Below are 135544 nucleotides of genomic sequence, written 5' to 3'. Positions count from 1 at the left end.
GCCTGGCTTGGTCCCAGCAGCACAAAGATGAATCTGACAGGAATCGGGACCTCCAAGACAGATTCCAGGAAGACGGCCTCATTTAGTCGGACAAAAGCCATAGTTGGCTGCTCCAGGAACTGGACACAACCTACAAGGAGGTAATGTTTGCAGAAGAGTTAATAATTGGGGTGAGCTGTTCTGGGCTGCCTTTAACAGTGAAAGTAGGGATGTTCCCATGAGCCCTGCAGTCCCATACTTGTCTCCAGACCACTGACACAGCACTGAGCTTCATACTGAGGACTCCTACCCTGATCACTGATCATTCCCAAGCAGTGCTACTTTCCTTAGCTCTCCCGGTTAGTCCATTCTTAATCTCTTATGCATGGGTTCTACTTACACTATAAGAAGCTAATTTTTTCATCAGAAGGTTGTTTTCCTCTAAGGCACTGCTATATGGAAGGAAGTGTCTTACATGTTACTTTTATCAAACAAACTTCTAATCTCATCAAAGAATGAAATCAGGTTTGCTTGACATGACCTATTTCCCATAAACCTCACTGCTTGGCAATAATTGCATTCTTATCCTTTAGCACTTTATTAATTGAATCTCATATTAGCTCTACCATTATTTTGTCTGGGAAGGATGTCAGGTTAAACAACATACAGGTACTAGATGACTGTCCTTTCATTCTTGAGCACTGATGCTACAAGTTTTCTTCTGTTTTTCTCAAATGTTCCCTGTATTCCTAGGGTTTTTTTCAGATAAAAATAAGCCAGTTCTTTAAAGATCCCTAGGTGTAAACTGCACAGTTTGTTTTACAATGTCTGTATCTCATCAATGCTTGCCAGTGTCCTCAGTTCCCAACAGATTGGAAAGTACTCCCGCATCCTCCGGCACACCAGCCACTTCCTTCCCATACCGAACACAAATGTTTATTGAATAGATGTACTTCTCTGTCATTGTTACTGACCTTTCTGCCATCTGTGTCCAGCAAGGAGCTGTGTTCTGTGCTAGACTGGCAAATCTGGGCCATTTGAGTGGCCAAGTGAACCCCAAGACATGGCCTAAGAAATGGCCAGTGTTTAGTTATCTGATTATTCAATGTGTGTTTATGAAGCTGATTTGGCCTCATCTTGCTTAAGCATCAGCTTGGTTGAGCTGCCAAGCCTCTTTGCCTGAGCTTTGAATCTACTGGATAGGCAGCGACATTTATTCTGCTTCTAGTGTAGCTATGTTTGCTGAGATGTTACTGCCAGCAAAGTGAGAAGGATTACTTTTGTGGTCAGAAGGCATCAAGCCCACTGATGCTCCAGCCCACCTGCCCACAGCCCTGGCAGCACTATGGCTGATACCCAAGGCCTTGCCACCAGCCAGGCCCTGCTTCCATAAACTCAAAGCTCCTAAGCCCACACAGCCAGCAACCAACACTAGCCAGGGCAGGGCACAGCTGCTGGCAAGGTGTAATGGAGGGCAGAGATGGTCAGAGTCCAGCTCCCAGCAGCAGTGTCTACCTACCTCTTAATTTAGGAAAGGAACTGCCAGGCATCCCTTACACTTACCACAGACAAAAAAACATGTGCTGTAACCAAAGAACAGAGCATACAAGGCTCCCTTGCCCTGTCGAACTTTGGAAATATTTACAAGATGACCAAATACGTCTCAGGTGGGAGGGCACCAACAGCTGGAGCCAGACCAGGATATGAACTGGTGTCTTTTGGTGTCAGGGAACTCCACATGCTGCCTCTTACCCACGAGGACCACAGTGGCCTCCGCATCTTCAGGGATCTTCTCCATCAGCTTCAGGTATTTACGGTGGCCCTCAGAGTTATGGAGATGCGGGTTTTTCTGCTGGGGAAGAATACAAATAAGTAAGGATGGAGTTTCTGTGCTGTGATCTACACAGCCTTGCACCCCACTGGTGTATCTGCAGCTAGGCTTACCTTGCCTGCATGCCCAACACCCTGCTTCAGAGGCAAGGCACCCTCCCAGCCACTGGCCACTTGTAAGTGCCAGGGCTGTTGCTGCCATCACATGCTCAAGCAGACATTTGCATACAGCATGAAGCTAAAATTAGGTCCCAAAATCATAATGCAATGACCCGATTTCCAGCGCTCCAGGTCATCCAGGGGAACTCAGCCCCTGCAAGTACAAGCACCCCCATGGAGGAGCCCAGAGGTGGGCACCAAGAGCTGCTGTTGGCCAACAGTTGTCCCCAGGGTATGGAAAAAAAAGCAGTAACTCCTCGTGTCACCCTCACCTCCTTGCACTCTGTCTCGTGGGCCTTGGGGTCAGCCATCTCAATCCGCTCTTCCCCCATGAGGGGCACACAGGTGTCGGTGGTGTGGTTGTGGTGGTGGTTCCCCACAATAGAGTTCATGCTGGAGCTGGAGTGGTTCCTTGGGAAGAAGCCTTCCTTCTCATCATTGGGGTGGCTGAAGGGGAGAGCAGTGGCCATGAGGGATGAGGGAACCTGCCTCCTGTGCCACCTGGGGCTCACAGACAACCCCTGAGCCCCAGCAGCTCCCAGCCATTTACCACCCACCTGTGCTTCAGCAGCAGAGCACGCAGTACGTTGGCTCGGTCCTCTGCTCTGATTTGGTCAGAGATGATCATGGTCTCCACCATAAGGTGAGCAATGCCAGGCAGTGTGGTCTGCTCCAGATCAAGGAGGACAGCACCTGCCAGAAGGGGAAGAGCCCTACTCCTAGCATGCAGTGCTCCCCACTGCATGCATACTCTGGGGACACAGCCATCCAACCAGAAGACAGGCTTTTGTTGGTGTACAGATGCACTCAGTTGTGAAATGCCCCAAGTCCAGGTGTCCCTTGTCCTCTGTCTAAACCCTTTGCCAGAGAACCCAAAAGCTCCAAGACACACTAGTAGCTCTGGTACCTCCCTCTCATTTTTGTCTCCCACCCTGACCGAACTTGCCCTTTAACACCAAAGATGGGTCAAAGACCTGCAGGCACAGTTGCACCTCATTGTCACAGCTGCCACATGCCTGAGAGTGGCAAAGCAAAGCAAGGAACCAACACAGGCACCCTTGGGTGACTGCAAACTGTGGCAAACGTGCTGGAGGATGGTCTGTCTCTGCAGACCCTACATGGAGCCTGGACATGGACACTGCTGGAGTGTCTCCAGCGAAGGGTCAAACAGGGACAGAAGCTGTCCAGCAAAACCTATCCCAGAGCAAGACAAAAACCCTGGCCACAATTCCTGACTCACCATGGGCAATTGTCTTTCTGAGCTCCAACAGGCTGCGGAAGGACAGTGAAGCCACATGGGGTTTCCCCCACCTTGCTGTGTCCTCCTCCACATCTTCCTCAAACTTGATCCAACGGGCTGTCTCCCTCCAGTGCATCTCCTGGTTCTTATCCACCACCAGCTCATTCAGCTCCACAAATACCTAGTGCAAATTACAGTGAGGACATGAGACTTGCCCTGATGTATACAGCTCCACCAACAGTACATGGGAAGCCTCAGGTTTGTTCTCAAGGTACCACTTGGTCTAAAGCACTGTCTGAGCAAACCTGCCTTAGTTAACCATAGCTTTGGTGAAGTAGCCAGGACAGGTATAACTGGCAGCATGGCAGGAGCTTCCATCAGCACATGGAACACCAGAAAGCTCCAAGTCAGATAGCGTGGGCAGAGGAGAGAGAATGATGCAGTGCTGCATCTCCCTAACAAACAGTGACATTTTTGTCCTCTGCCTGCTTCTAGGTTTCCCCCAAAAATTCCCACACTTACCAGAGATGGTGACATTATTGTGTTGTCAACTTCCAGAAGAGCACTACCATTTCTGTGACTTATTAAGGTCTTTCCTAAGGTCAAAGCTTCGTGATTTTAGGGAAATATCTGCTTTTATTGAAAAAAAGTGTATTTTCAGCCCTCCTGATAATGGATAAGAGCTTGAAATGTCACCTTCAAGGTCATGTAATTAATTCTAATGCAACTACATATCACTTTGTAAAGTGCCTGCTTCTAGTCCTGATTTATCACTTCTGAACAAGTGTGGGAGGACAGCACATGGATACCTCATGGGGCTTTCTATCCAACTTCTTCTTCTTCTTCTTTTTCTTGACAGATGGAGTTGATGCTAATTTTTTGCTTGTCCTGGTGATCTGACTCCGAGACGGTTTTTTCATCAGATGCCTTCTCACACCGGGGTTATCTTCAAAACGGTGGCCTGAAGACATGGGAAAAGAAAAAAACAAACACCAGTGTGTCTAGTGGAAACACACTGTCTGGCAGGGAAACACATTCAAGACCTCCCTTCTCTCACTAGGTTCTGCTAGCAAAGCCCTGGCAACTGGAGCACTCACCATCATTCTCCAGACCTTTGAACATCCTTCCTGCCTCATCTGCCTACTTTCAGCTCTTCCAGACATCTGACAGCTAATTCCTTCAAAAAAAAGGCTTCCCTTTAGGCTATGCATATACTGGAGCATCATTGCAAAAGCTTTTATTCATGATAGCTGTATAAGTGGGCCATGAACCCTTCCCACACTCCTTCAACAAAAAGTGACTTGAAGCCTTGTCTGTGCAGCTTTGTATGCAGAGAGCACAGGCAGGGGCACCTGGCTGGGGCTCATTTCTCCCACTGGAGGAAGGCCTGGTGCTCAGCAAGCATAAAGGGCAGTGAAGGGGAATGATATTTAACTGCTGGTCTGGAGACACATGGAGATATCAATGACTGTTTTATTTAATTGTGCAAGGAGACTGTAGGATGACTGCACAGACTGGGACTGGCATGAAGGCTGGGCAGTTAACTCCAGCTATCACTGTTACTAGATGGTCCACAGTGCTGCTGCAATGCTCTCTGAAAGGCTGGTGTTACTGAGTTCAGCTGGCTGAATCAAAGCTTCCTGAAGCCTCCAGAGAGGCTGCTGAGGCTGCATTACAAACCCACCACTAAGCTATCAGTGCTGTTGGTTAGCTAGAGCCCACCGAAACCTGGCCACGACTGTGCCAGCCTCTTTTGTAATGCCAGAGAAACAGCACCTGAGTAATAACTTGCCATGGAGAGTCATTTTCCTGGGCACTTCCCAGAGACAGCAATGCATCTTCCTCTGCACAGGCAGCCCATAGGAATGGGAGAGCCTCAGAGCCCAGCTCCAGTATGGGCAGGCTCTCCCCAGTAGATCACTGAGTCAGGGGCTTCGGTCCATTGAGGCTGCTGGCCCTGCTCATAAGGCAAAGCCAAGGTCTTCTCCCTGAGGGGCCTAGGGCAGCTCTCTGTTGGCTGGGATGAATGCTGAGCCTCCACATATCTTTCTGCATTTGGCTGCAAGACCTGCAGCTCTCAGGCCCTAAGAGGCAGCAAAAAGCACTGGGCTTGAAGACCAAGCAGTCTCTTTGATGTTGGAGAAAAATATCCATGCATCTCTGGCATGTAAAGACACAGCTCAGCATCCAGCCAGGCATACCATGGCCTTGCTCCTTGGAAATCTGGGTCACTAAATTAAATATAAAATGAATCAATACTGAGCCTCAAGGTATTTTCCCCCACTGGCTGCCCTGCTGATGGCTGGACTCCTCCCTGCTCCACTTACTGCACTGCAACATCGATAGGAGCCAACAGCTGTCCACTGCTACAAACATGGAGCTTCCTCTTACTTTTGCATGGATCTTTCAATTCCGGCATGCACAGCAGCCACTTCATTGCACTTGGTGTGCATTCATGCCTAAACAAACAGGTCACCAGGCAGATGATCTTAGTATATGGCACCTTGGTTCCAATCCCTGCAGCTTCTGATTTTCCCATGCACCCTGGGACTCATTCTCACCGTGTGCCCAGAAGAACAGGGTGAGAGGATGCTCTGCCCAGCAAGACAGAGAGCTCATCCAGAGCACAGCAAGCCTCCCTGCGTGGTGGTGCCCATCTGCCATCCTGTGCTCTGCAGCAACAGCCCTAGAAACTGCACACAGGCATTCAGCCTCAGCCACCAAATGGCTGGAGGAGAGATTAAACAACAGGAGCCAAGTTTCCTGCCAGCATCTTCAGTGACTCCCACACTTGCTGACAAGGACAGGAGCTGGAGTGCTGCAGGCTCAGAGCAAGCTTCTGAAGGCATACCTCCAGAGCCCTACAGAAGAAAGGAGTGATTCCCTTTGCTGCTTTCCCTTGGCAGTGCTCATGGCCACCAAGATGCCAGCTGGGGGAGATAACTCATAGAAGCAGGGTGGACACATGAGCTTATGGAAGATGCCACTGGCTTTGGGAGTCCCATGCAGAGCCCAGTTGATGTGCTCCAGACTGCTCTACAAAGAGCCTTTCTGTGTCCTGCAGATTGGTGCTTCCCCCAAATCAAAGTCAAACTCAAGGGACAACTTAAGTCTGGGGTCCTTACTAAGGACAGGATCTTTGACTGAGACCAAAGCGTAATGTGCCCAGGGCATAGCTCTCTTCTTGCTTAAAGCCAAACCACCCAAGATGAGATGAAGTAGCAGAGCACAGCTCTTCCTGTACCTCCTCTCCTGTGCTCCCTAAAAACAGAGCATGAGACAGTAACAATGTCTGAGGAGACAATGTGCTTCCTATGGTGGTTCCACTACATGTCACCCTCCCACACAGTATCTCCTACAGTTTCCTCCAGATCTTCTTGCCACGTTGGCTTCCATCCATCAGATTTCTTGGGATGACCAAGTTCCTCTTCTGCCAGCTTAAATCTGAATATTACAAATATGACTTTGCACTGGTTAAAGTCTTCCCTCAGAGTGCTTATGCTAGTCAGACCAACTAGCAGGTGATTGACTTCGATTCATATGTTAGCTCCTGCTTCTCTCCTTTCATTGCCCTCTGTCCACAAGCAGGAAGCCCAGAAAGAGGTATTGGAGTAGTTGTATCAATAGTAGAAAGCAACTTGCTAGCCTGGCATCACAGGGATGGTGCACACTTCCCACATATCCCAGTGGATAAGTTACAGCAAGAAAAAAAGAGACTGAAACCCTATCACTTGGAATATCTAAAATTAAGACTAAACAAATATAAATAAAATTGGCAAGTGGCTGAATATGAGTCAGCAGTGTGCCCAGGTGGCCAAGAAGGCCAATGGCATCCTGGCTTCTATTAGAAATAGTGTTGCAAGCAGGTCTAGGGAAGTGATTGTCCCCCTGTACTCTGCATTTGCGAGGCCCCACCTCGAGTACTGTGTGCAGTTTTGGGCACCTTAATACAAGAAAGACATTGAGGTGCAGGAATGGGTGCAGAGAACAGCAACTGGGCTGGTGAAAGGCCTAGAGAACAAGTCACATGAAGACAGGCTGAGGGAACTGGGGATGTTTAGTCTAAAGGAAAGGAGGCTGAGATGAGACCTTATCACTCTCTACAACTACTTGAAAGGACATTGTAGGGATGTAGGTGCTGGTCTCTTCTCATAAGTAAATAGTGACAGGACAAGAGGGAATGGCCTAAAGCTACACCAGGTTTATGCTGGACATTAGGAAAAAAAAATTCACTGAAGGGGTTGTTAGGCATTGGAACAGGCTGCCCAGAGAGGTGGTTGAGTCACCATTCCTAGATGTGTTTAAAAGTCATACAGATGTGGTGCTTGAGGATATAGTTTAGGGCTGACCATGGTAGAGTACAGTTAAGGGTTGGACTTGATGATCTGAAAGATCTCTTTCAACCTAAGTGATTCTATGATTCTATGAAAACTACACAATAAGTCACAGCCCTGTGCTGGCTTCTGGAAAAATCTACTGCCCTGCCCAGAACCCATTTCTCCTGGTTCATGCTGAAGTCATTGTGATAGGGACAGCTGGACCCCAGTTCATCCCTGCTGTCATCCAGGTGTCCCTGCACAGCACTCTCCATGCTCTCAACACTAAACAGAGAGCAAGGAAACCAGCTTGGGTCCAACAGGGACTCTACTCTCCTCAAAAGCTATTGATTTCCTCTGGATCTGAATTGGTCCTGAAAGAGGTATTGCCATGGAGTAAATAGCTGAGCAAGTGGCACAGGCTGGATGTGAGCTGGCTCTGCACAGAACTGACTCTGGTGTCCCTGCCATCTCTGTCTCCACCATCTTCCTGTAGGGACAATCCACAGTATAGATTCATTGTAGTTAAGAGTTGACTGTACCACACTGCCTATTTCAAGCACCTGCACTATTAGCTGTAGCAATGAATTAACATGTTAACTGCTAGCAAGTCAAATTTCCTTGCTTTACAAGTGGTGCATGTCACACCCTGCAGAAGTGACCTGTCCCTTCTACCTTCCAAATAGCCGTCTTTTCCTGGGTGAATCTGGGGCAATTTCTGACACTTTTAATGTACAGTTTGCTCAGCTTGGGACAGCTGATGGAGCCAATTTGTTCCAGGTTTCTATTTTGAACTTTGCTGCAATTAGACCGTCCATCAATTCACAGTAAAAAGTAGCAGATCCAGCCAGAAGCAAATCCCCACTTGCTGGTCCCTGCAGAAGCACACAGACAGACATTTCTTCCCTGAAGGCTTGTAAAGATGGGCCAGCTGAGAAAGCGAATGTGATGCTGAGACCAGGAGGCAGGGGATGTTAAGTGTTTTGCCTGAGATCACACAGAGAGGCTGTAGTAGAGCCAGAAACTGAACAAAGGCACCCTGAGTCCCTGCTGCAAACACTCTGCTCCACCACTCCTGCATGCAAAGCCAGTAAGTGGGCCATACCACACTCTCATGTGCACTCCTAAAATCCCTTGAAAAATTAGACCATGATGTGGATGAGCACATTTAGACAGCTATCACAGAGCTATGGGTATGAGAATGTCATTCCCAAAGTGACAAGCAAAACCATCCTTTGCCCATGGGTTACCCCCACCTGCCAAGGAAGGACCCTTCATGTGAGGCAGGAGGGAGGCTCCAGTTTCCGTGCAGTCCCCAGGATGGCCCAGAGACCCAGCTCAGGAGATGCATGGGTATAGAAACAGATGGCAAGAACAGAAAGATGATCTTTGCTCTTGGGATCCCTGTTCCCTCCTTCCCTGCTTTACCCACTCTTGATTCCTCCCTCTTCTTTTTCTCTTTCCAAGAACCCCAGCCAGCCTGCCATTAGCTAGTTTCACAGCCGTGCTCCAGCCTACAGACACAGGGACTAGGTTATTTTTTCCTCCAGGCATTAGGCTACAGTGCAGAGCCCAGAACCTGATACCCACTGCTGCCGTCGGGCCCACAGCTCAGCTCAAATTCCAGCCAACAGACCAGCAGCACGCTGTCACCTTGTGACACAGATGGAAGAGGAAACGTCTCTGTCCTTATACACACCTCGGAGCAGCTGCTTTTTCTCTGCCCATGGCATGAGCCACATCCTAATAAGCACAAACAGCAAGATGCAGCTGCCTCCAGAACTGCTCAAGTGAGACACATAAAGGGAAGCACCTCAACACTACAACAAAGATCTGTACAAAGACCTTGGACAGATGGACAGACACCAGACAGCTCCTCTGGTGTCCCCAGGCACACAGTGGGGCAGACAGTACCGCCACTAAAGCAGGAGAGCAACCTGACACAGAGAGAGTGCAGACAGCAAACACAGCATGAGGGATACGCACTTTAGCTGGGGTTCTGCTCTATGAAACCGTGGGGGTCACTACTCGGGTACTTACAGGTGGGCTCCCCATCTGGGTAGCCCAGATGGCTTCTGATGGCCTCCCATAAATCATAGTCTTCAAAATTGAAGGCAAATTCAAAGTCTTCATAGCTGAGTGAGTTGTGAATGCAGGTGTTTATCGCTACCTCCGGGCTGCCGCCCCCTTCTGATTCCTTCGCTGCCTCCTCTCTCTCCCGAAGGGCTGTCACACTGTCCTTGCGAAGGTCAGGGGTCAGGCGCCACGAGCCACTCATCTTCAGAGGAGGGGCCGGGGTAACCAGGCTGATGTGTGGAAAGCAAGCTGCCCCTTGCGGGGCTTCACCGCAGCCCTGGGGCCAGCCCCAGTGCCCTGCTCCCCTCCTCACGGGGCATGAAGCTGCCGGCTGCAGCAGCCCCTGGGGACTGAAGAGGTCCTGGAAAAGCTGGCTCCACCCGGGGATGCTTCCGTGGGGGGCTGCCCCACCGGCTGGCGGGAGCAGGATCCTCGCTCTGCCGCGGGGTCTTGTGCCAGCTGCCCAGGGACACGGCGCCCGTGGCCTGGGGACAGCCAGGCTGTGTGTGCAGCACTGCTTCTCTCCCTCACTCCCCTCTGGTCTCTCCCTCCCTCTCCAGCCTGCAGAGCGACCTATTGAATTCTCCATGTCCTCAGGCCCGGAGCGTGCATTTCCATGACGTCTCTGCCCTTGCGCCACGCACACGGGCAGTCCCCCTCCGAGGCGCTCCGGAGGGGAGAGCTGCCTCTCCACCAGTGGAGCAGAGGAGAGGGGAGGCTCCTCACCTCAGCTTTTCTGCAATGCCAGAGCTGGCATGTCACACCGAGGGCTAATTGCTGGGAAAGTGTGTCAGGAGAGGAGAGAGCTGGGTCTCAGAGAATGCAGGGAGCCCTGAACTGGAGACAGCAGTGCGGCAGGTGGAGGAGCAAGCATTCATGGGGCAGGTGTGAGTAAAGGTGCTGGAAACATGAGGACCAGCCCCATGGACACTGCAAAGCTCACAGAGAGGAGCCAAGGCTGGAAAAGTAGAGACTGGGGAACAGGGAGCTGAGGATCATGTCCTGCGGCAGGCTGAAGACCATGCCTGGAGCTGCTAGGGAAGAGAGCAAAGCAGGGTGAAGCAAGGGACATGCACACTAGTAATGCAGATAATGTCACAAAGCCTCACTTTTCATGCCATCCAAGTCAGCAGATGCCAGCATCTGGGCCTCGGCCTCGTCCGTGGGGACGCGCTGGTACGCCGCGCTTTCCAGCGTGGTCATGCTGCCAATGCACATCCTCTCCTTCAAGTCATAGGTAACCCGTTGTCCACTTGTCACCTGGCCCCAGGGCTTGCGCTTCTCCCACCCACGAGACAGACGTTCCCGAGGCCCAGGGGGGCTGTAGGAACCAAACAGATGGATGGTAGCAAATGATGTGAATGAGGATGGGCACTGGCCCGTCAGGAGCTGAGGTCTCTCAACCCAGCCCTGACCAACAAGTCCCTGAGAAGGAGCAGAGCCAGGAGTCACCTATCCCAAAACCTAAAGGTTGCCCCTTCTGCTCCTCCCATTCCGCACCATGGAGTGGGATTAGTTTGCAGCCAGTGTTGGGGACCCACCTCTGAGTCAATAACCTCATGGTCCCCTGACTCAGCTGAGCCTCCTGGGGCTTCCCAGCCTGCAGGTCAGCATGACAACACAAGTTAGCTGAGAGAAAGGGAATTCCAGCTGTGCAGCCCAGTGCCGCAAACCTGCACCCTAGGGATCCCACAGACCCAAGGGAGGTCACAGGAGTCCCAGGGAGTGACTATACCACCAGAGAGCAGCGTGTTGCTCTCAGCTGCTCTCCCTCCAGGCCCCATGTCCCTTCTGCCTTAGCACAAGCTCAGGCTGGGCACAGCCATTACCCCTGGGGACAAGGTCTATGCGGCCACCCCAAGCCCAGGAGAGCAGCAGGCAGCTCAGCACCACTTGCCTACCTGCGGAGGGAGGCAAGGCCCTTGTCCTGCAGCTGGTCGGTGAAGTGTGGCACGGGGGACAGGATGCCACTCTCCTCCTCCACGTGGAACTGCGCAGGGGCCAGAGTGCTGCCGGACTCCTCCTCATCGCTGCCGATGGTGAACTGAAGAGAAGACAGTCCTGACAGCGAGAGCCAGGACAGGCAGCCTTGGCCCCAGTCCCTGGCATGCAGATTCTCCCCGTGTCCCCACCTCCTAGAATGGGTCACACCAACTTCTCCCACATGCCTTGTACCCTGGGACGAGCCATATTAGTGCCCCATACACACTATGCACCCTAACAGCCACATTGATCTTCTCCCACGGGTCTTACACCTCCAAAATGGTCATGCACACTCCCCAGCATCTACTCCAAGCAATGGCTTATCTGTCGCTGTTCTCCAGTGCCCATCTCTGCCAGGCAGGGACAAAACCACTCTTCCCACAATATTTCACAACTACAACCTCTTCCCACTGAGCAGCACACTCTCTTGACCATGCACCCTGGCACCCTCCCAGCATCAACACTCCCTCCACTTCCCCCCAGTCTCTGAGCCCCATCCGGGTAGGGATGCCCCAGTCTTGCCTTTGGTTTGCTTGTGGGCTCCAGCTTAGGGGACGTGTCCTTCCCACGAGCTTCACTCTCAGACTCTGCAGAGATCTCTTTCACCTGGGCCTCCTCTGCTTCAGATTCTCCTTCTTCCTCTTCTTCTTCCTCTTCTTCCTCCTCTTCTTCCCCCTCCTCGTCCTCTTCCTGGATGGTGGGGGTGACCTCTGAAGGAGGTACCGAGGTTTTCTTCTTTTTCCTCCTCCTTTTTTTCCTCCTGCTGGTGCGGGGGGGCTTCTTTTGGAACTTGAGGGCAGAAGGGAGGTGAGTGGAAAGGAGATGATGGATGTGGTGCGAGGTTTGGCGGTGGACTGAGAGAGAAAAAGACAGTCAGGGGCAGGAAGAGGCTGGGAGGAACCTGCCAGGCGCCCCTCCAGGAAACAGCATGGTCTGAAGATCAAGGGCCAGGAAGGGCATGGAGAGCCACCAGCCCGCAGGGACATAGCAAAGCTCTGTCAGTGATGTGGCAGGCTACGTCCAGCCTGGGGTGGCTGGGGAGGCAGCCCCCATGCAGTGCCAAATCACCCCAATGTAGCTTCACTGCCCTGGGGAAGGCAGATCTGCTTCCTCAGTGCTGCCAAAGCCATTCGCAAGGCTACACAGAGCTGTGATGGCCTGCCAGAGGCACTACCCCTTCCTAAACATGAGAAACATTTCACACATTCTCAAACAAGCATGATTTGGGTCCTCTACAAACATTTATTTCCTGCATAGTACTCTTCAAATTAAATAGATGTGCCTTCTTTATCCCTCAGGCTTTGACAGAAAGTCCCTCCTGCGTACCCGCAGGAACCACAGACCAAGCTTTTTAGTGCAGATGCCACCTAAGTTAGCATCCCAGGTACTGTGAGGGCTTGTTTCTACCAGGCTCTGAAATGCAGGTTCAATTAGAAGGTTGTCTTTTAAAAACCAGGGTAAAAATCAGGGCAGAAGGACTTTTCTTTAAACTAATCTACAATGAGAAATTCATACAGGCTTGACCTGGGTGTTGTGGGAATTACAGAGTGGAAATAAATTAATGACATTTCTGAGACTTCACTGAAAAACAACGATAATGCACCAGGCAGGGAATAGGGTAAGCTCAGCATCTCCCCACAAGAGAGAGGAAAGCCATTTCTGCCAGAGCTATCTGCAGGCACAAAGCCTCCCATAGAACAGTCTGCAGGATGCACAGATCCTGGGGCTGCACCCGGAGCAGCTGAAACCACAGGGGCACCAGGCACTTTGCAAGGGGGCTTTGCTCAGCAGCTCTTCCTGAGGAATTGTTTCCAGCCTGTTTTGACTTGGCTCCTTCCCAGCTTTCCTGTGACATGGCATCAAAATCTGTTTATAGTGAAAACTACCTTCAAAGGACATTTTCAATGGAAGCTGTAGCCATCTCCCTGGGAGAGCCAGGCAGGTTAATTGTTCTGCTGTCATGTTTCCTTTCCTTTGGTTTCTCAAGTCTTTTCTCCCTTGTTTCCCCCCTTGGGAACAGCAGAGATATTTCACACACCCCTCTGGTTCAGTAGGAGAGGCTTGTGGCAAGATTAGAGGAGATTTGGAATGGTCAGACATCTACAAATTGGAAAGAGTTTGGGCTTTTTACAAACACTTTTTCCCTCAAAGTGTTATTTTCTTTGACTTAACTAGATGTACCCTTTTTCACTCACAGGTTTGGGCAGAAAGACCCTCCTGTCCTGCTGCTGCACTTCCGTAGCACTGCTCTGCATGCCACAGTTAGCCCAGGCATGAGTTTTTAATGTAAGAAGAAAGGAAGGTCCCAACTGTACACACATTGCTCCTTCTACAGCACAAAGCTTCTGGTAAGGACACAGCCCATCTTTCCCTTTCACCTTGTCCACACAGCCCAAGACAGAAACATTTGCATTTTGGATCAGCAGAAAATCAAAGCCTTGGGCTGCAAGGAAGGGCAGTGATGGTAAGTGGCTGCTCTGGCACAGAAGAGGAGAGCATTGCTCTTCACCCCTGCACTCAGCCCTCCTGCCAACTAAACATGTCTCCACAGAAGTGGTCTGGACGTGGGAAAAACATACTTGTCCCAAACACAACAGGCTTCATGCTTCCCTCTTTTTATTCCCTGTCCTCCTGCAACTCCTGTGTGACCAGCCTCTGCCCTCCTTCCCTGCTCCCTTCTTTGTTGTGCCTGTCTGTATGGAAAGTTTTTGCCAAACCAGTGTCCTAGACATTTGATTAAACTTCTGAGTGAACTTAATAAAAGAGATACAAAAAAAAGTAGTTTGGATAGGGAGCCCAGAAGGAAGAGCCTACATATTAGGAATTCCTGTCTTTGAATGGGGCAGAAGCCTTTCTAAACCCAGAGAGCATTCACTTCTACAAGCTCATGTTATCTTTCAAAGTCCAATGACCTAACCAGATATTTCAGCTTTATGAATGCAAACTGCATAAAACTTCTGATAACCAGGGCTGACATAGTCCTGGGTAACAGGAATATATCAGGTGCTCAGAGGGAAACAAGCTTGATTCTGACAAATAAAAAAGGACTCTCCTATTAATAAGACAAAAAAACCCCAAACAGTACAAATCTCTAGTCAGTTTTTCAAAGAAGCTTCTGCCATGCATGCTCAAGCAGATTGTCCAAATCCTCCAAGCCAACCCCCACACCTGTGCACACAGGCAGAGCTTCTGAGCAGGTAAGTCCTACTAGTGCAGGACAGGTATTCAACCCACAGCAAAGCTATTAGCACCTTGCAGCCATGTGCGTGAGTGACTGTGTGCCAAGGTGGAAAGTGCTATTTGAATGGAGCCTCTGTAGAGAAATGACACGAGCCGAACGTAGCAGCTGGGGTGCACTACAGCAATAAACTTTTACCAGCAAACTTTTACAACAGTCATTGGAAATGAGTGGCCAAGCAGAAAACAGCCTGGTGACGTACTTGGAACAAAATGTTCCCAAGGTTTTATCCCATCAAAGCTAAGCTGGAAAATAAGCAGTATCAGACTGTGGAGAGCCAGACGGTGGGAAACTCTCCCAACCATTGCTACTCGTCCACCACACAAGCAGGCTGCTGGCCAGGCACATCTTCTTCCTGTGTTTCACTGCTGTTTCTACAAGCTAATGCAACCCACTGACACCAGGCAATAGCTATGGCCACTCTTGTGGGTGCACTCTTATTTTACAACCAAAGTGAGTTTGGACTGGTTGCCTTTGTCAAGGGCGGGCAGTTAAAAGAATAAATATACTGATTAGAGGAGTACAGGTGAGACAGCTGCAACATTTTAAATTCACACACCATTTCTATTTTTGCTCTCCTTTCTTTGAGCAGATAAACGGTTCTGATGGTTTCATGGTTGCTATTTAGAAATATACAGGCATGTCTGACTGGAGCCATCTGCTTTCAGACTGGGGAGGACAGCCTGGCTTCTGGCCATATTTGGATGTTTCTTTGCAGCCATATGGAATAAAACCAGTTTTGAACTGGAAATTTCAATGTGGGGGAGTGGCTACAGAGGCCCTGCATGCTGGGTGAGGAGGTGAGCAAATGCCCCAGGCTGAGCTGGGCTGCCACATGGGCTGGGCAGTAGCTATGCCTGCAGGGATGGAGAAAACAAGGAACAGACTGGGAAGAGACTGTGGGCACTGGTGCTAAAATGGGTGCATGTAGCACTTTGGGAACACTCTGAAGGGGGAAAGTGAATAGCAGGCTAACACGATCTGCAGGGTTCCAGCACAAGGCTGCAGAGTATGTGGGCCTGACTGAGGGTTGGTGGTGAGGGTAGAAGTAGGTAGATGGTTCAAACCTACATACATTCAAAATCTCTCTCACTGTAGCTGCGTCTTTGCTTCTCCAGATTGCTTGATGCTGACTTGCTTATCAGGTCCCCAAATCTCTCGATTGACAAAGTCTTATCCAAGTCCTCATCGTCCTCGGCACCAGGAGAGGCTTTCTCTGCATGATCTCTGTCCTGCACAGAAATCGCCAGACAAGAATCAAACACTGCAAACCCCTACAGCCCTCTGGATCCTCCCGCCCTGCAGATGGTGTTGGTCTTTCTGAGGAGCAACAGGCTCCACACAACGGGGCTGAGGCAGAGATTACTCACTTAGAGGCACAGCCCTGCTCAAAATCAAGAGCCAACAGCCTCCAAGTCACAATCTGCAGAGATACCTTACCTGTCCTGCACACCTCCCTTGAGTGGCAGGTATCAAGGGACTATGTCAGTGCCTGCCTTTCCTACCAGCACAGACATGTAGCTTTTATTTATCTGGAATTCCTCTCTCCTCACATCTAACTGCTGCCCTCTGGTCTTTCCTTTACCCTGTCTGCCATCCTTCTCTCTCTTAGACCTTCTCTGTGCTTTCCTCTGGGAAACAGCATCCCTACTCTGATGAGCTGCCCTTGAGTTAGTGACCACCCCGTGCCTTCCCACCTCTCCTTTGCACTCCTAGGGGCTCCCCATTCCTCTTTGGTATGCCTTCTTCAGGCTTTTTCTGCCCATTTTCCTCCCATTTCAGGCTATGGGTGCTTCCTTGCCTTTTGCTGCTGAAGATGCTCCAAGAAGAGCATCATCAGGTGATTCCAGTCCTTTCTGCCTTCTGAGCAGCTGCAGCTGGTAAAATTTCCTGTCAATATAGCTGAAATGCCAGCATGGAGCTGTTGTGGACTCCCATGTTTCCATGGAAACAGGCGGAGGCCCAACTGTGACAAATCTGCCTGTGCTGGGTGGAAAGAGAGAGCAAGGCAGCTTTAGCAGACTTGTGCCTCTCCCTGCACCCCCCAGCTGCACCCCAGCAAAGCTGCTGGAGCTCCCACCCTGCTACGACCAGGCTAGGTGATGGAAGAGCAGCTTTGTATCTGTAGGGGAGACTGGTTCTCCTCTCACCTTAGTGTCCCAAGCCCATCCTAAAAGGGCAGAGTCTAATTGCAAGCTGCCCAGCTCCCCCTTGCCTACCCCACCCAACAGCGTAGGTACAGAGGTCCCACAGAGCAACCTCTGGCCTATTCAGGACCACAGTTTGCTGTCTGCTGGAGGGTGGATATGGGCTGGTGGGCAGCCTTTGCACAGTCCTGTCCCATGTGTCCTACTGCAGCAGGCTGTCAGGACACAGATCCTGTACTCAGCCTGGAAGGAGCACGGTGCCTCTGGAAGAGACGGCCCCGCTCCTCCTGGATTCCCTCCTCACCTGCTGCAGGTCGATGAAGACATCTCCTACGGGAGGGGACTCTCCAGCTGCCATTTTGGTTCAGGACCTAGGGGCCTGGGCAAAATATCAACCCTTCTCTTTCACCGGCAGGCACCCAGCAAACCTGGAGAGTGGCATAACCTGTGGAGAGAGGGCAGGACAAGGGAATGTCGTGGGAGACTGCTGGTCACTGCTCTCAACCCCCCTGGCTCCTTACCCAGAGGTCACCTCACCAGCCCTCAGGAAACCTCCCCAGCATCTCTAGGGACAGGCTTGTCCCCTGGCACAGCACAGCGAGGGGGCAAGAATGGTCCAGCCCACCCTGCTTTGTGCACTAGCTCCAACAGGGCAGGTGGGACTCTGTCCTCCTCCAAATGACCTGCTGTGTGGAGGCTGCAGGGGCTGACCAAGGCAGCAGCTACACAAAGCTCCTGCACAGGCTGTGCAAGAGATGGAAAAGGTTCCTGCTCAGCCACCTCTCCACCAGCACATCTGTGCAAAGCCAGGGCACGACTGACAGACAGGGAAAGGTAAAGTTGGAAAGGTCAGGTGCTGGGAGAGCATGCCAGGAGCAGGCAGCAGAGTGGTTCTGTGCCACCCAGCTTTAAATGGACTGACTGATCCCAAAACCTCCAGAAGGAACCTCAGAGAGATCTGTGCAGGCCAGAGAGGTGGCACGACAACAAACAGTTCAGCATTCAAACAGCACACACAAAACAATACATGTCATGGGAAAAGAGGCCAACCTTCAAACTGCAGATCTGTGGCCTGTCTGCACTGGTGTGGCTGAGGGAGACAGAAGACCCTCGGGACAGCCCAAGGGAGCACTCTGCTCAATATGCACCTGCAAGTGAAGAATGCAATGAGGTGCCATGGTTGACAAGAAGTGGGATGGAGACTAACATAGAAACAGCTGCAGGCTGGGCTCAGCATGGACTGAACCTTGGGAAGAGTTGGAGATGGCACATAGACTGGCACTGGGAAGGTACCGACCTCTAAAAACTCTTGTGAGCTCATATAGAGAAGGAGAGAAGATGTAAGCACAGGCACAGTGCTTTGGACAAAGGGATAAGCAGTGTTCTCATCTCATAGCACAAAAAAGGGACATTTGTTAAAACTACGAGGGTAGAATACAAATTAATTAAATGGCAAAAGAAAACACTTTTCAGTGATGTCATCAAACAGGAACAAAACTGCAAAGTCAGAGGATAGCCTGGCCATCTCTCTAGGTAACAAGTTGTCATATTTATGACAAAGACAATTAAAAGAAGTTAAACCCATCTTTCAGAACAAGCTATTCTCCAGCTATGAAAGCTTTGGAAGAAGTATTATAGGTTATATTCTGGTGATCTTCTCACTGTCTCATTTGAAGTACCCTAGTATGGGCCACTGATCAAGACAGGCCACTAAAACACTAAAACAGGTGGTGTAAAGGTGACACCAGTAAGGCCACTTCATCATCCTTCCTCCTACCTTTGAAGATCTCCAGAAGATGCTACTACAGTTTCTGCCTACTCTACCTACCTGAAGAACTTATTAAAATAAAATAATTAGCCTATTCCAAACAAAAATTCTAGGGCCATCTGTAAGGGAAGTTCTAGAGGAGCTACTCTGACCACTGATGAAGGATGCTACCTTGGTCCACATTCCTAATTACCAGGAACAAGACAAAACTTAGTGGAATAAACTCCTCAGATGCATAATTGGACCCTTCAGTGACTGCCAAAAGAGATGCCTAAAAAACAAATGCAGAGTCCAGGCCACAAGGAGCAGGACAGAAAAAAAGGAATGAAAATACCCAATCCACTCAGTAGATCTTAAGCTGTAAGCTTTGACTTCACACTCTGTTTTCCAAGAAAGATAGCCCAAAAGTGTTCCAAGAGAGCATGCAGAAAAAAGCAGAAAGGTCTGGAAATCATCTGTAAGCAGAGACTGAGCTGCTTTTTAGTTGGACACATGATAGAGAAAAGAATAATACATGTATTTTATTTCCTCTCAGGTTTAACTCAAGAAAAGGGTATGATTCCATGAAAGCAAATGGTAGCACATTTGAAACTGAAGGCAGGGAATGCTTTATTCCAGTGGGAAGAGCTGGAGGAGGAACCAGACTCTGCAGTCCTGCAGGGCCACAGCATCATGACTGTTGGAAAAAGGATTGGGTATTTATAAGGAACATCAGCAGCTACAGACTGCCTGCAAAGATGTGTTGCAAGCACTACTACTTCAGGGAATAAAATTATGACAGAACTTTGGACAGCAGCTCCTTTAGTGACAGAATCCCTAAAAACTAGCAGAACAGTAAAGGTAATTTGACAAAAACAATACTAATGCTCAGCTTCATCTCTGTGCCACTAATGTGGGGCCTCCAAAGGAAACTGCAAACTATGAGCAATGTTGTGAAACAATGTGCTTTGTTTCAGGTCAAGCTCAGGTTTGTCTGGAGCTAGGCAGGGGCTCACAGGGGCACTCGTGCTCCAGGCAGGAAGAAACCCACAGCTGGGAGAACTGCTGGATGCAACAAGCTCTGCTGGCTCCAGCTTTGCAAGATGTTACACTGAGTTTAAAACTGCAGCCTGACTGCCTAATGAAGTTAAAAGGCAGGGAAGATCCAGCACTTAAGTCTTTCTTTATCCACCAAAGCAGCGTATTCTGAAACAGGCTGAAAATGTGTCACTCTACTGACACGACTGAACTGCTGAAAGCAAGATGGTTGCACGAGCAGTAGAGAGTCCTTGCTTTGAAATTTCAGAGGGACTGTGAGGTACCCATGAGGTTTCCAATGATCCCTCACTCAACACCCTGTGAAAGCAGGATGCCACACGTGGGCACCCTGAGCTGGCAGGGCAGGGGGAGTCTGCTGCATCGGGGCCGAGAGAGGGGCAAGAATGGAAGGCACATTCTCCGATCCTAGCACATTTTGAGAAGGGACTGCCCAAGGCCTGGAAGCACTGGTGCTCCCTTTCAGAGCATTAATTGACGGCTGGCCACTAGAGGCCACTTGCCCCTTACTCTGTGCAACCTATGGGAGAAAGGCTGGATGGACACTTACTCGGATCTCGCCTGTTACCCACAACAAATGGTGTTCAGAGAAAAACAACAAAAAACTGCCAGAAGGCCAGAGGGATTAATTTGTAAGGAAAGGTTAGGAGCTAAATTTGTTTAGTGCAATATGGGATGACTAAGATGGGGAGGGGACAAGTCAGCAGTCTGGAAAGATCTCAAGGGTGTAAAACACGACTAAAGATAATTTTTATCCAGGCAGCACTGAACAAAGAGACTAAGAAATGTGTTAAAATTTAAAAGAGAAACTTAAAGTGAATATCAGGGAGAATTCTGCTACTGAGCATCATGCTGAAGTGCCCAGCATGCTGGCATCACTGCCTGGGCTGCCATAAGAACGTAACACTAAAGAAGAAAAGAAGAAAAAAAAACAAACCAGTAAATAAATCTGCATGAATGATACCTTCATCCTACTGTATCTCCTGGTTATCGGCAGGACGTGATTCAGCATTCCCGCTAGAAGTAATTTTCAGTAATAGAAGAGTCATGCCAGCAGGCCAGATTCGAAGGGAGGCCAGAAATTTTCCACAGCCTGCCGACCTGTGCACACTCACACCACCCTGCTCTCCCCACAAGCACATCAGAAAACAGAACTGGCTCACCTACATCACTGTGCCCTGTGCTGACCATCTAGGCTGAACAAACCCGGAAGGAAAGCAAGCAGGGATGCCTCTGTGCTGCTGGCAGCTACAGCATCTCCCACATGTTGCTACCAGGGCTTCCTCTGACCCCCAAAGGCTGCTTCCCAGGGCCAGTGCAGGAGCTTTCCTGTTATGCTGAGAAAAACACATCAGGCACATCTTCGAGGTGCAGAGGCAAGCAGTCAGGCTGTCCCTTTGCAATACAGATGAGACATGAGGGCTACAGGAGGCTGTTCCAGCCCCATGGGCAAGGGGCTGCGTGGAGACAGCCATCAGGCCCTGCACTCATCTCCTCAGCTCTTGCCTAATAAATAAATAAGCCTTGGAGTGTCTAGACAAGGAGTGGATGTTAAGATAGGGATAAAGCCACAGGGGCAAAGCTGGTTTGGGGATAGAGGAGGAGAAGAGACTCTGGCTGACAGACACAGACAGGAAGAGCTTAAAAACGAGAGGGATTAGAGGCCTGGGAAGATTTTCCTGGGAAGACATACTGATGAGTCTATCCATGGAGGAGAGGAGCAGGAGGGGTGCTGCTGCCTACACCAAAGCATTTGGATGCTGCTGTGACAGTCACAGCCTCAAACGGGAACGGGAGTGGGCTGCACAGCCCCTACCTCTCCCCTGCCAGGGCAGAGGAACAGGGACACACACACCAGAATCAAAAGGCAACACATATGACAGTAAACACAAAGTTTTCAAGCATGATGTTTAACGTGTGAATCCCTGCCATATGGCTACGCTGAAAGAAAGAATACAGATGTCTTTTATAAAGCTTAAATTTCCATGACTCCTACGGCCTGCTGAACTAGCCTGGATAAACCATCACAGCCACTCACTTCTGAAGCACCTTCACAGAGGCACCAGACGGGACGGAGCCAACAGACACAGACACAGACATACAGGAACAAAACCCACTCCAGGATGAAGTACCAGGACCGGACAGCGACAAGGAGACACAGCTCCACAGGCAGCTCTGACAGACACACGTACAGCCGGAGGAGGGAAGGGATAAAGGCCGGCTCGGGGAATGCGCTGCACCACGTTCCGTGCCGTGCAGCCGTGCGGAGCGGTGCGTGGGACCCCATGCCCCGTGCCGTGCCGTGCTATGCCATGACGTGCCGTGCCATGCCGTGCCATGCCCCACGCTGTGCCCCACGCTGTGCCCGGCTCGTACCGCCCCGCACCGCGCCACGCCACGCACCGTGCCGTGACCCGCACCGGGCAGCGCCGGAGCGCCCAGGGCCCGCCGCGCCCCGCACACGGGGCCGGGGCGGGCGGCCAGGTTGGCTGCCCGGGCTCTGCGGGCGGCGGCGCCCGCCACGCGTGTCCACGGGGCCCGTGGGCTGCTGCAGCCCGGGGGCAGCGGAGCGCCGAGCGCCACGGCCCGCCCGCCCTCCCTCCACGCCCGCCTGCCCGTACCTCGCACCGCCGGAGCAGCAGAGCCCGCCGCCGCCGCCGCCCCGCAGAGCCCCGGCCCCGCCACAGCGCTCCGCCCGACACGTGCCGCGGCGGCGGCGGGCGGCGCTGCCCCCCCGGCCCTGCGCAGGGCCCGCCGCGGGCCGGCCGCTCCGCGTGGTGCCGCCGCTCCCGGGCCGGCTCGGCTCGCCGGTGGGGCTGCGGCGGGTCCCCGGGCCGGGGCGGGGGGCGCGGGCCCCGCCGGCGGGAGGGGGACGCTGGGGAGGGCGCCATGGCAACCGGATGTAAGAGGCGGCGCTCTAGCCGCGGCGGCCGCTTCGCTGGGGCGGCGGAAGGGCCCGTCTCTGTGGTAACGCGGAAGTGCGAGGGGCCGGCGGCGGCGCGGGACGGGCTCGGGTCGGGCCGGGCTGAGCCGAACCGGGCCGGGCCGGGCCGCCGTCACCCCGGCTGCCGCCGCCTCGGCCTCCCCTACCTGCAGATGGCGGCGGCGGAGTCGCTGGTGCGCGGCCTGGCGCGGCTGCTGCAGGACGCGGGTGAGCGGCGGGCCCGGCCGGGCTGGAGTGAAGGCTCCGGCGTGGGAGCGGCAGCGCTCACAGCCCGGCTTGGCCTTCCACTTCCCCGCAGGGGACCTCGTCTTGGACGGCTCCAGCACGCTGACGCTGCTCACCCCCACCCTGCAGCACCTGACGGAGGTCTTCGAGCAGCACCTGGGCTCCCGCAACCAGAACCGGGGCTTCGTGGCTCTGCCCTCGCACCCTGCCGAGACCGCCGCCATCCTGCAGGCGCAGTTCCTCTTCGACGTCCTGCAGAAGACACTCTCCTTGAAGGTCCGTGCCTGCCGGGGGTGCTGCAGGCCCGGCAGTGCCAGGCACAGCTCTGCCTGCTGCAGAGTCACCTCCTTGGGTGCCCACTGGCCCCGTCCGACGTGCTCGCTGCTTTGATCCGGCCGGTCTTCACGGGGCTGTTGCACGGAGTCATAGTTCAGCGTGATACTGTGTAGCTGCTTCATCCAGGATCAGCCATGCAACTCAGCAGAAAGTTTTTCCAGAGTTAAAAACAGGGGCAGCAGGGGTTAATTATGTTCTGACCTTCGTAAGCTGTTGACATTGTTGGGAAAAGTATTATTTCCTGAAATGCTTGAGCAATTCAGGTGGTATCTGGCAGCTGAGCACAGCTGAGTGCTCCCTGAGTGATGGCTGATCTACACGAGGCAGCAGAGCCCAGGGTATTTCAGCAGAACAGTCAGACGTTGTAGGCACCCACTGCTCTGAGTTTTACTTGGCTCCTCTCTGGGCAGTGGTTCTGGTTGATATGTTTCAAAGCATGGGTGGTTGGTAGAAACATGTCCTTGTTAATTTCAAGAAGGCTATAGTAAAGATAATAGTATGGAGTTAGGAATTCTTCTGAGGGACTTTTGGAAGGTGGAACATTTTACAAGGCTACACATGATTATACTTTGTGGCAGTGTTGGGTGGTAGCAGTGCTGAAATGGTTCTGAAATGGGTCTGAAAAGGAAAGGGGGATTAGTGGCTGTTCTCAGGTTCCACAGTGGTGCTCAGGAGGTGGTGTGGACAAGCACTATGGCCTGTAATGTTTTCCATATGAGACAGGTTGGAGAGATTACCTGAGTGTTGCTGGGAGGGTTTCATAGCAGTGTGCTGAGGATGGGGATTGGAGTGGGGCCCAGAGCCTGTGGAGAAACACGGATCCCCTGGCAGGAGGTGGTGGGGAGGGAGGCTGCAGTCCAGAGGGTGTTGTGGTGGGTGCTTGTGTTAACCAAAAAATGGGCTCTTTCTGTTACAAGCCTGTGAAGAAGGGAAAGCTGCCCATTGTGGTGCAGTAGCTGATTTGCTTGGAGGGATTAACAATTTATATCGGCCTGATCAGATTCTTAAGACAGTGGAGGAGGAGGACATGGTCAGGACACAAAGCAAGGGTGGCATCTAAAATAGACTTTGCTAAATAATAGAATCATCAAGGTTGGAAAAGACCTTCGAGATCATCAAGTCCAACCATGTGCCCTACAACCCCTAACTACTAAAACTGATCATCAGAGCTTCCCAGTGCCAGCTTCCCCTACAAATGGTCCTGCTCAACATCCTGCATTAGTGCTGGCAAGCAGTGGGCAGTGATTCATCTCTGCCAGGGCTCTAACTGTGGAAGGGGTTGTGCTGACGAGGCCTTGGGATGTCAGCTCTGCACCTGATGAGTCACTTCTGTGTGAAGGTGGATGTAGCTGGCAGAGATGGTCTCTACAGTTGTACTCTGGTGTCTGCAGTGGAAGCGTTAACTATTTCATTACTCACTTTGTCTGAAATATGGTTTATGCACTGTCCATATAAAGCACAAGAAGCTGGATTTAAGAAGCTGCTGGAACACAGCCTAACTACCCTTGTGGTGAAAGAGCCTGTAGCTGCACTGTAGAATCCAAAGGTACCTCAGTCTCATGCTTGAAGCATCTTGGATACCAACTCTGTGTTTCATTGCAACTGCTTGTGATTTGCCTTATTTGGCATGTTCTAGTGAAATGCACACCCACGCCTCCCTCTGGAGTGCTAGTTCAGCTTCAGCTGCTCCATAAACACAGCTCCAGCAGTTAAATTTGTCTTTATTTAGTAAATTTGTTAGCAGTGGCTGATGAATCCAGCTGTCAGGCCTCCCTGTGGTTCTAAAAGTGGTGAAGCCACATAGGCAGGGGAGCAGAAAAGGGGCTGTATGGTCTGTGCTATCTGACATGATTTTCTCTTTGGCCTCTGTTGAACTATGGAACCAGGAGACTGTGCCAATACCCCAAGCACTGGGGGAGAGCTTGTTAGCAAACACCTGAACTGGATGAGGGGGGCTGTTCAAGGTGCTGAAGACAGTGTGTTTGGAGAATAGTAGTTGTTCAGCACAAATCGAGCTTGACATGAGACTTCTTTTCTGATTTCTCCAGCTCCTTCATGTTCCAAACTCTGCTTTGCAATCTGCTGTGAAGATCTTCCCTTTCAAGTCCCTCCGGCATCTGGAAGTAAGTACAGGAGGCAGAATTGGCTTTGAGTCTTGCTGTTTGACTTTTTCTTTGTGGTTGCAGAATGCCTCCACTAAAAACTGGGTAGGCTTTTGTGGCTTCCCTAGAAGGCTATGTCTAAACTCCTGCAGCACTTGCTTATGTGAATCTTGGATATGAGTAAAGGCTGGGATGTTAGGGAGGGAGGCTCCAGCAGGGGAATGGGAGATCCCTTGCACAGATGGGCCTGGGATGGCAGCTGCTCTTACACTGTAATATTTTGATGTATGTTGTTTTTACTTTCTCATCACTGCTACAGCTGAGGTCTGTCCCTCCACACTGCCTCCGAGGACTGCGATTTGTCTATTCTCAACTGGAATCTCTTACCTGTTGCAAATGTATCAGCACACTGGAGGTGAGTGCCTCTCCACAGCTAGTGGGGAAAATTGCAGGGGAAAAGCTGTCTTGATCCTACAGCCCTTCATACAGGGAAGATGCAGGAGACAGTGCTAACCATCTTATCAATCCATGTTGTATGTGGCTTTTTCTCCCTTCCGTGTCCTGGGGTCATACTTTTGACTCAAACAGTGTTGAAGTATTCTCTGGTTGGTTACACGTATGCTCTGTAGTCTCCTTTTTAGCTGCTTGAGAATTTCTGGCTCTGCCCAGTAAGTTATCAGCTAGGTTTGACCATTCTGTGTGTCTGGCTGTTTCCATGATCGAGCCTGCAGCTGGCAGAGGTTTCTTTCATTGCACTTCATCAGCCTTAAATTGGAACTGATTGTCAGGGGGAATGCTGTGCCCCTGGGTCTCACCCTCACTGATGCCCAGCAGGTTTCTCAGACATGAAGGGAAGTTCCAACTGCAGAGAACTGAGTAGCATGGGCTGTGCTTGCTGTGGGGCTGCAGGATTCTATCTGTGGCACAGAAGCAGCTGCCTGCTGGGAACAGGAGCTGCTGGTAGGAAGTGCTTTCAGTAGTTCTTTTGTCTACTAGAGTATAAGCTGTTTGGCCAGGATGTGTGTATCTTCTGTTTTGATGAAGGTCTGAAAAAGGTTTTGTTAGCATGAATCTTGGTGCTTAGTGTTCAGAGCCTACCAACTGAAATGTTAGTTTAAGTATTGCCATTTGAGTGTGGGAAGCAAAAGTATTTCCCCTTCTTTCTAAATATCAAGCTGTGGAATTCTCACCACCTCCAAATACTTCAATTAGTGACATAAAAGTCATTGCCACTCTAGGCAAGGCAGGGTCTGTAAAGCACAATATGCCAGCCTAGTTCTAGACTAGCTGTTCTCCTGTGTTCATCTGCAGTTACTGTAGCAACTAGCACTCACCAAAGAATGGCTCCTCACTTCCTCCTAGGAAATCATTTCAGCATGTGGTGGAGACCTGAGCTGTGCTCTCCCGTGGCTGGAGTTGCAGACTATGAACTTCAGCTATAACTCGATCAGTGCCTTGGATGATTCACTGGTGAGTGGGGCATCCTTCCTGCGTGACTGAGGGGAAGAGAGGAGATGATCACAGCCAGAGGCACTCCTCTACTGATACTACTAGGTCTGGGTGGGAGGGAGTGGGCCGTGTTAATTTTGCTGGCCTCTCCCGGCAGGACAGGGTTTCTGTGCTGCAGTCCAGACATTTGGAGGGTCTGATCTTGTTTCTTTTTGTCCTTCAGCAATTACTGAATGCTCTGAGAGTCTTAGATCTGAGTCACAACAAGATCCAGGATTGTGAGCACTATTTAACGGTGAGTATCCTGGGCTGAGCACCAGAGTTTCCTTGCGTGAAGAGGACACTGCTACAGTGCTGTAATCATTGGCCATGTGCCTGCTAGGTGAAGTATAACAAAAGACACTGAGATGTGGCCCAGCAGGCGTGTGATTTAGAGCCTAGTGCTTGCTGCCCTGAAACTGTTGTCCTGTGTGTGCAGCCCCTGTGCCACTGGGGCAGAGAAGACAGTGTTGCTCATCTGTGCTAAGACAGGAAAGTTAGCTGTATGTATCCCCTGGCACCCCTGTGTGGCCGAGTGACATATACCACTGCACGTACAGTCACACATGCAGTGTGCACTCCATTGTGGTGAAGACTTTGCTGTCATCTGTGCAGCAGGTGGGAATTACGTAGCCAGGCATGAGGCTGCAGAGACTTGCTTGGTTGGTTTGTTCAGACTGCCAGTAGCGTTGCTTTCTTGCTCTCAGAAATCTCCCATCAGTTACTTTAGAAAGGTGGTGCTGCATCACAGTGGCATGTGCATCTCTGGGGGATGGCAATTAAATCCATACTTTGCTGAGCTAGATCTGCTTCTTTGAAGAGAAGATTTTCATGGAGTTGGTGGTGCTCACAGTATATCATTCACCATCATCCTTGCAAAAGTAAGAAAGGGCTTCTTTTGGTCGTTCAGTCCTTTTGCTGAGGCAGGGGGTCCAGGCCCTTCCTGTGCTCCACTGGAGATGATGAGGAAGGAGAAAGCTGCTCCTAGCAAATGTTGTAAACCAGTTAGATCATGCTGAGCAACCCTAGACAAACCACTCCAAATGTGAACATCCAAGTCTTGCTACAGAAATAGTTTAAAGAAACTTAATTGCTGGTTGACCTTGGTGAGATCGAAAAAAATGGTAGGGGCTAGTGCCCTGTCTTGAGTTCAGGCTCAGGTTGCAATTGATCCACTGCTGCTCTTCTCTCTGAACAGACCCTTACAGAACTAGAATACCTCAATCTGGCTTATAACTTCCTGTCCAAGGTGCCTAACCTGGGCATCTTCAGCCGTTCCAAGCTGGTGACTCTGATCCTGCGCAACAATGAGCTTGACAGCATTAATGGTGAGCCCACAAGGGAGGAGCTTTTCTGAATTTTCTCTCTCCCTCGAAGAGGAACAGAACTTGAGATCTAGGGCACATCTGTTTTTACTAGGGCTCAGTTTGGGGGGAGAGGGATGGGTGGGATGTTCTTAAGTTAAATCTTCTAGTGTGCTGATGGCGTCTTTCTTTGTTTGCAGGGGTTGAACAGCTAGTGAATCTGCAGCACCTGGATGTGGCCTATAACCTGCTGCTAGAACATGCCCAGTTGGCACCATTGTCTGCTCTTCACTGTGTAAAAAAAGTAAGCACAAAGCCTGATGTGTTGGTAAATCATTGATGTCATGGTCAGGAGATGCAAGGTGGAGAACACTTTGTAAGAAGAGAGTTTTCAAAGAACAATTCAACTCCTGAGCATTTCAAATATAATGTGGGAAGCTGATGGAGGAGCCTTGGAGAGACACCTGTATTGGACCCTTCATTTTTGGTGACCCCTGCTCAAGCTAACCTTTTTCCAGAATTCATCCCCTTGCTTCCCTCCCAATTCCTTGCTTTCCCTTTCTGATTTTAAAGCTGTCAGGGTCAGTAAATATCCTCCTCTAATCCTGTTGTGGATTTGTGTCTTCAGAAAAGTCTGAAGGAGGCTAACTGCCGTCACTATAGTGCTTGTGAAGGAAGGAAGCCTGCAAAGGACTGTTCTCTCAACATTTCTCAGAGTTAGTACTGGAAAAGTTTCTAATGAATTAGGGGCCAGATTAGGAAGTATTTGAATTTCCTTCTCTATTTGCTGAACAAATTTCAGGAAGCATTGTCAAAGCTTAGTCCTCTCCTGGCTTGATTGCCGTTCTACGGCAAGGACATTTCCTGAGGCAGCGAGAGAGAGCCTGCAGACAGATTCATTTAGAGTATAGAATATTACTTCTAATAACAATTTCTGTATTTCCCCCACTCAGCTGCATTTAGAGGGAAACCCATTATGGTTCCATCAGAACCACCGATCAGCCACCCTTGCTCATCTGTCTCCCAGGGCAGCCTCCTCCAATGTGAGTATCAGCCACGTGTTTTCTGCCCCGTCATTGAAGGCTTAGGGTGTTTGGACACTAAGGGCCAAATGAGGGGAAAGAATTTCATAAACCTGAAAATTTATTCATGAGGTGTAACAATAATGATTGTTTTGTAGTTTGTTTCTTTTTTTTTGCTTGTTTGTTTTTTCAGGTAGAGTAGTTTAGCCTTAAATTTTTATGTGGTATACTCACCAGAGCAGACAGAGTTCAATACTGATCTCAGGTTTGCAAGACCTCAGGTCTTAATACGTATTCACTGTCTCCTTCATCAGTTTTTCTCACTGATGTTCCCAAAACTTTACTCTTTTCCTGCTGGATAGTGACTATCTAGCTGGACTTTGCAAAGAAGGAACTCATGGTTGTGGACCGCCTTGCCTACATATTCCTTTGGCAGCTGTGGCCACCTCTTTCTTTCTCCCTATCAACCTGCTCTCAGCTAGGTATAATTGTTTCCCTTGCACTCTGGTGCTTAGGTCTCTCCTTGGTAATCTGATTTTAAATAAAGAAGCCAGCAAAAACAGTGTTCTGGCAATTTAGCAAAGTAAACATGTTTGCTAGGGTCAGAGGTGTTCCAGAACTGATCTGCCCTTCGTATTAGTGGCAAGTGTCTGGATTCATTGGCTTCAAACTGCATCTTGGAACAAGCTTTCACTGACCTTAAGTTACTGGAAGCTGCGTAGGTGCAGGCTAGAAGTAGGGTACAGGCTTTGAGGTGAAAGTGAGTACCTCCCAAAGCAATGTGTGAGTTGTTGCAGAATATTCTATTGTATCTCTTCCGTGAACTGTCTTGGATAAGTTTCTGGAAGTTGTGAAGTCCATAAACAGGAAGCCACAACAGTCCCTTCTGGCCTTACAGGTCAGGTAGCTACAACTGAAGGAGTGATGGATAGGCAGGAACAGGGTTGTTTGCAGTTTTGTGGCAGGGAACCAAACCCTAGGGTGGCCTGAAGGGGAGGGATTAGGAATCAGCAGATGTTGTCCTGAGTATGTGCCAGCCAAATGGAATCTGACTGCAAATGGTTCTCTAATTACAGTTCTTCTTAGATGGGGAGCCACTCTCTTCCTCAGACCTAATGGTAAGTACAGTTGCTGTAAACTGATCTTACTGGCTTTGGGAGTGGGAACTCTGACAGGTTTTTGCATTGTTAGATGTCCGATTAAATCTCTACGGGCTACCTTGACTCTTTGACACAGTTCCTTTTGGCTCAGTCCACGCTGATTCCTAGTAATTGTTGGTACTGGCCCATGTAACTTATTCTGTCCTAAGTACCCCTGCAGAACTTGGAGCCTTGCCTGTTTCCTTCTCAGGTACTGTCTGGTACTTGACACTTAAATTACATGTCAGCAAAACAGTTTCCAGTTTCCCATCTGCTGTTTTTAACAAAGGCAGAGATTGAGTTAAATCAGAGTGGTTGTGATTAACAATCCGGTCAACCAGGCTGGATCTGTTGTCACCTCCTCAACTGAGATGGTGAAAGTTTGGGGTGAGGGACAGGGAAGTTGTCAGGCTGAGTTGTGGCTTGGTTACCTTGTCTTCCCTTTGTGCTCAGCGGGGGGTTTTCTCTTCTTTTGGTTTTAGCACCTGCCAAGACTTGTGCAAAGTGTGTCACAGTCCATCCACACTTCTACCTCAGAGAAAACTGCACTGGACCGCAGTGCTCTGGAGAGCTCCTGTGCTGCAGACTTCAGCGACAGTCCGTCCCCAGCAGAGAAAGTGGCTGTCAGGCTCCCTCGGAAGAAAAGCAAGGTCTGGGACTGAAATAGCTTTTTAACCATGTAGCTGGCATGTTGAGTGAAGGGGCTGCCTCGACGTGAAAGCCTCGTGTGGTGGGTTGTGGTCTTGGACTGACTGTGGTAGGTGAGGCTTTACGCTGCTGTGTATTCAGAAGGAGCTGGGCTTATCATCACTCTTGATATACCATGACAAATGTTTCATGGTGTGCTACTGCATTGTAGCAGCTATGAACCCTTCAGCTTAGCAGAGCCCCATATCAGATGTGGTTTTGGTGTTTTTGGTGCCTCCCAACTATTCTTATCCCGCTTGTTCCAGGGAAAAGTCAAAGTGCGCAGAGCGAGCATTTCAGAGCCCAGTGACACTGAACATGAGACCCCAGCTTTACCTCTCTCTGCTGGTAAGTCTTGTCTTCTTCAGTAACACAGCAGCTGAACTGTCCACAGTCAGAGGAGTGTGCTGGCATGGTGACTATTTTCATGCTTCACAAGTTTTCTCTCTGCAGGCCTTGTCCTACAGCATCAGAAGGAGATGAAGCGCTTGAACAGCTTCAGAGATCGCTTTGGTGTTGACTGGTTGCAGTACAAGAGACATCTGGAGGAGCATGACCAAGTACCTGTCATCTGCCGTAGCCGTTCTGCAGATGAGATCACAGGCAGACCTGCTGCAATGGACTTGAAGAGTGAGAGCTCTGACCCAGAGCAAGGAAATCCCCAGGTATCCCAGGAAGAGTCCCCTCCTCCTTTGGGTGATACTGAGAAGGAGGAAGAGCCTGAAGTACAGCTGGATGAGCCTGTTGAAGGAGAAGAGGAGGCAGATGAGCTAATGCTGGGGGAGGAAGAAGAGGAGAAGCCAGAAGGTAAACAGGTCCTTTAACTGCTATGTTTGAGGGCTTGGGTAATGAAAAAATAGATGGATCAAATGTGATATCCCTGAAGCTTTATCATGCTGCCCAGTATTGTGGGAATCCTGAGGACTTGGGCCAAGTAGGCCTGAAGGCCTGCTGTGTGTACTTATCTATACTGTGTCTTGTTTGGCAGTGGACCTTTGCCAGCCAGTGCTGGTGAGCCAAATAGAAGGTGAAGGGGACCCCGAGCCAGATTGGATCTTCCTGCGAGTCACAGCTAAGCATGTGATTGAGGTGGAACTGAAGGCTGCCAGAGTACTCCACAAGCTGGAGCTGAAATGCCTGCAGAAGGTGGAGACCTCCGACATGAACTGGAAGAGGATGGTGAGCTATGTCTCTGTGTGAGCTTTTGGCATCTTACTCCCTGTGTGTGTGCCAGTGTGCTGGATTGGGGCTTCTGTCAGAGTACCCTGCAGGTCTTTGCTCCTGAAAAGCCTAATTGATTGAGCATCTCTTCCACCCAATGCATGTGTGTCTAACAGCATCTGTACTGCTTAGAGTGCCTGGGATAATGCAGTAGAAGCCAGCACCAATTCTGTTCCAAGGCTGGAGTAGAAAAGTCAATGTCTGGACTTGTTGCAGTGCACAGGAATGAGAGACTTCTCAAAAGGAGCCTGAATTAAGTGGAGAGCTCTGTCCCATCCATTTCTCACCAGGATATTGCCCTGGCCTTGGAGGACCGTTTGTGGACTGCACTTTTTCTTAGACAGTGCAGCACTGAGCCTAGTGTAACGTTTAGAGAGCTACTGGTAGCTTAGTGGATGGTTTTCCATCCACTCTAGGTGTGTGCTTTAGCACTACCAGTCCTATTTTGCTTTTGTGCTTTTTAAAAAAGGAGTTTGGAAATCTCGTTTTCCTCGTGGTAAGATTTTAACATTCAGTGTGTGCACGGGCACATTCACAGGCCTCTCTAATGTTTTCCCTAAAAGCTCCAACTAATTTTTTCTTTCTGCCCTTGTACCTCTTAAATGTTTGTGGCTTGTTATTCTTCTGAATATTAATATTCAAAATATTTTTGTGAAAAGGTTTTTCATTTGAAATGCTTTGTTCTGGGCCCTGAAACTTGCTGTTGTCTTCAGCACTTGAGCTGATTTTTGCTTACTTGTTTATCCCCATTTTACTGTGCTCCCAAATGCTATTGGCTATGGAGGGCTACTCAGGGCTTACTCAATTAAGTACTTGTATGGCCTTGTTTCAACCATTAGCAAATAAATGTGGTCTGTGTACTGGATGCTGCACCCTCCTTCTAGAGCTGGTGTTTCCTGACTTCCTGCAGGACCTGGAGCGAGTTTTCCCTGTCCTCACGTTGCACTTCAGCTACATTCGCAAGGACCGGCAGAAGCGCAAATATGTGGTGCTGGACGACTGCCCGGAGCAGTGCCTACAGGTAGGGGAGAGGGAAGCCTGCAGAGAGGGGCAGTGTTACTGGAAGATGCTGGTCCCCCTTTTTTAAGAGCACATGTGCATCTGCTGCCCTGTGGTATCCCATGCCTGGCTTGTAAACCCAGGATTTCTCTAGCTGCACAAATGACCTGGGGAGGGCCGTGTGAGCATGGCCGTGGGCAGTGGAGCTCCTGGAGCAATAACGGGTGCTTTCAAGGAGAAAGCCTTGCAGTTTTCTCCCTCTTGAGGAGAAAAGTTAGTAGTCAAGTTAGTGATCCTTACTTGTGTGTGGACAGCATAATGTTTCCTGGGTGCTGAGTGATGTGCTAAGCCTGTACTTGGCCCTCAGGAAAGTGAGAGTGTCGGTGCTATGGCAGCTCTGCTCTGCACAGCTGCTGTAGGGACTCCGGTCTCAAAGTATTTTTCTCAGGATACTGTTTTTTAAATACATTTAAACAAGTAGATACAGAGAAAGCACAAATAGATAGCAGCTTTGAGATGGCAGTTCCAGGGAGAAACCTATCAATATGTAGATAAAAGGCATGGACCTGCAGAAAACAGATTCTCCTGGTCTTCTGCAGTGAAGCTCCATGCCCTTGGCAAGTCTTGCACAGACTGGCTGTTGTGCTCTGCTAGCTGGGAAATGGCCCTGCACCCCTTGCACTCTGAAATGCTGTAATGAGGCATGTGAGGATACTTGCTGATATCAGAGGCCTGCTTTCATAGCTGCCTGCTGTCACTGTTTTCCCTGTGCTGCTACTTCTAGTGTGTCCTTGAAGTGTTGTCTCCAGCTGTTGAGGAGAACCGGCAAAATCAGGACCAGGAGAAGGGATCCACGAAGCTCCAGTGCCTGAAATGCAAGCAGGAGTTTTCACAGCCCCTGGTTCCCTGGCATCAAGGTTCCTATCCTTCAGAGGTTGGAGATGCCAAAATCCTGCAGACCCTAGTTACCTCAGATCAAGGTAAGATGTAGTGCCCAGTGAAAGAATGCTTGCTAATGCCCAGGCAGCCTGCCAGAAGGGCAGCTGTGTTGCAGAGCATGGAATGTGTAGGAGAGGGTGATGCCTTGGTTGTACTGCAATTAAAAACTGATGTGGGATGCACTCTCACTTGGCCTCCTTGTACTGGGAAGTGCCTGCCTTGTTCACTAGGAGGAAAAAGCCACTGTTTTAAGGCTAAGCAAACAGCACCCTGGTTGTGGTTGGCCTGGTGTCTGAGAGAACATAGGGGTGCTGAAAACTGCAAATGGTCCAAAGAAATCTGAAGTCTGGGAGGGACCTTAACAGTCATGTAGTCTCTCATCCTGTTGAAGCCATGGTCATTTCTGCCACATTTGTTCTTTTGCTAACAGAGGCTTCTGGGGAATCTTCTTCAGTATTTCAGGTAAAACTTTGGCTCTTACACATCAGAAAAACAACCAGAACTCTAACCTAAATCTTCCTGGCTGTGATTTTTAAGCCCACTCTTGCTTACCATATGGGGAATGATTTATTCCTTACTTTGTACTTGAGGGCCATTGTTCTCCCCCCATGACTGTCTTCTGTCCTCTAGACTAAATAAGCTCAACTCCCTAGATAATTTGCTTGTCAGTCATGTCTCACACAATGCAGTTATTCTTGCTGGTCTCCTTTGTACTCTTTCCCATTTGTCCACATTTTCCTTTGCGTGTCTGAAGCTAGATGTGGATTTTGGCTGAGACATGGCTAGTGCTGAACAGGCACCTTCCAATTGCTGATTATTTTTTTCAAAGCTTAGAGGGGAGTGCCCAACGTTCGCTCAGAAAATGCTGCTCATTTGGTGAAGTATACTGCAACTGAAGTACTTCAGTGAGGGCAGGAGTGCTACCCTGGCTGCAGCAGTCTCCTCCAACCCTTTCTGCCCCCCAGCAGGGTAGTGGAAGTCCCAAGATCCAGCTGGGAGTCTGCTGTGGTGTGGGTGAAGGGAGCTTCAGGAATTGGGGTCAGGAGGGAAGAGGACAGCTGGAGAAAGGGGGTAACCTAAGCTGGGGATGGAGGTGGCTAAGGAAGGTCATGAGCTTGGGCCTCAAAAGCTATGTGAGCCCTTGTGGACACAAAGTGGAGGAAAGTCATGAGCCCAAGCTCTGATGTGGTTTCAGCTGCAACTACAGCACACACTGGTCACCCTAAATTTGAGCAGAGCTATTTCAGGTGGATGTTGGCACTGATCCACAATTTCTGTTTGATTTCTGAGGCAAGGAGATGTAGGATATGATTCTGAACAGAGTTGCTCAACAAGCTGCTCAAGTCAGACTATAACTATTGTCTGCTTTGAAAGGAATGGGTTGTGGTTTGCAGAAGGGAAAAAGGAAAATAAAATCTTGTTGGGGAGAGCTGTTCTGGTTTTTCTTTATCCCTGATTAAATCTTCCACAGATGCTGCAGCAGCTAGTGAATCCATAGTCTGTCCCAATTGTTCCAGTGACCATGTGGTCATCCTGCCTTCAGAGGTGTGCTCCAGCACACCTTTGCCACCTGGCCACGATAGCACAAGTGAAGACCTGTCAGACTCTGTCCTGGAGGGAGGCAGCCAACAGGAGGGCCCAGAGGAACCACCTCCCCTGGCCAGTGAAAGTGGGAAGTTCTACATCGGCGGGGAGGACAGCTCCGAGATGGACACCAGCAACAGCACCAGGACCCCGGAGCTGAGTGGCGACCACAATGGCACGCTCTATTTCAGCGCCCGCAGTCCAGATGAGGGCTGTGGGAAGAAGGAGCTGAGCCTGAAGAGCCAGTACTTCTCCTTCAGCCACACAGACACCAATGGGGGCAGCCTGATGGGGAGCTACCGTTGCAGCATTTTGCATGGGCCCACTCCTTCCCAGCTCTCTTTGAACTCCGACTCTGAGGAAACATGGAATCTCAGTCCCCGTGAGTATGTAGGGAGCTGTGTGGGGTTTAGGGGTGCGCACAGCTTGGTGTTGGGCTTTATCACTGGTGCTTGCAGGCTGTGCTGCCCCCTGTTTAATGGGGAAGGGGGATCATCAAGCGTGAGCAGCACTAACCATGGTTCTTGTGTGCTGTTTTCTTTCCCCTCTCTGTTCAATCCTCATGCCTGAAGGTAGTGAAAACTGAGTCAGCTCCTAATCCCTCGTATTGCTCAGACTCTGAGTAATAAGGTTTTGTTCTGGGAGCTGCACTGCTCAGTTACAGACATGCTGGGTTCCTGTGGCACCAGTGAGCTGCCAGCTGGAGCATTACCTGTGGAGAACAATATGCATATTTTCTCTGTATTTATTCTCTAGTTTAAGTGCAGTGTGAGGCTGGTGTGTTTGTAGCAGGCTCTGGTTAGTGGATCTGCAGTTACTTGTGCTTTCCTCAACAGTCTCTGTGAGCTTAAAATGACAAGGTCTGTCCAAAAGGAGGGACTGTGTGCTGGCTGTGTGAGGGCTGTCGTGCAAGATGGCAGTTAGTAGGAGGTCCACTAATGCTTTCTGTGAAGCGCCTTGCATTTCTGATGTAGCAGACTGCCTTTGCTCGGGCATCAGCTTGTGATTTACAGAATAACAAGTTGGAAAGGAGCCGTGGAGGTTATCTGGTCCAGCCCACCAAGTGACTGTTGCCACTGCAGTCTAGTCCTGATTTGCAAACCTATCAGATCCTTGATCTGTAGAGATCTCCCTGAGCCTTTTAAGACAGATGTGTCTCTGAAGAGGCAAAAAGCAAGTGTTGGAGTGATGTCCCTGCATGTCTCTACATTGAGACCTGTGGATAGGAAAGCCCTAGATTTGGCCCTTTGTCTTGAGGAGAGACTTGATGGAAGCTGGTGTGCAGAAGGGGTGATGCTGCTTGGGCAGCACCTGGTCAGTGGGCAGTGTCAATCCTACCCTTTGCTCTCCTCAGCTGTAAATGGAGTCCTGAACACGAGGGACTTCCGCTCTGTGGATCATCGCCTGAAGCTGTACCTGGATATGGAAGTTTTTGAAGAGGATGCTGAGGAGTTCCAATGCTTTCTCAAGGTGAGCTCCCACAGCACCATTCCTACAGCACCTTGGCTGTCCTTTTCACCCTGCAAGTTCTGCACTGGGGTAGCATTGCAGAGTGTGTGGGGTTGTGAAGGGAGCTGAGGTGTTTGTGTTGGTCCTTTCCATGGGTAGGCTGGCAAGAGGCAGGCCAGTGCTATTACCCACCCTCTCTGTGCTCTAGGTTGTCGTGGTCAAGTTTGGCCGACAAGGAGAGTTCCTCTCAATCCTGGTTGCCTCTGATCTCAAGATTTATGTGCTGGAAGTCACTGGGGCTATCAGGTGAGGAAAGTGGTGGCAAGTGAGACCCTGCAGCAAGGCTGTGAGTGCCAGCCTGTGCTAGTCATACCCTGGAAGTGTGGTGACATGCAAAGGCTCTTCTGGCAAACACCCTACTGCAATCTGATGTGGGAGAGGAGATGGGGCAACCTGCTGCAGCTGAGGGTTCTGCTCTCTGATTAGGGGACAACCTGGAGACTGGCTGAAGAAGAATGACTCTCACTTCCTGTCTGATATTTCCCATCTGGAAGTGGGACTCCGCCACCAGAGCTTGCGAATGGAGTTTGAGAACCCAAAAGCCTCCTACAATCTGCTGATCCGGAACCAAAGCTGCTGTGACCAGTTCCTGCAGACCCTGACATGTAAGAGTGGAGCTCTAGTGGGAACGGGGTGGGAGAGGATTTGGAAGATTTGCTCTTGGAGAGCTGTATTTGGATGTATGTGGGAAATACACTTCTTGCCAGCTCAGAAAAAAGTTGGGGGGGAACTCTTTCGGCACCATCACTTTGTGTGCCTCTCTGTGGACTAGAGAACTCTCCTGAGCTGTTACATTCTGCCCTTGGGTTTGCAACAAAAGTTGTCTGCCTTCTGCCTCTTTTTAGATCTCATGCAAGAGCTGCCTGCTAAGCACAGGAGTAAGGTGAAGGAAATCCCCACTGTGGAAATGAATCCACACCATTGGCTATGGTAAGAACAGCCTCCGAGAAGTTGGGGCTTTGGACAGAACAGGATGTCTGCTTCTACAGCAGTGCCTGGGAAGCATAGTGCTCCCAGCAGAGCATGGGAGGACGCAGTGCTGCAGTGGCAGCCAGGCCTATGTTACAGGTTTAAGGCAACTGGCTAAACTGCCAGCTGCACAGGGGGTAAACAGGCAAAGGGGTGGCGCAGACAGAGGAGCCTGAGTAGAATATAATGGGAGGAGGAAAAGGGGGAGGCAGAGAGGAGCCTCCTCCCTTGCAAAAGAAGCACATTTCCTAGCTGTAAAGGTGGCAGGCAGAGTAACAGAAGATAGAGGAATTTTACAGCACTCAGAAGAGATGCATTCTTCCCTTCCCCAGGAGGACAGTGAACCGCAGCTAGCTCACAACAAAACTAGACTGGAAACAGAGTGCTTCCTTGAGGCTGTCATCTCCCATTCTAACTATTTTATCTCCTCCAGGCCTCTGCTGGACCCCAAGACCACAGATTCTGCAGCTGCAGATGACTCTTGTTTCTTCTACCTGTTGGCCTACCTCGTTCAAGGTACAGGAGATCTCAGTGACCAGATGTCCCTATCTGCTTACATGCTTGTGTCTTTAGTGAACAGTCTATGGGAAAAGAGCTAGGCCACTGGTCCAGCAGTGAGGTGGGGTGGGTGCATGGGTGAGGGCTCTTTTTTTTTTTTTTACTGTGGAGATATATAAGATAGCAGTATGTTTCTTCCTGTCTATCAAGTGAATCTCTCACCCCTTTTCTTCAGGGAAGTCCAGGCTGTAGAGAGCAGCTAGTCTTGCACACCAGGTTTAGTGACAACACAAAATGGTTTCTGAGAAGCTGGAGATTATCTAAGAGCTGGATCTTTGCCCTGAGCTGAGGGATAACTGAGGGGTCATAAATACAGATGGTTTGTGTGAGGAGCTGAAAGGCTTCTCAGTTTGGGAAAACAGAAGCAGGTGTCTGGAACCTGAGATGGTAGGACAAGAGCAGCCTGTTGGAGCCCATCAAGTTCTGTTCCAGGGCTTGCTGTGGGCCAAATGTGCTAAACCTGGGATTTGAATCTTCAGTGAACAACTCCAGTGTTGTCTTAGCTTGGGATGCTGAAAAAAAATCAACCTAGCTGTTAATTAGCTCTGACCATTTTATTACTGCTCTTACATCTGTGTTCACCATTGGCCATTGGAGAGGTATGAGAGAACAAGAATCAGAAGAATCTGTGGGAAGTATGTTTATTAGTCTCCTCAAGCTGAACAAATACCCTGTGAGAGGGAGAACTTAAAGTGTGAGTTTTTTACTCTACAGTTTTCTCATGTTTAGAGTATAGTGCCTAACACTGGATGCAGTTCCAGCTGAGGCCTCAATGCTGAGTAGACAGGACTGATTCCTGATGTTCTTACTATTTCCTAAGAGTGGGATGTGACGAGAAAAGCAATGTGTTGCTGTAGCAGCTTGTGCTCCCCTGTGACCTCCGCCAGTTCTGCTCTTGGTTCCCTATTCCTGTGCATCTGTCTTATTCCCAAGTTCTTGTGCTTTTCATTTGCATCAGCTGAAATCAGCTGGATGGTACTTATGCTCCCTAAAGTTTATCAAAACTGCTTTGCTTCCTGCCATACTTACGACACATCTCAACTTGGTATTAAACTTCATGTGTGTGCTCTCTCTTCCAGTCAGATGAATTCAGGCCAAAAAAGGCAGCCATTTAGCTGGAGCTGAAGACTTTTACCTAAGGAGTCAAAAAGTGTTGTTCAAGAGGTCAGAGGACTCAAGTGTTTTTTCCTGCCTCACATGAGGACATAGGCTGGACAAAGCTTGCTTTGCTGGATGGTGGTTTTCCATATGCGTGCTCCTGCAATGAGCATAGATAGGCTGGTCAAGCCCAGCCACATTTAGCTACCCTTCTTCAGTCAGGAAGCTGGATAAGGCTGTTCACCCAGTTACTGTTGCTGGAAAGGATTTCCCTAGGGGAAAGCAAAGCTGGTTCTGTGGTGACTCAGGCTCCTCAGCAATGCCTGTCCTATTCCCTTGTATCCTTTTAGGGGCATCTGCTTTCCCTGTGACCCTGCTGAGCACCCGAAGCATGCTGTTTCTGCTGGAGGAGAATCACCAGTGGCAGGTGCAGCCCTCCTTGGATGCAGACCATGAGGGAGAAACACCTCCTAGGAGCAACATCCAGTTGAAGGAGAAGCAGCCAATCAGCAGTATTAGCAATGTCATAACCTATCGTCTATGTCCATGTGACATCAAGCTGATGCTTTATGATGAGGTAATGGGGCACACAAGATGCTGGGGGGCTACATTGTGCCCAGAATCCTGTTCCTGTCAAGACCACTCTGGGGCTGTCATCTCCCATCCTAACCCAGGGCCTTGCACCACAGAGGCAGGGGAGCACCGTGTACAGCTGCTGTTCAAAAGTCATGCAGGGACACTTTCATGGCTGGCAGCAGAGATGGAGGAGGGTGCAACTTAGGAACTGGGAGGAGCACTGGGGAGCAGCGGCTCAGGGGTGATCAGTGCCTTTGAGGATAGGCCCTGCTTATCTGCCTCCCTCTCTTTGATCCCTCCCAGATGCTGAAGGTGGAGAGCACTTGGCACATCCGCACAGAGTGCCCTGAGCTTCTGGTAGAGCTGGTGGAGTGGATCCGCGGGCCCTGGGAGGAGCTGTTCTCCATCGAGCTGCGAAGGGCAGTGCACGAGGGACTGGAGTGAGCTCGCTGGCTGCAGGCAGGCAGGACTCCAAGTCAAGCATGCTGCTGTGCTGGTAATGGTGCACAGGTGTCTCCCACTGCCATCAGACCTTGCTGTCCTGTGGCCTCTGCTTTCTACTCTACTCTTTCCCTTGGCCCTTTTTGGTGAGGAAGAGGGGAGCACACAATGGTCCAGACTGCACAGCCACTCACTTGCACGGGCTGGCCATGGAAGGAGGAGGTGGGGGGTGTTCCCTGTAGTACTGCATAAGCTACACAGCATTTTAATTTGGCAGTGCCTGCTAGTCTCCTTCAGGGTTATATGGAGTGTCACTGAAAGAAGAGGGGAGCCAGGCCAGAGCATCTTCAGCAGGACATGCAGTGGTACTGGGCAAACAGCAGGCCAGAGGCAGTTGGGTGCTGTGGTCTTTCTAGCAAGTGTATTTGCTGCCTTTCTGTCTGTCTCTAACAGCAGCCAGTATCTGCTGCTGGGTTGCTGGGTTTTTTTCTCCTGTTTGTTTTTCTTTTTTTTTCCCCTTCCCCTCCCTCCTGTCCATGGCTTCCCTAAAGCTGCCTGCTTCGAATAGGAGCCTGATTGCACAAGGGGATGAGGCATGTTGTACTCATAACCCCACAGAGAGTCCTTACCTGCCTGCCTGGTGGGACATGGCTCAGGCAGCTGCTGTAGTCGTTCACTGTCACTGGGGCAAGAGGAGCTGTGGGGCTTTTAGCACAGAAAAGTGGTGCTCATTGCTTAGGGGTTAGGACCCTGGTGGGCACTGGCAGGTACAAGTGAGGCTTAGGCTTTTCTGAGCAGTCCGAAAGCAAGAGTCTAGTTTAACGTGTTTTACTATTTTCTATTGTAATAAAAGCTTATATTTATTTAATTGTCATGTTTTCCTTGTTTCATCCTCTTGCACTGCTGCAAAGTCTTGCAATACTAGCTTTGCAGCAGCCTCAAGGGCTCCCCAACATCTCACAGGGTTCAAGCCATTCTCCCTGTGCTGTTCAGGGTGGGTGCTGATGGGCTGCTAGACAAATCTCCACCTGCCTAGCTCCCAAGGAACAAGGCCCAAACAGGACTAAACTGACAGCAGGTACTGGCTGTGCTGTTCTCCTGTGACCATTGCCCTCAGGTAAGCATCCTGTGGGCTTCCAGCCCCAGCAAGTTGCTCACTGGCTGTTACAGGCCCTGAGAGGCATGCCTCTCACAGGGGCTGTTGCTGCCATGGCTGTGGAGGTGGGAGTACCTGTCCCCTGTACCAGACTTTACTTTGTCTCAAACTGTCCTGCACAGTCAAAAGCAGCTGAAAAACTGCTGCTGATGCATGGACTGGGGTTGCTGTGTCACAGGGTCTCTGTGCCCTGCCCAGAGAAGAGCAAGGGAAGGTGCCATGTGTTGTGTTTTGAAGCAGCTGAAGCTCCCTGTGGGGATAAGCAGACATGGACCTGTTACATTAAGGTGCTGCCAGGTGGGATCTGATACCCTACACGGGGACCTGTACTGATGTCTGCTTTTCCCAGAGCAATGTCTCTGTCTTGCTATGAAGGTTCAACCCACTGTTTCAGGGCAAGTTTTCCCACAACCGAATCCTTAGTGACGAAATGCCTATTTTATGTCAAGGTGATTTAGATTCCTTTACATGTGTGTATTTGTCATTCAGTGACCTAATGTCTGTTTTCTTTTGACACTGAGAATGGCAGCTCTTTGCAACAGTCTCTACAACATCTAAACTTTTCATATACCCAAAGTCCATGTCTGTGGCTTCGGTTTCTGCCATCTGGAACAGAGCAGTGACGGGGTCTCACAGCATCCTGCTGTTCCAGTCTCACCTGGGCAGATGAGTTGAACTTTCCTTCCCTATTCATACCCAGCTATGCCATCTTCATAGCCTTAGGGGAGCAGGAAGTTCAGTTTCCATAATTAATAGTGGCCACCTCACAGCACGCTGTTGAATGCTTTCTTGGAATTGCTGATTAGACTTTCTCCTGTCACTTCCAGAAGCAGCTGAGTTGCTGAAGGCCTGCAGTGGCTGATATTTTTATCTGGCCTCCTATCGACTTGATTGACAAGATCTAAACTGTCTTGAGGCAGATGTCACAATGCATTCCACTATCTCCCCTCTTCCTAAATGGGCATATGGCTGCTGCTCTCCATTCCTTTGGAGCAACCTCAGACCACAAGTGGGAATGAGCTCAATGGAAGCGCTGCCAGCACCTAGGGCTTTGTCCGGGAGAAGGAGTCTGAGAGCTGAGCTGATACAGACCAATAAAGGTTTTCTGTCTTTGTCTTGCCATTTAAGGAGCTTGTGTACGTTCTGTCTTCATCATCTATAGCTGTGTTTTTCACAAAGGGCAAGTTGCAAAGTTGAAGATACTGGCACAGCCCATTGATGTCTCTTCTACATAAGCCGATCCCCTGAGAAAGCCCATCCCTGGAGCTTGCTTTTTGCATCTCAAGCTGAGCTACACCTTTGTTCTGCTGTGCTTGTGTCTCTGTGTATGTTGAGACATCTGACAAAGTGTGGACTGCCAGAACCAAAGGTTGCAGTGGTGTGCCTGTCTATTACTCTTCTCAGGCTCTTCTGGCTTTTCACTGCAAAAGTGACTACTCATTTGCCATGTCTCTGCAGGTCTGTGCCCTCAGTGCAACACTAGCCTCTTGGTCCTGTTAGCAGCTCTTCTGCCTTCCTCTGGCCACTGACAAGGAAGCTCACATGCTGTCACAAACTGTCTCCTACCTCTGCATGAAACACTTGCTTCATTTTCCCTTAGGGTTTTGTCCTGGTTGTTACCAGATTAACCCCTTTGTGGTTAGTTTGTGATCATGAACACTTTGCTGTGGGGCTCCTCACCCTAGGTGGAGCGATAGCATTAACTGACTGGTCTTGTTGCATCATCTGGGTGTGTGCAAGGGCTTGCTCAACATGCTTCTGCGCTCCAGCACTGCTGGCAGCCCTGACTGAGGGCTGTGCAGCAACAGGGGTTGTGTAGGAGAGAGAAGATTTGTGGAAAGGTGTAACATCTGTTGAACCAGCTGCAGATGTCTGCTGCCTGTCATAACAATGAACATGCAGTTCCCCAGCTGTGCTCCTAGACTCGTATTTCCCCCCTCTTTCCTCTCTCCTTTTCTGGATGCACTTGGCTTTGGTGCTTTGCTGCTAGCATGGAGCAAGGCTGGCCTGAATCTCAGCATTTCCCCTACCTGCTTCTGCCCCGAGCAGGCTTTTCTCAAGGTGTGTGTAGCTGAAGGGCTGCCCAGGCCTGGAGCAGCCACAGGGCTCTGCAGGCAGTCATGGGCTCACGCATCAGGCTGGCCATTGCCATGAGCCTGAAGCTACCACTGCTTTTCCACAGGAATATAACAGCCCTGCTTTACTTCACTGTTCAACTCATCAATGAAAATGATGCCTCAGTCATGGGTCTGGCTATTTCAGTGCTTCTTGCTCTGTCTCTCTGCCTTCTAAAGCAGAACTGCCTCGAGCATACATACATAGCCTGTGGGTTAGCTGTCAGCCGCCTTGCTCTATGTTTACTAATGAAGCCTTGTTTCTAATCAAGCTGGGTGACTGGAGGGACTGGACGTTTACTTCTAGCAGAATGTCTCTGCCGGCCTCACCTCCAGGGGACTGACAATGTAGCAGCAAGGGACACATGTTCCCTGCAGCTTGCAGACCTGCCTGGCCAGCTTTGTCCCTCCTGAAGGTGTCAATGCTTCTTACCCAGCTCACAGAGCAATGGCCTGGGGCAGTGTAAACCCCTTCCCTTGGGCTGCTCAGGGGACAGCCATTGCCCTTCCTGCTCCTGGGACAGAGCGTGCCTCTAATCAGAAGGTTATTAAGCTAGTTACAGAGCTGTCCTGTATCAGGACAAACAGTCCCAAATAGAGCTGTCTGCTCCCCATCCCAGTGTCAGATGAGCTGTTTACTCTGTCTGCGAAGAGCATGTTTGCTGCCAAGGACTTAAGCTGCCCACCTGCAGCCCTGCCCACCTGCAGCCCTGCTCAGGGAGAGTGCAGTGAACTGCCCCCTTCCTCACCCCGCTGCCGAGCACCAGCTGGGCAGGGTCTGTGCCGCCGGGCAGCAAACACACCTGGGGTGCCCAGCCCTGCCATCTGCTGCGCTGCCGTTGTCCCCAGAAGCAGAGGCAGCTCTAGGAGGGCCCAACCCATCCCATCCTATCGATTAGAGCAGGAACTGAGGCTGTCATCCAGAGCCAGACTGGGCCCTCTGCCCTCCCTGGCACCCTGTGTCTGGCAGCCAAGGCAGAGTCCCACGGGTGGAGTCCCCGAGGGTGCCTCCATTGCCGGGCTGTGGCTGAGCCAGGGCTGCTTGTGGGAGCTCTTGCCACATCTCTCCTGAGCTGTAGTGTTTGTCCCAGAGTGGATGTTCTCCTTACGCCTGCACTTACTCTCCCTCTCAGCCATCTTAGAGCTGGAGCACCTCACCTATGAAGACAGGCTGAGAGAGCTGGGGCTGTTCAGCCTGGAGAAGAGAAGAGGAGAGACCTCATAGTGGCCTTCCAGTACCCGAAGGGGCTACAGGAGAGCCAGAGAGGGATTTTTTACAAGGAAATGATTTTTTTACAAATTTTTATTGCATGTAGCAATAGAACAAGGGGGAAAGATTTTTTTAAGCTGAAGAGGGTAGATTTAGATTAGATATTAGGAAGAAACTGTTTACTGTGAGTGGTGAGACACTGGAACAGGCTGCCCAGAGAAGTTGTGAATGCCCCCTCCCTGGAAGTGTTCAAGGCCACGTTGGATGGGCTGTGAGCAACCTGGTCTAGTGGGAGGTGTCTCTGCTCATGGCAGGGGAGTTAGAACTCGATGATCTTTCAGGTTTCAACTCAAACCATTCTATGATCTCCCAAATTACCAGCTCCCCTTGCTCTCACTGGGCTGTGCAACTGCCTTGCTATGCTCCACATACTCACTCCAGCTTTGGGCTCTACCCTACAGACTTAGTGGCTTGGGGATGATCCTTTCTTTTTGTGGTTGGTGACAGTGCTGTTTCCCCTGCAAAGTTCATCTCTGAGCTGGATTCCACAAGGCTGCTGGTCTTGCACATCCTTCCTGCCCATGATGGGCCCAGGCTTGGTCAGCTTCAGCCGATACGGAAAGAGATGAGGGTGGGCAGCACCCTTTGCCTGCTACCTTCCTTTCCTGACTGTAGTGGGTTTGCCCTCTGCCTCAGGCTGGAAGGGTGATGCCTCTGCAGGCACTTGGATGTTGCAAGCTCAAGATGAGGGTATTGCCCTGGGACACACAAAGCACAGTTGTGGGGGAAACGGAAAGGCTCTGACGCCAAAGGCCAGATGCTGGCAAGCACAGTAACGATTGTCCTTAGGGGCTGTCTGACACCAGCCTCTGGGCCTGGTCTCCCAAGGCAAGCTCTGCCCCACAGCCTGAGCTCGGCTGTGCAAAAATGCTGCTGCTGCAGCAGCTGTACCTGGCCTCAGCCCAACAAGTGGCTTCATTCTGGGTGCAACAGCCTCAGTTTGCAGTGCTTCAGTGGGTCGTGCTCTCCACTTTAATTTGAGGCTGCTATTGGGGCTTGTTCTTAATGCTCTGAGCACTAGAGTTAAAGAGTGATGTAGTTTCCTTACGTCTAACAAACTCCTTGGCTGCCTGGGGGTGAAGCTAGGCTGGAGGCAAGACCTAGGAGAAAACTAGTGGTAACTGTGGGGAAAGAAACCCCCAAACTGCTTTAACTGCCTGGCAAGACCAGGAGGTTCAATGTAGGCTGTGTGCTGCTTCTCCTCCACATACCACTGCTCTGCTCCCATTTCTCCATACCACACTGCAGGTGCCACCTGACTGCAGTCACAGGCTCCCTCCCTGTACGCTTCCCTGCATCCTTTCAAAAGCTTGAGTTTCTGTGATCAGCTTGCTGTCTCCCTGCATCCACCTCTACCTGTTGGTCCTGGTCTGGGATGGAGACAGTGCCCAGGGATTGCTCCCAGAGCAGATGTTACTGGATCTGCAATACACATTTCTCCTCCAAGGAATGTTAATGCCACAATTGTATGCTTGGCAGTGGGATTCAACAGAAATTATTTCTTGATGGCCAGGTCAAATCCCCCTTCACAGCAGCTCTCCCTCTATATGGCTGAGGCTGTAACCTGGGAAGGACCCATCCATGAACAAGGGGGAGGAATGAGCAAGAGAGCCCAAAGAGGGGCTGTGAACACATCTGTGCCTGTATTGGGGTGCAGCATGCTGCTCTGAGGGGCTTCAGCTGCCCTCCTGTACAAGAGCACCAAGCCTGTGCCTGAGCTGTGCGGGTGCTGGGGCAGTGCCCTGGTGGCTCTTGCTGACTTAGGGAAGCATCGGGGGAAGTGTCAGAGCTGCCGTTACTCAGCAGGCCCAGAATAACCAAAACCACACACCGGATGCAGCAGCGATGCTTCCCAACCCACTCCTTACCCCAGCCCCCCACACTGCCCGCAGGAGGTGGATGGAGGTGCTGCACCCACCACTGCCTGCTGGTGGAAACCCTTCTGCAGGAGGGAACATGTTTCAGCAGGGAGAAGCTTATGCCAACACTAGCTTCCTCTTGACTACTAGGGTTGCACAAGGCAGCCCAGTGTTCCCACACAAGGACAGGGGGCTCTGCTCAGAATGTCATGGGTGTGGTTGATCCAGCACATGGACTCAGCCCCAACAAACCCTCCCAGAGCCAATTTTAGCAGTGCAGAAAGTGAGTGGCTAGGGTGCTCTGGCAGAGGGACAGCCAGGGACAGCTCCAGGGTGGTAAGTCAAAGCCACTGCTCCCATTGCTCTGGCCTTGGGAGAGCAGTGCTTTTGCCCAGAAAGAGCAGTGGTGACTCTCTGAGGGCACATCTGGAGGTGCTGTGTGCTCAGACCTGGCTCTGCTGCAGTGACCTGGCGTGGGGCACAAGAAGCAGCTTAGGCTTCAAAGGATTTGAAGCACATTTCCACCACACAGGCACATTTTGCTCTTACATTTCCCACGCCTGGGGCCACCTCTGCTCTGGTGCCACCAGGTCCTTTCTTTCTTCCATTCTTTCATCCCTTTTAATTGGGAGAGGAAGAACTCGAGGTTATGTGGGACAGGAGGTTATTGTGCCAGTGAGTCTCAGGGCCAGAACGCTGGCTCCCTCCTCTCCTCAGGCTCCCCCCGGTGCTCCCTCGGAAGGTGCAGCTCATCCCTGAGGGGGATGCACCAGCGGTTTGGAGCGTTTCCCAGCAGCCGGCAGGAAGCCCCAGCTTCGCGCCTCGGCAGGGGCGGGACCCCGGGAGCCACGGAGCTCCCCGGAGGGGAAGGAGGAAGCCATCCCACGGGGGGCTGGCTAGAGGGGACTGCCGGGGGCACCCTCTGGGCGAAGGGTGGTTCCGGCGGATGATGCCGACAGACGCGATGTCCGAGCGAGTTTCGGCGGGGGCCGACCCCTGTCCGCAGGCCTGCGCGGCCTCCCGGGTCGCGGGAGGGGAAGGGGCCGGGGCCGGGGCCGGGGGCGGCAGCGCCCCGCCCGGAGACTGAGTCACCCGGCGGGCGCAGGACCCGCCGGGACGGGGCAAGAGGAGGCAGCAGCTCCGCACCGAGTGTTCCCGTTGGTTGGCGCGGGGCGGGGCGGCCCCAGGCCCCTTTGTTCTGCGGGAGGCGGTAGCGCGCCAGCCCCATCGCTTTGTCCGCCGCCGACGGCGGGAGCCGCTCGTCACGGCATATCGTGAGTGGGGCCGGTGAGCGGGTGGCTACGGGTGGGCTACGGGTCGGTGGGGCCGGGGGAGACAGGTGGGGCAGGCGCCGGAATCCCGGAGGGGGCGGAGGGCGGAAGCCCCAGCCGTGGGCTGCGGGCAAGGGAGCCTGGGGCCGCGGGCAGGGAGGATCGAGAGGGTGGGAATCTCGGGCATTACGGGGTCTGCAGCGCTTCAGGCACCCGATGTGCTGGGGTCAGTGGGGCTGGGGACCCCGGGAAGGCTGGGGCTGGGTCCCCAGGCTGGCAGGGGTCAGCGGGCCAAAGGGTGGGCTGTCCGGTGTCAGTGGGACAGGGGTCCCCGGGCAGGCAGGGCTGGCGAGCCCCGGGGTGGGCTGTGGCACAGGGGGCCCTAATGTGGGTTGGGAAGATTGGTGGTCCCTGGACAGGGCAGGCTGGTGCGGGGGGGGCCTGGGGGCCCCAGGCGGGGGGCCCGGGGTGGGCAGGGCTGGGGATATGGGGGGTTCCTGGACTGGGCAGGCTGGTGCAGAGGGGCCTGGTGTCCCAGGTGGGGAAGCCCGGGGTGGACAGGGCTGGGGGCGTAGGTGTCGGGCCCGGCCAAGGCACGTGGCGCTGGTCCTGAGTCACGGCGTGGCTGGGAGGTGGCCGTGCCGCTCGGACCCCGGGGCAGAGAGCTGGGCTCTAGATACCTGCGCTGGGGGTCTGCCCTGGGCGGGGGGAAGGGATGTGAGGAGCTCTGTGCTGCCCTGGCGGTGACCACTGGGGCTCCTGAGGTTGAGGTCTGTCCCAGTGTCACTCTTCATTGGTCACCACGGCACTGCCCACATGTGTGCTTTCTCTTTCTCTGGTGTTGGCATCTCCTGGGGCTGCCAGCCTTGTCCGCTTGTCTTGTCCCCAGCCCCTTACCCGGGTGCCAGGGCAGCGTGCTGCTTCCAGGCAAGACCTAAATACATACACAAAGCATGCTCCTTCCCCTGGGGTCCTAGGGGATAGGGCCTTGCGCCAGGGGGACAGGGCAGTGGTGAGACCTTTCATGGTGCTCAGCCACAGGGAGAATGGTAGCCCTGATGGGTAGGGTTTGAGTTCCTATTGCTGGCCTGTGCCACTTTCCACACTCAGCATGCTCTGCTGAGCACCAGGCTGTCACCAGAGTGCCTCCCGGGTGCAGGTACTTGTGCTTGTGTTGGAGGGTCTTTTCAATTCAGGTGAGGTTGATCGGGGCCCGGGAGTGGAGGCGCAGGCTGAGCTAAGCCAAAAATATCCTCTTCTTCTAGACAATAGTGGTGTGAGCGCAGCAGGAACCAACATCCACAGGGATGTTCTCTGGCCGGAGGAGACAAGACAGGGCTGTCCAGAGAGCAGGCAAGATGTGAGGGAGGCTGGGAACTCTGTGGATGCATGTCCCCTCTGGTTGCCGTGGGCATTCCTGCCACCTGCTGCTCTTGGCAGCAGCTCATGCACAAGCTACCAAAACTGGGGGTGGCAGTGGGGTGCCTCCCCTTGCGTCTTCTCCTTTGGCCAGGAGCTGTGGCACAGTCCTTGTAATTTCCTCCCTTACCTCCAGTGTTCAGCTGCTGGGACTTTGCAATTTCTTGGCTGTCTCATGCTGCCCCTCACCATCACCTTCCTGCCTACTCCTCTGCTCCCCCCCAAGCTCTTGCCATTGGGCTGTGGGTTGCTCTGAGCACCGGTCACTGTGGGCTTCAAGGGCTTGTAAGGATGGGGGAGTTGGGGTCTCACAGGAGAGAGGGCACAGCATGGAGATTTGTTGAGGCAGTGATGCTGCATCTCTCCAAGCCCTTGAGGGAGAGCTGTGGGGTGCAGAGGACTTGGCTCATGAGCACGTGGAGGGGGATGATGCTTGGGATAGCCCCCTTGGCTGGGACTCAGGGCTGGAAGCTACAATGGGCCAGAGGGGCTGCCAGCACCCTGCTGTGCTGCCAGCACCCTGCTGCCCTCCTCCAGGGGCCTGTGGACCCCCATGGGAGGGTGTGGGTGATGGTGCGGGGTGTGGCACTGGTTGGGGCCCTGCCCAGGACCAGGTGGCAAACGGGTGCTGTGACACTGTGGGTGGAGGAGGCTGTGTCAGTCCCTTGCCTGTCCCCTTGCCCTCCTTAGCTGGTGCTACTCCATGCTGCCATGTTTACCCTGACTGTGGCTGTGCTGACTGTTCCGCCAGATATGTCCTGCAGGGAACTGGGACGTCCCAGCCTTTCCGCTGCCCACCTGGCTGGCAGTGAGGGTGGGGGGAGCAGGATGTGGACAGGAGTGTGGGGAGGAGGTGCTGGGCGGGGGATGTGGTTTTGGGGAGATGCGTGCATGCATAGGGCTGTGTTTGTGTACCTGGTGGGTAAGGGAAGGGATGTTGGGGCTGAGGTGGAGGCTGGTGGTTTGGCGGGACCTGGTGAGGTGCCCATGGGTTTGCTCAGTGCCTGTTTGCCTACCCCTTCCGTGCAGAGTTTGAGCCAACTGCCTGGACAGAATGAGCTGGAGTTTTCTGACACGGCTCCTGGAGGAGATCAACAACCACTCGACCTTCGTGGGCAAGATCTGGCTTACTGTCCTCATTGTCTTCCGCATCGTGCTGACGGCTGTGGGGGGTGAATCCATCTACTATGATGAGCAGAGCAAGTTTGTTTGTAACACGCAACAACCTGGCTGCGAAAATGTCTGCTACGATGCCTTCGCCCCCCTCTCGCATGTCCGCTTCTGGGTCTTCCAGATCATCATGGTGGCCACGCCATCTGTCCTCTACCTGGGCTTCGCCATGCACCGCATTGCTCGCATGCCTGAGTCCTTGCGGCGCCGGGCACCGGGAGCCCAGCGGGCACGCATGCCAGTGGTACGCCGAGGAGCCGGGCGGGACTATGAAGAGGCAGAGGATGATAATGAAGAAGACCCCATGATCTTTGAAGAGATCGAGGTGGAGAAGGAGAAGAGCCCAGAGGGCGGAGAGAAGCATGACGGCCGGCGCCGCATCAAGCAGGACGGGCTGATGCGTGCCTATGTGCTGCACTTGCTGTGCCGCTCACTGCTGGAGATGGCTTTCCTCTTCGGGCAGTACCTGCTGTATCGCTTCGAGGTGAGCCCCTCCTATGTCTGCAGCCGCAGCCCCTGCCCACACACCGTTGACTGCTTTGTCTCCCGCCCCACAGAGAAGACCATCTTCCTTCTCGTCATGTACGCTGTCAGCGGGCTCTGCCTCTTCCTCAACCTCTGTGAGCTCTTGCACCTCGGTGTGGGACGCATCCGTGATGCCCTGAGCCAGACCAATAGCTCCCCACTCCCAACAAGCAGCAGCCCCTCACCACAGTACCCCAAGAAAGCCCCCAGTGCACCCCCTACCTACCACTCACTGAAGAAGGAGCCACTGCGAGCCCCACTGCCCGATGGCAAGCTGGACTACCAGGAGAGCCTGGCACAGGCAGCAGGGCACTTTACCCTGGCCGGGGCTCCCCCAGCACATGAGCTGGCCCGGCTGCGTGAGCACCTGCGCCTGGCCCAGGAGCACCTGGAGGTGGCCTTCCACCTCCAGCCCCCCCTCCAGTCCCCCAGCCCTGCCCGCAGCAGCAGCCCTGAGGCCAATGGCATCGCCGCCGAGCAGAACCGCCTCAACCTCGCCCACGAGAAGGGGACCACTGCCTGTGACAGGACCACAGGTGAGCTGTGGAGGGGGACAGATCTGGTCCACTGGGTGAGGGCTGCCCCTGGCCTCCCCTGGGAAGAGGATGCTGTTCTTCCTGGGTGGGTGCTAACCTGCTTTTTGCTCCCCACAGGGCTGTGAATGTCGCCAGGGACATCAGTTTCTGCCAGAGCGGCTGCTGCCACCACCGTGGGACAGGCAACCTGCCTGGAGTGCAGGGTGGAGAGTGACACGTGCCTGTCTGGCAGGGCTGGCTGGGCAGCCCTGTCCTGGTGGGCAGTGGCAGGGATGGGGGCCTTGAGGGACATTCCTACTTAATTTTCACAAAGGGAATATCTTATTTTTGTATGTTTTTATAAACTTGCCAGCGTGTGCACCCCGGCATTTTTATAATCTGCTCCTGATCCCTGTTCTGGGCCTGTGCCTCCCATCTCCTGTTTCACCCCCTTGTCCTCCTCCTGCACCCTTTTCCTGCAGCATCTTCTGCTTGTGCCTCCCCATGCCCTCTCATCCCCCTGCCACCTGCCGATACACCAGCCAGTGCTGTGCATGCTGGTGAAGTCAGCATTGTTCCCACAGCGTGGGGGTTTAGGGGAACCAAGCCTGGGGGTCCGGCTGGCCGGGCTGAACCATGGGGCAGGGCGCCAGGCTGGCATTATGCTTGAGGCAGAGGGGACAGTGGGGAGAGGAGGGACGGGGGTTCCTGGTGGTGCTGGTGCTGATGTGGCCAGAGGGGCTGTCCTGTGTGGAGTCTTGACACGGGTGTCAGCCATGGGGCTGGCCTGCTGAGAAATGTCTGTGCAGAGGGCAGGGGCTGTCCTTCCCGCCTCCTCTGCCCTGCTCCTGGCCAGCTGCCGTTGGACCAAAGCCCATTCCCTCCCACTCTGGCCATGAGGCCAGGACCCCCTTGTGTGCGGCTGGACCCTGGTCTCGCAGAGGGGGAGACACAGTGCCCTCAGTCAGGCTCAGCCAGGAGCCACTGGGGCATTTCTCATCATCTCAGCTGGGGTCACAAAGGAATTTTTGTCGTGTTGTTTTTTACTCAGAAATTATTGTCACTCTGTTTTTTTCTTCTTCCTTTTTTTTTTTTTTTTTTTTTAATATCTATATTAGTAAAGGCTGGAGACGTTTTGTACTGAACTGCTGCATCCGGTCCTTTGGGAGGAAGGGGTGGGAAGGGAATCCTGTGCAGCTGGGCTGGGGCAGGCAGCCTGCCCGCCTGCCGTGAGACCTCCCCGCTGATCTGGGTGACTCAGTCATTCCTGCCGTGCAGAGGCGGCTGCAGCCACGCAGCCTCCATCAGCCTGGTGGAGTGGGATTGCTCCGGCCACATTCCTGTGTGGTCTTGTCCTGGGTGAGGGGCCCAGTGAGGGGCTTCCCTGTGCCTTCCCATCCTGCTGCCACCCTTATGCCTCCCCATTCCACTGCCATCCCCGTGTCTCCCCATCCTGCTGCAGCAGGGAGCAGAGAGGATGCTGCCCTGCCCTGCTCTCTTCTGCTCCAGGGCTGGATCAAATACCCAGCCATGCTATGCCAATTTTAGCCAGCAACACCCTCAGTCTCCTCTGTAGGACCCCAGGTCAGAGCTGGATGCCTCTTGCAGTGCTTGCCTGTCCCCTTTCTCCCCCAGCCAAAAGCCCCCAGGGAGCTCACATCCCACTGCGCAGTCCCACCGTGCAACCCCGTGCCACATCAGTGATTGCCTCTGATGGAAGCTGGAGTTTCCAGGCTGTTTTGATAAAGAGAATGGGTTTATTTCATTCATCCCATTAAGCTTTCCAACAGGCTGTGCTGCCAGGAGAGGGCTCGCTTGCAGTGCCACACATGCTGTCCGCCCTGCCAGCAGCGTTGAGGTCCTGGCACGGGCTCGCCCTTGCACATTGTGATCCCTGCCGTGTCAGCCTGGTCCTGCCTGGGGCCATGGGGAGGCTGGTGCACACTGCAGCAGCAAGACCCCAGTCTTTGGGGGTGTGAATCAGGGAAGGGAGCAGGTGGGGAGAAAGGGGCGCTGAGCTGCTAGCAGACAGCAGGCTGGCTTTGGCAGCTCTGCCAGAGGCTGGGCCTGTCCCTGCACTGCCATGCCCTGGCTTGCTCTGGGATGGGACCAGCCCCAGCACAGATCTGGCAACGTGACTGAACCCAGGGCCGCCTGAAACTCTGGCTTGTGCAGAAGAAGGTGGCACAGCCCAGACTCCCTCGCTGGGTCCCTCTCATGTCCCTGTGGCATAGGGTCAGTGGTCCCCTGGGCGAGTGACTCCTCCTGGGTGGGATCATGGTCCAGGGCTGGGCTGTGGGATGCCTTAGACACAGGTGCAGTCCTGGGCCAGGATGTTGGGCACCGTCTCATACTTGAAGGAGTACCCACCATCAGAGGTGGTGCGGACACGCAGGGAGCGCATGGTGCCAGGCAGGGCAGCACAGCAGAGCTGCACACCCAGGCGGTGGCTCAGCCCGTGGCCCTCAGCACAGCTCCCATGACAGTATTGGAAAACAAAGCTGCTGGGATGCACAATCCACTTGTCCCAGCCCAGCTCCTCAAAGGAGATGTTGAGGGAAGCCCGGCGGCAGTTGGTATGGGCAGCCAGGTCCTCGGATGGGCGCTGCAGCAGGCTCAGGGCAGCTGGGGACCAGGGCACAGTGGAACGACGAGCCCTCTCACTGCCCTTGGCCTGGGTGGTGGCCACCAAGAAGGGCATCTTGTCCCCATCGGCCAGGCAAGGACAGCCAGGGCAGCGCACCAGGAGCACGAAGAGTGGCTGCGAGAGCTGTGGCAGCAGGGCTGGGGCAAGGTGAAACACTGTCCAGTTCTCAGGTGTCTGCACCATTGTGGCTGTCACTGGCACACGGCCCTGCGGTGACAGGGTCAACACGTCAGGAGCCGAGTGGTTGGGAGCAGCCGAGGGGCCAGTGTAAAACCAGAGCTGGGCAGAGGTCACCGCACGGCTCTGGCTGTGTGCCGAGGGCTGGAAGAGGTAGGTGAAAATCCCTTCTTCCTCCAGCAGCTTGTCTGGCTGTGTGGACTCACAGGGCACATCTGTGGGGTGAGAAAGAAGCTCTGGGTGCACACCCAAAGGCAGGGAGGGTCCCCAGTGCCAGGCAGGAGGTGGGGTGCTGCAGAGGGTCCCCAAGGTGCTGGCAGGGCTCCCAGCTGCCAGTGGGGGCTGTGGCAGGGTGCAGGGGAGCTGCTGTCTAGTGCTATCAGCAGCCACTGCACTGCACCCCACAGCTGACCCCTGCTGTGGGCTAAGCTGATGGGTAACTGCTGCCCCTGTCGCCCAGTGCCCTGCCCCATCTCCCAGTGTCCTGTCCATAACTGGACATTCTGCCCCATCCCACAGTCTCTCGCCCTGTCCCTTTTATCCCATCCCATTTCCCAGCATCCTGCCCCGTTCCCTAACATCCCAGCCTATCCTATCCTATCCTGCCTTCCCCTCAAACCTCCCCATCTCTCCACATCCCACCTGGCCCAGCTGTTCCCCAGACTCTCGGTACCCGCTTGTGCTGCCTGCCCCCTCCCTGGCTGTGTCCTGTGCTGCTCTGCCTGTACCTGCTTGCCATCCCTTTCCTGCTTGCCATCCCTTTCTTCCTCCTGGCTCTCTACCACACCTCATCCATGCCTTTGCCCCAGTCTGGCATACCCTTTTTCTCTTCTCCCACCGACCCCCACAGCAGCTCCTTCATCCTGCTGCATCCGCACTGCCCAAGCCCCTACCCTGCTTCATCCCTCTGCTTTCTCCGTACAGCCATTCTGTTCTCACCTGTGGAAGGGAAAAGGATCACCTGGGAGGTGTCTTCCAGATCCTCGGGCTTGACTTCAGCATTTTCAAGGATGTCTCTCCGGTGCACCCTCCTTGCTTCCTTCTGGGGCTCCTCTTGGAGAAGCGGGGGGCTCAGATGCTCCAGCACCCGAGCCCGCACCTTGGCCAGGATGAGCTGCCGATCAGCACCAGCCCCAGTGCAGCCGGCCAGGGCGCTGGTGGGCAGCATGGCAGGCAGCAGGTGCAGGAGAAGCAGCATGACCACGGGGCACACAGCGGGCTGGCGGCTGGGGGGGATCTGCCGCAGGATCCTGCCTGCCTGCCCAGCCTGTCTGCCTGCTGTGCTCCCCCCGGGGCAGGGTGGCATTGAGACCTATCTAACACTGACGCAAACGTCTGCTCGCCGTGAATATTATCTCTGGGCAGTGAAAGCGCTGAGACGTCTGGAATGTGAGGACTGCAAGGACAGTGTGGTCTGGGAGGGGAGGGCACCCAGGCAGGGGGATGCAAGGCGAGGGGCACAATGCTGCTGGGGGCGTTGGGTGCGTGGGGCTGGGGAGGCTGGGCTGCAGGCAGGGTGCTGGCAGGAAGGTTTTCCTGTGCTGGCAGGGGTGGAGGGGGCACACTGGGCAAGCTTTCCAGCTACCAGTGCTGGGTGCCCCCCATGCTGGAGGAGCTGCAGACTGAGGGCTTTGGGGTGGACAGTGGAAGGTGGCAGTGGCTGTGCAGAGCCCACATATCCTGGCAGGGACCTGCAGAGTCCAGAGCCCTGCAAGGCCCCAGTTAGGGGGCACACTGGGGTTAGCAGGCTGGACACTCTCCTGCTGGAGGTGACCGGGACAACCCAGTGTCACAGGGCAGCTAAGATGCAAGGAGGGGGACCTGGGGAGGGCAGAATGAGGGCTTGGAGGGCTGTGGCATCTCCAGGGCAACCTGAAGGCTGGCCAAGTCCTGGGGATGTGAAGCAGGAGGGATGGCAAGATGTCCTCACACTGCCTGGAGCTGGGAAAGGCTGGACCAGCTTCAGGAGAGGAGGAGGATGAGGAAGAAAGAGGTGATGCAGTGCTGGAGATCCTGCAGCAGTGCTGGGAGAAGGATGCTGTGGTGATGTTTGGGCTGGCTGACAGAAAACTGGCTCCTGGCACAGGAGGGGTGCAGGCTGTGATGGTACCCAGCATGTACTGCCCTTCCTCCCTCTGCCGCCTTCAGGGACAGGCATTCCCCATCCAGCAGCTCTGCCTGCAGGGTGGTGGGCAGCCTCTGTACCCCTCCGCTCCTCCTGCTGCCAGGGGTCCCACAAAGTGTGGCCCATGTGGCGCATCCTGTCCCCTGCCATCATGCAGCATCTGGTGTGGCGTATCCCACCCTGTGCAGAATGTCCTGCTGGGCATGTCCCGTCCTATTGCAGCCTGATGTCCCATGCTGTGCACCCCGTGTGGCGTGTTGCCTCCTGCCACAGCCAGACCTAGCACCCAGGCATGGCTGGGCTTGCAGCATGCCAGATCTCTGGAGATGGAGCCCTGCCTGCCTGCCACAGGCCCCGTGGCTCTCTCCAGACTGCTAAACATAGGCCAGCCCAGCCCTGGCGAGGCGCTGAACGGAGCAGACTCAGCCTTATCAACCCAGCGTGTCATCGGAGGGTATTTTTGGGGATAGCAGCTGCAGGCATTTGTAACGTTTGGTCTCTGTGCACTGACACCCAGGAGCGGAGCTGGGGGAAGAGGCAGGAGCTGGTGTCGGCACTGGGAGACGGGAGAGAGGCTGCGGAGTGAGGTGTGTGAGTGGGGCAGGGGACTGGGCTGTGGGGCTGCATGGGGCAGGGCAATCAGGGAATGGGGTGGCTGAAAGAGCAGTAGGGTGGCTGAGCTGTTGAGGCCGTGTGTGTCTGCAGGAGTTGCCGTGGGGTGGCCTGTGGGTCTGGGGAGTGTGTGTCCAGGTAGGTGGCTCTGAATGGATGCAGCATCCCAGGGGTGAGGGTCTGGGAAGAGAATCTGGCCCTGATTCCTGCCACTCCTTAGGGACTAGCCCTCTTCCACAGCCCTCTATGGCTCTCTATTATTGTTTCTCTTCCTCCTGCCCGAGGGAGGCAGAGATGCCTCTGCTCCAGCCCCACCATGGTGTCAGCTGAAGCTGGTATGTGCTCGCTCAGGGGAGGCACAGAGCATCCTGCCCAGCTCCAGCCCACGATGATGGGCATGGTGGCTACCCGCAACACTGGGGATGGAGGCAGTGCCCTCCAAAAGCAGTACCTGTTCCCCTCCAGGACTTCTCTCAGCTCCCTGGGGCTTGAGTGACTATTTCCAGCCGTGGCTTTCAATACCCGTGGGCTGTATCCTATCTGTGGGACCACACTCTGGTGGGAGACCTGCTTCACACTTTGCCCCAGGGAAGGTCCCATTGGGGGATTGCTGAGCACAAGGGGGGCCTCTGTCCCTCCGACTCCTGGAGGAAGCACCCAGATCTGGCTGACTGCCTCCTGCCTGCGACAGCCCCATGTCAGCACCTGCCTGCTGAGCCAGCCCAGATGCTGCAGGAATGCGGCTCTGCCACCACCCGATACTGCAGGAATGCCCCGCGGGTGGGGAAGGGGCGGGCTGGGGCCGTCCTGCCTCGGCCATCTCCATCCCCAGTCCCCAGCACCCAGCGAGCCTGCACTCCTCATCTAGACAAGGGTCTGCTGCCCCTTGAGCTGAGGTCCCCTGTGACCCTGGGGCAGGCAGTCTGGGCTATGGGTGCACTGGCCTCTTGGAGTGCAAAGAGCCCCTTTTGTCACCTCTTCTGTTGCTTTTGGCCTGGGAAATGGGTGATTCAGGCTGATAGAAGAGTGTATCCAGTGGGCTGGGTGTGCTCAGAGCAAGGGTGATGCTCCTGCAGTATGGGTATGCTGCTGGGGGCTTCACTCTGGGCAGGGGTCTCCCCTGGTGCTACTCCATGGTGGTCCCTTTTCCAAAGCCTGACCCCATGCCCCCACTTGTCTGTGCATCTCTCCAGGCTGATGATCCCCACTGCTGTCCTGACCAGTTGCCTGCCGTGATCCTGGAAAGATTGCAATGGAGGGGTTTAGGGGAGCCCCCAGGTTCCTGGCCTATCCACAGGCCTTCACAGTGCGAAGTGGTGCTGATGCCGTCCTGAGCTGCCAGATTACAGGTGACCCCCAGCCAAGCATCCTCTGGGAGAAAGACAAGATCCCGATTGAGCCTATGGGCCGCTTCCACATGGAGGCCAAGGGGGACCTGTACAGCCTGCTGGTGTCCCATGCCACCCCCCAGGACAGTGGGCTCTATGTCTGCAAGGCCAAGAACAGTGTTGGTGAGACCTATGCTGCTGCCACACTCAAGGTGGAGGCAGGGGAGCCCCAGGAAGAGGAATGCTCAGGTGGCAAGGAGCCCGCCTTCCTCATTGCCCCCTCATCCACACGAGTGTGCCGGGGGGAGGATGTGATGTTCACCTGCAGGGTGTCTGGGCAGCCCTGCCCAGTGCTGGACTGGGAGAAGGATGGGCGCAAGCTGTCTGACCTCTTTGAGAGCAGCCACTTCTTGGTGGGGCAGGAGCCAGAGGACTGGCACTTCCTGAAGCTGTTTGGTGCCCGGCCCCCGGATGCGGGGGTCTATGTGTGCCGGGCACGCAGTGGCTCCCGGCAGGCCCTGGCTGCTGCCATGCTCCTGGTTGAACCCCGGGCACCACTGGATGGGCTCCCCAATGGCTCTCCTGCTGATGGCCCCGAGCTGCTGGCAGAGCAGAAGCGGCGGCGGCAGCATGTGACAGGACAGCACATGGGACCCGAGACCCGTGTGCCCAATGGCACAGTGCTGGCCGGGGCACTGGGGGCCAAGGCGTTCACTGTGAGCGTGGGGAAGCACGCCAAGTTTCGCTGCTATGTCACTGGCAAGCCCAAGCCAGAGATTGTCTGGCAGAAGGATGGCAAATCCCTTGTCCCCAGCCGCAGGCACCTCATCTATGAGGACCGTGAGGGTTACTTCATCCTCAAGGTGCTGTACTGCAAACCCCAGGACCAGGGGCTGTATGTCTGCACTGCGTCCAACACTGCTGGCCAGACCCTCAGTGCAGTTCAGCTCCAGGTGAAAGGTAGGAGTGTGGCCAAACACTGCTGGAGATGGCCAGATGCTGGGAGTTGTGGGGGGGTGTCCAGGGATTTTCATCTGGCAGCGATGTGTCTATGTGTGAGCCCAGCATCCCTAGGCAACCACATGTCTGTGCAGATGGGGTCATCCCAGGCTCCTCAGGAGAGAGTTGTGGCCTGGATACAGGGGATGCTGGGCTCCCCAGGTAACCTGACTCCCCCCGTGCCCCTCTCTCCTTGCCAGCAGAGAGCTGGTGTTTCTGGAGGGCTGCAGACGTCCATCCATGAGTAGGGAAGGGGGACAGTGGCTTGGTGACAAATTCCCTTGAAACTGCCAAGTGGTTTTGGCAGGCAGCCCTGCACGGCATGGCTCCAAGCATCTGCACTAGAGGCAGCCCTGTCCCCTAGCGCCACCCTGCCAAATAGGGACAGCCTGCCTCTGGGGTGACCTGGCACCTGGTGCACCCCCCACCTACAAGCCACTGCTCTCCTCCCCTGACATGCCTGCTTTGACATGCTGGAATACATGCTCCTGAGTCCCCCAGAGCTCCCTGCTGAGATGCTGGGGGCTTTACTGGCTGTCTCCAGCCCATGCCTTTGTTCCCCCCACTCTGGGGGATGTGCTTCCCTGGGCAGTGGCTGTCCCATACAAGATGAAGAAGAGAGGGTCAGAGAAGATCCAAGGGCTCAGTACCATTTGCAAGTTGGAAGAGCCCAGAGAAAAAGGCTGTGGGTGGGTGCCCTGCCCTGCGTACCCTCAGTGCCCATCTCTCCTGGTGGCAGAGCACCGGCTGCGCTTCCAGGTGCAGTTGGCAGATGTGGAGGTGGCAGAGCGGGAGGATGCTGTGCTAGAGTGCCAGGTGCCACTGGAGACCATTCCCACTGCCTGGTACCTGGAAGACAGGGAGCTGCAGCCCAGCCACAAGTACATGATGGAGGAGCGAGGTGTGCTGCGGCGCCTGACTATCCGTGACGCCCGCACTGATGATGACGGCATCTACCTCTGCCAGATGAAAGACAAGGGACGCAGTATCGCTGAGGTGTCCGTCCGAGGTGGGGCACAGGTCTCTCTAGTGGTATGGCTTTGCCTTCCTATCCCCCTTCTTGCTAGGTTCCCTACTGCTCCCCACACCTGCTTTCCCATGGGCATTGGCCGTGCTGCTGCTCCTGCTCAACCTCACTCCCACCCTGGGGAGCCAACCCTGCTCCCCGCATCCCTCCCCATCTCTCATGCATCTCTTCCTGTAGGGGTGATCACGAAGCGGCTGCCACGGAAGCTGGATGTGATGGAGGGGGAGAACGCAGTTTTCTGTGTGGAGACGCGGGATGTGGTGGAGGGGATCTGCTGGAGCCGGGATGGGCAGCAGCTGCAGGAGTCACCCTGCACCGTGCTGAAGAGCTTTGGCAGGACGCACCTCCTGGTGTTGGTGCATGTCACCCGCCAGGATGCAGGCATCATCTGCTTCACTACTGGGGAATCGCAAACGTCCTCACAGCTCCGGGTCAAGTGTAAGCGCCAGGCTTGGACGGGCCCTATGTCCTCCATCCTGCCTATTCATGAGGGGTGACACGGGGGAGAGATGGGATTGGCACCCACAACACTGTGACATGATGCTGCATTGGTTTTATTGGGCAAGGAGGCATTTAGCAGGGCTTCAAGGCCCCATCCTTGCTGGCACTCACAAACCATTGTAACCAGCACCGTGATACACAGGAGAAAGACCATCCTCTCCATCAGACGGGATTCCCAGGGAGACAGGATCTGTAGCCCCACTCAGCCCTTCTGCTCCCCCTAGTGGGAGCCTTTCTGCTACCCCCGAACAGACAACACTGTCTGGGACTTGCAGGTGTGAAGCACGACCCCCCGAGCACACCAGTGGCAGCTGAGATGAGTGTGGCAGAGAGCAACGCGGCCCTGCTGCGATGGTGCCCCGCGCCCGACGCCCACCTCCGCCCCCCCAGCTGCTACCTGCTGGAGCGGCGGGAGGTGGGGGGGGGCGAGTGGGTGCAGTGCCTCGCCACCGACCTGCCCAGCTGTGTGCGGGTGCTGGGCGATGGCGTGCCCCGCGAGGCCGACTACTGCTTCCGTGTCTGCGCCGCCAACGAGCATGGCAGGAGCACTCCCATCGAGTTCCCTGGCTCCGTGCATCTCGGTGAGGGTGCCAAGATGGGGACCCCTGCCGGGACCTGGCTCTCCCCAGGATGCTGTGCTGCAGCATGCTGCTGGCTGGTGCCGCCTGGGCTGAGTCCAGCTGTGCTCCAGCCCCAGCAGCTTGCCTGGAGAAGGGTCTGCAGGATGTGTGGGTGCGGGAAGGTGAGGATGCACAGTTCTCCCTGGAGTTGTCAGCCATGGTGCAGGGCACTTGGTTCCTCAATGGTGCTAGGCTGGGCGAGGAGGAGGAGGCAGGTGGCCAGTGCAGTGTGCGGCGCTGTGGGACAGAGCACTCACTGCTGATCCGGAGAGCACGGCTGGCAGACAGTGGGGCCCAGGTCACCTTCACATCTGGTGGCGTGCGGGACTCAGCTACACTGCACGTTCAAGGTGAGTGAGGTGCTTGCCCTGGCATTCTGCCAGAAGAGCAGCAGGAGTTCTCATGGTGTTGGATGCTTCTCATAGAATCATAGATTGGTTTGGGTTGTAAAAGACCTTAAAAATCATCTAGTTCCAACTCCCTTGCACATGGGAAGGGACACCTCCCACTAGACCAGGTTGTTCAAAGCTCCATCCAATCTGGCCTTCTCACCCTACTGCAATGTGTCTCAGTTCCCCAGGTCCACATCACCCTAGTGCCTGAGGCTGAGCAGCTCCGGGAGGTGCCAGTGGGGCTGCCTGTGCTACTGGAGTGCCAGGTGTCCCCCCCGGATGCCCCTGTCTGCTGGCTGAAGGATGGCGAGGCTGTGCCGCTGGATGATGTCATTGCAGTGCAGGTGGAGGGCTGTGTGCGCAGGCTGCTCCTCCGCTCAGCGGCTCCCTCAGACACCGGCACCTACACCTGTGACACTGGGGATGATGCTGTGAGCTTTGTGGTGACCGTGACTGGTGAGTTGGGGACTGTGTGCAGGGTCCTGGAGCCTGCTTCCTGGCAGTGCTTCTGACACTCTTCTTACCCACATGATGGGGCTGAAAGCTGCCATCAGTCAAGTGCCCATGCTGAGCCCCATGTTATCCTTCGGCAGAGGCACCAGTGAGGATCATCGACTCCAATGAGGAGGCCCCCCACGCCTACATGGCTGGGCAGCGTGTGGAGCTGTGGTGCCAGCTGTCTCGCCCAGCAGCCACAGTGCGCTGGTACAAGGATGGGGAGGAGGTGGAGACAAGTGAGAGCCTGGTGCTGGAGCAGGAGGGGCCGCGGTGCCGGCTGGTGCTGCCCTGTGCCCGGCCGCAGGATGCAGGGGAGTTTGTCTGTGATGCTGGTGGGGACTCTGTCTTCTACACCATCACTGTGGCAGGTGGGTGTGATGCAGGTGGGCTGGCAGGGTCACAGGGGGTTTTCTTTGGTGGTGCAGGGGGCTGGACCATGTGTCACTGTTGCTGTTGCTTGCTGCTCTGGGGTTGTGAATGCTTGTCAGAGGTGGTCTTGCCAGGTCTTCACCAGTGGGTCAGTTGGGCAGTGGTCTATGCAGCAGCTCTGGTGTGTAAAATCACCCAGACTGACTGAAAAAGTGGACAGCTCTCTCTGCTGGTTTGAAATGCTGAGGTGCCCAAGGGCTGTCACCCAGCACCCTCACACTGAGGTGTTTGCTGGACTTCTCCCATGGCCGGTAAACAAGCCCTCCTCTGAGTTCCTAAAAATAGTGGGTACAAGCACCCGGCACCTGGTGTGGGGTGACTCCTGGATGAACATTGCTCTGACAGATGGTGTTAATTGCTGACCTGAAAATTAGTGGTTGCCTGGGTACCAATGGTTGGGTTGTGTTTGCTGGGTGCTAGCAGGGGATGGCATCCTGCGGTGTCTGCCCCGGCCATGGAGTGGCTGCTGGCCTCCCTGGCTGGCAGAGGATAATGAAAGGTGAAAGCAAGTGAAAGACTTCCCCTTGCTGGCCCCAAAACCCCCAATCTTGCAACCACAGGAAGGCAGCCACAAGCAGAGCTAAAGCCCAGTTAAAAGGCTCTGTGACCACAGTGGTAAAACCTCCCCACAGTGTTAATATGTGGCAAAGGGCCAAAGCTGATGGCAGAAAATGGAGGAGTGAAGGTGAGATGAGTGACGAGAGATGCTGGAAAAGTCAGTGAAGTGGTGACTGCTGGAACAGTGAAGAAAGAAGGGTTTTAGTGTAATAAAGGCAAAATCACCAGCAGGAAGGCCAGGCTGCATGCGCTCTGGACAAAGACAGGAGGCATTGTTCACCTCACAGGGGTGCAGGGCATGGAGAGCTCAGCTTCCCTAGGGTGGGAGGGGGAAACACCATCTGCTGAAGCTCAGCCTTTCAGCTGAGCAGCGTTGCATAACTTAGATGGAAGGGTCTTAGAGAGGGTGGCTCAGTCCAATCAGGATTTAGCCACCAGGGTCACTGGTGAGACTCAGTGTGGGTGCCAGTAGGTGCAGGTCGGCACCCTTCTGGCATGGGTGCTGAGCTGGCTGCTGCAGTCAGTGCTGCCATGGCAGGCTTGGGTTTCCCCGAGGCATCCCAGCTATCCCCCAGGGCTGCTGCATGGAACCCGCCTGCCTCAGGCCCAGCCACCCCCACACACCTCTGGCTTTTCTGGCAGCTGCCGAGTGCTGGGGTTCCCTTGGAGCTGGTGGTAGGGCTGGGGCCAGAGCAGCAGTGCCTGCCGAGGGCTGGCACATAGCCCCCTCCTTGCTTCAGTGCTGTTCAATGTCTCCAGGTGCATTTCAGCAACATGATTGCTTTTAGCAGGCCCAGGGAGACAGGCAGCTGCCAAGCATTTGATCATGGAACAAGGCAGATGCAGGCTCAGCATGGTGCAGGCTGAACACTGCAAACTGGTGCTGTGCTGCTCTGGCATGCTGTGGGGCTCAGTGCACTGCTGAGCCTGGGCATGGGGCTGGAAATTGCCTGGGAAGTTTGCAGTCCGGATGCCCAGCATGGGGCAGCTGCAGACCGTGAGAAGGACAGGTTACTGCTGGGCCACCAGAGTGCTCTGGTGCTGGCTGTGCTCCATGCCCACCAGGAGCCATGGACGGGCTGTGCATCATGGCACAGTTTGGGCCAGCTGCAGCCATTGTAACATGCATGGCCAGGAGGGTGGTGGTGGCTGCTGCAGGCAGAGGCCACATCCTGACCTTCCCCCAGGAGACAGGAGGACTAGTCACTTCATGCTTGTACTGAGGTCTCCTCTGTCATTAGGTCTGGCTCAAGTCAGTGGGGAGATGTGAGCAGTGGCACACATGTCGTGTGTTACTCATTAATGCTGGCGTTCAGTGAGTGCTGTGATCTGGCATGGTGTCCTGGGCCCCAGTGAGCCAGAGGGATGGGGATGCTGGCCACAAGCAAGCCACATGCCTGGGCCACGGTGTGAGCAAACAGGCTCAGCAAGGGCTGAGCTGAGACAGAAGCACCAGGCAGGACCCGATGTCCTCTGAAACACAGAGACAGGGGAAGGGGTGGGCAGCCCACCAGGGCAGCCACAGAGGATGTTGCTGGCACTACAGATGGCAGTTAGCAGTGCTGGGGCTCTCTAACGAGGCACTTTCCTACATGCATCCCACCTTTGCATCCCTCAGTTCCATCCCAGGGCAGAGCAGGGTGGGCACTGAGGGAGCTGGGGAACAGTAGCGACTCACAGCTGGGCTGGAAGCCGGGTGCTCCTCCCAGATGTGATGGTTGAGGAGCAAACAGAGTCCCAGGCAGGGCAGCCCAGTTGCTTGTGTTATGCAAGAGCCTTAAACCCAACAAACTGGCTGTCATTGCTCCACAAAGGTCTGTGACTGACACCATCACCTGCTCTAGTCTTTACATCCCTGCTGAGCCCTGTGTCTCTCCCCAGCAGAGGCACCAGTGAGGATCATCGACTCCAATGAGGAGGCCCCCCACGCCTACATGGCTGGGCAGCGTGTGGAGCTGTGGTGTCAGCTGTCCTGCCCTGCAGCTTCTGTGCACTGGTACAAGGATGGGGAGGAGGTGGAGACAAGTGAGAGCCTGGTGCTGGAGCAGGAGGGGCCGCGGTGCCGGCTGGTGCTGCCCTGTGCCCGGCCGCAGGATGCAGGGGAGTTTGTCTGTGATGCTGGTGGGGACTCTGTCTTCTACACCATCACTGTGGAAGGTGGGTGTGATGCAGAGTTATGGCCCTCTCCCCTCCTCTCCCTCTGCCACAGCTCCCTGCTCATGCTGCCATCCCACTGGCAGCTGCAGCATCTCAGCTGCCCCTCAGCTTCTAGTGAGCGGGTCCATGCCCGTGCTGGATTGGGATGTGAGCAGGAGCAGATTGGCTGCTCTGTCTCCTCCCAGAACCCTGTGCTGTGCTGCCCTTCCACACCCCAGGGCACAGCCATGCTGCCTATCCATGGGTTATGCCACTTCACACCCTAGCCCTGGTTCTCCCTCAGTTTTCAGCTGCCAGCTCTGCAGAGCTGGAACAACCCAGCTGCTGGTCCTGGGGCAGGTAGGATGGAGACCAACTGACACAGGGCCCTGGTCCTCTCAGCCCCACAGGTCTACATTGCCCCAGTGCATGAGGCACAGCAGCTCCAGGAGGTGCTGGCAGGGCTACCTGTGCTGCTGGAGTGCCAGGTGTCCCCTCCAGATGCTCTGGTCCAATGGCTGAAAGATGGCGAGGCTGTGGTCCCGACAGAGGCACTGGCCATCCTCTCAGCAGGATGCTTGCGGTCTCTGCACATCTCTGCAGCTGTACCAGCCGACTCAGGAATCTACACCTGTGATGCTGGGGATGATGCTGCCAGCTTTAGGGTGACCGTGAGCGGTGAGCTACCCTGGGGGTGCCCATCCTCCTGTGGGACCACCCATCACCACTTCTGAACTCTGCCGTGTATCCTTCGGCAGAGGCACCAGTGAGGATCATCGACTCCAATGAGGAGGCCCCCCATGCCTACACGGCCGGGCAGCGTGTGGAGCTGTGGTGCCAGCTGTCCTGCCCTGCAGCCCCTGTGCACTGGTACAAGGATGGGGAGGAGGTGGAGGCGAGTGAGAGCCTGGTGCTGGAGCAGGAGGGGCCGCGGTGCCGGCTGGTGCTGCCCTGTGCCCGGCCGCAGGATGCAGGGGAGTTTGTCTGTGATGCCGGGGACACATCTGTCTCCTACCACGTCTTGGTGTCAGGTTGGTGGCACAGCAGGGATGTCCTGCTGGGAAGGGCAGCACTGCCTCAGTTCTGTGCCATGTGGTGCCCAGTGCTGTGCCCTGCCCTCAGTATCACTGAGGAGAAGGTGCAGTAGCATCACCCAGGGGTTGGTTAGTGGGTGGTCCCTCCAGCCATGCTGGGCTTGCACTGTGTGCCCCCTGCCCCTGTCCTCCAGCAGCTCCCGCCCCTTTGCACTGGAGCGAGAGGCTGTAGCATCCACAGTCCTTTGGGGATAGGGATGCAGGTGACAGAAAGTAGGGACTGCCAGAGCCAGGAGCTATGCAAAGAGCAGGTCTTATACACTTTCTCCACCTCCCTGGCAGAGCCACCAGTGAAGATCCTGCACCCTCTTCAGCGCTCGCTGGAGGTGCTGGTGCAGGCGCCGGGGCGCGTGGAGCTGCAGTGTGAGCTTTCCGTGCCAGATGCTCCTGTGCGTTGGTTCAAAGATGGACTGGAAGTGGATGAGTCAGACAACCTGCTGCTGCTGGTGGAGGGGGCCTGGCGCTGCCTCCTCATCCCCAGGAGCAGTGCAGAGGACATGGGCGAGTACATCTGTGAGAGCAAGGATGAGGCCGTCTCCTTTGATGTCAAGGTGTCAGGTCAGCGGGAACTTGGCAGCAGGGACGAGCTGATGGGGCCCTGGCTATAGGGTCTTTCCCAGTCTGGGGGAGGGGGACCAGATCCTCTGTAGTGATGGAGCTGGTGCATGCGCGCCCCTGGGTGCTGGGCCACCCAGCCTGGTTGCTCACATAGGGCTGGCAGCAGAGGTGTCCCCAGGACTGTGTTGTTCCCCCTCTGCTTTACATCACAACCATGCCATCATTGCAGAGCCACCAGTGAGGATCCTGCAGCCCCTCAGACCTCCCCCCGTGGTAACAGTATTCCTGGGGGAGACAGTGACGTTGGGCTGTGAGCTGTCCCGTGCAGATGCGTCTGTGCACTGGACCAAGGAGGGCATCAGACTGGAGGCTGGGGGCAGCCTGGTCCTGGAGGAGGAGGGTGTTCACCGCCGCCTGCTCATCCCCGTGGCCCAAGCTGAGCACTCTGGAAAATACGTCTGTGATGCCACTGATGACACAGTGACCTTCACCGTGAAAGTGTTGGGTGAGCAAGAGGCTGAGGGAGAGCCTGGTGTGGGATGCTGGGTGCACAGACCCCAGAGACTACAGCTCTGTTGGTGTTGGGTGCTGCAGACCCGATGGTCAGGATCCTGGAGAAGGATGTCCTGCCAACACGCCGACACTGCCGGGCCATGGAGGACCTGGTGCTGGAGGTGCATCTCTCACACGCCCATGGGGAAGTGAAGTGGTACAAGGACGGGGAGAAGCTGCAGGACACAGGGCGTGTGCAGCTAGAGGAGGATGGGGCACGCCGCTTGCTCGTTGTCCTGGGTGCCACAGGCAGGGACGCAGGGGAGTACCTCTGCGACACCGGCGATGACAGCATTGTCTTCTTTGTCACTGTGGAAGGTAAGCAGGAGGTCCTGGGTGGGACAGACAATGGGGCAAGGACTGAGGTGGGTCCCTAGCTGCTGCCAGGCTGCTGTGGGGCTGGGCTGGGTGGCAGTGAGCATGGAGAGGCTGGTGGGGCTGGACACAGGGAGTGGGCTGCATCCACTCAAGGGCTCTGTGGAAACCCTTGCACTGCCCAGCTGCAGCCAGAGTATGCCTGGACAGGATATGGCCATTGCAGCACCTGGCACAGGCTGCTGCTCCCATGGTGACAACCTGTCTCTCCAGTCCCAGAACCACCGGTGACCATTCTGGGTAGCACTGGTGCTGTGGAGCATCGCTGCCTGGTGGCTGGGGAGGACCTAGTGCTTGCCTGTGAGCTCTCCCGACCCGATGCCATCGTGCGCTGGCTCTGGGATGGCCAGGAGGTGCAGCCGGGTGAGCGGGTGCAGGTCGAGGCCCACGGGGTGCTGAGGCAGCTCACCATCCATGGGGTACAGCCCAGCGACTCAGGGTGCTACATCTGTGATGCTGCCAGTGACCGCGCAGTGACAAGTGTGGAGGTGTCAGGTGAGCTGGCAGGAGTTTGGTACTGGGGAACTCCAGCATGGTGGGATTGTGCTGCAGCCCTGGATGAGGGGAGGCAATACTTCTGTAACCTTGTTGATGGCAGAGGCCATGGGACAGCATTGTGGCAGGGGAGGGCGAGAGCCCTGTCTGCAACCTCTCAGGAGCAATCGGCCAGGAAGTGGCATGTCAGGGTTATGATAAGACCCGTCTCTCCTGCCTCCCCGAGCCAGGGGCTGGTTAAATTTAGCCTTGGACAGCTCCCAGGCGCCGCTCCTCCTGCTTTGGCTGCCAAGGGCTCAGTTCTGCCTGGACCTTTAGCAGCTGGAGATGGAGGGCTGGACAGGGTGGAAGAAAGCCTGGTGCAGGCAGGTGGCTCTGCTCCTCAGCAAGGCACTTGGGATGGAGGGGGACAACACTGAAATTGATGGCCCCAACCCATGAGCTGAGTTGCTTGTGCAGGAGGGATGCAGGAGAGACAGGCTCTGCTTCCCTCCCTGCCTAGGGCCCCTTCCCTGAGGGGACCCTGAGCTGCCAGACCCCACCAGCCAGCATTCCTAAGTAACCAGCATCCCTGTCTAGTCCCACCATGACCTCCACTAGCCCCACAGCAACCCCCAGCCACTCAAAGTGTCCTGCAGTTGGATGCACTGTGACCCCCATCAGCTCCACAGTCTTCCTGTCCTACAGTGGGCTCCCTGCAGGCATCACCGCTCACAGCCCTCCTGTCCCTGCACTGCATCTGCAGCGCAGGGACACCTCAGAGCCCTGCCTTGTCCCCTGTGCCTCCCAGCCCAGCCTGTGCACATTGTCAACAAGGAAGAGGCCCAGAGCCCATTGGAGGTGCTGGAGGGGGACAGTGTGACGCTGGTGGCCCGCCTGTCCCCAGAAACAGCAGTGGGACAGTGGCAGAAAGAAGGACAGATGCTGTGCTCAGGTGGGCGGCTGCTGGTGTGCAGTGAGGGCCCAGCATGCAGCCTCACCATCAAGCATGTGGAGCTGAGCGACAGTGGCATCTTCCTCTGTGATGCTGGTGATGATGAAGTGCATTTCACGCTGATTGTGAAAGGTGAGCCTGGAGGTGTCCCTCACCCATGCCAGGAGGGCAGGAGCAGTTCCCTGCCTTGCACCAGGATGCTTTGTGCCCAGGATGCACAGTTAAGCCCAGTGCTCCCCTGGCACAGAGGCACCCGTGCTGTTTGTGAACAAGCAGGAGGAGCTGGAGAAGCTGCTGGTACTGGAGGGTGGCAGTGCTGTGCTCTCCGCCGTCACCTCCACGGAGCGAGCTGATGTCACCTGGCTGGGCCCACAGCAGGTGGCGGTGGCCAGCGACCGCTGTGAGCTGCGACGGGATGGCCGTGTGCACAGCCTTGTCCTCCACAATGTGGCCAAGGAGGACGCTGGTGTCTACACCTGCTTCTCCTCCCATGACCGGATGTCATTCGACATGAGTGTCCGAGGTGGGAAACAAGGGTGGCAGGAAATGCCTGGGGACACCTCCACGGTGGTGGCAGGTGCCAACGTAGGGGTTTTGGCCATGCAGAGCTGCAGGTGAAGTTCCTACGTGGACTGTCAGACGTGTGTGCACGGCAGGGAGAGCGGGTGGTGCTGTGGTGTGAGCTCTGCAAGGCGCGGGGTGACGTGGTGTGGCGGAAGGACGGGCAGGTGCTGGCACCTGGCCCCCATAGGCAGATGATAGTGGAGGGGCGAGAGCGCTCACTGGTGCTGAGCCGCGTGGGGCCCAAGGATGCTGGCGAGTACTGCTGCGAGTCCAACGACGACCGGACGCTGGCAATGCTGACGGTGCAAGGTGAGCTGTGCCCATGGCTTGGCTGAGCCCCCTGGGGCCCCTGTGCCACAGGGTGGTGGCAAAGCTGGGCATGGTAGTGGCAGGGGGTTGCAGGGATGCTCAGTGGCTGTACAGGGTGGGGGTCCCTGGTGCCATGCCCTGACAACCTGGCTGTAGTCCCCAGGGTGGTGGAGATCATCATGGAGCTGCAGAGCCTGATGGTGCTGGAGGGGGAGGATGCCACCTTCAAGTGTCTGGTGTCCCCTGAGGATGTGGCTGTGACCTGGCAGCTGAATGGCCAGCCTGTGGTCCCCAGTGAGCGGCTGCTGGTGAAGAAGAGTGGGATGTGCCACAGTCTCACTCTCCGGCAATGCCAGCCAGGTGATGCAGCCACCGTGACAGCCAACGCCGAGGGGCTGGTGAGCATGGCCCGGCTGACCGTGCAAGGTGAGGGGGAAGGAGCTGCTGAGGCACAGCCTAGGACACAGCTCTGGAGCCAGCCACTGACCCAGCACACGGGCCATGCAGAGGCGCAGGTGCTGTTTGTGCGGAAGCTGCAGGACATGGTGGCAGAGGAGCAGGGGGATGTGTGCCTGGAGGTGGAGGTGAGCCACGAGGCTGCTGAGGTGCAATGGCTGAAGCAGGGTGTCCTCCTCCAGCCGGGCAGCAAGTACCAGCTGCAGGAGTCAGGGTGCCGGCGCACCCTCACCATCCACTGCCTTGGCCCCACTGACCGCGGCACCTACCGCTGCGAGAGCCTGCACGACCGCACGCAGGCCAGGCTCTGCGTGGAGCGTGAGTATCTGGATGGGAACGGTTGGTGGATGGGGCTGAGGAGAGGGATGGGGACAGGGAGAGCTCCAGTCTGCTCTGCTGCAAAGGTGCTGTAGGCTGGAAGAGGGAGCATGGGCAGAGCTGGTACTTGGCTGGAAGGGGTGGTTAAACAGGGAGTTGAGTGTGGGCATCAGGGATGGGCAGGGATGGGTGCCTGGTTAAAAGGGCTGGATTGAGGTGATCAGTTCAGCAAGCACACACTAGGGACATGGGAGGTCTGGGGTGGAGCAGGTGCCTGCCTGTGGACATGGGTCCCTTGCAGCCCGAAAGGTGTCGATCCAGACACCACTGGCAGACATGGAGACCTTCGAGAAGGAGACAGTCACCTTCCACCTGGAGCTGTCTCACCCTGATGTGCCTGGGGTCTGGACACGGGATGGGATCCGAGTGAAGCCCAGCAGCACGTGCCGGATCAGTGCCACAGGCTGCGGGCACAGCCTGACACTGGAGAGGCTGGCACTGGAGGACTCAGGCACCATCACCTTCACGGCTGACACCCTGCGCTGCAGCGCCCGCCTGCTTGTGCGGGGTATGGTCACTGCAGCAGGCACTGGGGGGTTGTGGGGCACCAGCACTGCATGTCCTGCAGCTGTTCAGTCCTGGGGGAGATGCCAGGGCAGAGCTGAGCCACCCCAAGCATACTCTAGCAGATGTACCCCTGTCCCCAGGGAGGACATGTGAGCTCAAGAGTGGGGCCTCTTGGTCATGGTCTAGGTCCAGAGCCCGCTGGGATACCAGTGATACGTGATTGCCCATGGTGGTGCCCTGAGAAGTACCACCCTCGTCCTATGCTGAGATGTCCTGGGCAGCACACCCTGTCTCCACAGCCCCAAGACTATCTCTGTCCTCTACCAAACCTTTCCATCCTGTGTCCCCTCTCCTCAGAGCCTCCAGTCACTATGGTGAAGGTCCCACGGGATCTGGGGGTACCAGAGACAGGGGTTGCCAGCTTTGAGTGTGAGCTGTCTCGCCCCGGCGTGGAGGTGAAGTGGTTCAAGGTGAGGGCTTGCCTTGACTCCCTCCAGCAGTGTCCAGCCACATCCTTGTCCCTGCTTTGCCCCCTGGCCACTGCCCTCTTTGCTGGGGCTGTGGGCAGGAGAGGGGGGTGTGAAGCAGAAGGGTGCTGCCTGCTTGCACCCCTGATTGTGTGCTCCTCGTGACAGGATGGGCAGGAGCTGCGGCCAGGGCCCAACTGCCGCATCTACTCAGCGGGTCGACGCAGAGTTCTGCAGCTGAGCCACTGTGAGCTGGCCGATGCTGGCACCTACACCTGTGACACAGGCGACTGCCAGGCCTCCGCCACGTTGCATGTCCAGGGTATGGCCTGGGGACATGTGCACCCCCAAAGCCTATGCTGCCCACACCCCTTGCCCTTGGCCTCCCTGGCACCTTGAACCTCACCCACAGAGCGCCAGGTCTGCATCGTGCAGGACCTGCAGGACACCCAGGTGCGGGAGGGTGACAACGCTGTCTTCACCTGTGAGGCCTCGCATGGGGACATAAAGGGCGAGTGGTTCCGGGATGGAGAGAAAATCAAGGTCTCCAGCATGGTGAAGATACGGCAAGAAGGTGGGGGTGCAGGTGGCCCCACACCCAGTTTGGGGTTGGGAGGGGGCAAATTCAAGAAAGGGGATTTTGTGTGGACAAAGGTGGTATCCATGCCTCCCACCTGAAGTGGGGGGATGTGATGCGGTGGGGGCAGATGTCAGGAGCTGCTCTTTGGGAAGGGGGCCTCCTGCCTACTGTGGGTATCACCACTATCCCCTTGAGCCAGCCTCTCCCTCTCCAGGGACCCGGCATTTCCTGCTGCTCTGCAGTGTGCGCCCTGAGGATGCAGGACTCATTCGCTTTGTGGCCGGGATGGTAGTCTCAGAGGCCAGCCTGCGGGTGGAAGGTACTAGTGTGGGACATGAGGGCTGGCCAGGCTCCAGCACCAGGGCTGGGGCACACCAGAGTTGGCTCATGGGGTCCCCACGGGAGCCTGTTTGCCCCACAAGGCAAATGGCTCCCCCCTGCCCACCAGCACTGCCCATCCGTATCGTGAAGCCGCTGCGAGACAAGACAGTGCTGGCACGGCACAAGGCAACACTGGAGTGCACCGTGTCCCACGCCCGGGGCCGGGTGCGCTGGCTTCGTGGGGACACAGAGATCTTTGCTGGTGACAAGTACGAGATCTGCAACCTGGACTGCTACCGCACGCTTATCATCCACCGCGTGGGCCCTGAGGATGAGGACTCATACACCTGCGATGCCTTCGATGACCGCTCCACCGCCCGGCTCCTTGTGGAGGGTGAGGGGGCACTCACTGGGGGGGGACCACTAGGGGCTGGCAGTGCCACTACACCTCACAGCAGAAGGACACTGGGGGGGCCTGTCCCCATACCTCACTGCTTGCAAACACTAGGGTGGGGGGAGCAGCCTGGATATGGGACCAGGGATCTGTGCCCCCCTTTGCTGGAACACCCCTTTTGGGTGGCCCACCAGCTCCAGGGCTTCTGCAGCTCTCTCTGACTCCCATTGTGTCCACAGGGAGCTAGGAGCCAGGAAGCAGTTCTCAGGGGTCACTCACAGATGGATGGCCACCGCTGTGGGGAGATGAGGTCATGCTTCCTCCAGGATGCACAGACACACAGACAACCATCCCCAGCCTGCTCTGGCCTCAGGGCTCTGCATTCAACAGCATTATTTTTTTTTTTCTGACATGGCTTCTTCCACCCCAGCAAGCTAGGGTCCTGTCAGGAGAAGGAGCAACCCCTCACCCCTGCCCCCCGGCCCCGCACGCCAGGCTCTGAAAGGCTCTTTACTGTGTGGCCGTGGCCTCAGCAGCATTTGGCACATTTACAAAAGAGACTGAAAAGTGGGACGGCGGCGCGGCACTGTGGGGAGATGGGGTCGCCTGACAGAAACATGCAGTTCCCAGGACAGTGTGGCTGGCTGGGCTGGGCTGGGGGGGGGCACTCCCAAAGCAGGGGGTCACCCCAGTCCAGTTTTGCTGCCATTCTGCTTGCCTGGCTATGGGGAAGTCCTGGCTCACTCCATAATAAATTAATACAAATCTCAGCAAGAGAAATATATACAGGGCAGGAGCTTCTGCCTGCAGTGGTGCCCTGGGCAGGGGCTCCTGCCCTGCCTGGCCGTGTCTGGAGGCTTGGCCCAACCTCAAGGTCCCCCCTGGCCACTATAAAATCCAGTCGCCAGCAAAACAGCGACGGCCTCTGATGCCATGGGGGTCCCCATGTCCCTGAGGCAGCCCAGCCTCTGCCCAAAGGGTGGATCCAGTGTCCTGTCTCTCACCAAAACACTTTGAGGGTGTGCACACACATCACCCCAGGGCAGCGTCCTCACTGGAACCACCCGGCCTCTGCCCCAGGACCACCCCAGTCCAGCTTGGGAGAAGGGGAGTAGGCAAGCCGCTCAGGGGGGCAGGGACAGTGTCTAGGGCAGAGGAAACTTCTGAGGAGGCAGGTTTTGGGAAGTGCTTCCTGGAAATTGGTCTCAGGGCCAGGGTGGGATAGGGTGCACATGCTTGGGGGAGTCCCTGGGGGGGAGCAAGAGCTGTGGGGCCTGCTCTTAGAGGAAGGGATGTGGGGCACAGGCACTTGGGGAGTTGCTGGGGGAGTGCGATGGGGTGGGGGGCAGGTGTGAGGAGCTGATCTTGGGGAAGAGGGGCTCAGACATGGGGATGGAGATGTTGGGATGCGGGATGAGTGTGCCCAGGCTATGGGGAAACACGTAGCAGGGGCGGCTCAGGGACCCCCTTCCCCAGCAGAGCCGCTCGTACCATACGTCCATGGTTGCTGGTGTCCTCAGTCCTTGGGCTAAGTCCCTGCTGGATGGCTCCCACAGCACCTCTGGGCCCAGCAGGCAGCTGAGGCTCACCCAGTCAAGTCCACACGTGCTCAGGAAGGGTCTCCATCCACAGCCCTGAGGCACGTGTGGCTGCCCGGGGCCGAGAGCACAGCCCCACCTCTCCCAGGGGTCTGTCGGAGTAGGCTGGGGTGCTGGTGTCACTTGAGGTCACTGGGTTTGCTTACACCCGCACAGCAGGGCCGGAGCCTGTGGTGAGGGGCACGGTGGAGCTGCAGTCATAGTCCAGGTCCACCATGGCATGGGAACTGGTGATGAGGCTGTTCAGGGATGGCCCCGTCTGCCGCTCTCGGAAACTCTGGATGTAGCTCTGCTTGAGAGAGGAGGGAGAGAAAGTGAGGAGGGCTCTGCTCCTGGCACACTCCATCCCATCCTAAACTCTGCAGCAGCTCCCCAGAACTTGCCCTGTGCAATCCCATCTGCACCCAGCACTCAGGCCCTCTGGGGGCTGGTGTAGCAGGGTGCATAGCCAGATCCCTTCCCTGGGCGGACGCTTTGCAACTTGCCCATTGCCTGTTTTCACCATGGCCACAGCGCTTTGGGCCAGTGGCTGACATTTGCTTGCAAAAGCTGAAGCACTCCTAGGTGAGCATGTCCCAGCTCAGTCCCTGGGGAGCTGCCCAGCCCCTGGGACAAACTGACTTTGTCCCTCAAAGAGCTCAGATGCGTCTCTGTCCTCTCCACGCCCCAGCCCACCCGCATGGAGAAGGAAGTGCCATAGAGGTTGGGGGAGATCTCTACCCTGGGCACAGGACTCACAGGGGAGAGCACGTCCCCATCAAAGCGGCGCACGGGGTTGGGTTTGCGGCGGTAGGCAGGCTCAGGTGGGTGGGCTTTGTGCTGGTGGGGTGGTGGGTGGTGGGGTCTCCGCTTCTTCTTCTTCTCCTTTCGGTCCTCCCGCTGCTTGATGCGCATCAGCTGCACGCGGCGCTGCTGCCGGCTGATGATCACTGCAAGGCAGAGAGGCCTGTGAGTTCCAGGATGCACTCCAAAACCCTCCCTGCACCCAAAATGGCCCCAGCTTTGTGCATCCAGGCCCTCCCTTGAGTGCTGTGCCCCTGCAGGTTCCCAAATCCCTTTATCTGTGCATGCAAACTAGGTGTTGAGAACTCCCACCCCAGCCTCCCAGCTCCTGCATCCATCCCATCCCACATTCATCTCCTCCAGCCCACACACACCTTCTGTGTGGGAGTATCCCTCAGCCGTGACCTTCCACTGGACCAGGACACCCAGTGTGGTGAGGAGTGGCCAGACGCCCAGGATGACCCAGCTGTACCAGCATACTGGACGAGCAGGGGCCACCTTGATGCGCTCGTAGATGTACTGCACCAGGAGGAAAAGCTCAATGAAGTAGTCAACGGTGACGGTCATGATGGCACTGCCGAAGACGGCGGTGGACAGCGTGGTGAAGAAGCGCTGCCACTGCAGGGTGAGGACAGCAAAGAGCATCCCTACACCCAGGAGCAGTGCGATGGGGATCCACACAGTCGGTGGGTGGTAGAATTGCTCCATCACCACCAGCGTGGCCACCGCCAGCAGCAGCCCCAGGAGTAGCCCCACCATGAAGAGACCGACACTGCGCACCAGCATGGTGACCAGCCCACACAAGACCCCGATGCCCAGCCCGATGCCCACTGAGGCCTCCACACTCAGCTGTGTGTCCAGCACCCGCTCCTTGTAGCACAGCATGAAGATGATGATGGAGCCAAACATCAGCCCTGTCAGGAACATGACAGCCTTGAAGCAGCGGTAGCCTGCGGAGAGACCATTGCAGTCAGGGGGTGGATGGCCAGCAACCCCTTGGCTCCCCCTTGCCCTTCTTCCCACTTGCCCCACCAGCCACTGGGCTTGCTTGGCTCACCAAAGAAGCAGTAGATGATGCCGAAGAGGCAGCACATGGCGCACACCACCGAAGGCACCACCTGGTAGCGACGCTCTATTTCCTGCTGGCAGCTGTGCCCCCACTCCTGGTCTGGCTCATGTGGCAGCAGCTTGAACCGCAGTGTCTGCACAGTTGCAGTCATGGCTCTGGGGACTCTTGGGAGAGGCATCAAAATCTCCGCTCCTGCCCCATGGCTCGCCAGCAAAACTGTGCCCCAGCACCCACCCCAGCTGGTGAGAGAGAGAGAGAGAGAGAGAGAAGGGGAATGGAGGCACCGCCAGCACATGCCCAATAGTGATGCCCACCATTTGGCACCCAGCCACCAGAAAACCTACTCTGGACCCTTGCTACCACGGTGGGAAGGAAGGGAATGAAGGAACAGCCTCATCTGCCCTGGTCTGTGGGAGCACAGACTGTCACCCAAAGAGTGGCTGCAGGGATGTGCCAACCCTGGAGAACCCGTCTGCACCCCTGGGGAGCTTCACCGCCAGGATGCGGTGCTTTATAATTTGTCTGTGGCTTCAATTTCCTGTCCCTGGCTCTCTGGTGCCCTTTTCCTGCTCGATTAAAGGGAGACTTCCACTACCTGGTATTTTCTGCCTGCGAAGTAATTATGCTTGGTAATTAAGTCACCCCTCAGTCTTCTATTTTTATAGGCTAAACAGATTGAGCTCTTAAAGCTTGTACTCCGAGGCATTTTCTCCAATCCTCTAATCATATTTCTGGCTGTTTTTCACCCCCACTCCAACTCCCAGTGTCCTTGTTAAAACAAAGCAGGCCCTGCACTGCATCCAGCATTCCCAGGCCAACCCATGGGGCCAGAGTGGGACCGGCTCTGGCTGGTGCTGCCCCTTTCTCAAGAGCTCACCCATGACACTGTGGCTGTGCTGGGACACTGAGCAGGTAGACACCAGGCCCCCCACAGTGCCTATGCAGATGGAGGGGTCATAATCCCCCACAAAGACTGATCCAGCTCCAGCTTAAACCTAATTACAGGAGCTGTCTGCTCACTGGCACCTGGAGCCAGTTCCAGGATCCCTGTGCTCCCTTGGCACTTTTCCAGGCTCAGTTGGTTTAGGATGAGTTTATTGTCACTCATTGTCCCTGTGCCAGCGCCGGTCTTCCCAAGTGCCAAGTTGAAGCAGCCAGCTCAGGACGGCTCACAAAACTACAGCATGGTGAAGGGGCAGGGAAGAGGGGAGAGGCTGCAGTCATGTCTATTACCCAGCACTGGGCTGGGCTCCACCGGCACCTGTTTCCCCACTATCGGCCTCCTCCTTCCCTCCCGCTGGGGAAGGAAACACCAGCCCGGGTAAAACCCCCCGGGGAAGCCCGAGCACGGTTCCTAATCCCGGGAAAGCAGGCGTGCAGGGAGGTGGTAGCCCGGAGCTGGGCCTCTGCCCGCCCTGTCTGAGCCCCCAGAGGGATGGATGCTAAGCAGGATTGGACTTTAACCCGAGTCTGGGAGCAAGGCGCCGGCCCTGGCTGCCCCGGCCGGGCCGGGCGACGCCGTGCGGGGTGCGAGCAGGGCCCTGCCCAGGGCGCGGGGGATGTGGCACTGCCGGGCCGGCGGGGCAGAGGGAAGGCAGCGAGGTGCTGCTCCGTGCCCCGCAACCCGCGCCAGGCCGGAGCAGCGGGGAAGGGCCGCCTGGGCCACCTCGCCTCCCCGGCAGGGTGGCAGGCAGCGCTGCCGGCAGCTCCCGGCGCCCATTGGCGCGGGCACTGTTGCTAGGGGAGCCCAGCGCCTGCTCATTGGCGCCGGGACTTGCCCACCTGCTGCCGCCCTCCCCGCCGCGGCCTGCCCCGAGCCCCCCGCTCTCCCTCCCCTGCGGTCCCAAGGCGGCGGAGCCCCAGGGGCAGCGCTCGGGGCCGAGCCCCGCCGCGCCCCGCAGCTCCCCCCGCCCCGCAGCTGGCCCCGCCGGGCTGGGGGCCCCGGGCTGGCGGGGCGGGCGCGGCGTCGCTAAGCGACGGCCGCAAGGGCCGCCGGGGCGCGACGCTGCTCCGCCCCTCTCTTTGTTCGGGGCGGGGGTCCCGGGGGCGCCCCGCCAGGCCCCGCACGCCCGTCCCGGGCACCCGCGGGTGTGAGGCCAGGAGCCCCGGGCCGGGGCCCTTCCGCTGCGGGGCCCGGCGCGCCCCCCGCCCTCCCGGGCCCCCACGTGCTGCCCCTCCCCCTCCCGCCCCGCCCCTCCCGCTCCCACCTGCGCTCCCGGCCCCGCAGCGGCGGCGGCCCCGCGGCGCGCGGCGCTCCCGGCCCCCGCGCATGCTGGCGGCGCGGTGCTGAGCGGACAGCTCCGCCTGACGTCACCGCGCCGGCCGGCGGGGGCGGGGCCAGGCGGGGGGGCGGGGCTTCTCCCCGGAGGGGGCGGGGCGTGCGGTGGGGCCGCGCTCCGGGACGCGGGTTGCGGGGCGCGCCCGTTGCGGTTTTGCGCAAGCACGTGCGTCGGGGCGTGCGTCGAGGCCCGCAGCAGGCCCCGGAGTGCTGAGCTGGGCAGGGCGCGGTGCGCAGCGCGGCACGGCGGTGCGGGGTGCAGGTGTGGGGGGCAGGAGGGGCGTGCAGGGGTGTGAAAAGGGCAGGAGCGCCTCGCGTTGGGTGTGCGCAGCTTGGTGCTGATGGTGCACACCTGGTGGAGCGTGCAAAAGGGACTTTGCAAGGGGCTGGTGTCGGGGCCACAGGGACTGCGGTGCCTGCATTCGGAGGGGGCAGATGCCTGCTCAGGGGGCACCTAGTGAGGCTGGCCAGAAGACCCCCTGCCAGATGCTGGCAGACGCAGCATGGCGAGTAGGTGGGAGGCTATGGAACTCAACGGAGGCAGGGAGGACTGTGGGGAGGTGGAGACCCTGTGAAAATGCTGGCAGGGAGCAGTCACTTGGCAGCAGCAGCCGTTCCCCTGGCAGCCTCATCCTAGCCCCACGCCAATGCCGGGGAGACAAAGACAGGAGCTGCAGCTGGTGGGGGGCTGGGAAGGGGCGGGTGGAGGAACAGCGCTGCTGCCTGCTGGCTGCTTCCACCCCGGGATCTCCTGGGGCCAAGCATGGGGCCCTGGACTCCAGCACTGCCTTGGCAAGCCACAGAGAAGTGTTTGCTCTTCCCACAGCTTCATCTCCATTTGGTTCTCCTGAGCTCAAGAGTCTTATTTCTGAAAACTTCAGATTTTTTTTCACATCTGCAATTCTATCTAAATACAAGTTCAGATCAGCAGGGTCATTTCAGAATTAAATCTCCTGTAAAATCTCTGGGTTTGTCTAAGGTGACTGATGCTCAATATTCCAATACTCTAAAGGAAATTAAATTAATCTGTTTCTACCATTTTTCTCTGTGTACATAAAGCAGGCAACTTTGCTTGTCTAAGATCACACCTGCTTTTTGGTTTATCATCCATGGAAAATCTCCACTCACTTCTTACTTCTGCATCTTTTCCCTTCTGGCATCTCCTCATCCCACCGTGTTCCCCCTGTTCCTAGTTTTCATTTGTTCTTCATTAAACTGCCATCCATGTGACTGCCTTTGCCTGTTGCTTCTCTTGGCCTATTCAGGAGAAAAACGTCTATGAAGACAAGCCGAGCTTGGATGGTCCCTTGTCTCTGGAGGGTGGGATGCTGCCAGCTGCTTCCTGATGAAAACAGGCTGCTTTGTTCCAGAAAATGAAAGAGACCCTGGAGCAGAGTGGGCTTCCGCCTGCTCTTGGTGCCCTGCTGTGCTATGTAGCCATCCATACTCCCTGGGGCAGGCGGGATGTATTTCATGGAGAGGGTTGGATGGGCTCCCACCAGCCAGGGTAAATCCAGGGGCACTTTAGAGTGCTGCAAGGCTGCTGGAAGCAGAGCCACAGGCTGGGAACGGGCAGAAAGGCTGGGTCCTTCTCCTTGTCCTTATTCAGTAATGCCTGGCACCAAGCGCCCATGTAGGGCTGCCGGCCTTGCAGCTTCTGGGTTGGATCATTCCCGCACCGGAGGCTCTGTGTACGTGGCAAACTCTTCCCCGAGCTTGTTCCTCCAGCTCTGTCTGCCCCGGGGCTCTCCCTGGCGGCCGGCAGGATGTTGGTTTTGTGCTGCAGACACCTCGTAGTGTGACTGACAGTGGCCTGCTCCCAGCTGGAGGAGCCCATCTTTTTTGGTCCCGTTCTAACTTGCAGCCGCTGAGGGTTCTCTGGCCCTGCCACTGAGATCTCCTGCTGCTCTACGCACCTGCCTTCTGCCTCAGGACGGTTTGCTGCTCTGCTCCCAAAGGCCTCCCAGGTGCTGCTTGCTCTCCTGCACGCCTGCTCCCTGAGCACCTGGCCTGCCCTGCTGCCTTCTGCAGCCTGCAGGCCGTGTTTTCTGCTCCTGGCCTCAAATCCACGCACCCACCCACCTACCGTGACCACCGGCCCACCTCCTGGGGACGCCCAGGTGGAGACCCACACTTTCCAGAAGACCCCCAGGGCACCAATTGGAGAAGGGGAACATGGCGCTTCCAGACCACCACGAATTCAGCAGTGTGGTGGGTTGGGCTGTCCCAGGGAGGAGACGCAGCGGCTGTGCTCGGCCGGCCCCGCGGCGTTCCCCCGGTCCCGGGCACAAAGGGCCGGCTGTGCCCCAGCCTCGCCGCACTCCCCCGGGGAAATCAGCCCTTAAGCCGGCTCAGGCGCCCTGTCCCGGTGCCAGCCGCGCCGCCGCACGGGCAAAGGCGCTTTCCAAGCGGGCAGCCGGGGCCGGGGGCGCTGCCCCGCCGCCACGCAGCGCAGTGGGCCGGGGCAGGAGCCGGTGCCAGGTGCCGGGGCAGCCCCACAGCGAACCTCCTTGGCCTCGCCGCCGGGGGTATGGCCACTGGCCCTGCCCCACCGGGGGGTCTCAGCGAGGGGGCCGGTAGGGAGGGGGATGGGGCGGCCGCGCCGTCTCCTAGCAACTTCGCCCCGCCACCACGCCGCCCCCCGCTCCCCCCCGCACCGCCCCCTGACGCGGCCGCGGCAGCGCGGTCCATTGGCCGGGGCGGGCGGCCCGCGGTGACGTGCAGCGGGGCGGGGCCAGGGGGTGACACGTCGGACGGCGGCGCCGCCAGCGGCAGCCGGAGCCGCCCACGGTCCCGGTCCTGTCCCGGCCATGCGGCTGTCGCTGGTGCTATCGGTGCTGCGGCCCGCTGGGCCGGTGGCCATCGGCGTCTCGCTGGGCTTCACCCTCAGCCTGCTCAGCGTCACCTGGGTGGAGGAGCCGTGCGGGCCGCCGCCGCGCCCCGCCGCCCGCCCGCGCCCCGACGGTGGCCCCGCGGCGCCCCCCGGCCCCGGCAACACCAACGGCAACGCGGCGCGCAGGCCCAATGCTGTCCCCGCCGGGCTGGGCGCCGACAGCTGGGAGCCCCGCGTCGTGCCCTACCGCCCGCCCAGTCCCGGCAGGGCCGCCAAGAAGGCCGTCAGGTGCGGGGGGGCCGGGGCGGGACGGAGCGGACTGGGGGGAGCTGGGCCCTGCGGCTGTGGCGGAGGAAGGATCGCCGCCGCTAACCGGGCTTTAGGAGAGAGTAGCTGCGGCCGAGCCCGGCGTGCCTGGGTGCGTGGGTGTGTGTCTGCCAGGCCGGTGCTGGGGGCTGCCTGCCTGCCCCTGCCTGCTGGGCTGGTACTGGGGAGCTCTGCAGGTAACCTGACAAGGTGCTCCCCAACCCCTGAAAGCCACTCAGGGCTGCAGCTGGATTTTTCTCACTGCGAGTGCCTTTCCCTGCTGCTTCCCTTCCTCTCTTCTGCACTGTCTCCTTCTCCTTACCCTCCCTGCCTGCCTCAGGACTTCCTGAAACAGCCTTCTTCTCTCGTACTGCTGCCTGCAGTGCAAGGGTTGCCTGCTGCAGCACAAGCTGCCGGGCACCCTGCCCTGGCCCCTCTGCTGCCCTGCCCTAGGAGGGACCCCTCCTCGGTGGCATGTCCCCACCCCGTACTGCAAACTCCAGCCTGCTTCCCCGTCCCCACGATGACAGGGAGCAGGCAGTGAAAGGGCCTCCTTGTCCCGGTGAGGTGGTGGGTGGATGGAGGGGGCTGAATGGAGCCAGTGTGTGCCAGACGGCAGCTGGGGGCCAAGGGGGGTTTGCTTCCTGCTGCTGCACCGGGCTGGGAGAATTAAACCTGGAAGTCATTGTGAGTGAGGCAGCTGAGGGCCATGGTGGGGAGGGGGGCACAGCCACGCAGGCTTCAGGCACCCCAGCAGGGTCTGGCTTCCCCTTGGGGGGCTGCAGGAGCTTTCCTGCCATTCAAGAGCAGTGCTTCTGGCACGGGCAGCAGGAAGATGCTTCCCAGCTTGGACATTCTGGCTGGGATTGGCAGCATGGTGGGGTGCATGGTGGGTTGTGTCCCTGCTAGAATTGAGGTGTGCAGCCCTGTTTCCCTCTTGTAGCCTTCTGTGAGCCTCTGGTTTGAGTGAGGCTGACCCGCTAATGGGAGGGGAAGGTCCCCTGTGGTCTAAGGTTGGGGGAGACCTCGGCAGAGCCCTCTGCTGTGCCTCTGGCCCAGGCACAGTGGCAGCTGGTGCTGCTGTGGTGGTCATATGCATGTAGTGGAAGCCTCATAGCAGTTCCTGCAGAGGGACTGAGGTTGGTGCCATTGGTGGGGATGGGGAGGGTGCAGGCTAAGGTGGGGTGCAGTACCTGGGGGTCAGATGTTCTCTCCCTCCTGCAGGACACGGTACATCAGCACAGAGCTGGGGATGCGGCAGCGGCTCTTTGTGGGTGTGCTGACTTCCAAGAGCACGCTGAACACACTGGGGGTGGCTGTCAACCGCACGCTGGCCCACCGCCTGGAGCGCCTGGTTTACTTCACGGGCACACGGGGCCGCAAGGTGCCCCATGGCATGACAGTGGTGACACACAGTGACGAGCGGCCCATCTGGAACATGTACCAGACCATCAGGTACCTTCTGGACCACTATGTGAATGACTTCGACTGGTTCTTCCTGGTGCAGGACGATACCTACACAGAGGCACACCGCATCAACCGCCTGGTCGCCCACCTCAGCATTGACACCCACCTTTACCTGGGCCATCCTGAGGAGTTCATTGGTGGGGACACCGAGGGACGCTACTGCTATGGGGGGTTTGGCTACCTGCTGTCCCGCAGCCTCCTTCTGCTCCTGCAGCAGCACCTGGAGAGCTGCCGCAATGACATCCTCAGTGCCCGGCCCGATGAGTGGCTGGGCCGCTGCATCATTGACTACACAGGCGTCAACTGTGCCGAGGAGCATGAGGTAGGTCCTGCAGTGGAGATGGCCTCCAGGAGCCTTACCCTGGCCCAGCGTGTTTCGCTGCCTCCTCAGGGGCTCCTAGGGTCTGGGGCCCATACCCTGTTGTCCTTTGAGCTTGCTATGCTGGCAGACAATGGGGTGAGAGCACAGGTTGGGGCCAGCTGTGACCTGTCTTTCCTGGCTGGCACAGGGCCTGCATTACCACTATTTTGAGCTGGGAAAGAACACGGACCCTGAGCGGGAGACTGACCTCCGTTTCCAGAGTGCCTTCACTGTCCATCCCGTGCTGGATCCCCTTCAGATGTACCGGCTGCACAAGTACTTTGCGCAGGTGGAGCTTGAGAGGACATACCAGGAGATCCAGCAGCTTCAGGTGAGACCTTACTTGCCTGGGAGGGTCTGGGCTCCTTCTGTCATGTTCATGTGCTTTCTGGTCACTTTGTGTCACCTTTCCACTGTAATATGAGGGTTTTGCACTTGGAACTGCTGTGGGACGGGATCAGCTGAGCTTGGGTGGCTGCAGGGGCAGGGGTGCTAGCTGGAGGATGGCTTTGGATCTGAATGGGTCCTAGCGCTGCAATGGTGGTTCAGGATCACGGAGCCAGCAGGGTGCTGAGGTATGCTAGCAAGGCCAGGCAGGGTGGGAGAGAGTGCAAATCCTGCTAATGGAGCTGGAGTGCTGTATTTCAGATGCTGTCCAAAGGAAAACTGAGGTGCTGAAGTCTGAGCAGTCAGCCTTTAGCAGAGTTGTTCTGGCAGTGCTCTTTGGGCCAGGAATGGCTGAGTACTGGGAGTTATCTTGCCTGCAGCCAGGGCTGGAATGCCTATCTGAGCCTGCCTTGACTCTCCATCTTTCCTCTTGCAGCTGGAGATCCAGAATGCTAGCAGCCTGTCTGCTGATGGGGACCATAGTGCCACGTGGCCCATTGGCATCCCACCCCCCTTCCAGCCCAAAACCCGCTTTGAGGTGCTGCGCTGGGACTACTTCACAGAGGAGCAGGTCTATGCCTGTGTGGATGGCTCCCCCAAGTGCGAGCTGCTTGGTGCAGACCTGGCAGATGTGGCCGATGTGGTGGCCACAGCCATGGAGGAGCTGAACCGCAAGTACCAGCCAGTGCTCCAGGTCCGCAAGCAGCAGCTGGTGAACGGGTACCGGCGCTTTGACCCCACGCGTGGTATGGAGTACACGCTGGACCTCCAGGTGGAGGTGGTCACCCAGAAGGGGCACAGCCGCTCTGTCACCAAGCGTGTGCACCTGGTGCGGCCCCTCAGTGAGGTGGAGATCATCCCCATGCCCTATGTAACAGAGGCCAGCCGCATCAATGTTGTCCTGCCCCTGACAGCCCACGACCGGGACCATGCTGCCCACTTTTTGGAGACCTATGCAGCGGCTGCCTTTGAGAGCAGTGAGAATGCAGTGCTCACCTTCCTCTTCATCTATGACCCCTTTGAGGCCCAGCAGGTCACCCAGAATGACATCTTTGCCCGTGTGAAGGCCCAGATCACTGAGTATGAGCGGAAGTATGCAGAGGTGAAGATCCCATGGATCAGCGTCAAGACGGATGCGCCCTCCCAAATCAAGGTCATGGACATCATCTCCAAGAAGCATCCTGTGGACACACTTTTCTTTGTGGCCGGTGTGGGGACAGAGATCACTGTTGACTTCCTGAACCGTTGCCGGATGAACACCATCAACAACTGGCAGGTCTTCTTTCCCATCCACTTCCAGGGCTACAACCCTGCCATTGCTTATCACAACCAGGTGCCACCCGCCACGCTGGACCTGCTGAGGGATGCGGGGCGCTTTGACCGCGACGTCTTCCATGAAGCCTGCTTCTACAATGCTGACTACATGGCGGCACGCACCCGCATGGTGGGCGACGTGCAGGAGAACGAGGACATCCTGGAGACCCTGGATATCTACGACATGTTCATCAAGTACTCCAACCTGCACGTCTTCCGGGCTGTGGAGCCTGCCCTGCTGCAACGTTACAGGCACCAGGCCTGCAACCCCCGGCTGAGCGAGGAGATCTACCACCGCTGTGTGCAGAGCAGCCTCGAGGGCGTAGGCTCTCGGTCCCAACTGGCCATGGTGCTTTTTGAGCAGGAGCAGGGGAACAGCACCTGAACCCTGGGGCACAGACAGGCTGGCCCTGCCCTGCCTGCCTGCCCCACCTCTTCTGCTGCCCAAATCTGTACTCCTCTTCCTGACAACTGCTGGGATCGCTGGTGCCCAGGCTTGTAACTCGCCCCGCTGGGGCTGGCCAGGCCGGGGTCTGCCAGCCCAGAGTGCCCAGGTCCTTCCAGAGCAGCTGTGGCTGTGTAGACCCCAGGATGAGGTGGGGTTGGAGTTGTTGAGCTGCCAGCTGGGATGCCCAGCTCGTCACCCTGCAGCTGCTGGACACTGGCTCCCTCCCTCCGTCCTGGCCCCACTGCCCAGCAGAGAGGCAGCAGGCTGCCCTGTCCCTTGCTGGCCCCCCTCAACCAGGGGCACACAGAGTCCGAGGTCCCCCTGCTGCAGTGACTGCCACAGGGCTGGTGGTGATCCCACCCTGGGACAGGGCTGTACCCCTTGCTCCTTTGGTGCATTGGCCTGATCATACAGGGACAGTGGAATGGGGCATGTCCCACCCCAAAAGAGCAATAAGGACATTGGTTTTGGGATTTTGCCACGTGGCAACAAGCCAGGGCACTCCCAGTGAGTCAGGGTGGGAGGTCCTGGCCCCCAGGGCCAGTGGGCACAGGGGGTGCCAGAGGGGGTCCTGCTGTATTCACGTACCGTGAGCTGCTCCCCATGGGAACCATGACCCAGGCCGCTTTGGCCTTTGCAATATTGATAGGACGTCGGGGGTCGCAGCCCTCGGATGAGAGCCTCCCGGCAGGTGGCAGCCCTGCTGCCATGGGGCCACCCTTGGGGGTGGGGGACGTGGTTCCTGGCTTGGTGGGCATGGCAGAGGGTATGGCTGCGCATCTCCTAAGGAGAAAGTGACTGAGGAGCTGCTCTCTGCTCCTCATTTGTATTTAATAGTGGGGAGATGAGGGGCGTGCGTTTACACTAATAAAATGGAGAGATGAACCAGTGGGTCTGGCTGGTTCTTCACCAGGGCATCTCTGGGCACCCTGCTGGAGTTCTGTGTGGAGGTGGGTGCTGACTGCTTGTACAAAAGATGGCTGGACCATTTCCCCACAGGACTGCTGCTTTCCCCAAGCGTTCTCTGCCTGATCTGGGAGATGACTTCCTCTCCTTAGTGAGGCCAGGGGAGGCTGTTGGCTTAGGGACAGGCTCGCAGACACCAGGCCAAGCCAACAGTTGGAAATACCAGCTTGAACACCTAGGGCCTCACAGCAGGAGTCCTGTGACGTGGGTGTTGTTCTCTTCTCTCAAGTAACAAGGGATAGGACAAAAGGGAATGGCCTCACATTGTGCCAGGGAAGGTTTAGATGGGATATAAGGAAAAATTTATTCACCGAAAGGATTGTGAAGCATGGGAACACGCTGCCCAGGGAAGTGGTGGAGTTACCACCGAAGTGTGGTGGTGAGGGGTTGGTGCAGCCATGTGTCCTCCCTATGTGGGCTGTCCCCATAGCCTTCATGGGCTGTGTGTGAGTAAGAGGGGACCCTTGGCCATGTTGAGCACTGCTTTCTGGCATCTGGGATCAGGTCCAAAGGAAATTCCTGGGCCAGAAACCGCATCTGAGCACTGTGTTGAATTATTACTGCTAGGCTACTGATGAATCATTACTTTGGGTTTCTCAGGCTCTTTGGCATCTCAGGGCTTCTCAACTTCTTGTGGTTTCCAGATCCTCCCTGCCATGGTGCTGTGTCAAGCAAAGCACCATTGTCCTGCCCCAGACTGTCTCACCACCTGCAGCTCCTGTCTGCAGTGTGCAAAACAGGGACTATATCCCCTGCCCATGCTGTCTGCTCCAGGCATGATTTTCATGGCTCTGTGTATTCTTTCCACTAGTTCCTTGGTCATCACTTTTCACTTGTTCATTAAACACCTGTGTCAAAGAGACATCCCCAAGAAAATTAATTGAACTGACTTGCTGTTAGTTAGCCAGGCTGTTAGGGCTCAGCAAAACTCAGGGGAAAGCCCCTGGGCTGTGTGACATGCCTTTCCCAAAGAAGGCATATCATCCCCGTATAATTCATATGTTCATGCTCCAGTCTTCATATCCACTGTGTAGGAGCATATATGTTTAAATGTAATTTTATTGTATTTCAGACAGTAACCGTTGCTCTGAGTATTTCTATTTTTGATCTTTCCCATGCGCATCCCTAATTCCCTTTAAATGTGAATCTGGGACAGCAGGAGTGAGGCGGATGGATGTGCATTGCGGATACATTTCTCTTCTGAAAAGCAGACCTTGGAAGTTGGATGTGATGAGGTATTAGAAGAGTATCCAAATGGTAATAAAGCAAGCTGGCTTCAAATCAAGTTGGCTGCAAAAAGAAGTGCCAAATTGTCATTTAATTGTCACAAGATGGTCTAGATAGAGTTACTCATGTCTCCTCTTTGTTGTTTGCCCAGACAGAGTTAGGTTATGTTTGCATACCTGATGCTCTGTGCTACCAACAGCAATGAAGCCCCCCCCCCCCGCGCCAGCAAGCAAATGACCTACGAGCAAATTACAGTCCCCAGGGCCCTCCCCTTTAAAAGGGAGCTGGCAGTGTTGGAAGCTGCTTTGGTGTTTGCCAAGTTATTTGCAGTGTCACAATGTGCTGAAACTGTCCTCTTTGCCTAGCTGGCAGGTGCAGGCAGTGCTCTGGACCAGGACTGTGACACCCTTGAAAGAGGCAGAGAGGAGTGGCCCTGGGTGCTGATGTGGGTGGCTGAGCAGACAGGGACATTCTGCAATCCCTATTCAATTTTGACTGGTACTGGAAGTGTTCAAAGCCAGGCTGGATGGGGCTTTGATCAACCTGGTCTAGTGGCCGGGGGGTTGGAACTAGGTGGTATTTAAGGTCCCTTCCAACCCAAACCATTCTGTGATTCCATACAAAGTCCTGATTTTTGTGCAGAGGCAGAGCAGTGAAAGCGTAATTTTCCCAATGGGGCAGGAGAAGACATATCTGCCACCTGTAGACTTCTGCTTCCCTCAAGAAAATTCTGTAAAAGTGTTACTGGCTTCCCACGGTCTTCATGAAGAGCTGCTCAGGTTCCTCTTGGGGAGCTTTTTGGAAGAGGGTGTGAAGGGTCAGCTCAGAGCAAAGCACTCCAAAGCACAAGAGAGGCAGGCTGGGCACATGGGCTGGGTGGGCACCAGCCTCCCCTGTCCTTCCTGTGCAAGGCAGGGGACGTAAACCAGGGAATACCCAAGCTGCTGCTCTGCTGTTCTCCCTCCCAGCTTTGTTCCCCCAGTGTGGCCATGCAGCAGAGAGCCTGCAAGCAGAGAAGGCAAAGCCTCCTTCTGTAGCCCTGCTTGGGTCACTTCAGGCTGTGCTAAACCCGGTGGCAGAGTCACTTCAGCCCCATCGATGTTAATCAGCTCGATAGCTGACCTGGAGGATGCAGGAAGTGAGGCTGTGCCAGGAGAGGGCTGAAGGGTAAGGATAAGCACAATGCCCTTTTATCCCCCTGCTTTCATTAGGAAGGGGCCTGCAATGCCTCACTGCCTGTCCCACGGGAGCAGCTCTGCCAGCCGCAGAGTGGGAACCAAACCTGGCAAATATTTCCATCTGGCTGCAAGCAGGATGGGGAAGCTGCTTAAGGAGGAGCAGGAAGGGTGATACCAGGCTTTGTCTGTGCCCAGTGCCCTGGGTCACAGCCTAATGCACTACCAAGAACCTACTGAGGGTGCAGAGGGCTTTGGCCAGGAGCCTTTCTGGCCAAGCTCAGGGGAAACAAGGTTTTGGATGGGGCTTTGAGCAACCTGATCTAGTAGAAGGTGTCCCTGCCCAGGCAAGGGGGTTGGAATTAGATGATCTTTAAGGTCCCTTTCAACCCAAAGCATTTTGTGAAATCAGAGCCTTTTGATGAAGAGGGAAACAGCCATTAGCTGTAAGTGCAGACAAGGCTATGGCTGGCTGTGCCTGCCTGCAGGGGTTTCCCTGCACAGGGATGTCAGCCCACCCAGCTATCTCTGTGGATGCCCCTTCCAGGGACATACAGCCCCATCAAGGGAGACTGCAGGAGCCTGAAGCTCTGGGGCTGGGGGTGGATGCAGGCAGCTTGGATTTAGGTTTTAATTGTCCTCCTTGTTTTTTTCTGCCTGTTTGCCTGCTGCCAGGGACCGAGCACTGGAAAGCAAGGGCTGTGTGTCCCCTGCCTGCCCCACCAGCAGGCCCCACCAGTCCATTTTCCCAGCAAGGGGGTTATGGAGAAACAGCCAGGAGCAAAGCAGAAAGCTTGGTTTGCTCAGGTCATCAGGAGAGGCTGAGGGTAACTCCTTTCTCCAAAGGTTACCTGTCACTGCCAGCATCTCTGGGCAGGAGGTGATGGGGACGAGGTGACAACAGCGAGGTGGCATGTCCAGTTGCACTCTGGGTCTCACGTCCAGCCTCTCCACTCCCAAGCCCAATGGTTTATTTTCTTTGAAATGCAGCTTTTCCCTGGGAGCAGCAGTAATTGCCATGTGTGGCAGTAGAGGCACAGTTGTAAGTACCTGAGGAGATGCCTGTCCCACAGGCAGAAGGAGCCCTTGCTGCCTGCTCCATCCTTGTGCCTTCTCCCAGGGGCCGGCACCAAATCCTGCAGGAGCTGTGTCTGCTGGGATTGTCACCTCCACGGTGACAGGAACTGTTGCCAGCACAGCCGGTCCTGCTGGGTTCTGGTGTCTGGCATTTGTCCAGAGGGCTGCGCTCGTTAAAATTAAGGGCCTGTTTCACTATAGTGAATCCCTTTCTAATTATGTCCCAGCTGTTTCATGTGTCTCATTAAAGGCGATTCAAGCAGTGCTGGGCTGGGCTAACGTTGCTTTGTAGCCTGGTGAGCCCCATGTGGCAGTGGCCCCATTCCCGGGGAGGCCAGGTGTCCTGGCGGCCCTTGGATGGGAGCAGCATGGGAAGGAACATCTGGGGGCCACAGCACTTGCAACCACAGCACCTCCCTGGCAGGAGTTGCTGGGCAGTGGGCAAGGCCACCTGCAGGCAGCGATGCAGAGATGCTCAGTCGGGTGACCAGGCATTCTGGCTCTCCTGCCCAGCATAGTGCAGAGCTGCAGAGTGCTCCCTAGGTCCCACCACCTCTGGGGTGGGACCAGCTCTCCCACTTCTCTGCCCCCCCAGCCCTGCAGAGGTGCCCACCCTGGCCCTCACAGCTGGCTCTTCACACTCATGTCTTGTGCCTCTTTATTAGGGAGCTTTTGTACATTTATAAAACAGTGACACACATCTCTCACGTTCAGTAGCCTTCCCACCATGGTGCCTGTGCCCACCCTGCTCAGGGCTTGCTGCTCCTGCTGGATGGGAGGGGGCTACATCCTGCACCCCCTTGCTTGCCACAGGAAACGTTGATGTAGGACTGGCTGGCATGGCCAGGGCACATCCCCGGGCTTATGCATGTCACCCCTGTGGGGACACTGCAGCTTGCACTTGGGTGGTGGGTGCAGGGGGACCCTGTGGAGCGCTGGCATGGGGTGCTGTGGAGGAGGTCCTCAGGGAGCAGCACTGTGCCTGCCCTGCTGGGATGCTTTCTGTGTCCCTTTGTGCAGGGGTACATGGGACGCCATGCTGCCAGGTGCTTGCACCAATGGGAAACACATTTCCACGTGGATGCTTATTTTGGGGGGCTGTTGGGCTGTATGTACCCAGAGCCAGGGCTGCCAAAGACATCACGAGCCCCCGATGCATGGGGCCTTGGGGGCTGTAAGGATGATGGCTCCTCCTGCACCTATGGCTTTGCCACGGCCAGCACAGCCGTGTTCTGTCTGCGGGCACTGGGGATGGGCACCAAATCAGCAGAATCAGGGGTTGCCTGGCCCAATCCCAGCCTCCTCCAGAGGTCTCAAATTCCTGCTCCAGGGTCCCCCTCTCTCCTGTGTGTGTGTGTCGAGGGGGGCTTTGCCAGCCACCCCCCCTCCTGAGATATTTTGGGGCAGTTTGCCCTGCGCTGGTGTCTGCTACAGTGGAGGGGGAGGAGGCAATGTCTGTCAGGACAGGAGGAGTGCTGTGGATTCTGCTGTGGGCCCTGTTGTGGTCCTGCCATGGGTCCTGCCATCTCGGGGCAGGCGGGAGGGCTGTGGGTGCCAGTCCTGGCTGAGGCTTCAGCCAGTGGGTTGGGCTGTGGCTGTCCAGGTGGTGCTGGGCATGGGACACCCTCCTTAACCATGTACAGTCTGGGGGAGGCACAGCGGGTGCTTGGCACCCCAGGGATGGGAGTGTGGCAAGGGGTACGTGCATGGTGCAAAAATTTGGCAAGAGGCAAGGGAGTGAGGGCAGGACCCCCCTGCACTGCCTGGGCTGAGCCAAGGAGCTGCACCAAGGGATGAGCCACTTTGGGCAATACCTGGGCAAGGAGAGGACAGGGAGGTCTGGGGGGGCATGGTGGACTGGGACCAAGAGAGGGGGGAGGCAGAAGGGTTGCAGTGCTGCAATCACTGGGGGCTACTGGGGGCCAACACTGGAGTTGGGGGGGATCATCACAGTGCAGGGGTCTGGCTGGGAACAGCAGTGGGGGTGGCTGCAGCCCTGGCAGACTGCGTGAGGCTGGGGAAGGGTGGGCAGATGTTTTTTTGGGGGTATGTCACAGTGGTGGTGGTTCCAGGGGTCAGGGTGGTGCCATGCAGGTGTGGCTGCACATAGGGTGTCCCTGGGCTGGCCAGGGGGCCATTCTGCTCAGAGGGGTGCCCTGCTATGCTGCCCTGCTCTGTAGCAGGAAAGTGGGGTGTGGTGGTCTCTGGAGCACAGGGAAGCTGTTCCAGGCATATCTCTCTCCTGGGGAGGATCATGCAGGGCAGAGACCCCCATACGGGAGGGGTCAGCAGAGGGTAGCTTGGAGGGGCTCACAGGAACCCCAGCTCACGACCTCCGTGTTCTGCATCTCCAGGGCCCCTCTGCCCTGCACCCCACTGCTCCCCAGAATTCCCCAGTGTGCCCGTGCCCCTCCATGCCATGTGCTTGAGACAGGGCAGAGCCCGTGTGCTGGGGGCAAGCGGAGGGGACAGGCAAAAGGGCTGGGGGGCTGCTCTGGTGTCAATGCCAAGGCAGCTCCAGCGGCATCACCGGGGGCAAACGGCACGGCTGGTCCCGGCGGTGGGCTGGGGGAGGTGGGGGCCCACCCCTGCCGCGGTCCCTCTCCATGCAGATGGTGGGAGAAGGGGGTGGCAGGGGGGCTGTTCCCCCCCCAGTCCCGAGCTGTCCTAGCAGGCGAAGTCCTCGAAGACAGCCTGGTGAGGGTAGTGGTGGCGGTGGTGGTGGTTGGGCAGGATGCCTGCGTTGTAGGCACCCTCCACATGCCGGCCCAGTGTCTCGCAGGGGCTCTGTGGGGATGGCAGTCAGTGGGACGGATGCAGACCCCATGCACCCTGCTGCCTCTCTCCGACCCCTAGCACAGCCTGTTCCCAGCAGCCCCTCTGGGGCACCCAGCTCCCTGCCACCCTGGGGCTGCCCCAGCTCTGCAACCTGAGGCTGCCAAATGTGGATCTGTGCTGTCCCCCACTCTTGGGATGGTGTCCCTTCCTCCTTGGGTGGGGGATGGATGCTGCCCAGGCCCTGTCCTTGCAGCCCCCTGGGCATCCCTCCCCCATGGGAGTACCTGGTCCTTGAGCTCCTCCAGTCCCAGTGTGGCAATGCTGCCCGAGGGCTTCTTCAGGGGTGGTTTGGAGCGGCGCAGGACCCTGCTCACCCTGTCCCGGATCACCTGGGGGCAGATGGAAGGTCAGCTCTGAACCCACATGCAGGCAGAACCCCATGTGTGCACACCCTGGTCTGCACAGACCTACCTCCCACTCCCCTGCTTGCCGTGGGGACAGGACCTCTGCCCACTGCCCACCCTCCCCAGTCCCCCGGCCACTGAGGGGTGCAGGGGAACCCATCCTCTTCCCATTGTCTCCTGCTGAGAGTTCCCCAATGTAGGGGCTGCAAGTAAGCCTCTGGGGTGGCCACACACAGCACCCCTTCCCTGGGGATCCTGGTCCCCACGCTGCTCCTCCGCTGTGAGCAATAGCCCCACTCCCATCATGGAGCCACAACCCTGAGGGCTCAGTGCACCTCGTAGACATAGTCCAGGATCTCCAGGATGGTGAGGATGCTGGCACCGATGAACAGGCCCATTTGTCCCCCTATGTCCCCTAAGGAGAAAGAAGGAGAGATGGTCACTGGGAGGGAGCTGCTATGCAGCCCGCTGGGTGCCCAGGGTGGGCCAGCAGGGCTGTAAGCAGTGCCAGGGCTGCCAGACAAGGAAGACAGTGTGGTCACAGGGGCAGAAGTGGCAAGGGATGGCACAGCCAGCAGCATGCCACCCCTTAGCCAGGCTGTGGCCAGCTTCTGCCCCATGCGGTCCCTCCCCAACCAGCCCTATACCCTTCTGGGCTGGGACCCCACTTTTGGTCCCAGGGAAGGGTGGGGAGAGTCACCGAGAAGCCCGGCAAGGTCGTAGGCTTTCTTCTGCTCAATGGCTTCATAGTTGAGCGCCTCAAAGAAGATGTCCAGCACCAGGAAGTTCTCTCTGTGGGGACACCATAGTGCTTGACAAGGAGGGCTGGTCACCAACCCTCCTACCCCCACTGCCCCCAAACCTCACAACCCTGTCCCCCAGTTCCCAGGTGCTCCCAGGGCCCTCGTAACTTATTCAGGCTGGTGCAGTGGGGACATGGGAGGGGCATGTATCAGTTTGGGAGAGACCATGAGGTGGGAAGATGTCAGCAGAAGGACTTGGAGGACACAGATGGGTCAAGGGGATGCTCTAGCAACAGTCACCCGTGGGCAGAAGATGCTGCAGGGACCGCACGTGTCTGGACCTGCCCCCTGCACACTGCCTGGAGAGGGGTGAGGCTCCCACAAGTCCCCAGCCCTCTGCCCACCTCTCTGGCAAACCCTGGCACTGATGGCTCACCGAATGTAGGTCTCGTTCTTGTTGTACTTGCGGGCCAGGTAGCGCGCCGAGCCCTTGTTGGGGATGCGCACCATGGAGATCTCTTTGCCATAGCGTGTCAGGTTGCACGGCGTGGGGCAGCTGCAGCGCTCCTGACTGTCCTCCACCGCTGCATCTGGGGGCACACACCCATCAGCATGGCTGCACCCACCCAGCCCCTTTCCCGGGGGCACCCTGCTGGCCCCCAGCTGCCCACCCACTGCTGCACCTACCCAGCGTGTGGTCAGCACACTCAATGTACACATTGGGGGAGCAGATGGACTCATTTCCTGCAGAGAAGCATCTGGTTGGGGGGGTGGGAGTTTGGTCTGCTTCTGCCCCCCACCCTGAACTCGTTCTTTTAAAGGCAGTGTGGGGTGGGGGTGGATGCTGGGTGTGGAGGGGATGGGGATAGGTGGCCCTTGGGTGCAGGTTGGATGGGGGAGGGCCCCTGAGTACAAGGCAGATAGGGAAGGGTCTGTAAGAAGAGTAGGACAGGGGCTCACCCAGCATGCAGACAGGATGGAGTGGTTCCTGGGTGCAGAAGGACAGGGCAAGGGGACTCATTAGTGCAGAGGGCTGGAGTGGGAGGGACACTTGGGTGCAGAGGGATGGGGTAGGGGTAGTCCAGGAGTGCAGAGGGATGGGGCAGGAGTGATCTTTGGGTGCAAGCTGTAGGGGGTCAGGACAGGCCTAGCAGGAGTGTCAGGGCAGCAGGGTTCTCCCACGCTGTCACATGTGCCCCTCACCTGGCATGTGGACCATGCGGCAGTGGCAGCTCTGCACCACGGCCTCCTTCTCACACTGCAGGCGACAGGCAGCGATGCTGTAGGTGTCATAGCCGGGCAGTGTCTGCTCCCCCTGCACGCTGGCCCGACAGTTCCCCCATGGCTGTGGCAGGTAGGTGAGCTGCCAGGGCGAGAGGGACATGGCTGCAGGGCTGCTTTGGGCTGGGTGCCCGTGGGCACCTCCCCAGGGGCAACCTCCCCAGGGTCATCCTTTCTTACCCTCTGCTCCTGGCAGGACACAAAGGTCTGGAAACCAGGTGAGACACCGAAGCCCAGCTGATGGATGTAGGGTGGTTCATCTTGGCTGTGGATCTGGACTCGGATGCCAGCTTCGAATGATGTCTCATCTGCAGGAGAAGGACAGAGTGGCTACGTGTCTGCACCCACCCAGCACCTGCACCCCGGGGCCCAGCACCTCTCCAGTGCCCTGCTTTCCCCATAGCTCCCCTGGGGTGCCCTGCTGGCCCAGCAGCCCTCCTTCCCAGCACCCCTTGCCCATGCCCTGTCTGCCCCATGGTCCCACTTACTGGTCTCTCTCCAGATGGGCAGGTACTCTTCCTGCTGGATGTCCAGCATGATCTCCAGCCCATTGCCCATGCCGCCCTGGCGAGTCACTCGTGGGTTCCTCCGGTCCCCATTGAAAGTGTAGCACTTACCATAGCGTGTGTAGACCTGGGGATGGAGAAAGGCGGGAGGTGAGGATGGAGGCAGTGATCTGTCAGGGCATTCCACAAGCAGGTTTAGATCCCATGGGGGTGCTAAAGGGGGGACCAGTCTTGCATGGTCCTTGGGAAGGCTCGTCAAGCCCTCCCCTCATGCTGCCACCCCTCTGCCCTTGCTGGGGGGAGATGGATCATCACTCCCAGCACCCATGGGGCTGTCCTGCCCCTGCCAAGAGAGGACTCACAGAGGCGAAGTGCTGGGGGCCACAGCGCTCTCCCTGAAAGCGGCACTCCACCAGCATGTCCTCGATCTGGTGGCCCAGGCGGTGGAAGAAGCTCTGCATGGTGCGCTCAGAGTGGCGGGGCGGCAAGAAGCGCGAGTAGTTGGCGAGACGGGTCAGCCAGGCGCGCTGGTCCTCCCCCAGCACAGCCAGCATCTCAGGCACCAGCGAATGGTTCTCCTGGGCCAGCCCCAGCCACTGCCCCACCGAGTAGAGGTCAGGTTTGGTGAGGTGCAGGAAGCGTGCCCGGTTGGGGTTGCAGAGGGTGACGGCTGGGAAGCGGAGCTGGGGGGCCCAGGTGAGGCGAGCCCGGGTGTGCACGGGGCGCGAGAGCAGGTGGTGCAGGCGGTCGGTGGCACTGGTAGCCAGCAGCCCCACAGAGGCCAGGAAGGCCAGGATCCAGAGCAGGCAGCGCAGGCGTGACTGTGGCCGGGTGCACATGTAGTGCAGCCCTGGGATCCTGGTGGCTCGCAGGATGCCGACGGCGAGCTGGGCAACGTCACCATCCTGAGCCTTTGCCAGGGCTTCCCTGTCCTGGCAGCAGGCAAAGGACAGCGGCATAGCTGCAAGCAGGGTTGCTTCTCTGGAAAATGGGGTGCAGGCTGCCCCTAAGGCTGCCCGGGGTCCCTGGTCCGTTTCAGGTAGCTCTTCCTTCTGGGAGGCTTTTGCTCTGCACCTCTCTGGAGATGAATGTGGCAGGCGCCTTTCCGAGATGGTGACGGGCGAGGGGAGGGAGAGAAGGGGGCTGCTGCAAACACACGCCTTCCCCCAACCTCCATTCAGGAATGGAAAATTCCTCCCTGAGCCAGGCTGGGATGGAGGGGAGATGTTCCGTTACTCCAGGCAGGGTGACCTGACAGCACCCAGTGCCCAGTGCATGGTGGGCACCTGTGTCTGGATGGTGATACCCTGTCCCAGCCATGCTGTGTGAGCCCTCTCCCTGGGGATGCTGTACCCCAGCTGGTCCCCATTGTCTCTTGTCCTGGCACTGCAGCCTCCCTTGGATCCCTGCCTGAAATCCCAGAGACTCCAGTCACAGCTGCTCTGAGGCTGGGGGTCCTGCCCCACTGAGTCATAACAGTGCCAGGCCTGGGGGACCACTGCCTCCTACCAGCACTTTTTGGGATCATATGTGTACCTTGGTCCCCAATGCTGTATCCTGTATCTTTCACCCTGGAGCTGGGGATCCCAGCAGATATGGGCCCTGTGGGGCAGGAGAAATGGGGCCGTGGGGCAAGAGGAATAGAGCAGTGGGGCGGGAGGGTGCGTGGGAGCCCACCTGAGCCTGGCGGGTGCTTTGAAGTGACTCCGAGGCTGTGATCAGAGCGTGGCACTGGGGGAGAGAGGGAGGGGTGGTGTCTGTGCACTAGGCTGTCAGCACGGCTGGCGGGGCCCGACAGCCTGTCAGGGTGCCTTCAAAGCTCAGCACTGTGCTCCCCAGCAGCCTCTCATCTCCTGCTGCCACCGATCCCAGGCACCCGTCTTCAGCACCAGCCCTGCCAAGGTGCGGGCAGACCCTCGGGGGGGCCCACAGCCTTGGGACAAGCCCTGCCTCCCGTGAAGGGCAGCATCCCTGCTGCTCCATGGGAGGAGGGCAGCCATGAAAGGATGAAGAAGAAAGAAAGGAGCTCCTGCTCGCCTCAGTAGTGACTCCCAGCACCATCCGTGCTGTCGGCCTTGCTTCCTGAGCAAGGTGTGACTCTGTGACCATCCCAAGGACCTGTCCAGGATCCAAGCCGGCAGCTTGGTGACAGGCGCTGGAGGATGCCAAGCAGGTCAGGAACGGGGTTTGTCCTCAGGAAAAGGGATGGGCACGGAGGGAGGTGAGCAGAGGAAGCGGGCAGCATCTCTGACGCCCAGGAGAGGTAGAGCACTTCCCTCCCACCCTGCCAGACCCCGGCACTCCCCTACCCCTGCACCCCGGATCCCGGCGGCTGCCGAGATCCGGCGAGCCGGCGTAGCGGGGTGCCGGGGTCCAGCAGAGGGCAGCAGGGTCCCACTTCTGCACTTCTCAGGGTGCACCCTCTGTCCCCGGCACCCGTTGGCCCTAGGAAAGGACGATCCCCATGGGGAGGGAACCCCCGAGGCACTGCAGCCCTCACCACCCACGTGACCCCACATCCCAGAGTTGTCATCGGTCCTGGCATCATTCCCACCATGGCAAAAATCCGTCGTGAGCAGGAGCACTGCTGCGGGCTGCCTCCTTTCTACACCGTTGGGACCAGGCCAGTGGGTCACCCCACCCCGTGCTGAGATGTCACCCTCAGCCTGTGTGTCCCTGCACCATCCCTGGGACACGGCTCAGCCCCCCTCCACCGTGCCGGTGTGTCCGTGTGGGGCCGCTTAAGCTGGCTTGGCTTCTTGCTGAGGTTTATTGTGCCTCCGAGAGCCAGAGGCTGCCAGCCTGATAACATCAGCCCCTTGTACACATCAGGGCAGCTTTTATATTAGTTTTCTTTAAATGGAGGATGAGCTTCCCAGACTGGAGGAAATGTCATTTCTCTGAACACTTCCATCTTGTGTTGGTTCAGACATCTCTGGGCAGCATCTCAATCACCCTGGAGTGGGGTAAAGGATAAGGATGGAATACAGAGGCTGGGGCATGTTAGGACAGACAGCCTGGGGACAGGGACCACCGTTGGCCAGGGCTGAAGGAAAAGGTCCAGTGATGGCAGTGGCCTTGTCTCCTGTCCCCTGAAGCCCCGGGGAGGCAGGCATGGCTGCAGGGGTATGTGAGAAGGGCAGGGATGCCCGTGGCTGCCAGGGTGCAGAGGCCAGCTGTGAAGTTGTACTGGCGAGAGCACAGCACAGTTCTGGAGGGCTTTGCCTTTCCAGTGTGACAAACCCAATTAGGTAACAGTGAGTGTATGCAGAGGAGGAAGAGCAAAAGGAAGGGCAGAGGAGATCTGGCCTGTACTGGGAACATTATTTCCTCCTTACAGCTGATCCAGAAAAGTGCCTTGCAGGGCTGGAGCACATGTGTGCAGCCAGGGATAGTGCCTGAGGAACCCATGGGTGCCACAGCCTCAGGGCTGGGATGGAAGGGCTCCCGCATTGCATGTCGATCTCCCCACTCAGCCAGCACACACCGGCATCCCCACGCCATGCTCACATGCAGGGGAGACCCCATTAGGGAGGTAATTTTTCAACATGATTCCTCATTTCCCTGATCTCTGCTGTGGAGACATGCTGACCTTGACAGAAATAGCTGCTTGCCTTCTTGGCAGGCAGATCCCAGCCAGAGATCACAAGAGGCCCTGGCATCCTCCTCCCTGCCCCACACAGCTCCAGGACCCTCAAGTCCCTTTCACCTCCCTGGGGCTCACCATCCCCTGCATCCCCCTGCTGCAGGAACCCCATGGGAGCAAGGTGCTGACCTCCAGCATCCTCACACCAGCTCATGCCAGAACACCTATGAGCATTGGGGGCAGAAGAACTAGCCCCACACATTCCCAGTCCCCCATCCCTGTTGCTGCCAGTCTTCTATGCCAGCCTCCAGCTGACCCCAGCTCATGCAGGTATTTCTGCAGCTTACACGGCTCCCCACGGTATTTAGCCTCTGGAAGACGACGTTAAACATTGCAAGCAGCAACAAATCCTGATTGCTCTGAGGAGACAAGAGGCTGCTCTAAGCTTCCAGCCAAACATTTTCATGTGAGGGAAATGAGCTGCAGTGATACCTATAGACCCTTTCATATTAATTTTAATAGAAGTGTTTAATAGAATTATTTAATATAAGTGTTAAAGTAAAATAAAGCCTTTTGGAAACCTGCTGGAGTGAATCTATCTCATAACAATAGACTATTGTTTATGGAAGATTACTAGCTCTGAAGTTATGTGTTGTGAAGTTTTGTTCCTGTGTTCCTGAGAAAGTGATAGGGCTCCAGACTTGTTATGAGAAGTGGTAGAGAAGTGGCACCAGGAGCACCACCAGGTATCGATATTTAGTCTGCCTCAGTATACCCAGCTCATGGGACTGAGTTACTGGTAAAGCTCGTGACACCCAGCTGCAAAACTTGGCCCCTTCACTGAGCAATGCTCATGTTTGGAAGTAAAATACGCAGGAAGTTTTAATAATCTATTGCGCACACATAAAGAAAATGTAAATATCACAAGAAGTTTTAAAATATTTTGCTTTTCTTCTGAGAACTGTGATTAAAAGGTCTATATAAGTTTAACATTGTAAAACAGGGTTTATGCATGACTTCAGAAGCTATTCCTCATGCATCCAGCACTGCAGTAAAGAATGCCTGCTTTCTAAAACTCTTACACGAGCCTTAGAGAGTTCTCTTTGGCTGGATTTTACGGTACCAGCACCATGTCCTGCTCCTGCATGCGGGGGTCACCCAGCCCTGTTCCCATGTCCCTGCTCACACATGCTCTCTGGGGCATGCAGCTGGCAGGCAGATGCTGGGCATGGGCACACCACGCAGGAGTGAGGGATCCAGCATAGACACACCCGTGAGAACAATCACTGGGGCATGATGGGGATGAGGACAGAGATGGGAGGATGCTGGAGTCCTGCCCAACTTGGTCTTGGTGGGGAAATAAGTACAGGGGCAACCTTGAGAGTAATCTTTGGATACTCCAGCCCAGAGAGCAAATTAGCATGGACAGGGCTGTGGTATAAAAGAAAGCAGCCTCCAAAACTGGAAATGCTGCTTCCTGAGTGAGTGCAGGCAGCTGGAGACACAAGGATGCCCCTGGCCAGGAGACACAGCACAGGAGCTGGGGCCAAACTGGGAAGACAGTGGTAGAGCTGGGACAATGATGCAACCCTGTATGCTGTCTCTGGCTCTGCTCCTGCCTCTTGCTGCCACCACCCAGACCCTGGAGCCCAGCTCTGCTGGAGCCCCTCCCCATGCCCCTGGCCCCCCATTGCACCCCCCCAGCTGCCTGTTCTCTCTGCGCTGCTCAGCCAGGCCTGCCTGGTGCCCCGGGAGGGAAGCTGCAGCGCTGACGCCAGCATTGCAACTGCCCGGGATATGAGATCCGCTTGGATTCAGCAATTTCAACTCATTTCAAGCCCGATTCTGCAGCAATTTTCTGAGCCAGTGGGATGTTTTCGCCTCTGCAAACGTCCCTTCTCATGCACGGTTGCACCATTTCCCTTTCTCACTCCCAGGAGGGGTTGGGCAATGGTGCCAGTTTGGCTCAACCCCAGCTCCGGCAGCAGCACAGCCACCCCCACCCAGCGGCAGCCCCTCGGCACAGCCCCCTGCCCATTGCAGAGCTGCTGGGATGGCTCCTGCTGGATGCAGCCCTGCTTGTGGAGGCTGGGGCTGACTTCTCCATGGAGCACCGGGCACAGCAGGATACTTTTGGCCCTGAGTAGGGCACACCAGCTCTGGTCTGGTCTTTTTTTCCCCTATACTGTGAAATGACAAGCTCTGGAGCATCCTTTGTGGTGCCCCAATCTGTTTCCTTGGGAGGGGGAAACAATGGGGTGGCAAGGGGACCAGGGGATGCTGCGATGACATCCTGGAGGGGCTGAGACCCCTCCTGCTACCACAGATACATGCCTTTCTCTTTGCCAGAGGCCACCTCGTGTCAGCTGAGCCCCCTTGGCCAGGCCTGAGACAATAGTGGAGATGCAGACACACAGGGTTGGCAGAGCCCCTCTTTTGCCAAGCAGGCTTACTGCAGGAATACCAAGTGCCCAGCTGTGCTGTGGGCTGTGCCATCAGCCAGGCAGAGCAGCAGAAGGCACCCAAACCCCAGTGAGAGGCAGGGTGAGCAGGTCACTGCCAGGCTGGTGCATCAGGGCCAGCAAGCAGCCCAGTGTCCCCCAGGAGTGGGCAGGATCCAGACCACGGCTCCCTGCTCCTGGCAGGTCAGGAGAATGGGGATGCAATGCATGTCAGAGGAATGCACCACACAGGCAAGGATACTCTCCCAGTACATCTGCCCAATGCTGCCAGTGACATCAGTAAAGCAGGGGGACATTGGCACTATCCTGTTTTCAGGAGCAGCACATCCAAACTCATGTGGTCGGGGAAGGAGCTCTTTTGCGAGACATTGCCCCAGGAGTCCTGAACTGGCCATGCCAGGAGCCAGAGGGAGCCACGATACCAGTGCCACATGGATCCAGGGTGGCTGTGACATGGACGTGAGGGGCTGGCGATGCCAGGTCCTCACCTCTCAGCCCTGCTGTGCAGACATGGCAGCACACAGCTGTCTCCAGTAGCAGAGCAAGTGTCATCACAAAGTTGTGGTTTCCTCTCCCACTGCTCCTGAGGGCAATTTGCCCCAGAATCCCATTCAGCTCCCCATTCCCAACCTAAATTTATTCATGGTCAGTTTGTACCATTTGTTCTCCTGCCAGCATTGTCCCTTCACTGAAATAGCTCCCTTCCCTCCCTTGTGTATACTCCCTTGATGTATTTATAAACAGCAATCCCATCCCTTTGCAGCCTTCAGCCTGCCAGCCTGCACGTGCCAATCCCTCCTGGATTCTGATCCCGATTTGGGCTCTGCTCACTGGCACAGCCCAGCTGCCTGGCATGGCATCTGCTCCATCTCCCTAGCAGGTTGCTTGGACACTGCTCTGGCAAGGTCTCCAGCCCACACAGATGCCTGACTGCCCTCTCCATCTCACAGTGGCCATGGGGCAGCATCCCAGGGCTAACGTGCTCCCTGCAGATTTCCAAGTGGCTTGTGCTTTCATATGGTTTGCTTGCACTAAGCGCTTTAAAGCATCCACCAAAAGATGAAGTGCTGGGGTTGCTGGTGGAGGGAGAAGGTGTGCTGCAGTGCTGGACAGGGGTGCAGAGTGACAGGGGAGTAGGAGCTGGGAAGGTCACTTCAGCCTGTCAGCAGCCAGCAAACCCTCTCTGAGATGCTGAGTGTGCTGCCTACTTTCCTTGATCTCTCCCTAAGAATGTGGGCTGGGTGCTGAGGTTGCAGAAGGATTCTGCTTCTGATTCCCTTGAGAGGAAGATGGGGAAAGGCTATGGGGCAGAGCCAGGAGGTGCTCAAGGTCCCCACAGGAAAGATGCACTAAAGCTGCACCCCCAGATGTACCAGAGCAAGATTGCTGAGCTGCTAACACCCTCCCTGGCCTGGGTTTGGACTGTACTGAGCTGTTATGCTGCCATCACTCTGTGCACCCTCCAGCACTCTCCAGCTGGCTTCCCATCCTCAGACACCCCCCGCGCCAGGCACACTGCCACTGGGCACGCAGCTCAGCACACTATGGGTAAGCACTGGGATGAGCTGCAGCTCAGCCTCGCTGCTGCAAACCCAACAAAGCACACACATACACAGAGAACAATTGTTAAGGTTTTGGGTTGAGGGTTCCTCTTGGCTGCTGGAGGAGACCCAGTGCCACACATGGTGCTGTGCAGACACAGCCAGTCCGTGCCGCTTGGCCCCAGGTCCAGGGAAGGATCCAAGGAGCTGTGGTTTCACTCAGGGATGTAGCACTGAGCCCATCCATCCTGGAGACTGGAGGAAGCAGAGAACATCAAGGCTACCTGAAAGTGGGGTATGTGGGGCCCCTGGGGCTCCTTTGTGGAGCTTGGGCAACCTCAGCCCTCTGCCTGCTGTCACCTCTCAGGGACCCCGCGGCTGGAGGACGTTCCCTGCCCTGGAGGTACATCAATGCCTCCGCACGGTGCTGGTTGGGTGCTGGCGGCATTTGGCTAAGGGACAGCGGCAGATCCTGGGTGCCAGAGGCCCTGCTTTGTCGGGGGACTCCGGGGGGGGGGGTGCAGCCCCCTGCCCCGCAGTCCCCGCTGCTCTACCCCCACCCCCCAGACCCCCCAGCGCAAGCAGATGTCTCCAGGCAGCCCCATCCCCGAGGACCCCTGCTCTTTGAAAGCATCCGTGCGGGGACGGCTGCGCCACTCGTCCCCAAAGGGTTAACAAGCAATTTCCTTTGCTGACAGCTCGGAGACCGTTCACTATCGACTGCGGGAGAATAAGAGGGGAGAAGCAGAGAGATAAAAAGGCAGCAGAGCTGGTACCGCCTGCTTAATCCCAGCGTTTAATCTGCTGGGGCAGCGCAGGCAGCCTTATCTCGCCGTCCTTCTGCTGCTCCATCTCATTACGGCTCCCACGGCTGCGCGGCCGGCTCGCCATGAGATGCGGGAGCTGAGCCGGGGAGCGCTGGCCCGGGGCTGCTGCCAGCCCGCCTCGCTCGCCAGCCCCCGCCGGGCTGACGGACGCACGCTGGCACCCCGCAGCCCCCCCGCTGCCCAGCCCGATCGGGGCTGCTGCACGGGGTGGGGGACACTCACACACACACACACACACACACACTCTGCACCCACGGAGCCTGCTGTGTCACACATGGCACTGCTCACACCTGGCACTGTCACACAGCCTCGGGGACACACTGCCAGTGAGTGTCACACACGAACATCCACACATTTCCTGGTCTTTGCCCCCTTGCATGTACTCTGGTGGTCCAACCTCCACAATGCCCAAGCCTGCATGTGTGGGTGGAGGACGTAGGGCTCCATGAGACAGTGTGTGTAGGACACAGCAGGGCCAAGACAGCAGGCAGGGCAACACCACCTCATCCTGCATGTCCCCCTGCCCCCATCCTCACCTATCCAGGAACTTCCCTGCTGAATGCCAGAGCAGCTCTGCTCTCTGCTCACATCACCAGGCACACCATGAACAATGTCACCGGGTAACCCCCAGCCTGGCCCTAGCAGCTCCTGTAGCTGCAGGGCAGGGGTGTGCAGGAGGGCGGGCTATCACCAGGGAGCTGGCAGGTGCTGGCACAGGCACGGTCCCTCCAGCCATGGCATTTATCTGTGAATCTGCAGCAACTGACACGGTGCAGATGAAGCCTCCACACTAGCTGGGTTGTCAAAGGGGTTATCCTGCTGCCTACAGATGGATTTACACTGATAAGATTTATTGTCACCGTGGCTGAGGTGCTGCCAGAGCTTCACTGTCTCCTCCTTTTGCAAGGCTATGCCACCTGCCTAGGGGTGCCATGAGACCATAAGCAGCACCTCACTGAGTGGCTGCCAGCAAAGCATGTCCCCAGATGGAGGAGAGCTGGGCATGACCCTCTGCTCCCCACTGTCAGGTCTGATGGGTCCCCTGTCCACCCATCCCAGGGTGCCTCACCCAGCCTTTCCCCACAGCAGTAGGATGCAGGGGAATGTTTGTCCCCAAGCTGACCAGTCTGAGCAGAGCACACATCTGTGCTGCCAGAGATTTGCTGATGGTGCTGGCAGCACAGCTCCTGTCACAGCTCGGCGGCTTCGCAGCTCTCCTGCACGGTGCAGGGCAGCTGGGACTCGTGGGGCTGCAGACGCAGCCTTGTGTGGAGCTACTGCAGGCAGGACAGTCTGGGCAGAGAGTGGGGAGAAGCCCCCCAACCTGCAGCCTGACCCTGGCACCACATGGGAGGCCAGCAGGGTGGCTATTGGAGGCAGGGGCTTGTGAACCCCATGACCCAGTGTGACATGGGGTGGGAATATTTCAAAAAGGGGAATTTAGCTCCAAGGCACCCTGCTCTGCCCCAGTCACTCACCCACACCCTGCTGCCTGTGCCCCTTCCCCCCTTCCACCGTGGTCCCCAGCGCTGATTTCCCTGGGGCCAGCAGGGATTGCCCTGAGCCACCTGGTGCAGCCAGGCAGGGGCTGAACCAGGCTAAATCCCTGAGCAGTGTGAGGAGCCACCTGCCAGCATCCCCCTCTGCCCCCAGAGTCACCGCATAAGCCCTGCACAGCACTTCCACCACTCTGGTCCATCCCAGCTCCCGCCTCTTTCCTTTCTTTTCCCTTCCAGCTGCTGACCCTTTGACAGTGCTGGGGGCTCCGCTCTGCCCGCCAACATGAATTCGACCCCAGCATGTCAGAATTTAAGGAAACAACATGCAAATGAACAGATCGAGCCCGGCTGCATCCTCCTCCCCAGGGCCAGCTCGGGGTGCTGGGAGTGCTGGGGGGCCAGTCGGGGTGATGGTGAAACTGGCCAGCACATCAGGAGCCTGAGTGAAGTGGGTGATCACAGCCCAGCGGGAAAGGGCTCGTTAATAGCTGAGCCCTTTTAGTGGAGATTAGGGAGCTGCACGGCTTTGATCTTTGATTGCCAATTTGCATCTTGAAGGCGCTGGGACCTCATCCAGCCTCAGCGCAACCCTTTGTGGTTATCTTGTGGCTAATGGATTTGTTCTTAACGCCGGAGCGTGCAGGCTAAAGGCTGATTAAACCCTCTCCGCGGCGCTAAATCAATGGAACAAACATGATAGGGGTTGGCTTTCCCCAGCCTGCACGCTGCTGGGCGGAGGGGCTGATTGACAGAGCCCCTGCACCCTCGTGCTGGGAGGGGCTCCCTCTGTGGGGCTTCCCAGCAAGGGACGAGGTGTAACATCATGGTCCCTATCCCCGTAACCCCTTCCTCTGCTCACCATGCAGGTGGCAATGACCCAGGGGTTCTCAGGACTCCCAGGGCAACTGCCCCTCCTGGATGCTTGGGCCCCATTGCCCTGATGCTGGTCTTCAGCATCTGCAGGAACTCCCCAGTCCCTTCCCAGCTCCCACGGCTTGCTATGGGTGCAGGGACATGTCCTGGCAGGGTTGAGATGGGACAACTGTCCCTGCAGCTGGGGGACTCCTTCCCCCTCCTCATGTCCCCTTTGTCCCCCCACACACTGGGGAGCAGCACTAGCAGCTCCCATCTAATCTGTCCTCCTGATCATCCCCCCTTTCCTCTGCTCTGAGCTAGTGCTCCATTCCCAGGACCGTGTGCTGCCTGCAGCAGCTTATACATCACGTGCTGTGAGCAGCAGTATCTGTGCACCCTTTCCATAATGCCCATGGTCTCCACTGCATGCTGAGCTTCAGGAAAATGTAGTTCCCACTACATCTGCAGGCAGCATTAAGAAAGGGGACAAACTGCACCCTACCCACAGATATCCTGGGAACAAATGGACCCCATCCCACCGGCTGCCTGTGGTGGGCACCTGGGGATGTGAGCTGAGCACCCGAGATGGGCAGAACTAAGGTTTTGGGGACTAAGACTGTGGGGAGGAGAGTTGTCTGACTGCAACCTGGGAAGAGATGGTCTGACAGCGTTTTGCACCCTTTTTTTTTTTTTTTTTTTTTTTTTTTCAGAGCTCATGGCATCTTCCCAGTTGAGGCTGCCTACAGATCTGGTGGCATTTAAGTGACAGAAGACCCAGGTTGGGACCCTGCTCCAGGATCTGAGCTGCCTGTGCTGGAGGGTGGGTGAGACGTGACCAGTGCCTTGCTGGGGACCAGTCCATGGGGAGGTGGTGCTGGGACCAGCCTCGCTGGCCCTGGGCTGTGCCCATGCCAAGTTCAGCCCTGGCAAGCAGTGGCTGCCCTCATGGCATGGAGCCAGTGGGATCACATGCTGAGATTCCCATCTGCAAACCTCACTATTGAATCTTCTCCCCTCTGCCAATATTTGCCAAGTGCGGGAGATAAAGTAGCTACAAAAGTCATAAGTGCCTGCATTTCAATTCACTTGGGCTGGCAGCAGAGGGGTGTCCTGGCAGACTGGCAGCCCCTGGGGTGGTGGGGCCCTGAGAGCTCAGCCCCCGAAGCCCCCTGCCCTGGCTCCCACACGAGCAGCCCCTGTGCCCTGCATGAAGCAGTGCAAGGAGAGCCAGGACCCCTCCACACTGCCACAACACCTCTGCCTGCCTGGGATGGATGCTGCTGCCACTGACACTGCTGCCTGTGCCACCCTGCCACAGGCCATCAGCACAGCCCCTCTCCTGCCCTCACTCCTACCTCTGCACCAGGACATCCATCTTCGTCCATCAGGATCTCCCCTGCAGCCCCCAGTGCAGCACCAGCTCATTCCCTCCGGTACTGCCCCATGCCAGCCATGTCACCCCAGTGTCCCCAGCTATGACCACCCTGCCCTGCCTGGACTATGCAGCCCCTTTCTCTCCCTTGCTCCAGGCTGCCTGTGCAGTCTCTGCAGCCATCCCTGAGCAGGTGAGGCAGGACACTTGCCAAGATACAGCTGGAGGAGAAGCCCAGAGCGTTATCAGCCCAGGGAGTTAATTAAGGTCATGTCAGGTGATAAAGAAACAGGATGTCAGAGCAGCAGCAGCACAGGGGAGTCAGAGCCTGAAAAAATCCCTCTGAAGAGCAACTCCACTGAGATATGATCAGCCAGAAACTCTAGGATAGAGTAGCTGCTGTAGATGCATGTGCAGGATCTCCAAGGATGGTACCACACATGCTGGACCCTTGTCCAGTAAGGGGTCAACTGGGAATGGGGATGGAATGGGATGGGATGGTGCAGGCAGGAAGCCTGGCTGTGGTATGTCATGGCTGGTCAGAGAGACCTGGCTGAGCAGCCCAACCTCGTGAGCAAGCTCATGAAGTGTGGGGTAGAAGAGTAGATGATGAGATGGACTGAGAACTGACTAAACAACAGAGCTCAGGGGGTAGTGATCAGTGGTGCAGAGTCCAGCTGGAGACCTGTAACCAGTGGAGTTTCCCAGGGGTCAGTGCTGGTTTCAGTCCTGTTCAACATCTTCATCAATGACTTAGGGGTAGAGTGTATCCTAAGTTTGCTGATGATATGAAACTGGGAGGATTGGCTGATTCACTGGAAAGCTGTGAAGCCATCCAGCAAGTTTTGGACAGACTGTAGAGCTGGGCAAAGAGGAACCTATGAGGTTCAACAAGAATAAGTGTAGAGTCCTGCACGTGGGAAAGAATAACACTGTGTACGAGTAGAGATTAGGAGCTGACCTGCTAGAAAGCAGCTCTGTGGAGAAGGACCTTGGAGTCCTGGTGGACAAGAGGTTATCCACGGGGCAGCAATGTGCCCTTGTGGCCAAGAAAACCAATGGTATCCTGGGGTGCACTTAGAAGAGTGTGTCCAGCAGGTCAAGGGAGGTTCTCCTCCCCCTCTACTCTGCCCTAGTGAGACCACACCTGGAGTATTGTGTCCAGTTCTGGGGTTCCCAGTTCAAGAGAGACAGGGACTTACTTGAGAGAATCCAGCAGTGGGCTACAGGGATGAATAAGGGACTGGAACACCTGTCTTATGAGGAAAGGCTGAGAACTGGGGCTGTTTAATCTAGAGAAGTCTGAGAAGGGATCTTATGAATGTATACAAACATCTGAAGGGTGGGTGTCAAGGGCGGGTGTCCTGTGATAGGACAAGGGGCAACGCATGCAAACTGGAACACAGGAAGTTCCACCTCAACATGAGGAAAAACTTACTACTGTAGAGGGTTAAAGAGCACTGGAGCAGGCTGCCCAGAGAGGCTGTGGAGTCTCCTTCTCTGGAGACTTTCAAGACGCTTCTGGATGCACTTCTGTGTGACCTGCCGTAGGTGGTCCTGCTCTGGCAGGGGTGTTGGACTTGATGATCTCCAGAGGTCCCTTCCAACCCCTAGCATTCTATGATTCTATGCTTCTCCACTCCTGTGCTTGCACAGGAGCAACAGCCCCGATGTGACCACCACCATGCTGGCAGGGCAGGAATTTCTGTGAACCTCTGCCCATAATTAGCACATGTAATTGCTGACAGTCTCTGATTAGTAAGACCTCAGAGCCAGGCACGCCAGGCTGCTTGACAGCTCTCATGCTGTTCCTGCCTCAGACTGTTCATCTCCCTGCTCAGTACTGGCCTTGTCCCCTGAGCCAGGCAGTGCCAGGGGTTTGAGAGATCAGGGCTGGCCTGGCACAGCATGGCACACAGGATTGGCTGGATTTGCACAGTGCCCTCAGTCCTGAGTTGCCCAGAAAAGTGAGCTTCTCTGTGCCCTTTCCAAGGGCAGCAACAAATGCTATGTTGGCCCTGCTTCCGCTGTGGGTGTCACAGCCCTTGATTTGCCTCCCTGTGGGTGCAGACACAGGTGTCAGAGCATGGGGATGTACAGGGTGTCACTGTCCCCTGGGGGTAACAGACTGGTGAGATACCCCTGTGCAGCAGAGCACAGCACCTCACCACAGCCACTGACGCTGCTGACAGCCACTCCTGGCCCCATGACCCTGTGGGGACCATGACCCTGCAGATACAGCCGAATACAGGAGGAGACACAAGCATGTCTCCTGCCCTGTGGCTGCCCTCCACAGCTACTGTCACCTATGTGCCTCATCTGTGCCTGCCCACAGCGCCTGCAGCACCCGCTGCTCAGCCTACCCTGGGGACACAGTGGACATGGCCACTAATTGTTGTCCACTGTGACCAGGGCTGAGGGGCTGTTGCCTGACTGAAGCTGCCCAGATGAGCTGACTGGTTCAATCAGAGCCCTGTGGCCCTCCAACACACTGGGCACCAGGAATTAAACTGCTAACGAGCTGCTGGCTGGGGGGCCGGCAGTTAGTGATTAATCAGGGGCTCTGCTCTGACAAGGTGTGTGTCTCCTCTCCCCTCCTGCCCTGCACATCCCAGGGGCTGGTGGCTGGCAGTGGGCCAGCTAGTCTCCCAACCCTGGCTCCCTGCTTGCCCAGCCACTGTGGGCAGAGGATAGCACAGTTTTCCAGCCCAACCCTGCTCCCCAGCACAGAGAAGGGTCCCCAGCCCCTGTGCTACTGGGACACATCACCCACAAGTCCTCCCAGCCTCTGGCTTTCCTGCCTTCCCCCATCCCTCCTCTTGAGCTTGCCTTCCTGGTGCTGCAATCAGGAGGGCACCTTTTGTCCTGCTAGAAGAAAACCTGTTGAGTCCAGCCCAGTTTAGCTGGCCCTTAACAGCCATTCAGGTGCAAAGCGTGCCCTGGCTTGCATCCACACCTGGAGAGGGGTTTGATGAGCTGGGGTGCCTCCGCCAAGAGCCCCCCCACCGGTGCAGGAGCTGCTGGGTAGCACCGGCTGTGCAGGCAGCTATGTTCCCCAGGGACAGGGCAGGCACATGCAGGAGCCCCCTGTCCCAGCAGGGCAGGGTGCAGGTCCAGCCCCCTGCCACACGGTGCCATGTGCCCTGGCTCAGCGGTGTGTCTGTCCTCACCTCGGGCACGGCGATGCAGCCGTGGGCCGGCGGAGCCGGCAGTGCCGGGGCACGGCTCAGAGCACCGGGGGAAGGTTTTGCAGCGTAAGCAGGGGACAGCCACCCGCAGAACCGTGCCGGGAGCTGCAGGGAAGCTGCTCAAGCACAGACCTGACTCTGCTCCCCCGCTGGGAAGCTCTGGCTGGCTTTCCTCCCCGTAGCAGCCCTTGCAGAGTTAGGATGTGGCAGAGGTGTTGGCACCTGGGAGAAAAAGCCAGCAACCGGCAAGCAGCAGGTTAGAGAGATGCATGTTCTCCCCTACTGCGCGATTAATCATGAGAGGTTTTTCCTCCTTTCGTGCATGAAACAAAATTTGGCAGGGCATTCTGACCACAGGGACTTGCTGCTTGCTCTCCAGTAAAAACTCAGCCACATCTGGCAAAGAAATAACTTGAGTGCATCTCTGTCTGTGCAGGTGGGGAAAAGCAATGCCAGCCCAGGCAGGAAAACTCAGTGGGGCTTGGTCCAAAGCTCCCTGTGCAGTGAGAACCTTCAGCCATATGTTCCTGGTGTCTGCCCCCCACCCCAGCCCCCACCACACACCTGGCCCTGCTGCTCTTTCGGCACCATTGTTGTCACTGCGTGCAGGCCCTGTTAATCCAGTCCTAGACATATAAATGTCCAGGCAGCCATGTCCATCCCCTGCCAGCTGCCTGGATGCTGGCAGAAGCCCCTGCAACCCTTGCTTGGGCTCTTCTCCCAACCCTGTCTGCCTCCCCCAACCTGCTCCATTCCCCAGTCTGACTGGAGCCTTAGCCCATCCCTTCCCACAGCAAGCCCAAGCCTCCACAGCAGCGTTCCAGCTATTTGTTATTGGAAAAAGGGGGGAATACGATTTTTGACAATTATTGTTTTTTCCACCTGACTGGCTGCAAACTTGTTAATTTTTTTCTTTAATGTGTGAACAGTGTCGACGGCAGCTGCATGTGAAATGACTCGACGCCCTATCTGCGGGTCCCTGGCTGCCTTTCAGCACTTGCACCGCAAACATTGCCTTCTATAAATAAAGGCCTATATCTCATCAATGGCAGAACAGCAGAGCTTTATATAGTCGTCTTACATAAAACCGTCTCTCTTTATGGGCTTCAAACCATTTGCGTCACTTAGTGCAGCTCCGTAAACCTCCTGCTCCAGCCGCTCCCCTGTGGAGGGAGACCCAGCATGGCTGCCCCGTGCCTGGCGCTGCTGGCAGGGAGCCTGGGGTCCCCCTCCGCCTGGGGCTATCCCCAGCTGCCACAGGACCAGGTGGCAGCTGTGTCCTCATCTCCCTGCCCTGCCGCCTCGGCATGTGTCTTCCTTTGGCCTTCTTGGCCTTGGCATCAAGTGCTGGCATGGCAGCCAGCACTGCCCAGCATCCTGGCGCCCGGGGACAGCCAGCCATGGGCCAGTGCCACACATCCTTCCCCTGTCACCCTTTCTAGCCCTGCTGCAGATCCTGGAGCAGCACAAGCAGGGATGCAGGGAGGTGTCGCTACATCCTCCATTGCTTGAGAATCAGGGACCTGAGGGAAGGGGGTGACTAGGGGGATGTAGTGCCAGGTTTGGGGGACTGGCCAGCCCCTTGCAGCTCTGGCTCTAACACACAGGAGACATGAGCCTAGCCAGTAGCTTTCCACCCCACTGCCCAGCAAGTGCCTGGTGCAGGCGATGCTGTGGGCTGCTCCCACAGCCATGGGGCACAGGTTCCATCCTCAGCCTGCATGCAGGTTCCCACAGTCCCTGGGGCCCCTGGTTCCATATGGCAAAGCTTACCCCTCTGGCTCACTGCAGGCACCCTCCTGCACACACAGATGGGTCACAAGGGGGCTTGGGAGGCAGCCCACACCGTGGCTGGCAATGCAGGAACTGGGGGATCAGAGCTGCGGGTACTGTGGTGACAAGCCTTTGTTTACCCATGTGAAACCACAGCTGCCTACCCCAGGTGGGCCTATGGCCAGAGACAGAGGGACACAGGGAGCCAACAGCATCATTGCACTGGGACTGGTGGTGCGCCCTGCCCTGTGGCTGCCCCCAGTGCCACCCGGTCATGGGACCCCTGCCATGGGTGACACTGGCACCAAGGTCACAGCAATGCCCTGCCAGCCACAGTGCCACATGGCATCCAGCCACACTGTCAGCACAGGGTACCTGCACCTTCAGAGCTCCTGTGCACAGACAGCCACAATGCACCCTATGAACCCCTCCTCCCACCCCCCAGTCAGTCACTCTGCAATCCATCAGCCCCACAGCGCTGTGTCCCTGTCATCCTACAGTCCCACAGCCCTGCAGCCCCATGCACCAGCAAGCGCCTGCCCTCAGAGCCAAGCCCAAAGGTTGCCCCAGCCTCATCTCTCCTACAGCTGCCCAAGTTGCTCACTCCATTCTGCAGTAGCAGCACGGGGGGTAGAGGGAGGGGAGGCACTGCCCCATAGACCCTCACAGGTGCCCAGGCCCCAGGGGATGGCATTGGGTGGCATTGCCCCTGATCCGCCCAGCTAAGCATGTGGGACCCGCCTCATGGCACGTCCCACATCCCTGGGGAGCTACACCAGGCGCGGGCGTCCTGGCCGCTGGCTCCCCCCGTATCGGAGACAGGCTTATTAAGTGTGTGATATTAAATTACCCAGATAAGAGCGTAAGAGCTTTTAAAGTCAATTCATTAAATATAATTATGAAGAGAGCTTTTTTATGCTCACAGTGATCCGATCTCAATCAGGGAGACGGTGGGAAAGCCGCTGGCTCCTTCAGCATCTCCGCTCCCCTGCTGTGTCGCCTCCACAGCCCCCTGCTCCCCGACCTCAGCCCCCATCCTCAGGGAGCCAGCACCCACAGCCACAGCCCTCACTGCTCACCCCTCTGCTCCAGCACCCTTTCTTCAGTGCTGCTGCTGTTGCCGGTGCTACCCCACTCAGATGGGGGTGGCATGGGGGCTTGCCCAGCAAAGGGGTGGGAGATGGGAGGCTATTGGGCCAAGATGCAAGGGCCAGCAGGGTTGGGGAGGAGGGCAGCAGGGTATGGAAATGCTCAGAGGCAAGAGCCAGAGGATCTGAGGAGCTGAGCACAGGCTCACCCCAGCCACATGTCCCCTTCCCCACAACATCCGACCCCCTCCCTGTCCCCCACAGGCTCCTTAAGGACCTAATGGTGCATCCCCATTCCCCAGGGAGGCAGGGTGTGTGCTTCCCTCCCCTTCCACATTAATTGATGGGGCATTACAACCAATTAATACCTGCCAGCCAGGCGAAGGCTGCCCCAGCCCATGGCCAGACCCCTCATGTGTAGCCCCAATGTCCCCACACCAGCCCTTCACACCAGAAGCCCCCTTGCCCTGTGCCTCCCTAGCCACTGTCCAGGATGCAGCCGCATGTGGTGTTGAGCCCATCTTTCTTGGGGGAAGCTATGGGGAGCAGGGGTCCCAAAGACACTTAAGGAGCCTCACAGCCCTCACACCTCCCCAGCCCCCTTGCCACAGTGCTCTAAGATGCACCATGATGAGGGACCTTGCAGTGACATCCCGAGGTGCAGCCAATCTATCACTGTCCCACCTTGGTACCCCAAATCCTCATCACTCCTATGTTGCTGCAGCCCAGGCACTCTGGGACAAGGAGCAGCAGCCTGTGAGCTGGGAGCAGGGTGGGCTTCAGGCTGGGGTCCCCACACAAGTCTCCAGCAGGGGCTGGTGGGAGCAGCTACCCACTGCTGGGAGCTGCTGGACTGACATTTATTTTTAGACGTGAATTGTATAAATTAGCATTTCTCAGTGGATTAAGCAGCAGGAATTGTGTAAAATTAAATGGCAACGAATTGCATTAAAGTCCCCCGTTTTCTGGCACCAGCAGCGCCTCAAGCCATGCCTGGCCAGCTCATGTGTAACAGTGCCAGAGCTGCCACTGCCGCTGCTCCAGACAGGAGCACAACCAAACTGTGGCATATCTGCACCACCTGGGACATAGACCTGGGGATGCACAAGCACGGTGGCCAGGCTGTGAGGGTGGGGGGGGTTCTTAGATGGCCTGCGAGCCCCAAGGGAGGTGGCTCAGGCACTGGGCTGGGGCTGCAGGACGTGGATCTGGTGAGCAGAGTGTGGTGACCCAGATGGGCATGGCTGGGCTCAGCCAAGCAGTTAATGGGATTGTCAAGGGATGTTCAAGGCTCTCCTGGGCACCAACACCATCAGCCCCAGCCCAGCCAGTCCCTGCCATGCATGGCAGGATAGCCACCACAACTGCAGACACGCCACCCTCCAGTGGGGACAACACTGTGCTGGGATCCATATGGTCCTGTCTGTCCCCAGAGCCACTCTGTGCTCCAGCCAGGGCAGGTGCTGCAGTGCCAGGAGCCCAGAGAGCAGCTGAGGGGCTCCCAGCAGTTCCCCCATGGCCCAGGGCACACTCAGCCTTGCACAGAGGGAGAGGGGACATGGGGTGGAATGCTGAGACCTGAGCAGGCACCAAGCAGGGCAGGGCAGGTGAGGAGCAGCGAGTCTAGCTCTTTTACCCAGTGTAAAAATAGGCTGAAAATGTGACATTTATTAAGTACGGTTCTGGCAGAAAGGTCAGAGAGAGTTCCTGTGTCGGGGGCAGTGCAGTTTGTGTGAAAGACAGCCTGCTGCACTCTCCCCACTCCCCAGCCAGGATCTTTTGGGTTGCACTTGGGGTGCCACTGAGGATGCTCTCCCTGCCTCGGCACAAGGCCTTCCCTCTCTGTGGTCTGCATGGGCTTCGAGGGAGACCCCCCCACAGCACCCGTGTCCTGGGCAGGGAGAAGACCCTGCCTGGAAAGCCAGGGCTGATGCCAACTCTGAGAAGCTCTGCCAGCTCTCAGCAGCCTCCCCACTCCCCCCCAACCTCCAGCCCTGGCAGGACTAGCTTCGGCAGCCACACATCAGAAACAAAAGGCTTTTGACAGGGGACGCGGTTTAGAGAAAGGCACCGGGCTCTCGCCCAGTCATGAGCGGAGCCTCCTGCTGCAGCCGCTGCCAGCGAGCCGGCAGGATGCTGCTGCCGGCTGGGGGGACCCCCTCCACGCACCTCCTCCCACGGCCCCCAGACCCCTGCCTATCCTCCGTGTCCCCAGAGCACGGCCGGGAGGGTTCTCCTTTCCCACAGTGCGGCCAGGCGTGGCCAGCGGTGGCCTCGGGCTGTGGCTGTACTGAGGGTGCCAGGCACGGGGGTGAGCGCAGCGCGAGCCACCTGCCACAGCTGAGCCCCAGCCCTGTGGGGATGCTTCCCAACCTCCTCGTTTAATGGCACGTAAAGAGCCCTATTGATTTCCCGTGCTGGCGCTGCGCACTTCTCACCCTCGGCCCCAGAGCCGTGCTTGCCCTGCTAGCAGAGCTCCGCACCACCACCCTCCCCACAGCACCAGGCAGGGTACCTAAAGGCATCAGGCAATGGGCAGGGGCAGCCCCCGGGCAGGGCAGGGATCAGGAGGGCTGAGGAGCATGGCACAGCTCGTGGGGGTCAGAAGAGGCTTTGTGGGGGCTCCAGCACCGGCCTGTGGCAGCTGACGCAGGGGCCACATTTGTCAGTGGGGCTGCAGGGGAGCCTTGCTGTGGCTCAGGGCTGTCCCTGCTGCCTGGGGAGATTTGCAGCCCAGCCAGGCTTTATTACATGGAAGATGCTTACGCTGAGCATTTTTTTTCCCCCATAGTTTCTTAATTTTCTATCCCATAAAGAATGTGGATTTGTGACGTTAAATAGGGGAAGATCATTTACCACTCACAGCTCTTACTTAAAGGATCCGCATGAGTTATTTATTGTGTGAGCACAGGCTGCAAGTGGCAGCATGAGGGGACATGCTCCAGCCTCGGTGCTACTCTTACTCCCAAGCAGACAGATGGCTGGCAGCAGCCCCATGGCTTGGCCATCCTCTTGCTGTAAAACTTCCAGCCTCTGGATAAAGTTCACCTTGTGCCAAGAGGGAAGGAAGGACTCCAGTGCTCCTGCAAGCACGGCTACAGGAAAAGCTCCTTCCCTTCCCTGCTATCCTTAGGGACATGACCTCTGCTCCAGGGGCTACTCACCATGGGACCCCACGGCATTTGTCCCACTGAGATGTGCTGCAATTTGGGAGCCCTCCATCACTGCTGGGACATGCTGTGACTCACGTATCCTCCCACTGCAGCGGGGGCATAAGATCTTTCTGAACAAAAAGGCACACATGGGGACCTACGACTGGGACCAGTGAAGCCTGGAGCTCAATGCCACATGATATCTGGGTGCAGGGCAGACCAGGTGCCACAGCTGGGAGGCACAGTGGTGCCCAAGCCCACACATAACATCTGGGACTCACCCTGCCTGCCAGGCAGCTTGTGCTGTGTTTTAGTCATTCTCAGGAGGAAGCACGAGGGACCGATTGAGCTTGGGGAACGGAGTAGGAGGATCCAGCTGCAAAAGATGTCATGCCTCGACAGGTCCCACTGCTGCCTGGCAAGGTTCTGGGACATGGTATATGGCAGAGAGGAGTCACATCCTCCCCCATCCTTCCCCATGCCCAAGTCCTGCAGCCCCTCTTGCCCCAGGTTCACCCCCTTGCTCCAGGCAAGTGAGAGGTGACATGGACTCCCCTTTTTTTGCTGACAGAGGCTGGGCTGGAGGGCTGAACTGGGGACAGGGGGTGAAGGCTGCAGGAGCACTGCGCTCCTCTTGCTCAGGTCAGGGGCCAGGGGTCAGCCAGTGCTAGCCATCCTCATGCCCAAAGCCTGCTCCGTCACACAGTGCCAGTACACTTGACATCCCCAGAGCAGATCCGTAAGCAGCTGAGGCAGGCAGGCCAGCTGGTCCTGCACGGCCACCCACTGAGAAGCCGGGTCCTGGTGACTGTCCTGGTGGTCACCTTCCATTGCTACACAGCAAGGTACACATCACACACCATGTCCACACTCCGGGAAGCTTGTACCCAGCCCCATCTGCCTGAGCTCTGCTCTGCCAGCCTCAGCTCAGCATACGCCAAATCCCATTGCCATGCCCTGCTGTGCCACTGCCTGGCACAAGTCTGGGCTCATTGCCTCCCCTGCAAACTGAAGCTGTGCAGGATCCCTCAGGAAGACCCCAAGGGCTAGAGCCAGCATGGCCGAGACACGTGCAGGACTGTCCAGCCCTGGAGCTCCCTGCTTCCAGCCCTGCTGAACTGCACTTCTTCCCAGCAAACTCAGGCGGTTGGTGTAGAGCAGGTGCAGATCCCAGCAAAATCCCAGGGAGGAGTGGGGCTGTTCCCCCAGGCCCCATCCCCTGCTCCTTCCCACTCCACTACAGTGCCCCATGCCACCCCCCCGCACAGCGCAGCCCTTCCAAAAACAGCTCTTTTCTGGGGACAAGCATCCTCCTGAGCAGCGAGCGGGCATCGTACTGATGGGCACGAAGTGAAGCAGGACACGCTGCATCAGCCATTTCCAGCCCCACGGTGCCTCCTCTCCCCCCTCAGCATCCTACACAGCCCATGGCACTGCATCTCCTCCCCCCCGGCATGCAGCATGCTCTGGCTGGCAGCACTGCTCCCGGGAGCGGAGCAAGCCAGCCGAGCAGTAGCCCCTGGCAGCCCTAGGAGAGAAGCGGCTCATTTCCAGAGTCATTACAGTCTGAAAAGGGTCCCATCAGGTATTCCGCCCATTCAGCACATTTATTTTCCCAAACCACAGCGGGGATTTGTGATTCCAGGCTCAATATTAGTGAGAGCTGCACGCTGGTGGTGCCCAGCCAGGAGCTCGCTGCCTGGACAGGCAAGAGGCCCTGCCAGGGAGCCCAGGGCAGTGAGTGGGCAGCCCCCAGCAGCCCCCCACTCCCCCAGTCGTAGCCATGTCTCCGAAGCAGAGCTGCTCAGTGTGTCACACATGTGCGTGTACAATGTTGGCAGCCTCCAGACTGACAAACATCCCACTGCCCATCCCCCCCAAACACAGGACGGTTCCCTTTTATGCAAAGGGCTCTCTGCCCACCCCCCCTCTTCCCCTGCCATTCTTGCTGTCCGAAGCACCCTGAGGTGGAGCACTTCAACCCAGGGACAAGCGCAGGCTGGAGTGAGCTCTACACCACAGCTCTCCCCCAGCCTGCTGCACACCCACCCCAGGGACTACTGAGCCCTGATTCCCCCCCACCCCAGCTCCTGCCTGTGAGCACCTCTGGCACAGACCTGCCGACAGCCTGCTCCAGTAGTGCAGAGCCCCACTGAGAATTCCCACGGAGGATCCTCTCTCCCTCTCCATGTGAAACTCAGAGGGAAACTCAAACAGAGAGAGATGCAAACTTCAGCAGCTGGAGCAAGCCAGAGAGCCCTGCTCCAGTGAGGCATGGCCAGGTGGGTGCCCCTGTACCAGCTGAGGTCCCCAGGGAAGTTGACCCAGGTGTGCACTCACCACAGTGAAATCACGAGAGGAGCAGTTCTCGCCACTGAAGTTGCAGCTCTTGAGCATGTCGTCAAGCTGGTGGCCGGTGCGGTTGACAATGTCAGCCATGTCGGGGTCAGGGTAGAGCAGGTCTGTGGCCTTGTGGCCATCCCGGTCCTTGGGGGGCAGCCCAGTCATGTTGGCCAAGTGAAAGATGTCGGCATCAGTAAGTGCTGAGTGGCGGTAGCGGTTGATGTTGCAGATGGTGATGGCGGGGAAGACCATCTCATGAATGGCCTCCTCGTCCAGGGCCATGACGTGGGGGTGCTCCAGGTAAAGCAGAGCAGACTTGGCCGCCTGGTAAAGAAAGAAGGCGAGCGAGGCCACAAAAGCAAATGCCCAGAGGGTCTGGCGCACGCCCAGACGCCCTGACTGGCATATGTGTCCCAGGCCATGCAGGGTGCTGGCGCTGGCAAAGGCAGCCAGGTCCCGGGAGCGGGGCCGGGCGGGCTCCTCGATCAGGCTCTCCTTATCCCCTTCTTCTTTCTCCTTCTGCTTCTCATCCTCCTCGGCAAATTTGATTTTACACACGATTTCAATCGGCATCTGCCCCGCGTGTCTGGCGTGCCCAGCCAGCGAGCTGCCCCCTGGCACGGGCACCAGCTGAGAGCCCGGCCAGGCTCTGGGAGGGGGCTCGGGTCTCCCCCAAACCCCAGCACGGCGCCAGGAGGGCCGAGCCGTCTCGAGAGGGAAGCGCAGCCCCTCTCAGCAGCTCCGAGCCGCCGCTTCCCTCTTGTCTCACTAGTCGATCGTCTCCGTGTGCCTTCGCTTATCAGCACAAATACAGCTGTCAAAAACCCCCCTCTCTCCTCTCCCTCGCTCTGTCTCTCTGCCTCTCTCCTTCGCTCCTCTCTGGTTAAGACCCCAGCAGATACAGGCAGCATTTAAGCATCATGTGCTAATAAAATCCAGGGAATACTTAATAATTCAAGACATGTCAACATTATTTCATCGTCAAATAAAGAGCGAGCGCCAGAGAAAAGAAGCAGTGTGAAGGGCCCGGCGCCTCCGGGGCAGGGAGCCGGGCTGCGCCCTCTCCCCAGCCCCGGGTCCGAAAGTGCTGCCGGAGCCACTTGTTTGAATGGCTCGGGAGCTGCCGGAGCCGTTCCAAGCCGTGCTGTGTCGAGCCCGTGCCGAGACCGAACCGCGCTGCTACGCTCCCCGCCGTGCGATGCCGAGCCGTGCGTTGCTGAACCGCGCTGCTCCGCGCCGTGCCGAGTCGTGCCGAGCCGAGGCGGGCGGGGCACGGAGCTTGTCCCCCACCGCCGCAGCCACCGCGGTCGCCGCCCGGCCCCGCCGTGCCCCGCCGGCCCGTGCGCCCCGGGGCAGAGCGCGGCTCGGCGCGGCGCGGCTCGGCGGGGGCGGGCAGCCTGCGGGCAGCTCGCCCGGCGGCCCCCTCCTGCTCGCCCGCTTGCGGACTCCTCCTGCCTCGGCGGCTCCCTGGCCGTTAACTGCCTCCCTGCCACGGCCCGCCGCGCCCCGAGTCAGCGGGCGCCTAGATCCGTCGGTCCCGCTCCCCGGCTCCGAGCAGGCCACCGAAGCGGGGCTGAAGACGGGGCTCCGGGGGTGCACCTACCCGCGTCCCCCCTCCCCGTGCTCCCCGGTGTCCCGGAGCCGAGGGGGCAGCAGCACCGCCACCCAACCCCCGTGCCCGCCGCGCCTTTCCCCACAGCCCCCGCTGTGCGCCCGAGCTGGGCTCCCCCAGAGTCATTTCTGACCCCCACACCGCTCTGTGCCGCACACTGGGCTCCGCACCGCCCCACGGCCCGTCTGCGAGAAGCGGGGGGGATCGCAGGCAGTGACCGGCTCTGCTAGACAGGCTGAGCCAGGGTCACTCTCTCCCACCTTTGCTGAGCCCCTGCCCCTCCTCAGGGTTGGCTCTGCTCCCTCTGCAGCAGACTTGGGTCTGCCCCTGTGCACGGCCCCAGGCAGGACCCTGCTCCCGTGGCAGCACCGTCCGGCACGCAGCAGGGGGAGCAGGATGTCCTCCTGCCCCATCCTGCCCGCAGCAGTGGGGTTCTGCCTGCATCGCTCAGCAGGGTCAGAGCTGCGATGAGGTTATAGGTGCACCCTGAGGCACCAACCACAGAGACACACGGCACCTGGAACTGGCTGATCCCCATGCACGGCACCTTCTGCCAGCAAATCGTCATTTCCCTCAGCTTCCTACCTCAGTTTCCTCAGCTGGTGATGGCAAGTTAGTTCTTTTAGAAAGGCTGAGCCAGACCCCTCACCCCCAAGTCAAGCAACCCCCTGCAACCCTGCCTAGTGGCTCAGCGGTGGGGGAAACACCAGCTCCCTGCCCCCAGAACAAGCACAGCACCGGGTATGCCCCGACCCTCCCTCCCCGCTCCGGGAGACGTGGCTCTGCTGGGTAGGTGCGTGCCTGGCTGGGAAGCCAGGGTCCCCCGAGGACAAGCGATGAGACAGCCGCCCATGAGCTCGACAAGAGGCTTCGCCTCCCCCTGGGGACTGCGCCGTAGGTCAGCGTGACCTTCACTGTGCTGCCGGTGCCAACGGCAAAGCTTTCCCCAGTCGTCCGGCAAGCACACACACATCTTCAATCTTCCCATCGATCCGTGCATGGCACACATGTTCCTGCCTCTGTGCAGGTCAATACAGCATGATAGGCTGCCTCCGGCAGGGAGCACGCACAGCCTGGCGTCACCCTGCCCAGGGGACGCGGCGTGCACGTGCCAGCCCCGCATCCCCAGCTCAGAGAGGCACGGCTGGCACTGGGCTGGGCAGGTGGCCCAAGCATTGCCATCAACACAGGTGACCCCAGCCACTAGCCACAAGCTTCCACAGGGCTGGGGGGGTGCTTGGGCCTGTGGGCCAAGGGACTGATCCTGTGGCAAGGAGGCTCTGCAGTGCAAGGCAATGGCTGGCATCAGGTCGTCAGTCAGTGAGTCCCTGCCTGTGTCTCTCAGTGCTGTGGTGGTGAGGGGCATGAGGGGCACATCAGTGTGGATTCTGAGGTACAGGGCAAACTGAGCTGTGTTGAGTATGAGACCAGCAGGAGCCCGGTGTCCTCTGATGCTCGACAGTCATCACACAAGAGCAGAACCACATCTAAGCTCCCTGCTCAGCCCATGCCCCACAGACTGCGATCCTCTCTGGGCATCTTTTGCTCCACTAGCAACTGCCACCTGTGCTGGGACACCTCTCAGCACCCTCAGCATTGTCCCATCCTGTGTGGCCAAAGAGATGTGCCCTCTCTTGCCTCTCCTTTTCTGCTGTGTCCTGATCCTGCCTGGCTGCCTAGCAAGGACAGATGGGTGTCAGGGCTCATCCCCTTGCAGGATGGCCCAGGGATGAAGTGCAGCCAGGCTGGGTTGGGATCAAGCTGTGTCCAATGAGTGGCACCAAGGACACAAGCCAAATCTCCAGCTGTAGCTACAGGTCTCCTGCAAGCCACAGAGCAGGCAGGGCTGTGGCTTCATGGCCACCAGTACCCAGGGCAAGGGCACGCCAAGAGAGACATTAGGCTGGAGAGGTAGGGAGTGGGGGAGCAGCACGGCTAGGAGAGGAGGCATCAGGGCTCAAGGGCTGTTTTTTCCTGTGACCAGACAAGTCAGTGAGCAAAGCATCAGCTGGGAATGGCCAGCTCTGAAACTTGGCAGCATGCCTGTGGCTCACGGTTCTGTACCTGAGCATCCTACTTGTGGCTGAGCATGGAGGCCACAAGGAAGGACTTTGCAGCATGTCTCCAACCTTCTGCCCAGCCATGAGCAGCTGCAGAGCCTGATGCTCCCACAACCAACCCTTGGGTTTGATGCTAACAGACAGTAGAAGTCTGGTGCCCTGGGCTCTGGACTGCTGACTTCACTAGCCACAGCACAAGTGAGCCAACAGGACAGAAGAGCCAGCCAAAGATTTGCCAGCAGATTAGGCAAGTGGGGACCTCCCTGCTTGCCCCTCTGCTCCCCAACCCATGGGGATGCTGAGCAGCAGGGACTTGGCGTAGGGCCCACGTGCTATGCTCATATAACAGAGGAGACTGCAAACGCCAGGGAAGACAGGACTGGAATTTGAAATGATGTTGACAAATCGGAGAAATGGCCTGAAAACAATAAGATACAATTCAAAAGGACAAGTGCCAAGAGCTGGGCTGGGGTGGGAAGGAAATCTGCCCAGTGAGTGGAGGGCGAGCTGCTGGAGGGCAGAGCTGCCAAGCAAGCAGGAGAGACGGGCAGAGCCCAAGCTTGGCAGCACCACTGGCTTGTCCAAGTTTAACACCGGAACTCTGAGCAGTTCCAGGCAGATAAACAAGGTTGGCAGAGGGTTGGACACCCCCAGGCAGGATGCACTGTGAAGGTGCAATTATTTGTGTATGTGCAGAAGCTGTATTTCCAGATGCCCAGCAGCCAAGCATCTGCTTGGAAAAGCAGCCGAGAGCTAGGAAAAAACAGGAGAAGTCTCATTCATTTGGGACATGGGATCTGCCAGTTCAATAGGGGATGTCTGGCTGCCCTGCAAGTGCATTGAGCTCAGTGGAAAGGAGGATGTTGCTCAGGGCTGTATGAAAAGGAGCATCATTCACAAGGCATGTGAAGCACTTACTGGCGGCGGGGCCTTAGTGGGAGTCCTGCGCCTGGTCTGGGACCACATGTCAAGAAAAATCCAAACTAATTGGAAAGAGTAGACAGGATGGCAATAACAAAGAGCAGAGCTGGAGATCGTCTGGGTGCCCTGGAGGTTTGGGCGAGACTGGAGGACAGTAAGAGGCTGCATCCATAGACAAGATAACTGCTGTGAGCATGGAAGGAGGGAGCTTACTAGAGCATCAGGACCCTGACACACTGTAGAAGAAAGCAGGGGTTAGCTGGAGCCTCCGTGTGGGAGAAGCTGTCCCACAGCCTGGAGGGGTGCTTGGTGGGATTGATCCTGCTGTGATGACCTCCAGCACCCTTGTGGTGATTCTTCCCCTCCAAGACACAAATACTCTCAACTCCTACTCTTCAGATGAACCCAATGAGGGTTTGGTTGTGATTTCCCTATCTTGCCACCAAACTTATGGAATGACTCTTTGCTGTATCAGCACCTGACCTCCCTCTGCGTGGTGCCACTGTGGTGAGCCCACCCTCCTAGCCACCTGACTGGGCTGTGGCTCCTCAGCACAGACACAGGTGATCAGCCCAGGGCACCACAGGGTGCCACGGCCAAGACGGCCCAGGAGGCTGGGGAACACAGGTGACAGGACAGTTACAGACCTGGGCAGGCAGCAGGCACCTGCCCAAGGAGACACCCCCAGCAGGCAGCCCTCAGCTGATCCCCCACTAGTCCAAGCCAGCTGGGATGTGGATCCTTTTTTCTGGGTACTTTTGCCCCCAGCCTAACCCTGTGAGGCGGCTGCCACATCTTCCTCACCAGGTCCACATGCTCCAGAGCTGGCGCTGGCCGCAGCCCCGCACCAGAAGGGAAGTGGATCTGGGGCAATCATTAATTTTGATCTAATTGAAGGAAACGTGACTGCGGAGCCCAGTTGGCTGCAGTGCTCAGCTCTGCCTCACACCGGTCAGATCCTCTGAGACCCTTGGAAACACGTCGGCTTAACAAGCACAGCCTCTGCTCCTGGTCTCCCCGGAACACTGCTGGTGCCTGCTTGGCAGGTCAGGATCTGCAGCAAGGGCAGCAAACACCTGAGCTGTGGGGAGATGTGGGATGACAAGATGTCCACTCTAATTACGGGAGAGCAGGGCTGGTAAAGATGTGATGAACATGGCAGGCATCACAGCTTGCCACAGGGCCAGCTGTGGGGTGGCTTGTACCCCACTCACCGAAACCTCCATTCTGTTCTCCTGTGCCTGTGGGGAGCAGTGGGGCTGGGAACACCGGGAGGGAGTTGTATGCCTTAGGGCATGGAGTGGAGCCACGGATACAAGCACCAGCCAGGCGGTGCTGGAATGGGGAGGACAGCAACTCTGATGCACAGACCAGCCTCACTGGTGGCCCTGGGGCCAGGGCAGGAAGTGGCTGGACTGGTCTGGACTGAGGTCCCTCACGTGCAGTAGATGACACATTTACCAAGGCTGGCAGATGCATTGCTGGTGCAGCACCCCATTAATGCACTGACCCCATTTATGTAAACTACCCCCATTAAACACAACACTTTATTAAATGCTTTACCCCAATTAAGTACAGTATCTTAATTAAAGCAACACCCCAATTAGGGACAGTACTCCCATTCAATTTATTCCTTCATTAAGCGCAAAACCTCAATTACAAAATCTCTTTTGTAAGCTGTGTGCACACGCTCGCACAAGGTGCCCTGGACACCTCTTCTTGTTGCCAGAAAATCAACACTGAGCTTATGTGGCTTTTGGGGTCCTGTCTCCAGGAGTTTAAGGAGTGGGCTTCAGTAGGATTTGAGTGTAGGAGTATCCACCATAGCTAGGAGAACAATGTCTGCCTGCAACAGAGCCATGTTAGATTCCATAGACTCTCAATGGGATAATGGTTCAAATCCCAACCTGGTTCATGGGAGAAAAGGGTCTATGTGGGGTGCAGGCTGATCCCGTGGGATCTAATCCCAAGGAGCAGCTGAGACCTTGCTACTTTTCCTCCTGACTGCTCTGTGCAGAGGTACTTAACCGTGCCGCCATCCCAGCCAGCCCCTGCCCTCATGACCTGGGAAGGGGAGCAGGCAGCAGCTGCTCTGGGCTGCCCACCTGTGCACAGCAGGCCCCTCTCATGGTCTCCATCTGAGACACCCGAAGTGCCACGGTCCTGCACCACCGCAGCTTTGCCGAGCTGAAAGCAATGGGAGCAGGAGGGACCATCATCTGCTATCCTTATTCTACTTTGACCTGGTCAGCACCCCCGAACTGAGCCACCCACTTGATTGTACCTCACAAACGTTCTCACTGAGAGAAAACACACCTAAAAGCCTTCCAAATTCATGGAGAAGAGCAAAGCAGAACCCTTTTCCCAGCAGGATGGGCACATGTTTCAGCACAGAGGATGTTCAACATCCCCAGGAGGAACCTCAGCCTAGCACCCATCTCCAGGCTCAGGGTCCCATGGTGCTCAGTGGCCTATGACCAGCAGGAGGTCAGGCTCGGCTAATGTTGCCCTCTAGTCCTGAGCAAGGGGAGTGAAGAGCGAATGAAGGGAAAGGCCTCACCGCCCTCAGAGCGTCCCCTGTGGATGGAAAGGCCACCGCAGACGTGACCAGAGAGTGGTTGCGTGGCGGCAGGAGCCCCAGCTCTGAGCGCAGTGTGCTGGGTGAGCACAGTCCCTCTTGCCCTTGTTGCTGTTGAGAAGGGGAAGGCGTCCTGAGAGCCGTGGCTGCAGCTTCCAAAGGCACTTTTTTGATTTTATAGCCTTTTATTGCTGCAGCTGGTTGATCCTCCCTGCTCTCTGCCATCTTGAGGAGGGCACCTGGGCAGGCTGGTGTGTGGCTGTGCTGTGCTGAGCAGTTTGGTGACCGGGCACGTGCCTGGTCCAAGGTGCCACCACTAGTGAAAGCACCAGCACGGTGGAGAAACTGGGCTCAGCACCCTGCTGGGACAGTCCCCAGTGCTATCCCTGCACAACTCACAGCATGAGCCCCCCCACCCCCATCACTTGTCACCTGCCTAGTGGTTTATAAAACTTTAAAGCTAATGGTGTAATAAACTCCAATAATGATATTGCAGCTGTACCAGGGCACCCTGGGATGAATACATTACAGGAGCTGCAGCAGTTAGGCAGGGAGAGCAGCATTGGGACTGGGAGATGCTCCAGCCAGTTCGGCAGGACAGTTAAGTCTACCCCATTTTTGCCATGAGAAGGGAATCCCCTGGTTCACTCTCTACAACCAAGGAAAAGTGACTGAAGGGCATGCAGCCCACCTTGGCCACAATCCCCTTTGATGAGAAGCCAGGCCAGGAGACCTTCAGGGGAAAAGAAGTTATGAGGGGCATGGGTCCATAAGGCAGTTTCTGACACATAGGCAGGGGATGCTCAGATAGATGAGCTGGGCTGAGCCTAGGGGAACACCCTGCTTACAGCAGAGGGAGGCCCCCATAGCCCTGGGCTCCCTGCTGAGGTGAGCCCTGGCCACCGTGCACCAGCCAGGTGCAGCCCCTGTGCACCAGCCAGGTGTCCCTCTCCTGCCCTGACAGTGCCAACCTTCACACACACCCATCAGGGCTGGTGTGCAGGCATGCACAGCTGCATGTGTGGGTAGTGGTGTTGCCCATACACAGCTGTATGGGCACAGCTGGCACAGCTGAGAGGACATATCACATCAGAGGGGACATGCCCTGAGCTGTGCCACACTGGAGGAACATGAAGCAGATGGGTGCAGCCTTGCTGTGTTGCATGGGGAGGATGAGAGCACCATCCCACCCTGAACATCCCTGGTCCTGCACTAAGGGAGCAGGTTTCTCCTGTGCCAGCATGGGAGCAGAAGGGTGATGGGTGCTGCAGGGCTGGAGCTTGACACAGCAGTGGTGGGGAGCGCATCATCAACCTCTCCTAGACACCATCTGGAAAGGTGCAGCCTGCAAGAAGCCCCAGTGCTGGGCACAGGTAATGCTGGTACTACAGCAGCACCCACACTGGACAGCTGGGCTGGTGCCCACCTGCTGCATGTCCTCCATCTCAGCCCTGGCCCCAAGGGATCCGAGGAGCTGGACAGGAGAGCGCCCAGCCAGCAGAGCATGCAGATCCACTCTTCATGCTCCAAGAGGTATCACTCAGCTGTCACTTACATTTGGCTGTGCCCACAGGCCCTGTCCTACCCTGTCCCCTGCAGGCACCAGTACCCAGTGCCTGGGCAGTGCCCTTGTGCTCCTCCCAGTCCTGGACTGCTCCTTGTGCCCCATCCTCAGCGCTTTTCCCAGGTGGCTCCTGCCTCCTGCCTGCCTTTCCTAAAAACAACAAAGCCATTAACTGCCAGCAGAGCTGCCTCAGCACAGCAATAGGACTGAGGTTTTAAATGCACCCAAGTCAGGAGATTGGAAGTTATGGGTCCCTTAGCAGCTGTATCTCAGTTCCATGGTGCCCAGGACGGCCTGGTGCATGCACAGCTGCCATGCCGCGGGCCAGGGGCAGAGTTAGAGTTACCACGGGAACTGTGGCTCCCCTTTTCCTGACATCTGTGTGATTAAACCCTAAACCTTAATGCCACAGCCCCCCCAGTGGCTTGTGCTGTGGGGGCACCCTACCTGTACCCTGGGGCTTCCAGGTAAAGGGACTGGTAGCCCAGCCCAGGAGTGTCCCTGCCCCTCAGTGGCTGGACCCACTCTGCAGAAGGTAGCAGTAATTTAAGAGAAGGCCCAATGTGAGCTTCACAGCCCGGATCCTGGGTCTGGGGTCCAGCTTGGTGGCAGGTCCCAGGTCTGAGAGAACATTGGGTACAGTGCATAGCTGGCTACTGAGCTCATCACATCAACCAGCCCAGCACGGGCCATGAGCACTGACTGCACGGTGGGCACCGCCTGCTGCAGAGTACATGGCTATCAGCAAACATGCCACATGTGCCATGCCAGGCATTGCAGAGCCAGGCAGCCCCAGTGCCCCATGTGCTGCAAACCCCGGGCACACTGCTGGCCCCAAGTGCTGAGCACACTGCAAATGCCAAACACTTCTCTGTGCTTCATCCTGAGCGAGTAAGGAAAGCATCCGCCCACAGAGCATCCTCAAAGTGTTGACCCCAAATGTGAGCTGGGCAGTTGCAAATGCAATGTCTTCAGCTCCCTGGAAACAGGCAGCTAATGCTGAGCACTGAGGGCACCAGTGGTGCACGTGCCACGGGCACTGAAAACTGTGCCGTGAACATGGGCTGCACAGGGGTCTGTGAGTGCCGAGTGTGCTGCAAAGCCAGCCTCGGCAGGGGAAGCACGGGCTGATGGCACTGTTAATGGGAGAGCCGGCACTAGCCGTGAGCACAGAGCATACTGCCACTCCGAAGCAGGCTGGCAGCTGGTACCAAGCACAGGCTACACAGCAGAAGCACCGCTAAGGCTGTACCGTAAGCTCTGTAAACCGCAAAAGCATCAGGAAGTTGCTCTGGCCACACCGTGAGCTGCGATCGCAAAGCACGCAGCAAGGGAGCGGCGCACCAGGCACTGGGGAGCGTGCAGGGAGCAGGCGGGGAGCGTGCAGGGAGCAAGCAGGGAGCGGGAGGATGCTGCTGGCACCACAGACTGAGCCCACTGCAAACACTGCATGCATCACTGGCACTGAGCACCGAGCACTGGCTGCAGCTCTAGAAGTCTGCTGTGAACTCTGATCACACCACGGGGACCAAAACACTGAGCACACCGCTGAGAGCAAGCTGGTGCGAGCGCTGACTACACTGCAAATGCCAAAATTAACAGGCATTGGGCACACCTGGAACATCAAATGCTGCCTGTGGAGATTGCTGAGCTCTTGGCAAACATAAAACTACAGCTGACACCAAGAACTGAATGCACTGCAAACATCAGAGGCGGTGAGTTCCACACCCCAAGTACACCACATGTGCCAAGCACAGCTGAGACTGAGTGCAAGCACTGTGCAAATAATAATGATGCCACAGGTATTAAGTGCTGAGCACTCTACAATTATCAAGCAAACTGTGGGCATGAAGTGCTGCACACACCACGACCCCAAACACACCGCAGGCACCAATTTGACAAACATATTCCTGATAACAAGCCTGTGGCTGGTGCTGAGCGTGTCGAAAAGAGCCGTAGAGTGTGGGTACAGTGTGCCACAAATTATGGCATGCACCAAACCCGGCGTGGGCACTGGGGATACTGCATACACCAGCTTCGGTATTGTCTGTGTTGCAAATACCCAAAATAGCATGGGCACTGAATGCCAACCAAATGCTCCTCTGGGTCCTTCTTTTGTGCTGCGTTATGAATAAGAAGGCACCACGCTCTACATGCGTCGCAAACACCAAACGGATGTAGACACCAGGCACCCCATGGTGACCACCAAGAGCCGGGCACGCCGCAACCAGCCCTCTTGCTCCAGCACCTGCCTCAAAGCCCGATGCAAAGCGCAGCTCCGCCCCGGGCGCCGGGTGCTCTGTAAACACCGGGCTCGGCAGCAGCGGCACCGGGCGCTGACATATTGTGTGGCACACCATGTGTCACAAACCTGCCCTGAGCGTGCAACAGCAACCTGGCAAGCCGCTTGCAGGCGGCACTGAGCCCCACGGCTCCCACACCCCAGGGTGCGTGGGGTCCTGCCTGTCTCTCGGGGAGCGACAGCCGTGCAGGAGGGCCGGTGGTGCGGCACGTGCCGGTGTGCTCAGGGCCTGTTATTTCATTTTCACTTGTCCCATCCCATTAGCACAGCTGTCTGCCGCCAGAGAAAGGAAAATTGATGCTAAACGGGATATCAATTTATCATGGAGTGTGTCACCCGCCGCACGGCTCTGCCAGCCGAGCAGCAGAGACGCGCTGCACCAGCCAAGCAGCACCTGTAATTAACAGCTCGTCAGCCTCCTCCGTGAGCTGTAGCCTCGGCACCAGCCGGTGGGTGCGGCGGGGGGAATCCCCGCTGTGGTGCCACCCCCCGCCCCAGCCGGGACCCCAGCAGCCCTCCTAGGCGGCCGCGGGTGCCCACCTCCCACCCTGCTGCCGGGGACAGAGGCAGCCGGTGCAGGCAGGTTTGCCAGGGTTAGCAGCCCGTGGGCTGCTGCGAGAGAGAGGTCTGTCCCAGCCCCGCCTCAGCCCTGTACCCCCCGCTGCTGAGGTGTCCTGGCGCAAGGCAGAGCCATAACTCAGGGGGTGACGGTGCCCGGTGAGTAACGAGCCGGGAGCCTGGCTCCCGAGTCGTGAGTTACGGCCGCTGCCTGCGCCCAGTGAGACATCAATCCCGGCGGGTGGCAGGGATAGAAACGCAGCGTTCAGCGTGCCGGGAATGGGCCGCAGGATGGGCCATCAATCCTGGGCAGCTGTGTGGGATGCCAGCACGGGCAGGGCATAGCTGGAGGGCACCCTCTGGGGACACCGCTGCTTGTGTCCCCTCATACAGCCTCTGTCCTTCTGGACCTCCCCAGCCCCAGGGCAAATGCAGGCTGTCGTGCCCAGCCCACACTGTCTAGCTGTGGGGCCACAGCAGGAAGGATGTGTCAGATGTGCCTTTTCTCAGCCCTCGGGATGCTGGTGGCCATTCTCTGGGAAAGGTGGGAGCAGGAAGGGGCCACCAGGACAGCCTGGTGTAAAGCCAGGAACAGGGTCCCAACTCAGCATTGGCAAAAAATCCGAGAGGGGTTTTGCATGAGCAAGCTCTCTATCCCTGCTTTTCCAGGCTCTCCAGTGCCCTCACCGTATGCGGGTGCTGCAGCCACACAGCCCCTTCCCCATCATGCCTAGGCAGGAGCAGGACCAAATGCCCACCCAGCTGGGGCTGGGCACTGCCACCCCCTCACCCTGCACCTGGCGTGCCCAGGCTGTGTGTGACAGTGGTGGGGTGGGAGGCCAGCGGGGTGGCAGCCAGAGCTGAGGCGGTTTTGTTGCTTTGATGCTAAACACCCAGAGATGAAATGCGTGCCCCGGGGCTGGGTCCCTCACAGCCAGCCGGCCGGCCAGCCTCTGGCTGCGGAGCCGTGCCAGCGCTGGGGCCGATAATTGGATGCATGTTTCTTCCAATGAGTTTGTATCATTTTTATGTAAATTTGACATTTTCCTGATGTTCTGTAATGTGCACAAAGCAAGTGCCGCTCCTGCCGTCGGCAAAGCCTATTTCCTTCCTGTCTGAAGTGCTGTGTTGATTTAAGGGCCCGCTAATACGCGCAGCCGCCCCCCCCGCCCCTCCCCCGTGCACATGCACGTGCCGGCACGTGGCTCGCCAGCTCCGATCTCTCTCCATCCAAGTGATGTGCAGCTCCTGGCTGCCCAACCCCATGTCCGAGACAGGGCTGGGGCCATCCTGCACCAGCACCGCATGGGGCTGGGCTCCCGAAGAGAGCAGAGCACCTTCTTTCTCTATCTCACCTGCCACCAAATCCCTGCCAGCGCTGCTGGGAACTGCTTGGTTGTTTGGCTCGTCCTGGCGGAGGTGAAGAGGTGCCTCCATGCCCAGCATGGGAGGGGAACCGCTGGCAGCGCCCATAGAGCTCTTTCATCTCCTGGAGGAGGGCAGGAGGAGATCAAAGCCGTGGAGCCAGAGGGAGAGGAAATCAGATGCAGTGAAGAGGCACCTCTCTGGCGGTGCAGGGAGGTGTTGCTAATTAACTGTGTGCCCAGGGAGGCAGGGGACAGTGCAGGGGGTGCTTTGAACAACAGGCAAAAGCCATGGCTTGGGGGGAACCCTTCCTGGGGGTGAGGGCACCCCCTTTTCTTTGTTCCCGGCTTCTTGCACGGCACAATTTGCCCGGGCTCCGCGCAGGCGAGCCGGTTTCAAAGGCAGCGCTACTATTTAAAGCCCTTATTGTTCGCGTCCTTGACACCGGCAGCAACATCCTGCTGTCGTTCGATGCAAGCGCATCCTGGCCCGGCTAGCCAGAGGAAGGCAGCTAATGAAGAGCAAGTGCAAAGACGCCTCTTCTTTGTCCTGATCACAAAGCGGCTTCCCAAACAGTCACTCTCTGCCCTTCGCTGGGTGGCTATTTATAGCTTCTCTTCCCCAGGGCACGCCGGGAATTTCCTCCAGACAGCGATGCTCTGGGATCCCTTCAATGAGCTGTAGGGATGAAGGCTCTTCAGTCTTGTGGCCTAGGGAGCTGCTTGCAAAGATGCCTCATCCCTGTGTGGTCTCTTTGCAGGGGCAGCTACAAGGGCAGCCAGGTCAGTCTGAGCCAAGGAGAGGGTGGGCTCCCCCCAGGATCTGCTTCCTGCCCAGCCAGGGCAGCTGCTGCCCCTGGGGGAGCTTCTCCATCTGGGTAGCAATACTGCATCTCTTCTCTTCCTCCTGCTGCTGCTCCCCTGCCTGCTTCAGGATGGGGCAGAGCAGCTGCGGGATACGGTGGAGGGCTGTGTGCCCCAGCCAAGCCCCCTGTGCCCTGTGCCTGCCTCCTGGCCCCCCGATGGCAGCAAGTGTCTGCTGTGCTGCCATGCCAGACATTGCTGTCTGCGGCAAGAAGCTTTGACAGGAAATTAAAGATTAGTATTTCCCGTGGCACCTGTGCCAGCAGCATCCATGGTGTTGAGGATGTGCCCAGCATGGCAACCTGGGCCAGGGCAGCTGAGCCAGGGGTGCCCAGGCCATGTGGCGAAGGAGCAGGGGTGCTGTGTGGGAGGCAGAGGTGGGGTTGAGGACCAAAGGCACATGTCCCCTGGGCACCGAGCCACCATCACTGTATCAGCCATCCAAATCCAGGCAGGGAATGCCACCCCACAGGCAGGGCAGCACCAAGGCCAAAGGGGCTAGAGAGGCAGCTGCAGAGGGTTGCAGGTCTTGAAGATCTACACAGAGCCCTCAGCCCCTTCCCTGCCTCCTTCTGCACAGGGGCTGGACTGCCTGGGGAGCCACCAGCCCCTCAAGGGGACACCCACAGCAGTCCAGAGGACACCAGAACCCAGCTGACTGGCTGCCTGGCATGGTGAGCAGAGCCATGCAGCTGAGCAGGCAGCCTGATGCCAGGAGCATTTCCTCCCTCCCAACAGGATTGGATTAAGCTCAGCCTAGTCCTGGCTGCAGCTGCTGCCTTGGCTCCCA

At 56.8% G+C, this 135544-nt stretch overlaps 8 protein-coding genes across 16 annotated transcripts in view; 4 read left to right on the top strand and 4 right to left on the bottom strand.

Annotated features, from left to right (window-relative positions):
* SLC4A3 (solute carrier family 4 member 3) overlaps positions 1–22427 on the bottom strand; it is a 34688-nt gene extending 12261 nt beyond the window's left edge. For 2 of the 4 annotated variants that reach the window (XM_051623573.1, XM_051623575.1), the window contains exons 1-12: positions 22393–22427; positions 17273–17413; positions 15897–16053; positions 12106–12437; positions 11502–11644; positions 10710–10921; positions 4018–4169; positions 3209–3389; positions 2526–2661; positions 2241–2415; positions 1732–1831; positions 1–130 (exon numbers count right to left, since the gene is read on the bottom strand). The exon at positions 1–130 is cut by the window's left edge and continues 55 nt beyond it. In XM_051623573.1, coding sequence (XP_051479533.1) covers positions 1–130; positions 1732–1831; positions 2241–2415; positions 2526–2661; positions 3209–3389; positions 4018–4169; positions 10710–10921; positions 11502–11644; positions 12106–12437; positions 15897–16053; positions 17273–17326 — 1772 coding nt within the window. In that variant the 5' untranslated portion in view covers positions 17327–17413; positions 22393–22427. Of the gene's footprint in view, positions 131–1731; positions 1832–2240; positions 2416–2525; positions 2662–3208; positions 3390–4017; positions 4170–9564; positions 9951–10709; positions 10922–11501; positions 11645–12105; positions 12438–15896; positions 16054–17272; positions 17414–22392 lie in introns of those variants that run through there. The other 2 variants (XM_051623574.1, XM_051623576.1) reach the window with 2 other exon arrangements.
* A 323-nt stretch (positions 22428–22750) lies between these two features.
* Positions 22751–41780, top strand: STK11IP (serine/threonine kinase 11 interacting protein). The gene is made up of 24 exons (XM_051623686.1): positions 22751–22922; positions 23014–23216; positions 25325–25399; positions 25698–25793; positions 26741–26848; positions 27051–27122; positions 28065–28194; positions 28371–28474; positions 29124–29213; positions 30269–30310; positions 30814–30981; positions 31285–31366; positions 31472–31825; positions 32007–32197; positions 33150–33260; positions 34023–34218; positions 35649–36143; positions 37116–37231; positions 37419–37516; positions 37697–37875; positions 38116–38200; positions 38673–38755; positions 40246–40472; positions 40775–41780. The coding sequence occupies exons 1-24, from the start codon at positions 22868–22870 to the stop codon at positions 40913–40915; spliced, it is 3501 nt and encodes a 1166-aa protein (XP_051479646.1). The 5' UTR covers positions 22751–22867; the 3' UTR covers positions 40916–41780.
* Positions 41781–48406: 6626 nt separating this feature from the next.
* On the top strand, positions 48407–52592 carry LOC127386705 (gap junction gamma-1 protein-like). Its single transcript, XM_051624171.1, has 3 exons — positions 48407–48585; positions 51031–52232; positions 52350–52592. Exons 2-3 carry the CDS (start codon positions 51056–51058, stop codon positions 52355–52357), a joined length of 1185 nt encoding a protein of 394 aa, XP_051480131.1. The 5' UTR covers positions 48407–48585; positions 51031–51055; the 3' UTR covers positions 52358–52592.
* Positions 52593–54516: 1924 nt separating this feature from the next.
* On the bottom strand, positions 54517–56248 carry INHA (inhibin subunit alpha). Its single transcript, XM_051623687.1, has 2 exons — positions 55975–56248; positions 54517–55250 (listed from the first exon to the last, which is right to left on the bottom strand). The coding sequence occupies exons 1-2, from the start codon at positions 56231–56233 to the stop codon at positions 54517–54519; spliced, it is 993 nt and encodes a 330-aa protein (XP_051479647.1). The 5' UTR covers positions 56234–56248.
* A 2776-nt stretch (positions 56249–59024) lies between these two features.
* Positions 59025–74491, top strand: OBSL1 (obscurin like cytoskeletal adaptor 1). Its single transcript, XM_051623203.1, has 26 exons — positions 59025–60060; positions 60839–61108; positions 61304–61564; positions 61903–62208; positions 62319–62597; positions 62820–63095; positions 63233–63505; positions 66009–66281; positions 66401–66403; positions 67019–67291; positions 67637–67912; positions 68142–68417; positions 68507–68782; positions 69053–69334; positions 70125–70400; positions 70516–70791; positions 70875–71141; positions 71298–71567; positions 71649–71915; positions 72217–72483; positions 72840–72952; positions 73118–73271; positions 73362–73523; positions 73744–73848; positions 73978–74286; positions 74484–74491. Exons 1-26 carry the CDS (start codon positions 59025–59027, stop codon positions 74489–74491), a joined length of 6834 nt encoding a protein of 2277 aa, XP_051479163.1.
* Positions 74492–74741: 250 nt separating this feature from the next.
* Positions 74742–79957, bottom strand: TMEM198 (transmembrane protein 198). 3 transcript variants are annotated; one of them, XM_051623866.1, is made up of 5 exons: positions 79902–79957; positions 77683–77933; positions 77000–77575; positions 76563–76771; positions 74742–76131 (listed from the first exon to the last, which is right to left on the bottom strand). In XM_051623866.1, the coding sequence occupies exons 2-5, from the start codon at positions 77870–77872 to the stop codon at positions 75985–75987; spliced, it is 1122 nt and encodes a 373-aa protein (XP_051479826.1). In that variant the 5' UTR covers positions 77873–77933; positions 79902–79957; the 3' UTR covers positions 74742–75984. The 3 variants fall into 3 exon arrangements, with proteins under 3 accessions (XP_051479826.1, XP_051479824.1, XP_051479825.1); XM_051623864.1 differs by lacking the exon at positions 79902–79957 and having other exon boundaries at positions 77683–79146; XM_051623865.1 differs by lacking the exon at positions 79902–79957 and having other exon boundaries at positions 76581–76771; positions 77683–79146.
* A 2797-nt stretch (positions 79958–82754) lies between these two features.
* CHPF (chondroitin polymerizing factor) lies at positions 82755–87965 on the top strand. The gene is made up of 4 exons (XM_051624090.1): positions 82755–83093; positions 84336–84900; positions 85088–85270; positions 85763–87965. The coding sequence occupies exons 1-4, from the start codon at positions 82783–82785 to the stop codon at positions 87023–87025; spliced, it is 2322 nt and encodes a 773-aa protein (XP_051480050.1). The 5' UTR covers positions 82755–82782; the 3' UTR covers positions 87026–87965.
* A 4221-nt stretch (positions 87966–92186) lies between these two features.
* ASIC4 (acid sensing ion channel subunit family member 4) lies at positions 92187–122144 on the bottom strand. 4 transcript variants are annotated; one of them, XM_051624140.1, is made up of 10 exons: positions 120929–122144; positions 97228–97372; positions 96920–97047; positions 96662–96821; positions 96146–96202; positions 95895–96048; positions 95416–95507; positions 95051–95130; positions 94596–94700; positions 94172–94320 (listed from the first exon to the last, which is right to left on the bottom strand). In XM_051624140.1, the coding sequence occupies exons 1-10, from the start codon at positions 121502–121504 to the stop codon at positions 94201–94203; spliced, it is 1617 nt and encodes a 538-aa protein (XP_051480100.1). In that variant the 5' UTR covers positions 121505–122144; the 3' UTR covers positions 94172–94200. The 4 variants fall into 4 exon arrangements, with proteins under 4 accessions (XP_051480097.1, XP_051480098.1, XP_051480100.1 ...); XM_051624137.1 differs by lacking the exon at positions 95051–95130 and having other exon boundaries at positions 92187–94320; XM_051624141.1 differs by lacking the exon at positions 96146–96202.
* Positions 122145–135544: the final 13400 nt, after the last annotated feature.

This window comes from Apus apus, chromosome 6 (assembly GCF_020740795.1).
Source record: "Apus apus isolate bApuApu2 chromosome 6, bApuApu2.pri.cur, whole genome shotgun sequence".
Classification (NCBI taxonomy): Eukaryota; Metazoa; Chordata; class Aves; order Apodiformes; family Apodidae; genus Apus; species Apus apus.
Note: the sequence above shows the minus strand (reverse complement) of the source record. Positions and strands in the feature narration are given on the sequence as shown.

Excerpts from the sequence above, each read along its gene's own strand:
- OBSL1 (XM_051623203.1), top strand. The coding sequence starts at position 59,025 with ATGGAGGGGTTTAGGGGAGCCCCCAGGTTCCTGGCCTATCCACAGGCC. Across the intron at positions 61,109-61,303 it reads CGCTGAGGTGTCCGTCCGAG|GGGTGATCACGAAGCGGCTG; the intron begins GTGGGGCACAGG and ends CTCTTCCTGTAG. Across the intron at positions 69,335-70,124 it reads GACAAGTGTGGAGGTGTCAG|CCCAGCCTGTGCACATTGTC; the intron begins GTGAGCTGGCAG and ends TGTGCCTCCCAG.
- ASIC4 (XM_051624137.1), bottom strand. The coding sequence starts at position 121,504 with ATGCCGATTGAAATCGTGTGTAAAATCAAATTTGCCGAGGAGGATGAG. Across the intron at positions 96,049-96,145 it reads GTGTGCTGACCACACGCTGG|ATGCAGCGGTGGAGGACAGT; the intron begins GTAGGTGCAGCA and ends GTGTGCCCCCAG. Across the intron at positions 94,321-94,595 it reads TGGAGGAGCTCAAGGACCAG|AGCCCCTGCGAGACACTGGG; the intron begins GTACTCCCATGG and ends CCATCCCCACAG.
- TMEM198 (XM_051623864.1), bottom strand. The coding sequence starts at position 77,989 with ATGTGCTGGCGGTGCCTCCATTCCCCTTCTCTCTCTCTCTCTCTCTCT. Across the intron at positions 76,772-76,999 it reads GGGATACTCCCACACAGAAG|TGATCATCAGCCGGCAGCAG; the intron begins GTGTGTGTGGGC and ends TCTGCCTTGCAG. Across the intron at positions 76,132-76,562 it reads CTGTGAGTCCTGTGCCCAGG|AGCTACATCCAGAGTTTCCG; the intron begins GTAGAGATCTCC and ends TCTCTCAAGCAG.
- INHA (XM_051623687.1), bottom strand. The coding sequence starts at position 56,233 with ATGCTGCTTCTCCTGCACCTGCTGCCTGCCATGCTGCCCACCAGCGCC. Across the intron at positions 55,251-55,974 it reads GATCCTTTTCCCTTCCACAG|ATGTGCCCTGTGAGTCCACA; the intron begins GTGAGAACAGAA and ends CTCACCCCACAG.
- LOC127386705 (XM_051624171.1), top strand. The coding sequence starts at position 51,056 with ATGAGCTGGAGTTTTCTGACACGGCTCCTGGAGGAGATCAACAACCAC.
- STK11IP (XM_051623686.1), top strand. The coding sequence starts at position 22,868 with ATGGCGGCGGCGGAGTCGCTGGTGCGCGGCCTGGCGCGGCTGCTGCAG. Across the intron at positions 30,982-31,284 it reads TCCCTCGGAAGAAAAGCAAG|GGAAAAGTCAAAGTGCGCAG; the intron begins GTCTGGGACTGA and ends CGCTTGTTCCAG. Across the intron at positions 37,517-37,696 it reads GAAGTCACTGGGGCTATCAG|GGGACAACCTGGAGACTGGC; the intron begins GTGAGGAAAGTG and ends CTCTCTGATTAG.
- CHPF (XM_051624090.1), top strand. The coding sequence starts at position 82,783 with ATGCGGCTGTCGCTGGTGCTATCGGTGCTGCGGCCCGCTGGGCCGGTG. Across the intron at positions 83,094-84,335 it reads GCCGCCAAGAAGGCCGTCAG|GACACGGTACATCAGCACAG; the intron begins GTGCGGGGGGGC and ends TCCCTCCTGCAG. Across the intron at positions 85,271-85,762 it reads AGGAGATCCAGCAGCTTCAG|CTGGAGATCCAGAATGCTAG; the intron begins GTGAGACCTTAC and ends TTCCTCTTGCAG.